The sequence below is a fragment of the Lygodium microphyllum genome, chromosome 8 (genome assembly GCF_053477565.2).
Source record: "Lygodium microphyllum isolate KBCC chromosome 8, Lygodium_microphyllum_v1.1.10, whole genome shotgun sequence".
NCBI classification, from domain to species: domain Eukaryota; kingdom Viridiplantae; phylum Streptophyta; class Polypodiopsida; order Schizaeales; family Lygodiaceae; genus Lygodium; species Lygodium microphyllum.
Genome location: NC_141142.1, coordinates 3,034,206 through 3,178,384, shown reverse-complemented (window position 1 = coordinate 3,178,384; position 144,179 = coordinate 3,034,206). Strand labels below are relative to the sequence as shown.

Sequence of the window (144,179 nt, the reverse complement as noted above, 5' to 3'; positions counted from 1 at the left end):
AGTGCCAAAGTATTTAAATGGCATCTTCTTTAACATGGTAAATATATGTCTATAGAGTTGGCAACTCAAAACAAATGCCATAATGTTGTATGCTCAATAATACTTAACCCATGATAATTTGCCTATATCCTTTAGCAAAATCTTCAAGCAATGTGCTATGCATTGAGAGACTACAATAGGCTCATGGCCAATCAACTCAAGGAACTCAAAGGGAGACATATTAGCCATTGCTCATGGGATTGGGTGAATGCTAACCCCAAGTGATATGAATGGCACACTCCCCCCTAAGGATAAAATTGCCTTAGATGGAAGCAACGTCACAAAAGTAGCGAGATCAACTACCCTACATATTGTTCTAGATGTTGTTAAGCCACTAATATTAGGACTTGCACTCAATCACAATTATTTTGCATTAACCTCTAATTTACTCTCCTTAAGACAACCACAAAAATAAATAAGAGTTTTGTGCTAGTGTATCCTCAATGCCCTCATTTTAGCTAGCCAATATTCATCAACACTCTCATCTTCCACTGTTGCCCACACCCCTACCAAATTCGTGGAGCTTTTCGAATGTTGCCCTACTACCGACATGGTCTACAACAGCAGGGGTTCTGATTTAAATCACTTCTACAACATTGTCATAAGCTTTTGCATCATGCCTAGCTACACACAACAATTATCTACCTACCCTAAGTGTCCTATTTTTGCCCAACTCTAGTAGACATCCTCATGAGAATACTCTATGCTTTTGTCTTAGGCCACCCAGCTCCCCACCTTGCTCTTGGAGTAGTTTCCCACTTCATCAACCTTGTGTTTTACTATTTGGAGGACATATACTATTGGGACAACTGTGTTTTCTTCACAAGCAAGCTGCCTTGTAGTTCACTAATTTGCTACCTCAAAGTGCTGACATAATTATTAGATCAATGTCTACATTTTTTGCTCTTGAACTACATACATTGATGCCGTCTTCATGTGCCTTCTTCAAACATGTCTGGACTGTTTTGTGTTGTTTTAGTACAACACACTCCAACATCATTTCGAGACACTTCTATCCTAGTCCTAGAGACATGGAGGCTTGGGGCCTCTTGATGGTATCATCTTCAATATCATCCATTCATTATCATACAGTATTCTACTTATCATGACCTTTATGCTATCATACATTTTGTGTTTCTTATGCTTGCCACACCACTTCTTTCCTGTGAGAGTGCACAGTGGAAAGGAAACATGAACATAGAGAGAAAGGAATATAGAGAGACTACAAGAAAAAGAAGAGATAGATTTGCATTGAACAAAGAACAAATGTTGAATACAAAAGGAGGACTAATGAGTCCTTGCACATAGCCCACATTGATAATGAGGGCACTAGGTCAGGTTGATGATGGCAATAGCACTAGAGACAAAGGAAGATGATGGAGTTGAACTATGCACTAAGGGCCTGAAATATGGCAGACCAACATGATGGTCAAACGTGCACAAAAAATCCCAACAAATGTGGACAATGTCTGGTAGGTGAAGCTAGACTTATGTATGCAGAAACTGCCTAGGAAATGCATGCAAAATACTGACTAGAGGAAAAAATGCATCGAAAGGTAATGAAATAGTTGCTCTAAAATGAGCTACCTCTAAGGTCAAGACAAGTGACAGATGTAAGAGCTCTGAAAGTCCTCATCTACTTAGATTGAGGCTTACAGGTAAGAGATGACAAGGCATGACAACCATGATTGTTAACACCCCCATATTAGATCTTAGATATGACAGAAGGCCAAGGAAGAAATGGATCTTGGGGTGGCAAGATGAACACCAATGCCGATAAAGTACATGAGTTGAAACCTTGGATAGAGCCACATTTTCCATGTTCAAATAAAAAGATCCATGTTAGAGATGCTATAGAAGTTGACCTAGCTTTAGCATGTGTCATATGGTGTCTAGCTCATCAATCATCCACCTAAACCATGGTAGAGCTATTTAGGGATAGGTAGTTCAAAAATTAGGAAATATGTGGCCAATATGTTGTGCACCCAACTATGTTAGCTAGGAACTTGATAGCTGTCTTGACTGGCGAATGTTTGAGGACTATAATGATGGAGTTCGAAGAGATCACATATCTCCCAAACATGCGTGGAGCCATTGATGGCATGCACATATGCCTACAAAAAATGCCCAAGTAAAAATAATTTCTAGCACAATGCGTTTGTAGGCATAGGTTCCACTCGTTATTATTGCAAGGAGAGGCTTGCTCTAGGACTCGTTATTATTGCAAGGAGAGGCTTGCTCTAGGAAGTTGTTTTGGAATGTAGTGTGTGACACCCCTAGTGGGACACATGACTCCACCAACTTCAAGGGCTAAAAAGTGTTTTAGCAAATGAAGTCTTGTGGGGTCCTTAGTGAACAAATTATACAAATGTGAAACCATGAAATTAGACCATACTTTGTGGGAGACTTCACGTATAAGCCCATCAATTTTTTGTTGAAGCCATTTAACAAAAGGAGGCCATTTAAGTCAAAAGGAGGGCATGATCTCAAACAAGAAGACACATTTGACAAGCAAATCATGAGAGGTAGTGTTAAGGTTAAAAATGCTTTTGGTATTTTGAAAATTTATTGGAGGGTTCTTAAGAAATTGAATATATCATTACCATCACCTCAAAGGTGGTTACTATGTGTTGTGTTTTGTATAACGATGTGCAAGTTAGAAGGGAGGCATAGCCTTTTGAGCAAGAAGATCCACATTTGAATGGAGAGATTGCACTAAGGTGGAGAATGGTGAGCAAGCTGAAGGCTATGGGCCTTCAGATGAGGATGGCATTGTATGAGGACTTTATCCAAAGACTCTATGAGGGAACAATTGTCTTGGTATGTGTTTGTTTTTGGCATAAAATATGTTTGTGTTGTTATTATAACTTTGACAAGCACATATATATTGACATAGGTCTACTCAGCCTCAAGATTATTGATGGACAAGATGCACTATCACAAGTATGCTTGTTCAATTTTGTAGAATTGTGTACTTGTATTCTTGTCTTGCATGGCACATATTTAGATAGTTGCATGGACAGTAACATGCATTGAAACATGGGTAATTTTTTGCTTTGGGAATGGAGGGAGAGGGGTAGAGAGAGCGAGAAATCGACAATGGAGGAGAGGGTGGGGGTGGGGGGAGCTTCTTGAATGATGGTGGCAAGAACACGCTATTGTGCAAGGTTCAACTTCTTGCAAGCTTCGATAATGAAAGCAAGTATTGCATGTGAAGTAGTCTATGCCATGTTCACGCAAACTTATAATGAATTTGTATATATTTTTTTAAAATTTCAAATGTAAATAAATATTTTCATTTTCAAACATAAAGAAGGGTTTTTCAATGATGTTGGACTTTTAATGACAATTGGAGCATTTACTGTCTATAAGTATAAATATATTTTAATTATATAATTGGAATGTTTGATGTTTTTTAATTAATTGCATTACTATAATAATTGAACTTTAATTACATTTCACATATAATAAGAACGTTTGATATTGATTAGTATAATTATATTTCAAATATAATCAAAATTCAATCATATGTTAATTATTGTTAGAATGTTTGATATTTATTAATCTATACTACTTTATTATTTGAGCTACAAGTTTGAGAGGTGTCGAAACACCAAGAAGCTCCCAAACTAAACCAAAAAGGATTCTCATTAGGTGCAGTCATTAGATGCACCTAATGAGCACCTTTTTTGGATCAATTGCTCATGATTATGCATGATTGGGAGTAGAGAGAAGTACCTGGTCTCTTTCCTCCTCACGCACACACACACACACACACACACACACACACACACACACACACACACACACACACACACACTCTCTCTCTCTCTCTCTCTCTCTCTCTCTCTCTCTCTCTCTCTCTCTCTCTCTCTCTCTCTCTCTCTCTCTCTCTCTCTCTCTCTCTTATCTTTTCAACACTCCACGATCGTTTGAAGGAGCAGCAGGGAGCAGGGAGTAGCAGGCATCAAGGAGCAAGCAAGTGAGACATCATTTCCTTCTCTCTCTCTCTCTCTCTCTCTCTCTCTCTCTCTCTCTCTCTCTCTCTCTCTCTCTCTCTCTCTCTCTCCCCCCCACGATCCTGATTCCTCCCTTTGTCTTTTTGCTCTCTCTCCATGATCCTCAACACTATCTCCCACGGGGTCTTTAAGACCTCGGGGAGTTGGGATCAACAGCTGTGGTTGACCCCTAAAAAAGGCATGCATCCGAACCGCTACTTTTTCCAAAATTAAACCCAATCGAATTTGAAAACTTGCCCAGCAATAGTAAACCCAATCAATCGGAAAAGTGGGGGTTGACCGAGGAATGACATCTCGAAATTCTAGGTTGTTTGCTGCCACAAACAAAAGTAAACCCATCCAACTTTGTAAATGCAACCAGCCGGTGAAATTGATTGCTTGAGCTACCAATGTAAGGAGACAATAGATTCTGCAGGGCCAACCTTTAATGGGAGTGGTTGACATTCAATGGAGCCGCTTGTAGGGTCCCAAAGCAAACTAACTCTAATATGAGTTTTTGAATTGTAGAACAAAAGTAAAGCCAGCCATTATAGTAAACCCGGCCTTCGAAGTAAACTATGCTGACCTGGAACCGAAAGCCGAAAAGCTCTCGGTATTACCTATAGGAAACTCTTGCACACAGGGCGTGTTCATGCGATGTTTTGAACGGAGGTTTGAGGCCCATATTGCTACCACATACAAGCTCACGAGATCATCGGAACAAAGATTTGAGGTTCATATTGTGATTTGTTGTTCATGGCTTCCACTACAAGGTGCATATATATCTCTCTCTCTCTTGCTCTCATGTTTGCATTGGACACATTGTGACATTGGAATGATGTTTTGGTGATATATACGTATGTAGTCAACATGCGTGGATTATGGAAAGTGACATTGAGATCGATGATCTAGACACCAATGAAGAGACATCAGATGGATCATCAAGTGATGAGGTTGAGACGCTTGATTTCTTTAGTGGAGACAATGATTCGGCACCACAAGAAAGCACTATCAATGCACAAGCCCAGCTACTTTCGAAGGTTGATTGGACGGCAATGTATTTGGAGGCTCTCCGTCTATGAGATCAAAACCAGGTATTTGTCATATTCTCATTAATGTTTGTACATTGCGGAAATTGATACATCTATTTGATAGTGTCTCTTTGGGTCCTTTAGGTACTCTATTGCCAACCATACAATCCTCATGCAAAAGAGGACAAGGACAAACCATTTGTACCGATTGTCTAGGATGAATGGATGTTGCAAATGAGCAAGAGGTTCTCAAATAACAATTCTTGGGCGATCGATAGCACATTCAAGACCAATGTGTTTGGTCTTCCGCTCTATGCGGCAGTTTTACCAAACCAGCATGGGGTGGGTATCCCTATTTGGTTTATGCTATGTACTAGTGACAATGGGTCCAACCAGGAGATCATGGCTTTGCAAATCACCATGAGACTAGTCCTCTCTAGAATGGGAGATATTCACCCTGTTGCCCCTAGTGATTGATAAGTCCCAGTAGGAGTTGGAGGTGCTCTCGAAGGTTGTTCTTGAAGACCCTCATTGTTGGATGACTGACTACCTTGGTGGCAAAAAACATCAACATGCATGCCACATTATTCTATGTTGGTTCCATACAAAGAAAGCATGGATTGAAAATCTCCTCCCATAGGTACACATTTTCATAATTGTTTTACTTTTAAGCATTACCTTTTTGTGAATTCCCATGAGCTTGATAGTGAGTATTTCACATGTTCTTGCGTGAATTAAGGTCCCTACAGATAAGCTCGATCATGTGTATGCCTCTCTGTCCTCCAATCTTATGCATTGCCCTATAGAGTCACAGTTCGATGAGATGCTTGAGCAATTGCTTCATCGTTATTCCTCTCATCCAAATGTAGTCCGATACGTTACTAATGGATGGTGTGGGAAAGATTGTATTTGGCGTCATGCAAGATGGCCCAAGTTTGGTCGCATGTTTCCACATGGCAATGTCGACACAACCAATCTTATTGAGAGACTTTGGCAATATATCAAGTACACTCTACTTGATGCTAGGATCAACAAGTCCATTTTGGATCTACTGCATGCCCTTGTTGGTGACTTGTCATCGGGGTCTAGAACAAATGGATTGGCATTGGAGTTTTTCAAGCAAAAGCAAGAGATAGGTAATGTGGTTGATTTTCTTTCTATTTCCATATTTCACATTTTCTTGAAACGCTTTGTTGTCTTAAACATGCTTGTTTTGCCAGCCGATTCTGAGTGGTTCAAAGTTTATGGGTCAAGCAAGAGTCATACGGCTAGATTGGCAACAGGGGAGAAGATTCTTCACTGGTATGAGCAAGATCCCTCCATTCAAGTCATTAATGAGGGGATCATGATGTTTAAGATGGCTAGCACATCCCAACATGCAAAGTGGTATCATGTAAGTGTACAGTCAAATTACTGTGATTGCCCTGATCGGTCGATTGATTGTAAACATCTTCATGGCTTGAGGGTCATCCTAAAGAGTCATTTTCCTCACCTTCATGAGGTTCTCCCCATCATCAATAGTGCGGGGGCCTTTGATGACATGAAATGCAAACCAGGTGGTGATGAAATCACAGGATTGGAGAGGCTATGTTTCGATGGCGTGTGTAGGAAGGGGATCTTGTGTCTTCCATCACAGACTTTAGAGTGCTCCTTCAGAGGATTGAGGATGGGATTCCATCGTACACACTGGCACAGAGGGATGCTTGTATGCACCAATTGGAAAGTGCTAAAGAGTCTCTTGTTCGCATGTTTACTCCACAAGAGATTGACATGCCTAAGAAGGCTAGGATCTATCAGATCCAGGAAAACATCACACAGACATGCCTAGGGCATGGCAAGGATCATCGTCCTCATCCAAACAAGGACGGGGAGTCCTCATCGCAACCCAAGCATCCATCTATCACAAGTGTGTTAAGACGTAAGCATCAATGAGGGAGGGGCCATGTGAGGTTAAGCCCAAAACCTTGCATATGCTGTCCTCATTGCTGCACCAAAACATTTTTGGTGGACCCTCTGGCAGTGTATTCATGCCATACTTGCCATGCACTGCTCCCCCTATCCTTGCGGTATGCTCCTCATCCAGCGGGGTCTATCTTGATCGGTAGAGTAATGCGACTGTATGGTGAGTCCTACATTGGCACTTGTAGTATTTTTTATTGCACCTACACCAGTGAGAATGAGGAGTGACAATTTGTTCTCTAATTCCCCGATGGGCCCACAATCACACATGTTTTGGCATCTTGATTCAGGATGTTTGTATTGTACACATGATTGTCCATTATAGTGGAATCCCATTGGCATCTCATTGTTGATTTTGGCATCTCATTGTTGCATTCGTTCTATTCATTGCATAAGCAATGTGCTCATTGCGTAAGATTTAAGGATGTTCGTTGCTTTCATTGCATTCATTGCATTCATTCTAGTCATTGCATAAGCAATGTGCTCGTTGCGTAAGGATGTGAGGATATTCGTTGCTTTCGTTGCATTCGTTCTATTCATTGCATAAGCCATGTGCTCGTTGCGTAAGGATGTAAGGATGTTTGTTGCTTTCATTGCTTTTGTTCTATTCATTGCATAAGCCATGTGCTTGTTGCGTAAGGATGTTCGTTTCTTTTGTTGCATTCGTTCTATTCATTGCATAAGTATCCTTAACATAAAAAACCTTAACATAAGAAATTGGAATCCAAACACTAAAGCCTTAACCAAGATCCTAAAGCATTAACCCTAAACCATTACCCTAAAGCATTAACCCTAAATCCAAACCATAAAGCATTACCCCTAAACCATTACCAAAAATCCAATCATAAGAAACCTAAATCCAGACCAGAAAGCATTAACCAAGATCCGTACATAAAGCATTAACCATAAAGCATTAAATCCAAACCATAAAGCATAAATCATTAAATCCAAACCATAAAGCATTAACCAAGATCCATAAGAAACCTAAAACATAAGAAACCTAGACATAAGAATCCTTAACATAAAAAACCTAAACATAAGAAACCTTAATATAAGAAACCTAAACATAAGAAACCTAAAACATAAGAAACCTAGACATAAGAATCCATAAGAACCCTTAACATAATAAACCTTAACAAAAAAGCCTAAACTTAGGAAACCTTAATATAAGAAACCTAAAACATGCCATCCACATCATTGATATCATAAAGCATTAACATAAGAAACATTCTTGCACCATTCTCAACTACCATTACCAAAAACACAAGAATCCAATCCAATCATAAGAAGGCCCAAAGCCACAACCAAAACTAAAGTAAAGCATCCATATCATCCATATCATCAATGTCATATCATAAGAAAAGAAGCAGTCTCCAATGTAAGGAAAGACACAATGAATCCTAAACCCATATCATAGGGTTCATTGTGGATCCATCCATTCTAGACCCCGATGACAAATCATCACCAAGGGCATGCAGTAGATCCAAAATGGACCTGTTGATCCTAGCATCAAGTAGAGTGTACTTGATATATTGCCAAAGTCTCTCAATAAGGTTGGTTGTGTCAACATTGCCATGTGGAAACATTCAACCAAACTTGGGCCATCTTGCATGACGCCAAATACAATCTTTCCCACACCATCCATTAGTAACATATCGGACCACATTTGGATGAGAGGAATAACGATGAAGCAATTGCTCAAGCATCTCATCGAATTGTGACTCTATAGGGCAATGCATAAGATTGGAGGACAGAGAGGCGTACACATGATCGAGCTTATCTGTAGGGACCTTGATTCACGCAAGAACATGTGAATTATTCACTACCAAGCTCATGGGAATTCACAAAAAGGTAATGCTTAAAAGTAAAACAATTATGAAAATGTGTACCTGTGGGAGGAGATTTTCAATCCATGCTTTCTTTGTATGGAACCAACATAGAATAATGTGGCATGCATGTTGATGTTTGTTGCCACCAAGGTAGTCAGTCATCCAACAATGAGTGTCTTCAAGAACAACCTTCGAGAGCACCTCCAACTCCTATTGGGACTTATCAATCACTAGGGGCAACAAGGTGAATATCTCCCATTCTAGAGAGGACTAGTCTCATAGTGATTTGCAAAGCCATGATCTCCTGGTTGGACCCATTGTCACTAGTACATAGCATAAACCAAATAGGGATACCCACCCCATGCTGGTTTGGTAAAACCGCCGCTGCTGCAAGAGTAGTATGGCGAGGATGACATGACAGAGTGGCTCGGACATGAGGCCGAGGGGCGACACCGAGAGGCTGAGGGGAGCGGCGGCCAGTAGATCACTGGTCATGGTGGTGACGATCATGGAGATGGGGAAAATGGTGGTATTGTGGGTGGGGGCAGGGTTGCTAGCACTGGTGATGGTGATCATGAGTATGATACTAGTGACTCGTATAGTGATGACTCATATAGTGATTGTGCCTAGGGATCTGTTATGTATATTTGAGGATGAGACTTGTATTGTATATGTGAGGATTCATCACTATTCATTGTATAGACATATGTGAGGATGACACTTGTTTTGTATATGTGAGGATTAATCACCACACACTCTAGACACATGCACTTATATTTACTAATGATATATATTGACATATGTTTGTTGCATCATTGAATTTGTCTATTGTCAAACAATTAATTATTTGTCTATTGTTTATTGTCTATTGTCTATTGTCTCTTGGAAAGCTAGATAGAGACAAATCATAATTTTTATCGCAGTTCAGTGTTTTTCTATGTGAGGCTCTAATATTAACAAGCTTTTGATTTCCATAGTTTCTATAGAGGTCCCAGATTCTACGCTACATATCAACTCAAGCCAACTTTCAAGTTCAAAGATCCAAACTATGAAGTTTCAAAGCATGTGATTTCAAAGTATCAAGCTCACCATAAGCTATTACCGTTACAATACCCGATTTCAATTTATGTACCATGTACCATGTACCAATTGCAAGTATGAGGTTTTATTATGAAACCTAATACCAAATCAAGTACCAAGTACCAAGTACCAAATCTATCACTAAAAAGGTTTCTTTATTTCCATGTTTATTGGTTAAAGTACAGCAAAGTTAGACTGACCAATCAAGTACCAAGCACCGAATCTATACCAAGTACCGAATCTATACCAAGTACCGAATCAAGTACCAAGCACCGAATCTATACCAAGTACCGAGCACCGAATCAAGCACCAAGTACCAAGTTATACCAAATCAAGTATCAAGCACCGAATCTAGTATCAAGTACAATGTACCATGTACCATTTGCAAAAACAAAGTTTCATTATGGAACCTGTTATCAAATCAAGTACCAAGTACCAAGTACCAAGTACCAGGTACCAAATCTAACATTAAAAAGTTTTCTTCCTTTTCATGTTATTAGTTAAGGACCACAAAGTTACATTGACATGTACCAAGTCGTATGAAATAGAGACAAAAAGGTTGAACCTAGGTACGATACTTGATGTCTTATAATTTTCAATATTTATATTTTTCCTATTTTTCTTTTTGGCTCACGATTTAGCAAGTTGATGTATCGGATGGTAAGTCCACAATAATCTCTCTCTTTCTTTCTTTCGTTCTATCTCTATGTATACACAAGAGTTGTCGAGGGCAGCCATGATGAAATATGACGTTATAGAGAAGAGCTGATGCGACTGTAGTTGCTTTTGTATCTGGGAGTGCTTGAGCTTCACACCACCTAGTTAGATAATCTGTCATGACAAGGACAGATTTGTTGCCTGCCAATAGAAGTAGGAAATGGACCTATGAGGTCCCAGCCAACCATCTCAAATGGTTCATTCACGTGTATCGATAAGAGATAGTCGGGTTTGTGATTGGATGATTTAAGCTCTTGGCAAGTGCAAAAAGTGTGGTTTCTTAATTAGCGATATGGTTGGTTGATCCTTTCTTGCATTTGATTGTAAATTGGTCTTCTTAAAGTGCCAAAGCCAATCGAAGAAGCTGTCCTGGTGGGTGGTATTTTTGCAGAAGAGGGATGATGGGTTGATGGTTAGTTTCGATAGTGACAGTGGTTCCATGAAGATATGAGTAAAATTTGGTAAAAGCCCAGACCACTGCAAATGAAAGTTTTGCACTCTCTTTAGTACTTCCTCCAAGACCTGATTATGGTGGTCTTTTCGGGTTTGAGAAAGAGCCTAGGGAACTTGTGTAATAGAGAACAAATATTGTTCATGCGTATAGCTATATCAACTAATGTGCTTTGTGTCAAGTTGGGGCCTTGTGAAAAACACATCATAGGTATGGGAAGAGCTTGGGACAAGACTATGTGCTAGCTACTATCAAAGTGCAAACAGGCTCGAGTTTTGACAAACCAGTCACAACCCAGAGTTAAGGGAAATAATTGACGCAGCAATACATTAAAAAAACGTGTGAATGTCTTGTGTGATACATGAAAGGTGCAATGGGCTATAGTGTGGGAGTGATATACTTCTTTATTATCTCCAAATAATACAGAGATGGGAGTGGTTGTGCTTGTGGAAATACCTAAATGCTCTACTAAATTCTGGCTAATAGAGGATATGGTGCTATCTAAATCTAAAAGTGCTTCATGGGGTGTGTCCAAGATTTGGACCAACATTGAACACACCATGCATCTGGAAGTTGTTGAAGCATGAATATGCGGGGGGTGCCATTCCATCAGCCACCAACTCAGATGTTTTTTGGAAGTGCTACTAAGGTTTTCGCATCAACTAATTGGACTTGAGAGTTTTGTACTTGATGATTTGCTTGTAGTCGTCAACAATGCTTGCGAATATGTTCATATTGGTTGCAGTAGAAAAAATTTGGGTGGCCTTGTGCATCTCGAATTGGTAGGTCACAACGATTACTAACTTGAGCATTTTGGATGTCGATGTTCATGGAGGTAGGCTAATGATTAAACATTTATCATATGGAGGAATCGGATGTGTTACCAATATGTTATTTTTTGCATTGTGTGTTGTGCTTTCAATTCATTGAGCAATCTGGATTGCTGCATGAAAGGAAGTCAAGCCTTTCTCACAAATCCAACGAGACAGATCATGGTGAAAGCAAGGTCAAAGGAAGAACAACTTCATTTCTTTAGACATGGTGGGATTTGCACATAGTAATAGTTGATTTAGCTTAACCGCAAACTGTACTACTGGTTCGAATTACTATTGCGTCAATGTTTTTAATTGTTGGAGAGTAGTCTACATGACATTGTGATTAGAAAAAATTTGAATTAACAAAGATCTTTGATTTACCCAATCTATTTTGATAGCATCCTCTTGTTGTTGGACAAACCACGTGCCGGTTATGCCTTCGAGTAAAGTGCAGGCCTCCATTGTTTTGCATGTATCATGCCATTGCTAATAGCTAACAACGTTCTCAAAATGATCCAACCATGTCAAAACACCCTTTGTGTGAAGGCCAAAAAATGCTTTGGATGCACCTTGGGATCATGCTTATGTGTGTGGGAGCCTTTGTGGATAGATAACTGAGAAGGGGCTTGATTAGTATTGTTGATTTGAACCACCATACTAGACACAGCTTGGAACATTTGTTCCATTGGAATTGCATGAGAAAAATCTAGATTCAACAAGGCATCCTCATAAGGGGGGCTTTAGGGTGAAATTGGGTGACTCATGTGGGTAGAGTAGTGGCGAAAGATGACCCGATTTAGTCTTGTGTAAAGCAACGGATGGTGTGATGAACACAGAAGTGCTATGTGAGTTAGGGGAGAACTACTTGTCACCTCCACCCATGTGGTGTGTGCAGGTTTAGTCCAGAAATGGCCCTTATTCCAGGCGTCCTCTTCTCTCTTTATTCCCATTTGGTCATACATCAAGAATGTCTCCACAACTGAACTATTGAGGCCATTTTGGGAGTTATACCTACATGGCAAGGTCCAGTCCTACAACTTAGTTGGCATTACATCATGGGCTTGGGCTAGGCTCGACACTACGGTCATCACAATATGTATGTATGTATGTATGCATGCATGCATGCATGTATGTATGTATGTATGTATGTATATATAGTGTCATATTTAAGAACTTGGGATTCTTCCAATTCTTGATTTTGTATATACTAGAAAAGTGGCAACTGATAAATATGTCTATATATCAAAACCCTATAATGTTACCTATCATTAAAAAGCACACTAAAAATGGAATCCAATGAGCCATTGGGCTCATGCATTTAGGTACATGCGTTTTACCAATTCGATGTCCCGCTACAATACTCTATGTATATATTTTAATTTTTATTTTCAATAAACAAACACAAGAGTCTAAATTTCATTTAATTTAAAGTTTCAATTTCAAAAATTAACAATAAAAAAGAGATAGCACTATTTACCATAATTCATGTTCAGGTCGAAACTGTAAATTTGTATCACTTACGCACCGGTCTGATCAACCTCCGTAATATTATTCAGAATAGAAACAATGAGAGCACCGAGAGCAATCACAAGTGCAAGGAAGTGAGTGCTAAATTACAGATATATATATATATATATATATATATATATATATATATATATATATATGATTTTGAGTATGTATATATAAATCTTGTCGGCAAAAAACGGATCAATTTCTAGTCGTTGGGTGAGGCGTTGCTTAAGCAAAGTTCGTTGTTGCTTAAGCAACATGCAGTTCTTATAAGCACTTTTATACCAATAGGGATTCTAAAGGGTCGCTAGGTGCCTCGCTAAAGGGCCTGCATATGCGACGAATAGCAATGATGTCACCTACGATGCATTGTGGCATCGCTTTATGACGCGTAAGCGTTGCTAGAGATGTCATTGTACACTCAATGACTAGCAGTGCCCCCTCCCCAATTCATTCCCCCCTCGTGTGTGCGTGGGTGGTCATCGTGTTAGTGGTTGTTCATGCATGAGGATGTGCATGCAATCTTTTCTATCCGGTGGTGAGCTTGCAACTATTCACACGCAACAAAATGCAATTTGTGCCTAGGAAGTCAACTACCACTTAGTCGACTTATTTTCGTACGAGGATTTTTCTATTCTATGGGTTGTTTGGAAGTGGGATCTTGCACATCAAACCTTGTGGGTGTCCACACACCTCAGGAATACTTTCTTTTTTTCCTAGTTTTATGTGTGTGTGGGTAATCCAGTGTGGTCTAAATGGCATCTTCTTCCACACCCCTGCTTGTGATTCAGTATGTACGGTTACCAATCCATGATTACTCTCTTCCCTTAGATGTTGACTATATTCTCAAGGTTGGCCTTCATCTCTTTGTGGCCTTAAAGTTCCCTCTAGTGGATGTGAAGCTCTGTTACTCTTTTTCTGGAGACTTACAAGAAGTTTTCGGGCTTTGGTTTATGGCCGTTGGTTTTGCTTATCCCACTGCTACTGTTAATGAGGTCGTGTTCGTGCCTTTTGCACCTTCCTTTGTGCCTAGTGGTAATCATTTATTATCCACTGCAAAGATCCTTGCCTTATTGCAAAAGGATACCTCTACTCCTTTGGTAGCAAATAAGGTTATCACCAGTTCAAGAGTATCAATAGCATGTATTTCCTCTCCTTTATGGAAGCAGTTATGCCAATTCCTCCACGATCGCTTTATGTTGGGCAAGCTTGCATCAAAGTGTTTGTCTCGAGAACTCTTCACGGAATCTGTCAAAATCCGAGAGGAGGGGGTTAAGCTTAATTGGACAACCTTTTTGTTGGCTAAAATGGATCAACATTTTCAATGTGTCATGAAAGGTCAACTCAATATTGTTTCCTATGGGGTTTTTCTACAAAAGATCATTCAGTTTGCACCTCCCCTAGGTGGCATTCTTGTGCTTGATCCTATTCCACTTCCACATCAACCTCCTCCTTCTATTCCTTCTCCTCCTATGGAAGTCAATTCAGATTTAGCAAATGGACCCCATGTCAGAATCATTTGAAAGAAGTGCCGCACATAGGGTCCTTTTGATCCTCTTCCTATTCCAAACCCTATGGTATAGATTCCAATACTTTAGGTGACTGGTAGCTCCCTTTCGTCGTTCTTGTCTTGTACCAACCTCTTTACAGTGCAACGGGAAGGACAACTGGATCCACAAATTCTTCCTTCCTTGCAAACAATACTTATTAGATCTATGCTTTCATAGCTAGTTTTCTGGTGTTCAGTCTACTTTTGAGACTTCCTGTCTTCAGACAATCTATATAGAAGCATACACCTCGTTGCAAGACAAAGTGGACTCTCTGACTAGTTAGCTTAATAAAGCTCTAGAGAATTCAACTTCAGAAAAGTCTGCTTTGAGTGATATCCATACACAAATGATTGCAACAATAGCTTTGATGGATTCATAGAAGGCCATGATTAAGGAGTTAAAAGCTAAGGTTGCCACTTTAGAAGAAGAGAATATGCCCTTAACCAATGAGAAAAATGTTGCTCTTGAGGAAATGATAGAATCAACTCGTAAGCTTGGTATATGTGAAGGCCAGTTGTAGCATTCCCAAGAAACTATAGAGTCACAAAAGAAGTTTATTGAAGAACTCAACTAGAAAGAAAGTTGCTACTCTTTTTGTTCCTCCTTCAAAGTTGATGATGTCTTCTTTGTTGTCTTCTAAGGAAGAGCTAGATCATTTGCAATAGAAGGCTAAAGTTTATGATGGGTTTTCTGCCAAGTTTCAATAGCATATGAATTGTGTTTAGGAAGATTTTGTCCAGTATGTTGAATTGGTATCACCTCCATCATCCTTTTGGATTTAGTATCAATAGTAGTGCTTTGCATTGTATCTTTTCTTGAGTAATGTGGACTTAGAACCTCCAGAGGATGGGTGGCAGGCATGTGATCTGCAGATTTACTCAAAGCAGTGTTTGATAGATTTGTCGATGAGTTAATCTCTCACGAAGCCCAGTTATTATCTTTTATGTATCTTCGAGGAGATCTGCACATCCTAATGAGGAGGACATGAATCTTTATGTAGGAGATGTGATTTTGCAAGCAATCATGCATGTACATTCAACTGAAATAACTTTAGTTGATGGCCTAAAGAATTATCATCAGAAGTTGTGGTGTAGAGGCTATGCTTGGCATCCTCCTTTGGAGGATGATGTTCTAGATCCTCGATGTCGATGGAGTGTCTTTCATAAGTCAGATATTCAGCCATTGAGATCCCAAGTCTTGAGCCATATTGCTAACAATCCGTTATTCACTGAGGATTTCTTTTCAGCTTTTGATTTTTGATGTCTCATCTATCCATATGATCCTCATGATATCCTATCTTATTCCTTAATTTTTTATCGATTACCCTAGTATATTTCCATTCTCACATCTAATCCAAATAGCATCCCTCTCTTATCTTTTACCCCTGCAATTTTCCCTCAAATTCCAATTATTGCTATAAGCCCATTGCTGATTCTATATCATCGCCTACTCCTATTAAACCTGCTCCTGTTGTCCCACCTATTCCTTTTGGCTTTGCAGCATAATACCTTCAGAAAATTTTTCTTTCTTTCTCTTCTTTCTCATCATCATTATCCCTTCAAGTATCTTCATTTTGTGATTCATCTAACCCACCTCTTCACTATTGCCCTCTTATTTCCTTACCATCTCCATCTAACTATATTAATCTTTCTCCACGATCAATGATGGATGCTCTTGGGTATAACAGTGATATTCTCCATAAAAAACAATGGACATCGAATGATTCTTTGACATGACCAACGTTTAATTGGCCTATCATTCCTGGTTCCTAGGACACTTTTGCACAATGTTCTACTTATTGTCTTCAATTTGCTAGAGCACATGCTTGTTCTGAGGATACTTCAATATGCTTAATGTCTCATTTCTATTGGTATCTTGTTTTTATACATCAACAGCCTCATGTGAATACTCAGACGAGTATTCCAAACTTGATGATTAATCTTAATGAGGATGTGACTATTGCTTAGATAGATGTCATGTGTTATTTGGCACAAGCTTTTCCTACCATGTTTAGTATCCTGTTGGGAAAGGATATGTTGTTTACAGTTTCGCGAGAATGTACCTCTACATTTTGTGGATGAGAATAAGAATCTAGAATGTCTCAAGCTAAGTATGAAGTTCAATAAAAAATATCTTCATCCTACATAGTATGTGGTTCTATTATCTTTTTCCTAGATCGTGAGGAGGCTCCCTAATTAAGTGTGGGGATATGTTGACTGTTGAAATAACTTGATTTTTTTGCTAATTTTTGTTTCTTTTATGGACTGAATGGTTAATTTTGATTGATTTTATATGTTGATTAATTGATTTGGAAATGTTTGAGAGTGTTTTTAATAAGTTTGAATAAATTTTAGAAGCTTATGATGTTTTTCAATGGAGATATGATGTTCTGTTAGTGGAGATATGATATTCTGTTGATGTCCTAATAGTGTCTGATTGGTTCTGATTGAGTCTAATGAGCTTCTAATTTGTTCTCGTTTCTTTCTATATGAGAGGTTAGAATGATTTTTGATGGAGTTTAAGAGTGTTTGGAAGCTTGTTGAATGATTTTTTATGGTTTTGGGCGGTTTTAATTGAGCTAAATACTTTTTGATGACCTTTTATATGGTACTGTAGACCCTCTGTTGACTGTCTATAGAGCCTTTGTCGCTATTCTATTCTATTCTATATGCCTCTATAAGTGTTATGTGGGATGGATGTGTAGCTTGGGGAAGATTTATAACCTTGGGAAGAGATGAATAAAAGTTCAAAGTAGCTCAAAGAAGTGGAAAAAGTAGCTGTTGAAGCTCAAGTAAAGACTAAAGTGACAATAACATTGTTAAGCTACGAAAGGACATTGTAGTGGCTTTGGTGACCTTTCATATTAGACATACCTCTTGGGAGGGGTATCCATGACCAAAGAGTGGTTATGGATGATTATTCTTCATTACTCCATTGTACTATTGAGAGAGAGCATGTATGTGGGAGAGAGAATGTGAGATAGCCAAATCTATGCAAAATAATGTATCTATGAGAGAGACTATAAAGATTATAAAACTTTTGAATATGAATAATATGTGATGATTTTCATTCAAAGTGGAGCATTTCTTTGTGTTCTCTTGTTCTTTTGATGAAGAATATCAAGAATGTGTTGAAGTTTTGTTGTGATAAATTTGTGGGAGAATTATTATACAAAGCTACGTGAAGATTGGTCTTGTTTTCCTTGTTGTGGTCACATAAAATATGAAAAATGTGCTTGTTGATGATATAAGATAGGTTTTCTTGTAGTAGATTCTCCAATTTCTTGGTGTCTCTCTTGGGGCTCCATGTTTTTAGAGATTAACAAATTCTCTATTGTATCCTTTACCTTCGCTTTTGCATTTGTCTCTGCTCCTATCTCTATCTCTGTCTCTAGCTTTGACTTTGCTTTTGTCTTTGTCTCTGTTTATAGCCATGTAACAAGGAGAATAGTACATCCATGCCTTTATCTCACTATCAGAAGTGGCTTCAAAATTAATTTCAAGTTCAGACAAGAGGTATTCACCCATTGACAAAGACTTTGCTTCTTTCGGGAGTCGGCTTACAATGCGCACTATCAAGGACTATGCCTCTATTTTCTTGGGAAAGATATGTTTGATTGTTTCTTCGTCTCTTGATGTGCCATATGTAACTTTGTTAGAGGAGTGTGTTATGACTTCAATGGAAGTGGATCCATTACCTTTTTGCAATCCATACAACTTCATCACCACTTTGTTGGTTTCTCTATCGAGGGTTAGAGTTCCTTTGAACCAATCCATCCATGCCCTTGCTTCAAGAATCCATAGTCTTCCCAATAGCAGAGGATATGAAGTCCAGTAGGAATTTGTTTTTACCACCAAATAGGTTAGCCAATAATCTCTTCCTTCGAGTGTTGTCTTCACATATGGGAGAATTCCCAAAGGCTTAATTCTACTTTGGTCTACCAGTCTGATCAGCCACTATGTAGCATGTGTACTTTGCAAGCCTAGATCCTTCATTGTCACATCCGTCATGATATTCATAGATAAACCTCCATCAATCAATTCACTTGTAATAAAGCATCCTTCAATCCACATGCCAATCTTTGGGATACTAGGATTCAAGAAGGCATTAGCCACATCCACTTCTTTCATAGGCTCTAGGGCTTTGTTGGACTTAGGGAAGCTTATGGGAGCAATCCTTAGGATTATTTTTCATATTAGTATGCTTTTGAATTTCTTTCAGAAAATTGGGAGACAACATCAACAACTATCAGAACGTGAGGTTTGGTTTGAAGGTATTCAGGTATTTGACCAAGTCATACTCTTTGATGTGATCTATTAACTTCTCCAACTAACTAGGGAATGGGGTAACACCCACTTTTATATTTCCTTTTTCCTCTAGAAGTGGCAACATCTACACTTCTACTAGTGGAGGTACTTCTACATCCTCTATCTCTTGGACCTCTGGTCCTGTCTATAACTGTCTTTGTATCCTTTTGTACTACTAGATGGCTCTATATGTATTGTATTGTTCTATTATATATTATTTTGTTTCTCCTTAGAAAGATTGAACTTCACCATTTTGATAGAGGAAACATTCGCTTTTGGAACTGTGGGTTCTCTTTTCTTGGCATGTGTTATTGTGGCAACTTCCAATTTCACCAAGTTGGAAGCATGTACTTGGGTCTTCTATTGGGTATCAAGGGTAGCTTTCATAAGAGCTAGACTGAGACAATCTTTTGTAGTGTGGCATTCTCCTTTGCATTGATTACATAAGGGTCTGTAGACCATGGACCTTCTAGGGTTTGGGCAGTTTGGTGAGATGTCCCTTTTCTCCACATTTGTAATACTCCACTTCTGATCTCTAACCACCGTCAATTGTCGTCCTCCATAACTTTGAGAGGGAAACCTGCTTGGGCCCAATTTAGGACCAAACTCTCTAGGCTTTGGTCTGATATCCTAGGTGGTCATCTTGGATTCCAACAAGTTGAATCTTTCTTTTTTCTTTCATGTATCTCCATTAGAGAGCAGATATCTTCTGTATGGTTCTTCCTTAAACAGTATGAAGAGAAGGCTCCAAGGATAGTTGGTTTTAGGGTACATTCAATGGCTAAATGTCCCACTTGATTGCACTTTTTGCACCATTTAATAGAATGCACCATGTCTCTTCCACCTCCTGCAAGATTGGATATATTCGTGGTATTCACCTTCAACATATGCAATTATTCTATAATCACATCCATCAACTCTTTCTTGGTGCTTGCAACTGAATTGGACAAGTAGCCCTTCAAATTTTCTCCTCCTCAAGTACTCATAGTAGGGTTTTGGGAAGCCTCTGTAATCATAGCATAGACTAGTTGAGTTGATCGAGAGGGTCCTCTCTTGTTCTCATTCTGATTCTGAACTCTTGTTGAGACTAGTGGTTATTGATTCTAGTTGGTAGGGTTCCACTGTTGTCATTGAGTCACAATTGGGGGAATTGTTCGAGGCCATTGTTGTTGTGGTTGAACCATCATTTGAGATATTGTTGTCTATGACAACTATGGATTTAGTGCACTGTATTGCGGCACTATTTGCATTTGAGGGTAAGGGTAGGGAACTGTCCTTGGAACTGCATTTAGTGGGTATACCATTCCTAGCATGGAAGGAGGTAAGACTTCTCTTCCAGATGTCATTGAAAGCCTTGCTTCTACTTCATTATACAATCTTGTACCTTCCATTACAGCTTACAAGTTGATTGGTCTTCTTAATTCCACAAACTTATGAACTTCTAGTTATGGGTCTCTAAGAAAAACTCCCTTATGGATACCTTCATCCAAGTGATAGTTAATCCATCTCTTCAGTATGGATTCCATTCTAGAGACATATGCTTCCATCCGTTCACCAGGGGACTAACTTAAGTTTATGAACTTCTCTCACATCCGCTCTTCAAAACTTTACGCCTAAATTTAGTAAGAAAGACCAATGTTAGGTCATCCCATGTGCCAAAAGTTCTTGCTACTTGTCTCTCATATCACTCAAACACTGCATCTATGAAAGTGGTGGGAAATATTGCCAACCAATGCTCTAGGGTTTTGGCATTGTTGGCAACAGAAGCTACCATAAAGTCAGCTACATGAAGATCAAGGTCTTTATTGTACTCTCCCTTAAAGATGGGCAATGAGACTACATTCGCTGGCTTGTCGTCAATATTTCCAGGATGGATCTAACTAAGAAAGGGGGCCTTGAGTCATCATAGGGACTTTTATAGAGTGCCATTGGGGCATCAAAGGAGGTTTTTGCTGCTAGCTTATTTTTGGCTTTGATTTTTTTCTTCTCTCTTCTCACGTACCTCTGGACTGATTCTAGTGCTTGCCTCTTGATTGCATCATTCATCAGGGAGTTAGCTCCACCTAATTTGTATGTACTCAACATAACAGAATCAGAAGAGCTTCAATCTCTATAGGACTCTTTTGCCAATATTTCTTCTAGTTCTTTTTAACATCTCTAAATTCAGCTTTCATTCCACTGCAGAGGGGAAGATATTCAGTTTTAAAGATACCAAAACTCATTATTCTGAGCATTGTTGTGGTGCCATCATCATAGTAATACCAGCTTTGTAGGGTTTCAACAGTGTATGTTGTGAAGAACACTCTGTCTATTAGCTTCCAATGGGTCGCTAATTGGACAAACAGAAGGTTGTCAATGCTCCAAGCATCCCATGTATCTTGTTGTTGAGCATTCACAAATAGATTCCAACTCTTTTCCTTCTTGTTCTTGTGAAATTCAATTGACCACGACTCTTGAAGCTTCTTCACAATTTTCCACTTGATAATGTATGGAAACTCTTCAATGAAAGCTAAATCTCCTATGGACGGTCATTCTCTCTATTTTTTACTCTTCAATTTACTCCCAAACAACTTGCCACTAAGATGCATGTCTCTGTTGCTTCAACAGGGATAAGAAATAGTCCACCACATAGAGCTTGCATCAAGATGGTTATATATTTCCACAATTGTGGGATAAATTTCATATAGAAAGTGGTTTTGAAAATGATAATTTTCAATTCTTTAGTGGTAGAAGGAAGTTTGCAAGCATCGATTAAATTCTTCTCCTCTCAGCAATGCCATTTTTTTCATTTTCAACCCCTTCTAATGCCTATTCATGGTAGCTTTTCCCAATTGTGCACCAAAAACATGGATCCTCAAGAGAGACACCAAGAAAATGAGAAATATACTACAAGAAAATCTATATTGTATCATCAACAAGCATGTTTTTTATATTTTATGTGACCACAATAAGGAAAACAATACCAATCTTCTCAAATCTTCATGCAACTTCGTATAACAATTTTTCCATAAATTTATCACAACAAAACTTCAACACATTCTTCATATTCTTCATCAAAAGAACAAGAGAACACAAAGGAATGCTTCACTTTGAATGAAAATTATCACATAGTATTTATATTCAAAAGTTTCATAATCTCTCACTCATAGATACATTGTTTTGCATAGATTTGGGCTCTCTCTCTCTCTCTCAATATTATAATGAAATAATGAATAATAACCATCGATAACCCCTCTTTGGTCGTAGATATCCCTCTCAAGAGGTATGCTTGATATGAAAGGTCACCAAAGCCACTACACTATCGTTTCGTAGCTCAACAGTGTCACTGTCACTTCAGTCTTTACTCAAGTCTTCAACAACTACTTTTTTCACTTCTTTGGGCTATTTTGAACTTGTATTCATCTCTTCCCAAGGTTGTAAAGATTCCCCAAGCTACACATCCATCCCACATAACACCTACAAAGGCATATAGAATAGAATAGAATATACAGTCAACAGAGAGTCTACTGTACCATACAGAATATCATAAAAAAACATTTAGCTCAACTAAAAAAATTCAAAACCATAAAAAATCATTAAATAAGATTTCAAACACTCTTAAACTCTATCAATAATCATTCCAACCTCTCATACAACAAGAAGTCAGAATAAAACAAAAGTTCAATAGACTTAATCAGTACCAATTAGACACTATTAGGATATCAATAGGACATCATATCTCCATTGAAAAACATCATGACTTCTAAAACCTATTCAATATTATCCAAAATACTCTCAAGCACTTCCAAATCAATCAATTAATATATAAAATCAATAAAAAAATCAACCATTCAGTCCACAAAAACAACAAAAATTAGCCAAAAAATCAAGCCATTTCAGCAATCAACAGAGAGCTTTGGATTTATGTAATTGAGCTTGATCTTACTTTCACCAAGACCATGGGACACTTACTTTATGTACACGCTATCTTGATATTTATTGGATGGAGTTAATCTATAGTGGGCTGATTTGATCACTTACTTTGGACCTAGTACTTATGTTTGGCAATGTGTTATATGTGATATTTATATGCTTTTGGATTATGTATTGAGCTTTGTTCATCGGGTTATGTATTTGACAAATATTCTCTCTTTATCCTGAGATCTTCTATGTACATGATGTATATACATACTACATATATGGTTACTGACACACTGCAATTGCGATAGCCTTTTCAATGCCAATTGTTCATGGTCTTTCTTTCTTGGTTGCTCATACCACCTAATTATTCGCATATTTTTATAGTTTATTATAGCATCCTATCATTTCAATTTTATGTATTCTATCTTAGGATAGTCACTTGGATTTGACAATTACTTGATTATAATTAGTGAACATCTCATGCTTCTAGTAGTTTCTCTTGCTTAGCTCTTGATTTGAGCCATTGATTTAGGGTTGTTTTGCTATCATTTACATCAGCCTATTTACATTAGACTATGCTTTCACCTCTTGTATTATAGTTGGTAGATGGAATGACATGAGGGTATAAAGCTTGAATGCTTTCATGCAAAGGATTGGGCTAAACTAGATGAGTTATATAAATCTACAATCATTTTATCACTCTTTAAGAAAATCTACTATAATATTGTCTTTAATGGGCATACCACACGAAAGTTATAGGATAAGATTTGAAATGTCTCTGACAAGCAAACCCATGTCCCTTAGATGTAATGGCTGAAGAAACTCATGGATCTTTGTATGAAGGAGGGGACTTCCATATCCACCCAGTTCAATGAGTTTTATTCAATTTTAAGCCACTTATCTTCTCATGGAATTGAATTTAAAGATAATCTTTCTCCCTTACTCTTACTAGCTACATCGCATGACTCATGAGACACATTCCGTGTTGCTATATGTGTAAATATGCCTACTGATGGGTTGAAATTTTAAGATGTAGAGGCTACTCTCTTGAATGAAAAGGTTAATAAAAATAATGTAGGTGCTTTCCGCACCTCTCATGCTTTGATTGTCAGACCTCTCTAATAAAGTGGGCTAGGACTCTTTTGCTTGTAATATAATAAAGTGTAGCCATATAGCTTGCCACAACTCCCATTGCAAATGCTATGTTAGGACGAGTGTCTATCATGGCATATATCAAACTGTCTACTATGGATGCATGAGGGATCTTAGCCATCTTGACCTTCCGCTCATTATATTGCAAAAAATTAGCATGATTAATCTTCACATAAGAAGGTAAAGGACAACTAATAGGCTTAACATCCTTTATATGAAACCACTCAAGGATCTTCTAGATGGACTCCTTCTATGACAAGTAAAGGGTCCCCTTAGAGCGATCATACATGATGCACATCCCAAGAATATGTGAGGCATGTCCCATATTCTTCATTTCAAAGCTCTTCTTGAGCTAACTTTTCAAGGCATCTATCTCATGTCATGAGCTCTCCCAACAATCAACATAATCCACATAGAGTACCAAAATCATAATGCTACCATCATGGGCCTTCTTCTTGTATAAACAAGAATCCATAGCACTATGTGTATATCCTTGTGAATGCACGAAAGTATCAAATTTACGATACCATTTTCTAGGTACCTGTTTAAGTCCACAAAGGCTCTTTCTCAACTTGCACACTAGGTGTTCCCTACCTTTTCCCTTAAAGCCCTAAGGTTGTTGCATATAAATCTCATAATGTAAGTCCCCATGTAAATCCATCTAATAAAGACCCACTGGTAAGTAACCAAAGCCAATACAAAGCGTAGAAGGGTAGTCATCTTGGCTACATGATAAAAAACCTCATCAAAGTCGGCAATATACTCTTGCTTAAAACCCTTAGCAACTAATTTGGCCTTATATGCTAGCTTGGAGCGTCAAGGGATACTTTTCAACTTGTATACCCACTTACATGGCAAGCATGCTTTCCATTAGGCAAAGGAACCAAATCCCACATATGATTTTTCTACAATGGGTCATACTCTAACTACATGGCTCTCTCCCAAGAGTGACTATCACATTTGCACATGGCCTCATCATAGGTAAGAGGCTCACCGATATCTATCACCATAACATAATCCACAGAGCTTGCAAACCAATCTAGTGTTAACATCTATCTCTAGTAAACCACCTCAAAACAAGTTGTGGGGCTTGTATATCGTGTCTAACATCATGGCTATGGGCCTCTGGAGCATATATTGGTTCATACTATCTAGATGACTGTAGAGTAACAGGAGGCTCTTCCTAAAATATCACCCTCCTGCTTACCTTAACAACCCACTTAGGTTTCTTATTTATTTTCTCCTCATGGAAAACAACATTGTGGCTACAAATGACCTTTTGAGCCTATGGATCCCATAGGTGATAGCCCATCTCACCTACATCCCCATAACCAAGAAAGATGCATTTTATTGACTTAGGATCCAACTTATTGTGATTGTCCTTACGAACATGGTAGAAAGCCTCATAACCAAAGACACACAAATGAGCATATGATGGAGGCTTTCCAAACCATAAGTCTTCTGCAACTTGATAGCTAATACTAGTGTATTTCATTGACTTAGGATCCAACTTATTGTGCTTATCCTTGGAAACATAGTAGAAAGCCTCATAACCAAAGACATGCAAATGATCATATGATGGAGGTTTTCTTCTGCAACTTGATAGCCAATAGTAGTGCATGGGGATTTATTAATCAAATGTATAGCAATAGTAATCGCCTCAACCCAGAAATGTTGTAGTAAGCCTACCTAGCTAAGCATACTATGGATTCTCCCTTAAATCATCATATTCATGCGCTTAGCTATACTAGTCTAGGGTAGGGTATATGGGGCAATCAACTGATGTTTAATATCCTTTTCGTCACAAAACTACTCAAAGGCTTTAGATACATACTCATCCCCATTGTTAGACCACAAGCATTTTAGCCTATACCTAGACGAGTTCTCAATAAGGGTAAGCCAACGCTGAAATGTAGCCAATATCAATAAAAGTAACAAAATACTTTGTGCCACCTAACGACTGACAAGAAATAGGTCCACAAACATCAAAATGAACAAGAGCTAGAGGCTCACATATGCACATAATGCTAGACTTCTTATGCAAACTATATGTCTACATGTCATAAAGACAATGATCACAAGAATCAAAACATTTATAGTCAAGGGGTGAAAGATACTACAAATAGGTAAGCATTTTCATTCCCTTTAATGGCATGTGCTTGAGGCAATGATGCCATAACAATACATGTGGTATTGCAAAAATGGCCAAAACATGGTGAATATACACAGATACAAGTAAGGGATAAAGAGTGCCAAACTTGGCATCTTGTGTAACAACAAGATTCCCACATGTAACCTTCCGTGAAAAATCACCAAAAGATACAAAAAGTAATTGCATTATCCAATTGGCTAGCAAATTTTGTTCAAGACCACCAAAACATGATGTACATCGTGCAAAGTGAAGATATTGCATGAAGCAAACTACAATTGTACATCTCCAATAACAATAATATCCAATGCCATGTCATTACCCAATCTTCTTGTCATGTTATATTCATGTGCTAGTCCTACTGGTCATGTTGCTTGGTATTGAATCCTTAGCAATGAACAATAGGGCCAAGAAGCAAGGAAGATCAAATGCATACATTTGAAGCTGAAGCCATGGTTACCATACATGAATGGATGATAAGTATTCAAACTAAGGCTAGGGCAATATTGGGTGAAGCTCCTCGATTAGGGCTTTGATTCTAGTTGAAGGGAGAAGCTTGAGTACAAGCACAAGTAAGTGGAAGCAAGAGAGGTGCAAGCTATGAAGGATGGAGCAAGAGAGCAATGAGAGATAGACTCAAGATGCAGAAACTCCAATAGTCACAATGTATGACCAACCTTCCCTTATTCATTAGTCAATTGAAAGAATAAGAAATGAAGTGACAATGATGGGTGCCTACCACTTAGAGTGTACAAGTGTGCATGTAATGTAAGTATAGTACGGGCGATGTAGGCATAGGTGCCTTTACCCCTAACATATTGAAGCATTTAGTTATGTGATTGATAAAACAAAATAGTAATATCATTTATTATATTATGATTCATCCAAGAAAAATAGTGAAAAACTTAACATTTCCTCTTATTTCCTATTTGCACTTTTGAAGGCTAAATAAAAGAAAGAGTGAGTGAGAAGCATGTGGTGAGTGCCGAAACGTTTTGGCAACCTTTTACCATTTCCCACCATAATTATAATGCACAAACTCAACTATAATTTGTTAAGTCTAAAGACACTTTTGTTAAGTCCAATTGTGCAAACTCAACTATAATTTGGCTAGCCAGACAGATACTAAGGAAAGAATAACAATGTCCCACTAGGGGAAAGGGGAAATAAGGAAGCCTCCTAAAGGAAAAACATGCCCACCCCAATTTAGTCATGGTTTTCCACAAAACATGCATATGTTTTAGCCACTTAAAGCTATGATTCAAATTGTTACAGATTAAATATATAAGTGTTTGTGAGTCAAACAATTGAGCCATGTAATTTCTATAATATTCTAGATTCTGTAAAACTTTGAAATAGTGTATCCTCAAGTGCCACTCAATTGGCCTCTCATTGTCACTTTTTCCTGAACCCTTTGTTTATAACTAGATCTATTTGATAAAAGTAGTGTACTAGATTTTGTCTTATATACACTAATTTGGAATAAAAAGTTATAATGGAGGATCATTAGAGGATGCTCTATTGGGCCCCTTTACCATATGATTGTTTACTCTATGATCCTTATTTGCTATAAGGAAATTCTTATAAATGTTCTTTTCATGGCACAAGAAATTGTTATCTTAAGGCTTGAACTTACAAGCAATTGAGTCTGAGGGGAATATCAATAATGAAAAAGGGTGTAGAATAGCAGGAAAAAATGTGTGGTAACTCTTACCATCCTATTAAGTAATGGATTTAATTGTCATCTAATATGGCACAATGGAGGCACCTTAGGTCTAAGAAATATCATGATTCAAAGGGAAAGTCACATTGACTAATCAATAATGGCTTAGGCAGGTGGGGACAGTTTCAATGACGAAAAACATTCAAGTATCACATGCATTTAATATAAGGGTTTTTTAAAATACAATTTTTACACATTCTTTACATACAAAAGAGTGCCATATGAAGGGATTATTTGCAAATAATAGAAAAGGAGTGTGCTTTATTCAAGAAAAATTTAGATGTAAGGGTATTTATAAATATTGAAAATTTTGGAAAATTTTGCTCTAGAAATTGAAAATTTTGAGATTGTTAAAAATAGATCCTTGAGAGAACCAAAGACAAGGATCATGCTAAAGCCACCTTAACACATAAAGCAAAGGGAATACTATAGATCTATTGATCTGTCATTAGTTGATTTTATTGGTATATTGTTTAAATAGGACAATCAACTACATTAGGCCTTTAAGCGATGGATACATCAACTCTAGGAGTAGAATTGTGTATAGAAACTGCTATATAAGTTAATGCCACAAACTAGCAACCCATCATAGGGAGCTAATGTAGGGTGAGGGAGCCAATTGCAAAACAGGTGCCAAAAATTAAACACCTTTGGGCCAATGATGTTACAAAAAAGGAGGAATATGCTGAGAATCTTGCTTAGGTGTCACTCATTAATTTTCCTAAAAGTGTTACATTAGTGGCCCTTAAGTGTACCCTTACATCCCAAAATTGTATTTTTTAAATTACATAAAATATTTTAAAAATTAAAAAAATTGATATTGGACTCATTCAATTCCTCTTGATATTCCCTACATGCTCATATATTCAAATCTCAAAAAAATGTAACATGTTGAATCTCCCCCAAAAATACATATTTTTTCCTTAAGTGTTCTATAATTAGCCCCTTTACCCTATACATAATGACAACACACATTCATCCCCTTAAAATATATGAAAAAAATGATTTTCTCCAATCATATACTCAAACACAATTGCCACAATGTGTGAGAATAATCTCAAATCCATGACTTTAAAAAATCATATCCCTTTTGATGTGGTGAATTGTTTGTGAGATCAACATAGACAAATACTAAGACATTAGTCAATGAAAATCTAACAACAATCTTTGTAATACCAAAAGGTGTGAAATTTCGCAATTACTAAATAGCCTTGGATGAGGAGAACCAACCTCTTACATATTTGGAACACCTCAGCTCATTCAATAGAGACCAAAATGAGGAAATCTCACACCATGAGATGAACTATATGCAATTGAGAGGAGGCTCTCTAAATTGTTTTCAATACATGGATGATCTCATTTTCTCCATGGAGACCACACTTTTTCATTTTAATACTGGGAGTCAAACATTTGGGGTACTTACATAGAATTTGTTATGAATTACTTTCCAACAAGCATGAGAAAGATAATTGGATGTTAATCCTAGCCACTCTAGGTCTACCATAGGTAGCTAAAGAGAGGATGTAGAAAGAAAACTATCTCACCACCACCACTAGGCACATTAGCAAATATTCAAATCAAACACTCAAGTGAAATGATACAAAGATATACAACCTCATGAAGAGAATGGTCCACACAACAATATCTAGATATAAACTAGATCCTTGACAACTTTAAGTTAGTAGCACCTTAGAAAAAGAATTAGTTGCAATATATCAACAACTACTTAAGGTGTCATATAATGAGATGTAAATTTTCACGTCCTTTTAACTTCTTAGGTGACCCACTTTACAAAGGAATTGGATTCATTATAAGTCTTTGTCACATCTCACAAGTGCAATGGTGGGACTTTGGATGGAGCTCCTCTTATTTCAAGAGCTTTGATCTACCTCGATGTTGTTATCTCTCATCTAGCTACCCATAATCTCCCTCACGCTCACTATAAACTTGCCCCTTTCAAACCCCAAAAGAAAGAATACAAATTTGTGGTGATAAGTTGAAGTAAGCTCACCTTCTTGCCTCACTCACTATAGTCAAGACTTGAGAGGTTCAAAAATGGCTCCATGAATTGAATGATGACTCATTCATTGAAACTGCTACTCCATTCTATGAATGCTCCACGGTGAGCGGAATGGAAAGACGAAGAAGAAGAAGAAGAAGAAGAAGGTGATGGAGAAGAGATTCTACTATTCATTCCTCTCACACACACACACACTCTCTCTCTCTCTCTCTCTCTCTCTCTCTAAGTGCAAAAGAGGAAAAGATGGTCAAGAGATAACTCCCTAAAAGTTGCACACACTCAAATGAGCTTCTATTCACTTTTTAGATTTTAAACATGGGTTTGGGATTTAGGATTGCCTCCATGGGTTAGGCACCCTTCCCATGTTTTGGCCTTTTGACTAGTTCCTTTTAATATATATGTATATAATATGTTAATTGAGCCATCCTTCCTGAAAGTGAATACAAGATACATGTCCATAGGGCACTTGTTGTGGATCTTCCTAACTCTCTAGTGCATTTTACAATTTGCATGGGAGCAAGCATGCAACTCTTTATTTGATATTACAGAATTAATCATGCAATTGAATTAGTTGCATATTGTGGATAATGATGCCTAAAATATTACTGTGTAATCCAAAATAAGTAATCTTCCAAAACATTCTTGATGCATTAAACCTCTACTTAACTTGCATCCTTCTTTGTGATTCTGGTTAACATTGTTTCTCTCCTAGATGAGTGCTAGTTCCATGGTATTCATAATAGTATGTGGCATGCTTCAACATGCATCAAAGAAGAAAAATGCTAGGACAGTTGATGAAAAAATTGTGATAGAGGATAATATGTATTGCTAATGAAGTTATTGTTGATGAAGAAGATGAAGATTTTTCTCATGGAATCTTTGGTAGATGGAAGCTGATGTTGTTATGGGTGACAAAATGTGGACAAGGAGAGTAATGTTGATTGCATGACTCTTGACAATTTTTCTCTTTGGTGAATAGAACTTGAATAGTCATGGAAGGTAAACTAGAGGTTGTAAAAGATGGAATATTTGTTGTGGACATAGAAGTGATAGCTCATACATCTCCACCAATTATAGTACTTGCAGGATTTGAGAGATGAGTTTGAGAGATGGGTCAAACTTCAAGCAAGTCTAAAGTATTGCCCCACACTTGAGAACCTTAGCTATACATAGGTTTTCAAGTAGGCATTATGTGAGTTTCCATACCTACTTAAGTATTACTTTGTTAGAAGAAAATTTCATTGGCTCTTTTTGGTCATGTAGTTAATGAAGCAATGGAATTCGGTACATTGGGAAAAATTTGAACTCGTGTTTGGGCCTTGTAAGAATTGTAGTGTTGTCATTCTATTAATAAAGGGGGCCATGGATAACTATATCCATTCTACTTCAAAACTACACTATCTAACAGATAATTGGAAAGGCCTTCATGAGAGGATTCTAATGCACCAATCTCCAACAAATTTAGAGTTTATATGCTCAAGTTATGGTATCCTGACCAAAATGTAACCTTTAAAGTTCCATAATGAAAGCCATATTCTCATTTCTTCTTATAGAATATCCATATAATCCCAAAGTGGTTAAAAGCCCCAAAAGTGAGTTCAAATTTTCCCTAATGGACGAAAAGAGCTATCAGTGCTTTAAAAAAGGTGCTAGAAAAATATCATGGGAGACACCATTAGTATATTAGAAAAGGCATTGCATTCAAGCCAAGAGATTTTGAAGGATAGGGCCTTCAATGGTTCTAACTGCTGCTTATGGTAGTTGAAAAAATTGGTTTCTTTTTCAAATGCCTTTTCCCCTTACTTTTGTTGTTGTTGTGATGACATCAATGAATGGAGAGAGAAAAGTGCAAAGTAACTCAGGGAGATAGTCTAATTAGTGAGTGGAGCTCCCTAGATAAGTCTTACCCTTGATATGCCTTGAGTGAGTATGGGGGAACTGGAAGAAGGGCTAAGGTATTAAAGAGAGAGCTGATGGATCTAGGCCACCAATTGTACCTAACACAAGGACCCCTAGGTGTGGTATCATGATCATGGTGGCATATTTATATCTTTTTTTTTTAAACATAAACTACCATACAATGAGATAGTGTCACACAATGAGGCTCTTAGCCTTACCAAAGTGATTGGAAAATCTTAGAGGTTGAGAAAGACATGAGGAAAAACTCCTCACGAGGCCTATATTGGTAAGAAATCATCTGACTTATACTTTAGAAATTTTGGATGTGAAGGTTATACACATGTTTCAAAGGATAATAGGAATAAGTTAAAACCAAAAAGCACCAAATGTATCTTCTTGGGTTATACTGGTGGTCAAAAGTTTTACAAATTGTATGACCAAGAGGATAGCAAGCCATGACGTGGTGTTCAAGGAGTAGCCACATATACTGGAGGAGGAGAATATAATTTCTTTCCCTTTATTATCCAGTGAAGAAGTAGTCCACTCTGAACCTATCCCAAAAGCTATCACTACCCTTAAGTAGAAGAAAGCATCATCTTCAGATGATGAGAAAGTCCAATAACATGTAATCACACAACTAGAAAAGCCATTGCAACGATGGTGGGTGAAGTAGCTCTATTATCACATAATCCAATTTGTGGTATCTTCCTTGGGATTTTCCTTTGGATTGCACTCAATGGAATTTTTTACCACTTTAAACTAGGTAACAAGCCAACTACTAAGAGTTGTTTGCACTAAATAGAGTGGAAGTCATGGAGGATAAGTCAACTCTTTTAGTAACCTTCCAAGCACTTCTCAAAACTTCTTTCATAGAACAACAACAACTTGCAACTAAGGTTTCAACAAGGGGTATCTTATAGTAAACCATGTAGTAACAAAATTTCCATGATGAAAGGTAAATGTGATATCTAAATATTTAAAGGTCTTCTTCACTAGAATAAGATGGGATACTTGCTATGAAAATCTACAACCACTAGGATGATGGGGTCATCCTTAGATGATGGCAAGAATTATAATAATGTACATACTAATATGCCCAAGGAATAGAGTTTGCCATGCATTTTTATTCTTTTAGTTTTAATTCTTTGACATGATAGTCACTCTTTGACATATAGTGTGTCGCATCTCATTTTAGCCCTAGTTAATGCTAACTCTTTCTCACAACATTCAAGGTCTTGTGTAAACTTGATGACCAAATACTATGTAAGTTTCTTCGAATCATGATTCCTAGGTATGGTTTATCTATGGTTGAAATATAGTGATCCATCATGAAGGGTATAGTTCTTAGACTTAAGACTCTCTTTTTGAGGAGAGTTTGAAGAATGGAGGAGACATAAGATCTCTAGGTGTAATTTTCCATAATGTATAGCCTACCTTAGCAAGTCCAATATATGGTCACTGGGCATGAAGATTACATTAACAAAAGGATTTTGACTAAGGCCATCAAGCACCACATTGTTTTTGCCTAGAAGATACTCATTGGTGAAATCATACTCTTGGAGAACTTCTACTCATATATGGCTCATATTGAAGCTTTACTAGGTGGAGATCAATGTCAAGATTTTGTGGTCTGTCACCAACTAAAACTTGTGACTTAAAAGGTAACTTTACCACTAACTAGAGTCCATCTACTACGACTAATAGCTCTAAATCATGAGTAGCATAATTGAATTGATAGTGACTTTTGTTTACAAGAGGTGTGGGTTATGCATCTTCCTTTTTTGACTAAAAGACCATCAAGAGCAAGTTTACTAACTTTGAATTCCTTAGTTCAATCCCAAAATTATAGAAACAAATCATTTGTGAGGATAAGGTTGAGTTTATCAAAACTAGTCTATTTTAGAGATGTTTAGATTATCTTGCAATTCTCCTTAAGATGTTAGACCAAGGATGCTACTATAAAAGTATAACTTTAGATGAAGATTCTATACCAGCATCTGTCTTAGGAACCCATGAACTTTCTTAACAATTAGGTTTTGACCGTTCCATCACAGCTTTGACCTTAGCAAGGTCTACAAAGATACGATCCTTTGAAACAATGAATACTAGATACCCAATTTAAGCAGAGAATAATATATTGTTGTTCTTTGTAGCAAATAGATTATGGAAAGAGAGAAGTTGTAGTACCTTGTGAAAATTCTTAGTGTGATCGATTTTGACTTGGAGTAAATAAAAATATTATCAAAGAAGAAAACCATAAAATTTTCCAAAAATAGTCAAAAAATAACTTGAATTAGTCAATTGAATTGTAGGAGTGCATTGGTTAAGTCAGAGGATACGAGAATAAACTCATTGTGGCCATAGCACAAATTAAAGGCCACCTTCAAAGTAGTAGCCAGATCTCAAGTCAATTTTTGAAAACACCTTGGCATCATGTAAAGTGTCTAGAGTTTGTTGATTTGGGGGATAAGGCACTTATTCTTGATAGTCACTCTATTTATGCCCATTTAGTTCACATAAACCTATAGAGAACCACTCTTTTTCACAATCCAAGAAGAATTACCAAGAGGAACAAATCCTTGATCAAAGAGGGATCCAAGTTGAATTTTTAGTTTAAAGGCCTTTAGTAAGGCCATCTTGTATAGCCTTTTTTATATCATTGAGCTCTTGGAACTAGCCCAATACCACGATTGACCTCTTAGGGTGGAGTTAGTCCCCCTATGTGCCCCATTCATCTTGCAGTTTATACTTTACTGTAGGGATGGTGATGGAGGTGATTCATACAACGTAATATAGAAGGCACAAGATCATAATGGCCTAGTTGGGGAACATTTTATACATCATGTAAAGCTCTTGCTCCTTTTTCTATGCACATTTTCAAACGAGCCATGTATGAGGGTTTTTTGGCAAGTTGGATGAAGCATACCATTGTACCACTCTTTAAGAGTGAAAATCCTATGGTACTAGAGAACTACATAGCTTCAGGGGGAGGTTCACTATGCTCAATCATATGTTGACCCTCATAGCTATTATAAAGGAATGTAGGGCACATGGGAAGAGGATTAATTGTTTCTTTGTGGATTCTTGCAAAGCAATCAATACTATGCCCTAGCCTGGCTTATATAGTGACTTCTAGATATTGGCACTCCAAAGGATCTAGAGTGGGGATTTATGCCTTGTATGAGTCAATGAGAACGAGGGTGCATGCTTCAGTAGGGATTTCCATATGATCGACAATACCATTGGGGTGAAACAGATCATCTTCATTTTCATTGTTATTCTCCAATCAAGACAACATGGTCAAATTTACTCATTTGTTTGTCCCATCTCTCTCTCTCTCTCTCTCTCTCTCTCTCTCTCTCTCTCTCTCTCTCTCGTGTAATCATTTTCAATCATTGGAGTAAAATTAAAGTTTGTCACTTGAAGGAAAAATGGAAAAAGCATAGAAACCAAGAATTGGATCCATCAATTGATCAAGATGGAACTATTTCAAATTGGGTGACATTTTCTAATCATAGCATTTTGTCCTACTCCTAGGGGAGGCTATTATGTATCTCTTTCATGTTAATAGGAGTTTCTTGCTAAGGCTATCATTTCTATCTCCTTCCACTCTTTTTTTATTGCAATTCGCAAAAGTTTTCCCTTTTAATTTCCTTTTTTAGTCGAAACAATATATTTTTCAAGTCCATATAAATTTGAAAGGCTATTTTTAAATTGGAGATGGAAAAATGAGTCAAGATAGCATTAAAATTTATGTTATAATTAGCTAACAACCTTAAAACAAACACAATTCATGACAAACAAGTTTGTATATTCATCACCTTTGTTGGGAAAGACTTCTTCAACTATCTTTAACCAAAAATGAAACCTTCTCTAAAGCTAGGTGATTTCATTTGTTGCCATCATCTTTATCCAACAAGATCTTGCACTACTTTCTTTACAAGTATATATATATATATATATATATATATATATATATATATATATATATCTCTCTCTCTCTCTCTCTCTCTCTCTCTCTCTCTCTCTCTCTCTCTCTCTCTCTCTCTCTCTATGGCAACACATGGAAACTCAAGGTATGCACAAGTGAGGAAGTGGCTCATGGGGTAGGGGATGCACAAAAACCACCTCTCCCTCCATACATCTTCCCCTCCCAATATGACCTAGACTTCCCCTCCATACATCTCCCCCTCTTAGTATGACCTAGAGTTCCCCTCCATACATCTCCCTCATAGTAATTGGAACTTGGTCGTGAGACAAAATCTCTATCGACTATAGACACATCATACATGGATTTCATCTTGACAAAACACCTCCCCCCCCCCCCTCCCCCCCAAAAAAAAGTGTCATGTTACAATGACCAATTTTTGAGGACCGTGGTAGATGATTCGTTGAGAAGCTCAACAATTAGACATATCCATGCCACAAGAGATGTACCCATTGGCCAAGTCAAAATCTCATCTCACTAGTTGGAGATCAAGACAAGAAGAAAAATCTACATCCCTAGAGTTAAAAGGATTTGGAGATTGTGTTAGGAAGTGGAGAGTGAGGAGCACTACATATGCAAATGCAAAGCCTACAATTCATTTTGAGATAGGTTATACTATTCAAACAAGACACCACCCTTAGGCTATTCATAGAATCCCTAAATCTATGATGTTTAGATCGATTCCTGCTTGAGATTTAGAGGCTCCACACATCATTACTCTAGTTGAGCACCATGCTACGGGAGAGAGAGTCATAGCTCACTAAATTTTCCAAACAATGATCACATACACCAACCAAACAAAAAGAGGGGTGACATTCTAGAGAGCTAAGGAGATTAGTTGCACAACAACCAAGGGTGCATAGATAGCAAATAAAGAGATCACACTAGAAATATGATGGAGATTTGCCCTGGCACAAGTAGCACATGATAGCACCAAAAGCCAAGTTTGGATGCTATTCGCACACAATCTCATCAAGAGTGTATGACATATTATACCCACCAATCCTAACTACATGGAATTTTTACAAGATTGCCCCACATGATTGTATCCTTGGCACATATAGTATCCCATCATTCAATCAAATAGCTAGTCATTTAGTGCTCCATCCAACCACTCATTTAATCCCTATATTGACATTGTCTTGTACATCACTTTGCATTCCACATCACATATTACACCTTCCACCACTACAACTTAATATCTAGTGATTACTACCCATTGTACATTATTCTATCAAATAGGACTTTTTTAGCCTCAACACGCACGCATGCACACACGCACGAACACACACAATCTCATGAAGAAGTTTAAATTAATGTATTGAAATATTTACATCAAGCCTTCAAGTCAACCAAGACTCGTTCGACAAGAACAAAAGAAGAAGATCATGAAGAGGGCACAATAGGAGTGGATATCCATGCTTTGAGAGCAACCACCTCTCCAATTATGAAGCCAATCAAAATCATGGAAGAAATCCACCATAATAGCAAGCCTCACACACAGCCCATGTGACCATAGATACTCGAGGTTGAATCAAAGATAAAAGCATTACAAATCTACCAAATGTGCCAAAGGCCAGTCCATTGCATGAACTGAAAGAGTCAAGAACAATGAGCCTACAACTTGGCCATAAACAACATCTTGCTTGAGAACCAAGAATAGATGGGCATTCTCTAACTTTTCAATGAGCTCCACACTCTAGAGACAAAGTCCCAAAGCTATCAAGCAATCGGACAAGAAATGAAAAGATGAGTAGGGGTCTCATTACAAGTAGTACAAACAATACATTTTCCATAGGATATCTTGTGAGCCGTCAGCACATTGCTAGTGGTTGGGTAGACCCCCAATAAGAAGCCTCCATATAAATACTTTCCCTTCATAGGGACAATTTGACTTCCATAGATGAAGAAAGCCATTGTTCCACTTAACTGTACTATTTCGAATAGGCCAAACTTTATTAGCTATTGCAATAATCCATCTCTTATCCTCTCCTATTTTGTGGAAAATCTAATTAGTTGACTATTTCAAAAAATCCCTCAGTTCATAAAGGCTTAATCCAACCATGGCAATAAGGGTTGAAAATCAAGCAAGGAGAGTGCCTTTGAAGCTAACTCTCCAAGGTCAACCAAATCACCCTCTAACATTGAGGTATTTGGAAGTACTAGTGAATACGGTGGAAAGAATAAAATCTTACTTAACCTAGCAACATCCTAAATAGTCTTTAAGCCCAATCTTGCCATTCTATTATATTGATTCATTTGCACTTGCTTGTCAAGCTAGTCAAGCAAGGTGGATGTAGCTAAAAACTTCGCTTGTAAGGAATTCAAATCAAGACAACAAATGGCAAGGTGAAAAGTCTCTTGCCATGATGCAATCAAGTGGGTAAGAAGAAAAGGCTTAAGTTTTGAATAGTTGAGTCAAATTTAGAATATTCCACTATGAGGCGTAGAAAGTAGTACGCCCATGCAAAATGCCAATATCCTCTATAAAAAAATATTGCAATATATATCCAACGGTGATGTTGAACACACAAAGATTGCAAAAGGAAAATTTGCAAGGTAGTTTAAATGAATTTTAATATCCAACAAGGCAACACCACCCAACCATTTTGGCATAGTAGCATATTGCTAGGATGCCCATACTTGGCTTAGTCAATTCACTTGCTTCTTCTAGAGCCTAGAGTACATAGCCTAGACTAGTTCTTGCAGTAACTTGTGCATCCATGTAAGCAATGGTAAAAAATAAGAAATCATGTTGATCGTGATTGTTTGATCCACTTTCAATTGCACGTCCATAAGCAAACCTTGAGACTTTCAATACATAAACTTATCACGAATATGTGAAACATTGAGTTAGCAAAGCATGAGGATCCGCATCTAGGCCTATGGATAACCTAGGTATCAAGTTCTCTCTCCTCCAAGAACCACGCTTCCTTGCCAACCCAAATTATTCAAATCACTCTCTATACAAGTGATCAAAGTAGATTTATGCGCATTGATATGCTAGCCCGAAGAAGTGAGACCAAATACGTTCTATATTTTAATTGCCATTTCCAAACTAGATCTCTCAGCCTTGAATAGCCAACTTATCTAGCAAAGAGAGCATTGAATGTGTCACCAAAGCAATCAACAGGGGGCTGATGGGGCATCCCTAACAAAGGGAGTGAGAATGAATAATCCCATTCGTCACTCACCCATTCAGCACAATATGCACCAATGCATGAGTGTTGATTGTGTCTATAAGAGATGCCATTCTAGAATCAAAATCCATTATAGAAATTAATTGTTGAAGAAAGGACCACGTGACATGATCAAAAGCCTTCTTAATATCTAGTTGAATCATAACAACTTGTTCACTAGAGGCTTTTGCATAATCTATCGCCAATTAAACATTTAGAATTTTGTGCATCATATTCAATCGCATAATGAAACCATATTGTTGCAGATGAATCAATTGAGGGGGAAAATTTTACAGTCTATTAGGAATGATCTTAGAGATGATTTTACATATTGATCCCATAATAGAAATGGATCTTTGTTGCTTTAAAGTTTGGGGGAGGAAATCTTTGGTAAAAGAAAGTGAACTGCAATCTTCCAATACAAAGGCATGCAACTCGATCTCTAAACTTGTTGACAAACACAAGGTAATGGGTCCTTAAGCTAGTCAGCATATGTTGAGAACAATTCATTAGGCAAACCATCCCTACCAAGGCTTTTCCATCGAACACCACCACCTCACCTCCTCCATAATATCTACCTCTATAAGATCTGCAAATTCAAGCTTCATTTCGTCATGCACCATGTCTAAAATATAATTGTGGGCCCCATAAATTGAAGCAATGAGAATTTATTGTGGACCTAACAAAGATTTATAATATTGCACGCACATTTGGATTATAGAGTGAGGCTCAATGACCACCACATCCTACATAATATTCTCATGTGCATATTTTTGTGAAGACGAGAGCAAACAGCTAACTATTTATATTTTGCATATTGCTTATCATGGAGAGTCTATAGTCTATATTTCAACCATTCTTAATAAGTGACCAATTCATCAAATGAATCCCTGGCCTGCTACAACATGAAAATTTGTTCCAACAAATATTACAAAAGCCATAATTTTGCTTGTCGAATCCCATAAAGCTCTAGACAAAGCAAGTGCATTATCCCAAAAGGTTGACCATGATTCCACACCCTTAGATAGAATATGTTTGCCAAGCAAAGTAATGAATTATTGTATGTATCTTAAGGATTGATCATGCAATAAGAAAGACTGATTGAATCTCAAGGGCAGATGCTTGAGCAAGGGCTTGAAGGCATCCATCAAGTAATGAATCATTTCTGAGACCAAAGGACAATGGTTTGACAAGGCATGTCTCTCCACCCACATATTAAGCACTACCAAAAGAAAGGAATCACTCTAGTACACATATATAATATCCAATCTAGCCCAAGTTTCAATATACTAAAGGGAACAAAAGGTAAAACCTAGCTTAGAAGGATAGAGCCAAAACCACATATATTTCTTTGATGACAAGGCTACCAAAGCATACCATGTCTCATGTTCCGAACCATCCATCACACAATGAGGCAAAGTTGCTTGCTTTGCATACTCATAGATATTGAAGCCTCCCATCACAATTCCCTACCAAGCTAAAGAGACACCGCAAGTCTACCCAAAGCTATGAACAATCTCAAGTTGTATTGGTGCATATACCCCCACTAGCCAAAGAGCCTCACCCTCATACATGATCTCCACGATCATAAACGTACCTCAAGCATCTTGGCAAATCAAAGATGGCCACAAGGAAGAGTAAATGTGAGCATGATTCCAAATCTCAAACTATATTGGGTGCATATATCCCCACTAGCCAAAGAGCCTCACCCTCATGCATAATCTCCACAATCATAAACCTACCTCGGGCATCCTAGCGAATCAAAGATTGCTACAAGGAGAGAGCAATGAGATCTACTAGGTGCATGCCCACTAAAAACAACCATAAAATCCTTATATGCATAAATTAATTCAACCATTGCATGTTATTCATGCACAAAAAACATCACAATTTCCAACAAAGGAGCCTATACCTATTCATTTTTAGCTTTCTTAAACAAATCACCATGTGAAAGCATACCATCAAGCCAAGCATGAATACAAGTAACAAGGGGAATGCAACCAGTGACGTAGAAAATGACAGCCCACTCATGGAAGGTTGTAATTTACAACACAATGTTCGTTCCTAAAATTACCACCACATGCTCACTATTTGATAAGGCAAGATGTCTTACCCTCATTTGCATGAACATACTAACCAACATAATAGCTTGAGCCAACATACCTTGGAACATGTCCCCCTTCTCCTGCAAAGGAGGGCATTCACCGTACTATGCAAATTCCGAAGCACTCATGCCTATAGGATCCACCACTATCTTGCAACACTTACCTCCTTTATTGCCGTCAACGTCTTCATGAATGTCCTCTATCCAAGGCTCCTCATCAAAACCCAAATCATCTTTACCTTCCACCCCAACAAATACTAATCAATGAAATCCATATTGATGCCACAAAAGGTCTCCATCTCTCAAGAGCTAATTAGCAAGTCACCTATCCACCGTTGTACAAGTCATTAGTCTTCAAGAAGATGGTCTACAAAGTGTTGAACTATCATAGGATTGTCTATGTATTGAGCATCTCTCTCTCTCTCTCTCTCTCTCTCTCTCTCTCTCTCTCTCTCTCTCCACCACCACTAAAACAACACATATGCAAGATATGTCAACTAGAGCCCAAAACAAAGGAGCACTATGTTTGTCGATGCCTAGCATAGTACCAAATTTGAGACCATTTCTAGTCTATTTACAAGCGGGTTTGTGTCAATCTAATCATTGATTTCAATATCCACTAAAACCTTGATCTCTTCCTCTTGGAGACATGACCACTTCATGATTTGCTCCTCAATACAATAGCTCCAAGACACTAGGGTCCCACCCAAAGGTAGCTTACAAATTTCTTTGTGAGACCCAAAAGGTCTCAATACAACCGTAGTCTCAATCATCTACACATACACATGGGATATTGATTGATCAAGCCGTCAAGCTTAGCCAATCCAAACGTCCTAGACCCCAACGTAGGTCTCAATGACACATCTATATTCTATAGATAGATACATGAGATTTTTGTCGAGAGCCATGCCCTCTACATCCCCATGAGATTGTCTCAGCTAGAGCTCTTTTATTTGCTAGTTAGAGTTCTTACTTATAGCTTTTAGTCTCCTTGTATTGTTTTTTACATTTTCATTTACTGTTCTTTTTAGACAGGTGTACTGTCATACAAGTGATTGTAACTCATGGTCTCATAGGTCATTTTGGCCTCTTTGCAAGCATTAATATATCATTTCATCTCAGTGTGCACATGCAAAAGGCGCACATGCATATGTATGTTACCAATTTAAAACACCGTACATTATCAATGGAGTGATTATGCCTACGCCCAACTCTTTTCTAATGTTAGCTCCTGTTTTGTTAATAATATTAAAGTTCTGATTACAGCGGGGACCAAAACAGGATGTAATTCACAGTGCAGAAACATTATTTTGTTATAAATACAGATATGTACAATTCCCAATGCCTGTTGCAGGCTAGAAATCACTTTCTCAAAGCTTCCAATGATGATTGTTCCGTGTCAGTTTCTTTCCAAGGGGGGGGATAAACTGTGTTACATGGACTTATCTTTACGTTGTGATGTACCATAGTCCATTGGTAGCCATCGGTTTTCTGGAGTCTCAGGACCATTCCATTCTGCTCCCTCTGAAGAATTGGAGGATTGTGATGATGACAACTGGTCAAATTGTGAGATCTCTTCTCTATACATCTTTTTCTGGTTTTTGGAAGGATTTCTCCTTACTCTTTGCCTTTTCCTCATCTTTTTAATCTGAGCCCGCTCTTCCAAACTAGGAAGTTGGAAAAGGCCCTGCTAAATAAAGAAACAAGATTTCAAAAGATGTTTCGAGATAATACAGTTTGATAGCTTTGTATCTGGGCTTGCTCCTTGAAGAAACAAGGTGCATGAGAGTAAGTGCAAGGATTGCCCTGAAGGGCAAAAGCACACACATGAACGTACACAGCTGACTAGTGGACTTTGGTTAACTTGGAGTCATTCAATTGCTCTAACCTAGAGTACCCCTCAACCATTACATCAGCATGACCTTGCAGGCAAATAATTAGTTAATGCCATAGAATGGTGATTTAAAAAGACAAGAGCAACAAGAGTCCCGACCTTTGTCAGCCGCCTAACTTGTGATTCAGCTGCTTCTTTCACGAGGATGCTGTCAGATGACACTTTCATCACTGCTTCAATGTCTAGCCAGTAAGTGCTGATCTGTTAGGCAGTCACACATTTGAACATTAATTGTAAACCACTTACTAGCATTTAGCTGTTACCATTCCAATTAGTTTTATCTTCACTCTGCCTTTTGCAGTCAAGAATAGGTTCAACAGGCTGTGTAACAAATGACATAAAGCCTAATCTACTGGTCCTACAAACAGTCTAACTCAAGTACTTATCTCAACAACCACCAATCTTGGGCATGGATAAACCCTTGTTGTCCACTAATACTCAAGGTTCCCCCCTGCCAACAACCTCTACAACATGGAAAACAAAAAGGATGCAGTCCTGTGACCATTTCAACATGTAAAGATAGACCAAGGTGACATCTTAAACACACAAAGTAAGATGACGTGTGCTATTCAAGAAGATTGGATATGAGATTAAAGTCAGGTAACACTTGCCAAGTTTGAAGGCACTATGGGATTTCCCAACGAGTCGAATTCCAAAGAAGTAATTTTCCCATCTTCAAGGTTGAAAGTGTAATCACGTACCTACCATGAAAAATTGGTGTTATGCTGATTACACAAGTCACAGAAATGGTGCTATACTGATAGTCACAGAATATATGATGGCCCTTTTGTGTGGAAGCTTGATTATGGGAGAAAAAAATCCTTGCTAACATATTAGAACTGGGCACGTTGAACCAGTTTACACATCCCTTATAAAACCTTAACACTAGTTAACTGCCATCTTTCACCCAGGACATTCATTCAAGGCACCAATCATCCTGAAGTGCAGATTCTTGAGCCTCAACATGCACAGTATAAATTGCAAGCCTATCAGGAGATCGTTCTCCATGTAAGATGCCAAGAGATACAGGCATGCTAATAAAAATATGGGTATTTTACATTTAGGTCAACAGAGTAGGACATTTAGGAAGAGGTTTCTGTTTCAGGAATTATAACATGTTTCTTTGGATGCGACAATTTATTTCTACTTGAAATCATGAACAGAGTAGGACATTTAGGAAGAGGTTTCTGTTTCAGGAATTATAACATGTTTCTTTGGATGCGACAATTTATTTCTACTTGAAATCATGCCAGGTTTCTCTTGAAGATGTTACATTGTGAATATGCATGGTAATTACATACATTCTCTCGCTTAATAATCCCCAGTTGTAAGTATGCATGAATAAAGCTCTCTCTCTCTCTCTCTCTCTCTCTCACCTTTCCAAGAGAGTATCCATCTTCCGTAACTATATCATATCCAACCTGCATTCAATAAGAAACAATGAGGCATGCATATCCAGATATAGTGTGTGGTAGATGTCTCTATTAAGCTGAAGAATTAGGCATTGCAATCTATCCAGCTAATTTGCATGAAAAAAGTGTGATTTCTAGAAAATTGCACTAAAATCAAGGATATCTTAAGAAACGCTATAAATCAGTTATTCAAATCAACCAACAGTCACTTTTTATGGCATGCTTTGGTAATGGACACCAATTTACAGAATATAGCTTTATAATTAGCTTGGCAGTTGAACAGATGCTCAAACTTTTGTAGCAATCAGTGTAAGATTACCCTGTGCTGATCAGTCATCTGTGGGCCAACTATTAGATGAATAGGTTGCCGTTGGGCCTGAAATTGTCTGAAGGATGTGTTAGTGTATGAAGAGGCCTGAAAATATTGTGCCAAACAACTCCATGAGGACCCAACTGCAGCCAAAGTAGGGGTCTCACCTCATCCTTTGGTTTGGTGCTAAGCTCTGATGTGTTGAGAGAGAGAAATGAAATGAAATGATATATTAACGTCTACAAAAGGCCAAAATGACCTATGAGACCATGAGTTACAATCATGTATATGATGGTACAACTGTCTGGGCAAAATATGTAGCACAAAGAAAAATAAGAAAGGAAACTAACTATGGCTATGTGTAAAACATAGAGCTCTATCTAGTAAAAATGAGCTCCAAATGGTACAATCTCATGTGGGTATGGAGGGCCTAGCTCGAGACCAAGCAATAATCCCCCGTATCCGCCTATGGTGTCATCGGTATCTGTGTCGAGGCCTAGGACGTTTGGATCGGCTAAGCTGAACGGCTCGATCAATACTCCTTGTCTGTGTGTGGACTGTGGCGATGAGAGGGGCTCTCGTGTGGAGACTGTGGTTGTAACTCTATTGAAGTCTTCTGAGTCTCCTTTGCAAAGAAGTCTGTGAGCTACCTCTATGAAGGGCCTCCATGTCCTGGAGCAGTTGTACTCTTGAGGCGCATGTCACGAAGCCGTCGTATCTCAAAAAGAAAGAGACCAAGGCATCGCTGATCGGTAATATCCATGACTCTGGATAGTGGTTCAAATCCGTCTCTAAAGAGATAGTAGAAACGACCACGGACCTCATAATACGCTAGGCAGCGGCAGATATAATGCTCCTCTGTCTCTGCCTCTAATTGGCATATCTAGCATATGCACTCCTCTGGTGGGATGGATCTATATCTGCCAGTCTCAATCTCTAGTTGATGTGAGGAGGTGCGCAACTGGCCAATAGTACATCTAATCCCATGGGAAAGGTGGGTGTCCATCTATCTCGGGCGAACAATAAATCCACCATCGGTAGTATGAAGGAAATGCTCGCGGTAGAAAGCCATCTTTGTCCCTAGCTCTTGCCCTAGCATCAACCGTGTCCGCTTGATATCCAATTGGGTAAGATCCATCTTGATGATCTTGCAAATCTCTAACCTGCTCAAATCAAGAGATGGTGCATCAAGGGAGTACTGGAAGGGGGGTAACTTGTCCATGCTAAAGCCATGCAGCTCAAACCAAGCCAACGTCTGTGCATATTTCACGTCCTCGTGATAGATGAAACCAGCCTTCCTTCTCGGATAGGGTGCTTTAACCTAATTAAGCACTTAATTACAACAATAAATAAATGCACATAAAATGAAATACACACTTTATCATAACATTCTTGGATGGTAGACACCCTGTTGGCCCCAAAATTGACGCCCCTTGCGGTATTTCTTTAGCTTTCATTCAATTGGAAGGAGTACAACTCGAGATTCTTCAATCTCCTCCTGCTAACCAATTGCTCTTGCTGTCATAAATGACCAGCAAGCCTTTTGGGTCATTTTCCCCTTGATTCACCCAGGACTTCTTCTCCAATTTGACCCTTGGCTGGCCAAATGCTGCCCCAAATCAATTTGGGATGGGCCAGCTATTGAAATCCCTTGATAATCTTTAATTATCAGCTGCTGATTTCAGTCCCTTGAGCCTTCAATCTCTGGCACGGATCCCAAGGTGGGCTGCTAAACCCTAATTTCTGCTGTAAATTAGGGTTTACTGCAGAAATTACAGATCAGCCCACCAAAAATGGCTGAAATCTCCTCCAAATGACTGAGAATTACTGAGAATGGCTGAGCATAGGCTGAAGGAGATGAGAGAATGCTATAAAGAGAGAGAACTTTGAGATTTGTTGCGAAGAACTGATCAAAATCAGCTGCTGCCCTGCTATACCAGCTCCAAACGGATGCAGCAACAACAATAGGAGTATCAGAGACTGTGATCTTCAAGAGAAAGTGCATCAACAGCAATTGCCAACTTCCCAAGGTCAAGAATATGCAATCTCCATCACCAAAATGGTCTCCAATGGCTAGGAAATGGCCCCAAAAGGTGGCAGCAACAGTCCAACACCTCTTCCCAACAGCTCCAAAATGAAAAAACGAGATTTCCCTCTCCGTTCAGCCCTATTTTGCCTTTCCCCCACTTGCATGGGAAAGTTTTGTCAAGTGGCAGCTTTCTTAATTCATTTTCAGCAATTTTCAGCCATTTAATTAATTTTCAGAATTAATTAATTCTGAAAATTAATTCAACCCTTAATCCATGTCCAAAAAATTTACCTTGCCCATCCAAAAATTAATTGGCTAGGCCATTTGCAACCCAAAGTGGTCCCATGCATTAATTGCCCCTTGGACGAGCATAAATCCATTAATTAATGCCTAGTCCCTAGTGTCACCACTGACAGTTAATGGCTAATTAATGGTCCTAGGGGCAAACTGACATCAAAATTCACCTAGAATCTAAGACTTTTGCCTTTGACACCCATCCTTTTCACAGGGTCCTTCGGCCTTCTAACTGTGAAAAAGTAGCTTGTACCTCACATGTGCAACACATGTGCATCTTTTAATTGCACATTTGATTAATCCTTTAATCAAATGTCAATTAAACATAAGCAAAGCATCAAATTTTCACGTCCTCGTGATAGACCACCCCCTTGAAATCATTCTTGATTGCACTGTAATGTGTCAAAGCAAACAATATTGCACTGGAATTTTCACAAGGCATCATAGTTAACACAACATTGGCCACTGCTGGCTAACTATCTCATATGCCCACCATTTGTTGAAAATTTCCAGCCAGCATAAACATAGCATAAAGCTCAACAATAGTCCAGAATTGTTGCTAGAAACTCATCGGATGCATCCCAAACTCTTGTTTCTCAACAATCCTGACTACACAACCATAGTAAAGCATAAACCGAGCCGAAACCATGGCTGAATTGTCAATGGCATTCAGTACACATGCTGCTGTCCATAGAACCAGTTGAATACCACTGAAACTAATGATCATACACTAAAAACTAGCACTTGGTAATCAGTCTCTCATGATCATAACTTGATGCAAATGTACAGTTTCAGAGCTATAGTGAAAACCATACCCATCTGCATACATACCATAGTGACTAGTACACTGAATAGTGACCTCATGGCAGACATACTGTCAGCACAGTACCTTGGATGCATATTGAATACATCCTAAATCCACTATATACGAGAGCAGTCCATTCCTGGAGGAGTGGAAGTGCTACCTCCCCCTTGAGTATCAGGTGGTACTCATCTGGACCCTTGCCCTGCTGAACCTGAAAGAGGCCGATTCAAAGTCGGCTCTAACTGAAAGGCATCAAGGTAAAGTTGCAACAATTGGATGATTTGCCAAGTCATCCTCTTCCATCCATTTAGCATCCATTGGTGAACAATTGTGAACTTCACCCAACAACTTATGGAAGCTTTACCTTTGACCTTTTCTTTTTATGTGCCAAAATCTGCTCAGATATCAATGTCTCATTCAGCTCCTCTACATTGGACTAAATTTCAGCAGATACATCCTTAGGCACATCACCATAAAAAGGCCTCAACAAGCTCACATGAAGGCATAGTGTATCCGCTAGTGTAGAGGCAATGTCAGCCGATATACCACATCGCTGATCCTCTCTAACACCTGGAAAGGTCCATTGTTTCTCATTCTGAACTTCGGATACATTTTCGTTTGCCCTTTCATCTTTTTCAACCTTGACTTTTCAAAATGCAGCAATACATAATCACCCTTTAAGAAATACAACACACATCCATGGTAATCAGCTGCTCCCTTTTACGTTCCTTAAGTTCTCTGAAAGGCATACTTTATCCTTACATAAGCTGTAATAAACTGCGGCATCTTTTGCCTACTATGCTTCACTTGCTAACATACAATGCATGGCCGATCTTTCATCACATGCAACCCAGTGTGATAGTCCATACATAACTGATTCTCTCATGTGCTATCATCGTTATCAGCTTGTTGTTGATTAGGAAAGTTCCTAGCAATGTGTCCCTCCTGTTCATATATGTAGCATTTATTAGTAGCCCTCAATTCCCTACGTTGTGCCACACTTTTCGAAGGTCTTTGCTGCTGTTTTTGCCTCTTTTCAGCCTGATTTTCAGATCTGCCATTTTTCTCAGCCTTCATTTCCTTGACATTTGACTCCTCATGGTCTTGAAAGCCGGCATCTTTTCCACACAGAAATGTATCAGCTATATAGCAGTTTCTATAGGCTTAGACATGCTTGAAACAGTGGTTTTAATGCAAAAATCCCTGATTCCTTTAGGCAAACCACATACATACTTCTCCACCTGCTCATGAAGGGGAACTGACCAATAAAACGTGACGGGCAGCAATGCATCCCAAAACTTCTTATTGTATTGCTCTAAATTTCTGCATTCCTTTGCATCAAGCTTGTTCCAAGCTGTCATGATGTCCACCTCAAAGGTACTAGTCAACACCCCCTTCAAGAAAGTGGCTGCCTTTCGAATCTTAGAGGATTCGGTGAAGTTTCCCCCTGAATAGGCTGCATCAAACTACTCAATGAAGGTCAAAGCTTTCAGCCTATCTTGTGCACCACTTAAGGACTCAAATTTCACACTTTTACCTCCCTCATCATAGTCCTTTGCTGGACCTATGGGGGTTAAATTGTCATATACGGGCTGCTGCAAAAAGGGTGCATTTGCTGTATTTCCATGATAGCCAGCATTAAACGGAGCATTTGCATGACCAACACTTATTCCTTGAGCCCCAAAAGCACAAGGGGGTACCGATGCTTGCCCATATGCGTGATTTTGCACACTAGGCATCATACCGATGCCGCCATACATCGGATTATGCATTCCATGAGCCATACCCGAGTGCATTGGGTTATGCAAGCCATGCATTGGTTGCTGAAAATTATCGGGAGGTGTGCCATACATTCCCACATTCAGTCGCATACCCACCATAGAATGAAAAATTGTGCTACCACCAAGGTAAGCTGGCTGCCCCAAATTCTCATGTTAACCTTGCTGTCCTAAAACCATAGGATTAGCATTTACATCATGAACTTGCATTTGCGGTTCTTACCCAACTAGCACCAATTGCTTTTCACCATGAGCATCTTTAGGAGCATCTTGAGAAAGCTTTGGCTAATTCTTCGGTGCATCTTGCTGTCCCGAAGTTCTAGAAGAGGATTTTCTCTTCTTGCCCTTGTTCTTCTTCGTAGGAGTGTTCAAAAACCGAGTAAACTCAGGACCTTTTGCCAATTCAGCAAAGATATTGGCTGCTGTCCTCATTCGATTCTTGAATGCATCATCGAATTCCATTTCCCCTTGTTGATCATCATCCTCTTTCTGCATTGAGGGTCCAACATCTTGGCCTTCAGTCACATTTTCAGCATGTTGTCCAAGATCAAGCATTGCATTTCCTTCTTCCCCATGTGAATGTGCATCATGAGAGGCATCATTACTGCTTGATTGCATCCCACTGTATGAAGACATCTAGCTGTAATTTCTAAACTGAGCACAAAGATTAGCACTAGCACAAAGCTTTGGCTTGCAATCAAGTGCCTCAGGCCCACCAAATCAAGAGATTTGATGTATCCCGGCAATGAAACCATGAAACTAGCCTTCCTTCTCGGATAGGGTGGTTTAACCTAATTAAGCACTTAATTACAACAATAAATAAATGCACATAAAATGAAATACACGCTTTACCATAACATTCTTGGACAGTAAACACCCTGTTGGCCCCAAAATTGATGCCCCTTGCGGTATTTCTTTAGCTTTCATTCAATTGGAAGGAGTACAACTTGAGATTCTTCAATCTCCTCCTGCTAACCAATTGCTCTTGCTGTCATAAATGACCAGCAAGCCTTTTGGGTCATTTGCCCCTTGATTCACCCAAGACTTCTTCTCCAATTTGACCCTTGGCTGGCCAAATGCTGCCCCAAATCAATTTGGGATGGGCCGGCTCTTGAAATCCCTTGATAATCTTCAATTATCAGCTGCTGATTTCAGTCCCTTGAGCCTTCAATCTCTGGCATGGATTCCAAGGTGGTTGCTAAACCCTAATTTCTGCTGTAAATTAGGATTTATTGCAGAAATTACAGATCAGCCCAGCAAAAATGGCTGAAATCTACTCCAAATGGCTGAGAATTACTGAGAATGGCTGAGCATAGGCTGAAGGAGATGAGAGAATGCTATAAAGAGAGAAAACTTTGAGATTTGTTGCGAAGAACTGATCAAAATCAGTTGCTGCCCTGCTATACCAGCTCCAAACGGATGCACCAACAACAATAGGAGCATCAGAGACTGTGATTTTCAGGAGAAAGTGCGTCAACAGCAATTGCCAACTTCCCAAGGTCAAGAATATGCAATCTCCATCACCAAAATGGTCTCCAATGGCTAGGAAATGGCCCCAAAAGGTGGCAGCAACAGTCCAACACCTCTTCCCAACAGCTCCAAAATGAAAAAACGAGATTTCCCTCTCCGTTCAGCCCTATTTTGCCTTTCCCCCACTTGCATGGGAAAGTTTTGCCAAGTGACAGCTTTCTTAATCCATTTTCAGCAATTTTCAGCCATTTAATTAATTTTCAGAATTAATTGAAAATTTAATTCAGCCCTTAATCCATGTCCAAAAAATTTACCTTGCCCATCCAAAAATTAATTGGCTAGGCCATTTGCAACCCAAAGTGGTCCCATGCATTAATTGACCCTTGGACAAGCATTAATCCATTAATTAATGCCTAGTCCCTAGTGTCACCACTGGCAGTTAATGGCCAATTAATGGTCCTAGGGGCAAACTGACATCAAAATTCACCTAGAATCTAAGAAGTGTAACCTGTTACAACTTTTGCCTTTGACACCCATCCTTTTCACAGGGTCCTTCGGCCTTCAACTGTGAAAAAGTAGCTTGTACCTCACATGTGCAACACATGTGCATCTTTTAATTGCACATTTGATTAATCCTTTAATCAAATGTCAATTAAACATAAGCAAAGCATCAAATTTTCACGTCCTCGTGACAGCATACCAACATGAAGTATCACCCTCTCTTGCAAGCTGCCTGGAGGACTCAAGGGCCAACCGTGCATATTTGTGTCTGGGTAAGTCCCATAGGCTATGTATGTATGCGACCGATCGGGTGAGGGCCTCTACCACAATCAGTGTAGCTGCTAGCTCGGCTCTGATGATCTCATGTGGCACTGAGGCCTTGCATCTGATCATCCTGGATATCATGGACACTAGCAGTTTCTCCATCAACCTCCATCCGTCATAAGTGCGCCTTAATATGCTACGGTGGTCAAGGCTAGGCCTCCATATCTGTACTCCATAAAGTAGTGTGGATGTGACTACTGTATCGAAGAGCCATAGATTGATGCGGAGTTCTTGGAATTGCGCCTGTGAGCACATCCTCTCCAAACCACCTAGTGTTGTGTATCCGCGAGTCAATCTAATGTCTGTTGCCTCTCACATAGAAAAGGTGAGCCCTGTGAATAAGACTCCCAGGTATGTATAAGAATCCACATACTCCAGCTTCTCAGATCCATATGCGAATTTAGGTGTTGATCTCCTGACCCATTGTGGTGTAGTATTAAATACCATCACCTTGGTTTTACCAAGGTTCACTGAAAGCCCACTGTCCAAAGCATAGGAGTGTAATGCATCCAAGTGTCTCTGTAGACCCTCTGGAGAGTCAGCTATCAATACAATGTCATCTGAATACAATAGGAGAGGTACCCAAGTGCCAGCTAGTGGAGCTCCTCTATCTCCTTCCTGTGAGATATAATCAACAATCCCATCAATGTACATGCCAAATAATGTCGGAGAGAGGGGGCATCCCTGCTTCACCCCAATGGTGGAGTAAATAGGTGCCAAAAGGCCCTTAGGTGTCTGGACTCTGCCCACAACTCTCTCATACAGTGCCAAAATACCCCAACTGAGCTCTTTCGGTACTCCCATGGCATGCAATCTATGTATCAGCCTGTCTCTCGGTACTGTGTCAAAGGCTTTGCGGAAGTCCACAAAGAAGCAATAGGTCTGTCGGCCATGGGCCCTTCCCTCCCCAATGATCACTCTGAGTGTGAGGATGTGATCCAATGTGGAGAAGCCTCTCCTAAAGCCAGCCTGTCCCTGTGCTCTAAGACCCCACATCTCTGCCCACTTGCTTAACTCATGCTCAAGGATGGAAGCATATATCTTAGCCAATGTATGCCCAACCATGATAGTCTGATAGTTACTGGGTAGAGCAAGGTCCCCTGACTTGAGGATAGGCACAATAGTGTTCGTGCTCCAACTTTCTGGTAGGCCTTCACACATGGCTCTGTTAAACATGTAAGCTAGGAGTCCTGCCACAAATCTCTAGCATGAATCAAGTGCTCGGCTACTAATCCATCATGAGCTTGTGCCTTTCCTCTACTAAGTCTGTCAATGGCCTCTTGGACCCTACTTTCTGTAAAGAAAGTGGTGGTCCTGGACAAGGCTCAAGTGGGTCATGAAGGGGTGGCTAACCCTCCACAGTATAAAGACTAGCTGCATACTCCTCCCATATAGCGGTGGACGTAATAGGTGTGGTTGGCAATGCTCTCTAAAAAGCCTCCAAGCCTCTCTAGAGTCCTGGCTCAAGAATAATTGATATAGGTCTCACTCTAGCTTGGCCAAAAATGTTCTCTTCTTCCACCGTGTGAGGCATCTAAGGAGTATCTGTGCCTGTCTGTGGGTAGTGGACCCTAGTGCTATCTCTCTCTGTAGCCGTGCTTTGGTCTCACGGCACTCATCATCATACCAGCTGTTCTGAGATGTCACCCCGGTGGAGGCTCTCTGTGTGGGTTGTGAGTGTGGGAAGGCTACACCTGCAACGATGTGTAGGGCCTCACCGAACTACTGATGAGTCATCTCCCGTAATGGAACATCAGGGTTTGCATCATGTAACAATCTAAGGATCTTCGCCTCATAGATATCCTCTATCTCTCTGGAAAAGAGGTATCTCCGGTGTCGGTGAGTTACATGATGGGTCCGTGTGTCAGTGAATTGGAGGTCGATGGTGAATGATAGGTAGGCACGATCCACTGCAACTCCAAGAAGGCGTGGGGATACTGAGAAGTCTTGGATGTGAGATATCATCATCGGTGGGGCAAGAACATAGTCTATTGTGCTGGCATCGTGTCGGTGAGGATAACATGTAAAGGTGCTGGATAAGGGGTATCTAGCCATGTCATTGAGAATGGCCAACATGTGTGTTGTGCCCATCTCCACAAGGTATCTCCCATATTTGGTGGCTTCCCCCATATCCTGAGATATGCTCTCCAGCTGTAGCTCTGACACATCCTGCTCCTATAGCATCTCCTCACATGCATCAAAGAAAGACACCTGATGGGAGGCTGTCTTGGCATTAAATTCTCCTAGTAAGATAACCCTCCCTCCTTCAAGAACTCCCAAATATCCTCATCCAAAGCCACATATGGTGATTGTCCCTTGGGTGGGGTGCATCGAGACGTCATAGGGGGGAAACAGCATATGGCAATGTACAAAGTGTGTTCCTCACCAAGCACTCTCACCCACATGTATCTGGCTTGCTCATCTCTACGGACTACCTGGATTATCTATTGTAGCTCCTCCCTGAATAACATTGCCACTCCTCCTGACCCGCGATTATTGTGGTCTATGCATGTCTCCTTCCTCCTATAGAAGATGTCATCCCCAAATTTGGGCAGACAGCAACCAAGTCCTAGTTGTATGTAGCTGAATAATGTTCATCCTAATGATCCTATTGAGCTCCTCTTGACTAAGCTCTAAGAAAGGGGAGTTAAGATTGTAAGGGTGTAAGGTAATCCATATATAGCCCATGTAGCTGCAACCATGTGTTTGTCTAGGCATACTAACACTCAATATCACCCTGCAGTGCTAGAGCCACTCCAAAGCCTATGTGGCACTAAGGACTTACTCCTAATCATCCTAGAGATCATTAGTGCTAGGTCCTCTCCATTTGCTCCCATCCATCATAAGCCTACCCTTCATTTACTAGTGACTACTCTATTGTGACTCTCCTCTTACAATAAAGGCTTGATCCCCAAACAGGAGCTCCATATAAGAATGTTGGCATAAACAATGTATCAAAGAACTACAATTTCATCCGAGGTTCCTACAACTATACATGCGCAAATTGGTTCCTCCATGGCTCCTAATGCTACGTAGCCTTGGATGAATCTATCCTTGACTACTCTCCTCATAGTGAATCTTAGACTTGCAAAGGTAATCCCCAATAGATGTATCTTTGCACCTACTCCACAATCTCCCTACCATATATAAACTAAGATATCGATCGTCTAATCAATCGGGTGGAAGTGTTAAACACCATAACCTTCATCTTCCCAAGGTTCATTGTGAGGTTTCTCTACTTGCAAAAGGCATGTAGGGTGGAGGTGTTAAACGCCATAACCTTGGTCTTCCCAAGGTTCACTATGAGGTCTCTCTACTGGCAAAAGGCATGTAGTGCATCTAGGCAGAATTGCAACCCCTGAATACAGTAGTAGAGCTATCAATACTTTCACAAGGCTAGGTGCATCTCCTCCCATATAACAATATAATTTGATATCTCATCAATTTATAGCCCGAAGATAGTGGATGAAACAGGACAACCTTGCTTTAATTCAATAGTATTGACAATCTTCTTTAACATCCCTCTTGGAGCTCACATGTATCCAATGACCAACTCCTATGATGCTAGGACACCCCACTACATCTCAATGGGAATCCCCAATGCCTACAATCTATACAATGAGCCTGTTGGGCTAAAAATGCATTAGTTTCACTTAAAAAGCCCCAAAACATGCTTAATTAAGGAAAAAACCTTGTGTATTTAAAAAGAAATGCGTTCCTAGAGAGTGTCTATATCCCATAAGCACAAACACACTTAGGAGGGCCCAAACTTTCTATAAATAGGCATGCTGCCCTCCATTCAGCCTTCATCTTGTTTTTTGCAGATTTCACATATTTCAACTTGCTACCAATACCCCAGACACGGAGGATATCGCAATCCAAGCTGGCCATTGCTATCTACAACAGTCTGGCGTCTATTTCCAGCCTACCACACACTATTCGGAGCTAATTTCAATATGCTAACTGTTGCTGCTGGTTTTTGCTGCATTTTCTCTCTCTCTCTCTCTCTCTCTCTCTCTCTCTCTCTCTCTCTCTCTCTCTCTCTCTCTCTCTCTCAGCCAATGTTTTTAGTTTTTCTCTCCTCACCTGCGTTTTTAGTCTCTCTCTCTTGCACAGCCGTCTACATCAATCCATCCTTCCTTGGCTTGCATTTGTTGGTGTTCGACATCTAGAGGCTGCCTTGTTGTGATTCGAGATCCGTTTAGAGTACGACATACTCTCCAGCTGATTACCCCTACTCTAATACCATGTGAAGAAATACCCTAACATAAAAACACAAATAACACCATACGACAAAGCACAAACTGATAGAAGAACACAGTTAGGGTTAGGGTAACTCAAAGACAATGAACACAAAGAATGAATGAAATGATATGACTATTGAATATGCAATGCTCATGCAGCAAACACACTATGTAGTGAACTTGGGTAAGTGAACAATTCCACTGCGAGGACACTATCCAAGTGGTACCATTGCAATGCATTTTGTGTGAGCATGACATCTTGCATCTCCCTTTGCATTACCCCATGCATTGGCATTCTATTCATGTAAGCATGCATCCGTGCACATTTATCACTTTTTGGTCTTTTGGAGTAGTCAACTCTGGATCCACCATATTTGTGGCATTGCACATGACAATCTCCAAGGCAGTTCTCTCTAGCTTGCTTGCTTGCTTTGCTCGTCTTGCTTGCTTCATATCTTTGCTATATTTGTATCATCCACACCTTAGCCATTTTCCTTTTTCACCAACACCCAGTAATGGTAGGCATAGTATGCTTATTTTGTGAAGGTCTTGGATCTAACCATCCCTTATCACTCTTCCATTTGAGGCACGGATACTCGTGTTAGCAGATATTAGTCAGCTCATGGTGTGAGTCTGTGTGCAGAGGCTGGACATTTTATGCAGTATTTTATGGCACATTTTTGTGGCCATTTATGATGTATTTTTTAGCATTTGTTGCTGGCCGACCAGCATTAAATGCTGGCCGACTGCATTTTATGCTCCCCACTTTTTGTGGCTATTTATAGGGCTCCTCCTCCACAGTCTTTTGTGCTTCAGCCATCAGTGGAGATCCTTCTGGGAGAGAGGAGCCGGTGCTGAGGAGCCCACGCAGCCAGTGACTCACCGTTGTATGCTGCTGTCTCGTGTTCGATATGGATTCCATTTCCCGAGCATACATCTGAGTTCTCATCTGTCTACTGTGTTCATTCTTTCTTCTGTCTTGTGTTTCAGCATTTATTTCAGCATATTCTTCACGCTTCCATTGCTGCACCACTTCTGACATGGTATCAGATTTCAGGCTGCAACCTATTTGTGCTGTGTTTTCTTGCTGTTTTCAGGATTTACACCCTTCTTGCTGATCAGGTTGCTGTCCTTCCTGCTGGCGACTGCTGATTTGCTGCTGGCGACAGTGTTTCAGCATTTGCGTTTTGCGTTTTTCTGGTCAGATTTGCATTTACTGCTGTTCCACTCTTTGCTGCCCGTGTTTCCTTCATCAACCTGCTGGCAACAGTCTTTAGACCCTGTTTCTTCAGTTTGCAGCCTGTGTTTTGCTGTTTACAGCATTATTTTTGTCTGTTTTTCTGATTATTCAGGCCGTTTTTGCTGTTTTTGGCAGTTTTTGACTGATTTTTTGACTTTGTGCAGCAGCTTTTGGCTTATTTTGGTCAGCCTTTGGGTTATATTGCATGTGAACTCACTATTTTTGGTGTTTTTGGTTGCGTTTTGGCTGTGCTCACTCTCCCAACGACCCTCTTTTCTTCTACTTCTCTTTTCTACCTCCTCCAGATGGCCCCTCCGTGCACCTCATCTGATGATAAGTTACATGGCCCTGATTACCTCACATGGAGTGCTGTCATGAAAGCTTGGTTTGTGCAGAAGCGGCTATGGTACATCGTCTGTGGAGCTCTTGCTCGACCTCTCCGTCCTTTTCCTCTTCCTGAAGACTTTGATGAGGACAACCATGAGGAAGCGGTGCTCACATGGGACTCGGACGATGCCCGTGCTTACTCGACGTTGCTTCGGTGTATTTCTAAAGCGGTCTTACCGGCGGTTACCTCGTGTAGGACATCTCCTGAAGTATGGCAGAAGTTGCAGCAAATGTACGAGGCACCTTCCACCATGCGGGCCGTCACACTTTATGGCCAGCTCCAGCAGATGAAGTTTGAGCCGAAAGATACTATTCAGTCTTTTCTTCTTCGTGTTACGCAGGTACAAGACCAGCTTCGGCACATGCAATCTGCTCTTCCCGAGGTGCATCTTGTCGGGACGGTCCTCTACAAGCTCCCCCCGGAGTTTGATGGAGTGGCCAATGCTTTGCGGGCGCAGACATCATCGTCTCCTGTCAGTTTTACACATATGACCTCGATGCTTCTTGAGCATGAGGCATCCTTGAGATTACAGGGGCGGCTTCCGGCACATTATGGAGGTGAGGCTTATGTAGCTTCAGAGAGGGGTGACGGAAAGAAGAAGTCGAAGCCCCAGTGTTATCACTGTGGCAAGAAGGGACATTTGCGGAAGGACTGCAAGAAGTTAGCGGCTTCCAGGAAGAAGGAGCAGAAGACGAAGCGGGATGCTGACTCTACCGATGAGTCCTCTCCTTCATCAGACTCCGACTCCGATCCTCCGACCAAGGAGAAGTCCAAGGCGCGGAAGGGATCCTCTTCTTCGGATCGCGGGAAGGGCTTGGTGGCCCCTTCCTCGGCTGCTTTCTAGTGGTGGTGATGCGGTCATCCCTCACGACTCCTCGGTGCCAGAGAGGGAGTGTGAGCGGGTGTTGGTGGGGCTGCAGTGCCTCATCTATATTTTGATACAGGTGCACAGGTTCCAGAGAGGGACGTCCCTGACGCATCGACGGTATCTGGCAGTGAAATCCTAGAGACTGGAGTTGATTTCTAGGTTCATGATGAGCTGTTCTTCTTGACAGAGAGCGAGAGGCTTTCGTCTGGAGCTCACATGAGGGGACACTTTGGTGGTTTGGCCAAAGGCGGGAACTCCATGGTCACATGTTCCGAGACATGTTTGGCAGATTGGCTTTGTATGTCCTGAGTGACATAGGTGACATTACACAGAGAGCTGCTATGAGTCTTCTCTATTTTCAGGTGTTGTTGGTATGATCGACATCGACATCAGATACTCTCCGAGGCTTCTTGGTGGTGGGCTGGCCACTCACCGCTTGGACATCCATGGTCCTTCTGGTGTTTATTTGTTGTGTAGTTTATGATTCTCCATCATTGTACTATTTCATTGTATCCGATCACACATGATCTGAGAGAGGGTGTTAGCAGATATTAGTCAGCTCATGGTGTGAGTCTGTGTGCAGAGGCTGGACATTTTATGCAGTATTTTATGGCACATTTTTGTGGCCATTTATGATGTATTATTTAGCATTTGTTGCTGGCCGACCAGCATTAAATGCTGGCCGACTGCATTTTATGCTCCCCACTTTTTGTGGCTATTTATAGGGCTCCTCCTCCACAGTCTTTTGTGCTTCAGCCATCAGTGGAGATCCTTCTGGGAGAGAGGAGCCGGTGCTGAGGAGCCCACGCAGCCAGTGACTCACCGTTGTATGCTGCTGTCTCGTGTTCGATATGGATTCCATTTCCCGAGCATACATCTGAGTTCTCATCTGTCTACTGTGTTCATTCTTTCTTCTGTCTTGTGTTTCAGCATTTATTTCAGCATATTCTTCACGCTTCCATTGCTGCACCACTTCTGACAACTCGATAGGACGAAAACTGATTTAAAACCCTCACTTAATGTTAAATCTATCAAAACTACAAAGTCCAAAAAAAAAAAAAAACCATCGCTAATTCCATCTGCCTTTGCAAGACTTGATAGGCCACTCGGCAGTCGACATGCACCCTTTGTCCGATGCTCTAGCCTCTCTGAGGTGATCACTTGGGCTCCCTTGGTAAGATAACCATTGGCTCTATAGTCTTAGTAGGCCACTGGGCACCCGATGCGCACCCTTTGTCAGATGCTCTGGCTGGTTTGGGGTAAGAGATAAAGACAAAAAAAAAAAAAAAAGGCTTGGCTGGTCTACTTATCATGGCATCGTTGTTGGGCCTAAGAGGTGTTGTTGAGCTAAAAATGCATTAATTTTACTTAAACAACCCCAAAACATGCTTAATTAAGGAAAAAACCTTGTTTATTTAAAAAGAAATCTGTTCCTAGAGTGTGTTTGTATCCCATAAGCACAAACCCACTTGGGAGGGCCCAAACTTTCTATGAACAGGTATGTTGCTCTCCATTCAACCTTAATCTTGTTTTTGCAGATTTCAGGTATTTCAGCTTGCTGCCCACATCTTGGACGCAGAGAGCATCGTGGTGCAAGCTGGCCATTGCTGTCTACAACAGTTTAGCATCTGTTTCTAGCCTACCGCACACTGTTCGGAGCTGATTTCAGTATGCTGACTACTGTTGCTAGTTTTTCATGTGTTTTCAATCTTTCTCTCTCCTTCAGCCTATGTTTGTTGTTTTCTCTCTCCTGCACCTAGCATCTTTAGTCTTTCTCTTTTCTCACCTGCGTTTTTAGTCTTTCTCTCTCCTCACTTGCATTTTAGTCTTTCTCTCTCCTGCAATGTTGTCTATATCAAATCCAACCTTCTTTGGTTACGTTTGCTAGTATTTGACATCCGAAGGCTGCCTTGCTATGATTCGGGATTCGTTCAGTGTACGACACACTCTTCGACTCATTACCCCTACCTTGATCCTTGAGATATGAATTCGAGGTATAGTATTCATTTACTACATAGTGTGTCTGTTGTATGAGCATTGTATATTCAATAGTCATATCATTTCATTCATTCTCTTGTCCATTGTCTCTGAGTTACCCTAACCCTAACTGTGTTCTATCAATTTGTGCTTTGCTGTATGGTGTTATTTGTGTTTCTGTGTTAGGGTATTTCTTCACAGAGTCTAGCTCATGGCATCGTATCAAAAGCATCTCAATCCTATAGAGCAACAATACATCCATCTCCCATGTGCTCTGTCCTCCTCAATGATAGCTTGAAATGTAAGGATATGATGAGTGTGGAATAACCTCTCCTAAACCCTACTTGTCCACATGCCTAATATTGGTGCACCTCTACCCATTCGCTCAAATTATACTCTAGTACAAATCCATAAAGCTTGGCTAGCACATGGCCAACCATGATCTCTTTATAGTTTGTAGGAACCATAGGATCTCCAAGTTTCAAGATTGGTACGATAGTATTACTTAACCAACTAGCAAGGAAGCCTTTACAGAGAGGACCCTATTGAACATGTGAGTTAAAAATAGCAACAACACATCTCTCGCATATGAGAGGTCCTCTACTATGATTCTATCATGATCTTGTGCTCAACCATTCTAGAGTATATCTCGAACCATAGTTGTGCTAAAGAAAGTAGAGGAGATGGGTCTACTCTTTGATGGTTGGAGGAGAGCAAGATGTCCATGCACCTCATAGAGCAAGGTAGCATATGTGTGCCATGTCTTTGGAGAGGTAGTAGGTGTATGGGCTTTAGGCTCTTGAAATCCTTTCTATGCCACCTTGTTGTCCCGCCTCAAGAATAGCTAATAAAGCTCATGCTCTAACTTAGCTAGGTGTGCCCTCTTCTTCTACCCCATTGTGAAATGATACATAGGGAATTGTTGATAGTATCTCCATGGTGGGGGTTGAATCATATCAACAAGTGATGAATGATCCTAGTAGCTAATCCATTGTGCTTACTCCCAGCCTCTATGTAGGTCTCATAAGAGGGGCCTTCTCTCAATCAAGCTGAGAGAGAGAGAGAGAGAGAGAGAGAGAGAGAGAGAGAGAGAGAGTTCTTGCAAAGCTGAAATGCCCTCTACATTGGTAGTTGAATCTTATTTAGCATACTAATCTTCTTTCCAAGAAGCATCTAGTTCCTTGGTATACAACAATTTCTATTGCTTCATTATCATCAATTTTATACTCTCCTAGTCATCTGGCTTTGTACTATTATAGTCGCTTGATATACAATAAATAATCATTATGGAAAAAGAAAGGAAAAAAAAAGTGCGCGCACACACACACACACAAAGATGGCTCAAGTAAGGTTACACAAATACTAGGTGGTACATAATTCTAGAAATTGGCCTAAGCCATTTTATTAGCCATAATGTCAGTTGTTGGTGACACTGGGGATTTGGCATTTAATGGTACTTAATGCCAATCTGAGGGCTAAAGAAGACTCGAGAATAATTGGAAGATACATTGGCCTATCCAATTTAATTATTGGTTGATCAAACTAATTTTTTGGATACTAAAACAATTAACACAGTAATCTTTAAAATTTAAAAGCTGAAAATTAATTTAACAATGCAAATAATGCTGGAAAATGGGATTAGAAGGTTGCCGCTTGGCAAAACTTGCCCATGCAAGTGGAAAGGAGTTTTTGAGGCTAAGAAAAGGCCATTCCAACCTTGTGCAAGCTAAGAGAGATAGAGAGAAGGTTTCATAGTTGCTACAACAATTGACAGGCCATTTCCAACCAGCAAGAGACCCTTCACGAGCTAGTGACATGCCTTGAAGAGACTACAACAATAGGTGACAGCAGTTTGAGGGTTGTTTCAGCTAAACAAACATCATATTCAGTGAGTTCCATCAATGGAGATAGCTTTCATGGCTGTCTAGACATGCCATCAACTATTTCTTCCATTGTCTAGCGATGGAAATCTGAATCTTCTCACTATTCAGCATTCACTCTCATTCTCTAGCCATTTCCCAACCTTGCTCCAAAGATCTCAACATTCTAATCCTTGGAGGTTGAGAAATTGTATTTTTTGCAAAAATTAGAGTTTGACAGCAACATTGATAAGCGTGGGAAGAGATTGAAGCCTCAAGACTCGAATTTTCAAGCCTAAGAATTAATTCTCACCAAGATTCGAGTGAGGGACAAGCCAACATTTGAATTTGGGGAAAATTTTATTTTCCAAGGAGTCAATGACGGGTTATTACCCAAGCAAATCAAGGGGAAATCAATTTGAAGACTTTCCGTCATTGTTGACAACAAGGGGCTTTTGGATTGCAATGGGGATTGAAGGAATCCCATTGTATTCGAATTCAATTGCAATTAAAAATAAAGAAATACCAAAAGGGACGTCAAGCTTAGGGCCAACACGATGTCTAATGTCCAAGATTGATTGATAAATGTTAGAGTTTCAGCATTTCATCAATTATTGCTTTTCAGCATTTCATCAATTATTGCTTGCTATAATAACTAAGTTACAATCAGGTTATTACCACCCCTCCTCCACAAAAGGAAGGCTGGTTTCTTGGTTCCATTGCCAAGATACCATCAAATCCTTTGAATTGGTGGGCCCAAGGCATCTAATTGCAAGTCAAAAGCTTTGCATTGTTGCTGAAATTGTGCTTAGAAAAATGACTACAACAAGTATGTCTTCACAGAGTGATACGGGATCAAGTGATGATGCATCTTAGTTTGGTCATTCACGTGGTGAAAGGGGAAATGCAATGCATGATCTTGAACAAAGCTCTCAACTTCAACAACAAGCAGAATATGAGGAAAATCACCTAAATGTAGGGACTTCCATGCCTCAAGATGCTAATAACCAGCAAGAGGATAAAGATTTTGATGATAGGTTCAAAGATTGGATGAGAACAGCAACAAATCTCTTTGCTAAATCGGCAAAGGATCCTCTGTTTACTTGATTCTTGAATGCCCCAAAGAAGGACACCAAAGGCAAACAAAAGAAGACACCTTCTAGAGCTTCGCGATAGCCATACGAACAAAAGAAAATACCTAAGTCTCCATTGGAAGACCCCAAAGTTGCTGATGAGCACAAATAGTTGGTAACCATGGGACAACAAGTGCCTATGCATGGCCAACTTGGTAGTTCCAATCAATGCAAATATAGACAGCAAGGTATTCATGCAAATGCAAACATGGGACAATCAAGATACTTTGGTGGTGGCACCATTTTTCATGCCACGATTGGTCAAGGACCGTATACAAGAATGTATGGCACAAACCCCTATGGTACGCCACAGCCAATGCATGGTTCTCAACACCCAATGTATCCGCATATGGTAGGTGGATCCCATGTATAGCAACATAGGCATGATGCCTAGGGCACAAAGTGGGCCATATGGAATTGTATCTATACCCCTTGGGGTTGTTGGAGCTGTAGTGAGGGAGAGGCACAGAGATCGAGAGAGACTATCGCTACGCGCAGGGAGAAACAGAGAGACTGCGTGACAGCAGAGTAGAGAGTGAGCTTAGGTACAATGACGAGTGTGTACCTTTAGGTTTTTAGATAGATATATATGTGTAAGTACAAGTGCTAAAGGTGTGTTCACACCCGAGCACATTTAAAAGGCACGAGGCCTTTATTCCCAACAACCTCCCACCTAAAGGCAATGTGCCTTAAGAAGAGAAAAGAATCAGCTAAGTCTAGATATGTACAAAGCTAAAATACATATATCTATCCAACTTCCATCATCTGTCGACAATCAGCAAACCACTCTATTGGAAGACCCTTCATGAGAAGGTCTGCAGGGTTATCATCTGTATGCACTTTGACAAGTTCAATGCTTTTGCTGTCGAGTACATCTCTAATGAAGTGGTACTTCACATGTATGTGCTTTGTCTTTGCATGAAAGACAGGATTCCGTACTAGCATGATAGCACTCTGACTACCACAATGGGGAACAGGTAACTCTGTGATACCAAGCTCTCCCACCAGACATGAAAGCCATAAAGCCTCCTTGCATGCCTTAGTGGCAGCCACATACTCTGCCTCTATAGTAGACAATGCAACACACTTTTGTAGCCTGGAGATCCAAGAGACTGCTCCTCCTGTGAGAGTAAACACATACCTGAAGTGGACTTCCTGCAGTCTGCATGATCAGGATTGTCTGCATCCGTAAAGCCAACAACAGATGCCTTCTGCTTTCCAAAGCAGATGCACAACTCCTTTGTGCCTTTGAGGTATCTCATAATACCTTTCACTGCTTCTCAATGCTTCTTGCTAGGGGTTGCCATCTATCTGCTAACCACTCCCATTGCAACAGCAATGTCGGGACGTGTAGCAACCATAGCATACATCAAACTACCAACAGCTGAAGCATATGGTATCTTGGCCATTTCAGCCTTCTCATCATCAGATGTAGGGCTGTCCTCCACACTAAGTTTCACATATGGAGGCAATGGAACCCCAATTGTTTTCCCCCCCTCCATATTGAAATGCTGCAAAACTTTGGAGATATACTCCTGTTGAGATAGATAGAGTAAGCCTTTCGATCTATCTCTGAGTATTCCCATGCCAAGAATGTGATTTGCATCACCAAGATCCTTCATGTCAAAGCTGCCATGAAGACTTTGCTTCAATGAATCCAAGCCATGAGTATCCTTGCCAGCAATCAGCATGTCATCAACATACAAAACCAAGATAATCATGTTGCCATCTGCTGCCTTCTTGGTGTACAAACAGTGATCCACTTAACTTCTATGAAAGCCTTGGTATGAATGTATCAAACTTATGATACCATTCTCTTGGTACTTGTTTCAGCCCATACAAACTCCTTTTGAGTTTACATACCATTTTTTCCTTCCCTTGTTCAACAAAACCTTCAAGCTGTTGCATATATATGTCTTCATGTAGATCACCATGTAAAAACGGAGTCTTTACATCCATCTGCATGAGCTCCATATCTTGAACTGCAACCAAGCCCAAAATGGTTCTCAATGTAGTCATCTTGACCACAGGAGAGAAAATCTCATCAACGTAAATTCCATGCTCATGCTTGTACCCCTTTGCAACCAATCTTGCTTTGTACCTTGGTGAGGAATCAGAAGTGACCATCTTGTAAACCAATTTGCATGGAAGGGTTTTTTGCCCTTTAGGCAACTGCACCAAGTCTCAAGTGCCATTTTTTTCAAGAGATTCCATCTCTGACAGCATGGCTTTATACCATTTCTTGTTGTCTTGTCTGTCCATTGCTTCCTTAAAGCAAGACGGTTCACCACAATCTCTCAACCTAACATAATCAGCCACATTAATTGCAACAGGAACAAACCTGTCAGGTTGTCTAGTAGCCCTAGACGATCTCCTAACCCAATGGTCATTGTTTGTTGGCTATTCCAGAAAATTTCCATTTTCAGCATGCTGTCCTGGCATTTCAGCTTGCAAATCAGCATTAACAGCTTGCTGTCCTAGCTGTTCCTGCACATGTAATGGCTCATTTTCATGGGCAATAGCTGGCTGATCATTTCCAGCATCATTTCCTGCATTTACAGAGTCATTTACAGCAAGTATTTGCTGCTGTACAGCAGGCACCTTTTGCTATCCAAAAGGTATTTCTTCTCGAAATACAACCCTACGGACCTCCTCAGTCTTCTCGGGCTGCATACTACTTTCCTTTTCTCGAGATCCCATAATCTATACCCCATTTCACCCTTGTCACCATATCCTAGAAAAATGCATTTACAGAACTTTGGCTCAAGTTTGCTGCATTTTTCTTTACGAATGTGCACAAAGGCCTCACAGCCAAACACTTTCAAATGAGCATATGAAGGTGGCTTGCCTGACCATGCTTCTTGGGGAACTCCCCTCCCCCCCAAAGACCTGTTTGGTGACCATTTAATCAAGTAAACGGCTGTCATAACAGCCTCTACCCAAAAACCATGGGGTAATGCAGCATGAGACAGCATCGTACGGACCTTATCCTGTATGGTCCAATTCATACGCTTTGCAACTCCATTTTTGTACCCTCTTTCATACGCAAATCCATAAGCTTTTTCAGCCAATACACCTTGCTTGCAGCACTCTTTTGTGCATACAGTTCTTCCAGTCTAGTCCATGTAGCATATGCAGAATCCAAACCTTCAATGTTGAACAGCAAGGCATCAGAAATCAATAGCTCTATGGTTGAGTGTGCAAGCTCATTCAACTCATCCCAATCGTCTTGATCCATGTCCATGGACTTTGCCCTTTTGGTTTTGATCGGCTTTGCCTCCTTTTGTAACAGAATATTGTAGCACTGCTTTTGCCAAACTGCAACGTTATGTGCGCCTTCAAGCTTCTTTATGTGCATCAGATTACTGTTGTCATTGCTGCCAGCCATGATTTTCAGCCCAAATGTGACCAACCAAGAAATGCAGGCCCAAAATGTCACCCAAGTGACCAAGGTACAAACAAGTACCAATCAGCAATAAATGACCACGCAGAAGCACAGATTTCAGATCTGTAATTAAATTTTCAGGAGCACCAAACCATTGGCTACATCATTATCCAACTGATTACAGTTGTTCCAAGGGCATGTGCATCACATTACATGAGGAATCCCAAAATTTCAGCTGCAATTTCTGTTGTACATGTACCCACGCGCATAAAATTTGACACGAACGGTCAAAAGCCCCAAAATTTTGTGCTCAAAGCATCAATCACACATCTGCATTTTCTCTGTCATGCATAGGACATGCTAGTTTTACCAAAATAGAGCAATTTCAGCAAAACACCCAAATTTTACCAAGTGTTGATGTCCAAATTGTACGAAATTCAACCTACATGTACATAAAATGATCAAATGCTGCACAAATTTTGCCCAAACTGCAAAAACCCCAAATTGCACGGGGTCCAATGTGCATCAATGTCGAGAAATTGGGTAAATTTCAGCCCAATTTGTGCATGTACATTAAAAGCCCCAAATGTCGAGGACAAAATGTCACAAATTTCTGCAATTTCTGAGACAAATTTGCTTGTTGTGCATCACAATCCACAAATCTGGGAAAAGCCCCAAATTTTATGGGTCCAATGTTGAGAAATTTCACTCACATGAGCAAAATTTCAATAATTGTGGCGAAATTCCTAATTCAAATGCGCACAATGTCTGCAATTTCTGACGCAGATGCCTCAATTTTGCATGAACAGTACACACTCTCGAGAAGCCCCAGATTTCTGGGCCAAAATTGCACAAATTTGGCCTTTTGTGCCTGGTGCGCAAAACCTCGTCAAGAAAGGGGAAGTAGTGAGGGAGAGGCACGGAGATCAAGACAGACTATCGCTATGCGCAGGGAGAAACATAGAGAGTGTGTGAGAGGAGAGTAAAGAGTGAGCACGTTTTTAGGTACAATTACGAGTGTGTACCTTTAGGTTTTTAGATAGATATATATGTGCAAGTACAAGTGCCAAGGGTGTGTTCACACCCGAGCACATTTAAAAGGCACAAGGCCTTTATTCCCAACAGGAGCACAAGGATTTAGTGTTGGTCATGTAAATGCATCTGATAGTGCTGGTTATCATGCAACTGCATTCAATGCACCCTTTTGCAGCAGCCTATTTATGACAATATAGATGTACTTTGCAGTTTGTGGAGTGCGATTATGTTGTGCTACTTTTTAAAAAGGCGAAGCTGAAAAAGATGAAGGGCATAGAGAGATTGTATCCAAAGCTGAATATGAGATACTACGGGCCATTCCAAGAATTGGAAAGGATCACTAATGTATGTTATAGGCTGAAATAGCCTCCACACTAGTGGATACACAATGCCTTTCATGTGACCTTACTAAGGCCTTTCATGGTGAACTACCAGAGGACCTATCCACTAAAGTTCAGCCCTAGGTTGAGAAGCTAGATGAGATCTTGGTACCTGACCAGACATTGGCACACACAGAGCGAAAGATCAAAGGTAAGGTTTCCAAACAATATTTGCTAAAGTTTTAGAACTATTCACCAATGGATACCAAATGGATGGGGAAGGATAACTTAGTAGACCATCCTTAGTTGTTGTAGCTTTACTGCGATGCTTTTCAATTAGAGCGGACTTTAGGTTCGAGCTCAATCAAGTTACGCAAAGTAGGGGTCCAAAGTATTACCCAATACTCATGAGGAAGCTAGTACCTCCGCTCTTTAGTGATGCAAAACTCTAGATATAGTGGATCAGATGTATTCAGCATGCATTTAGGGTCTTGTAGGTAACAGCTGTTTGCCAAGGGATCACTATTTAGTGTACTAGTCACTATGTTTGGTATGCATATGGTATGGTTTATTATCTGCAGCTCTGGAACTAACACTTACATAACTTTATGCTTGGAGTAGCATCAATTATGATTAGCATTAGATCATTGGTTTTTTATCATTACAGAATGTTTATCTTATATTGATTTGCAGTAATGGTCATTAGTTTTCAGCTGTATTCACTGATTGTATGGACAGCAGTATATATGATTATTATTACCCTTGCTGCCCACTTTCATTGGGAGGTGCATCAATTGGACATCAAGATGGCGTTTCTCCATGGATATCTCACTGAAGAGGTATATGTTTCTCAACCTCTTGGATTTGCAATCAAAGGCTCTAAGCACAAAGTCTATCGTCTCAAGAAGGCTTTGTCTAGCTTAAAGCAAGATCCACAGGTTAGTATGCATGTATACATACTCATCTATTGCATCTTGGGTTTCAGAATAGCCCTACTGAGGATACTCTTTACATTCGACATTCGGGATTTGATTTTATTATTCTTGTGCTTTATGTTGATGACATGCTTGTCACTGGGACCAATCTTGGTCGAATTGCAGCATTTAAGGCTGATTTGCAGCAAACCTTTGCCTTGAAATATCTTGGTCTACTTCACTATAGAATACACGTTTAAAGTGAAAATAGCAATGCCACTACAAAATAAGATAAATAAACAAGATTAAAAACCCAAATTGGCATATGGTAGACCCTCACAGTCACATGCGTAACATGCGGTACAACAACATAAATCATACAACGATCATAGATCATAGGTAGGACTTAGGATTGGGGCTAGAGTTTCAGCCCACTGATAAGGCAGACGATGGAGTGATTGAAGAGAGCTGCTATTAGAGAGTCTAAAAAGTCCTAAGATGGCCGTTAAACACATTGTGTGATAATCACTTCATGCTTTAGAAAAATAAATGCAGTCACTCACCATGCACAAGGTAACTGTCCGGCACTAACTCTTGTTGCTACAACATGCAATGCCTTGTCTTTTTTAGGATGCTTTAGACAATGAGCATTGCATGGCAACCAAGAAGTCAGAATTACATTCCATTGACAGGAATGGCACATGGAAGTTACATGAGTTGCATCCACGCAAGCGTGCCGTAGGCACATAGTGTGTCATAAGATCAAATGCAAATTCGAAAGCATGTTGCCAAAGGGTATGCCCAACAATATGGAATTGACTATGATGAAACCTTTGCATCCACTTCACATATGATTATTATATGCAACATCATTGCATTGGCATAAATTATGATTGCATATGTATGAGTTGGATGTGAGGATTGCCTTTTTCAGTGGCGAGTTACATGAAGAGGTTTATGTCATATAACCTCTAGGCTTTGTTTAGAAACGGTTAGAGGGCAAGGTGTGCTATTTGCATAATTCTTTGTGTGGTTTGAAGTAGGGATCTCCTCATGCTCATGGGATTGCTATCATTTTTTCCAACTCACCTACAAAGAGCACAATATATATTTGGAAAGATGGTGAGAATCTATTTATCCTTCTTTATGTGGATGATATGTTATTGACTGGGCCCAATAAGTTGCACATTGCAGCATTAAGGGATGATTTGCAATGATCTTTTGATGCCACTATTCTTGGTTTTTTGCACTAGGAACTTGGCATTCAATTTGCTTCAATAGGGGGGAAACTTTTCATGCATCAGTCTAAGTACATTGGATAGTTAATTCAGCTTTTCCAAATGGAGGATTGTAAACCGATCTCCACATCTAGGGCAGGGCATAGGTTCACATTTTAGGATGTATGGAAACCATTTCCTACCTTTGACATGCTATTGATTGGGCCCAGTAAGTAGCACATTGGAGTGTTAAAGGATGATTTGCAATGATCTTTTGATGCTACTGACCTTGGTCTCTTGCACTACGATCTTTGTATTCAGTTTGCTTCAACTGAGGGGAAACTTTTCATCCATCAGTCCAAGTACATTATACAATTGATTCAGCTTTTTTAGATGAAGGTTTGTAAGCCCATCTCTACATCTATTGAGGTAGATTCACATTTCGGGATGTAGGGAACTATTCAATGCCTCTTTTTATCAAGAAGTTGCTCAATGCTTATTTGCTTGTGGAATACACAATTGGATATTTAGTTGGTCTCCTAATTGGCACGTTTTATGCACAGTCCTTGGAAAAGCATTGGCAAGCAGTCAAACATGTCTTCAGATGTCGCAAAGGCACTAAGGCATTGAGTGAAACCAGCCTTCCTTCCGTGTAGGGGTGGCAATAACCTGATTGTAACTTAATTACACCAAGCAATAATTAAGGAAATGCTGAAATACAAACATTTGCCAATCAATCTTGGACATTGGACATCGTGTTGGCCCCAAAATTGGTGCCCCTTTCGCTATTTCTTTATCTTTAATTGCAATTGAATTCGAATACAATTGGATTCCTTCAATCCCCTTCCCAATGCAAAAGCCCCTCGCTATCAACAATGACCACAAGTCTTCAAATTGATTTGCTCGAGAATCAGTCTTCAACTCCTTAGGAAATGAAAATTTTCCCAATTTTGAATATTGGCTAGTCCCTCACTTGAATTTTGGTGAGAATCAACTCTCAGCCCTGAAAATTCAAGTCTTGAGGCTTCAATCTCTTGGCACGCTTACTGAGGTTGCTGTCAAACCCTAATTTCTGGGGTAAATTAGGTTTTACATCAAAGGAAAATACAATTCTCAGCCTCGAGGGATTACAATACTGAGATCTTCGAACCAAGGCTAGGAAATGGCTGGATAATGAGAGAGAATGATGAATAGAGAGAAGATTTAGACTTCCATTGTGAGAAAATGAAAGAAATTAGCTACTGCCCTATCTAGACAACCATGAAAGCTGCCTCCGTTGATGGTGTCAGGAGGAGGTAAAATTTTGAGATGCTTTAATCTTGTTGATAACATTTGGTTAAGTTATTAATCAAATGTGCAAGGTTGTTTAGCACATATGATGCACACGGCAGTTATTTCATGGTAACAGGCCAAGGACCCTGAGGATGCAATGGGTGTCAAAGGCAAAAGTTGTGAAAAGTTATGCCAGCTAGGCTTTGGGGGTTAGTTGGTGTCAGTCTTGACCCTAGGGCAGTTATTTCATGGTAACAAGCCAAGGACCCCAAGGATGCAATGGGTGTCAAAGGCAAAAGTTATGATAAGTTATGCCAGCTGAGCTTTGGGGGTCAGTTGGTGTCAGTTTTGGCTGTAGGACAATTATTTGGCCAATAAGTATCACAGATGATGTTGGAAAATAGGTCAAATGATGCATATTGCATGATGAGCAGACTTGTATCCCGTAAGCACACTGAGGAGAGTAGAGAAGCTGGAAAGCTATAAAGGCATATACTTGGTTCACTTTTCAATGCAATGCTATTGTACTTTGTACTTCACACTGAGTCCCTCTCATGTCCTACTTAGGATTGTGTTTATGAGTCCAAGCATTCTATCTTGGAACCTAATTCAACCAAGTAACAGTTAGTGTCATTTGCCTATGTTGTCATGGTTCTAGTTACTACATTCCAATCTCCATAGCTACAGCCATGCTCGAGATCCATGTCCTTCAACATGGTATCAGAGCCATGGTGAGCATGGCTTAGTCCTATTTACTGCTCCTTCAACTCTCTTGAATCTCAGCTCAGTTCATAGTCACAAAAAGTCTTCAATCTCTTACTCTACTTTACTCAATCCACATTCTACCTTTGAACTGCCATGGCTGTCTGCCATACCTACTGACCTTGGAGGAGTCTGTGTGAGCAAACCAGAGCATTTCAGTCCATGATTTCTTCTAAGAATCTTCTCCTTACCTCAAGGCGCTTCTGCCCAGCATGACTAAGCTCGACATCAAGCGCTCCAGGACATGACATTGTCAATATACAAAAATCGGCGCTGTTCTAAACCGCCAGCAGTTCGTACACTCTGCGCGCACAGCACACAAACTCAACGACTACCATAGGGCTTTGATAGCTCTACATATGAGCAATCACCAGCTAATGTAGCTTGACAAAATTGTCTCCACAAAGAGATATTACACAAACCCTAATTGTGTATTGTGCTGGCAGCCATAGCCAGAAACTTGAAAGCTTGGCATCCTTGTTTTTTTCTCACTGTCATCACCAATAGTGATTTTGATCACTCTGACATTACCTCTGAAATCTATTGCAGATCTAGAAGTGCCCAAGGAAGCTCAAAAATTACCAAGCAATATCAAGATATTCAAGACATACTATCTATTGATACTCAATCAGTGTCTCTTGGCACTTGTGTATTCAGCTCACTCATGAAGAAGCTATTCACTGATTTTACCTCAGCTGCTCAAAAGCTCATTCTCAGCACTTGTAATGATTTAAAGCCCCATTGATCAAATCCATTTGTAGGTCTCAATTTCTTTGTAAAAGGATAGACACTGCCCGAGTGTTCTCGTGGTAAGACCTCCTTCTAGGATGATTGAACTAGAGCAGATAGCAAAGTTTAATGGTGAAGGCTTTCAAGCCTGGAAGGAGAAAACCATGTACCATCTCATCAAGAAAGACCTCTGGAATCTCTTTGAGAAAGATGATGCAAATGACAAGAAAGAAGATGCTAAAGAGGAAGATGCTACAGAAGACCAGCCTAAAACAAAGGCATGGAAAAAGATGAACAACAAAGCTCTAGGTATTATTGCTTGGGGTCTATCAGATGATGTATTACACGACATCTCTAGCATCAGGGATGCAAAGACAGCATGGAAAGAACTTGATAGGATCTTTGGTACACAAGCAAAGCACTCAAAGATAAAATTACTTATGCAGTTTTATAAGTTGGATGTAAAAGAGTTCATCTATGACTGTACACATCAATAAGTTCAAGAGCCTTAAAACTCAACTAGCAACTCTTAAAAAGAACATTAATGACAATGAGGCAATAGCAGTGCTACTTGCCAATGTTAATCATGAACCATATGAGAATCTTGTTTCAACACTAAGTAATGTTCCTAGTCTCTCACTCAAAGACATTAAACACTCACTGCTTGATGGAGAAAGCAAATTTAAAAGTAAGGATATAAAAGAAACCAGCTCAAGGGATAACCTCTTGTACACCAAGGATACTTATGCAGCAAAAGGACGTGATCGAGGATTCACCACCAATAGCAATAAGGACCAAATTATTTGTCATTATTGTGGCAAGACTGGCCATGTAGCAAGTGAATGTTTCCACAAGAAGAAAGCACAAAAGGTGCAAGATGATCACCATCAAGGTCAGTTTATGAATGAAGGACAAGAAGAAGAAGATACTTCCGCCATCATAAAAAACTTTGAAAGATTATTCTAAAGAAATTTTCATTGTATCTTTCCCATAGTGAATCATGTTTTTCCCATAGTGGATGTTTTCTTTCCCTTAGTGGATTTGTACTAAAAAAAACAAGCCCTCCAAAAATGTAAAATTTCAAGCTTGACTTGACTAGGCTGCCCATGAGCTAGTCTCCCAGGCCATATCATCATGTAGGGGGGGCAAAAGCCAACAAGTGTAGAAATTCATCATTTGAGGGGGGGTGTTGGAAAATAGATCAAATGATGTATGCTGCATGATGAGCAGACTTGTATCCCATAAGCACAGTGAGGAGAGTGGAGAAGCTAAAAAGCTATAAAGGCATGTACTTGGTTCACTTTTCAATGCAATGCTATTGTACTTTGTACTTCATTGTGAGTCCCTCTCATGTCCTACTCGGGATTGTGTTTATGAGTCCAAGCATTCTATCTTGGAACCTAATTCAACCGAGTAACAGTTAGCGTTATTTGCCTATGTTGTCATGGTTCTAGTTACTACATTAATGAATGCCGTGTCCTGCATCCCAACCTCATACAGCAGGTGACGGCCCTAGCTGACTGCCTACCAACAAAAAGTACCCCATGAGATACATCCAAGGCTGGGTGCTATACAGTGAAGGATGCGGCATACTCCTCTCCACCCTAGCTGTGCCGCCTCGCACAACCAAGGGCAGTGCTTTGGGGTTTCCATAGACTGTTGTGTGCAACGCTTACAACCTCCCTCCTTCTGTATTTGGGCTAGCCAACTTCTCACTGCCAAGCCTCCATGTGCCACCAACCATAAAAAATACGATGCCCTCCTTCGCCTCCAACTATCCCATAGGCGGTGCCAGAAAATCCATCGGAAAGGCTCCCTGATGCTATGCTCCACCTAGTGCCTGCTACGTGACGGTGCCCAATCCATATTCTCCTATATCAGTACGTGTCTACCAATCCTGGCAGTGTACTCCAGGAACCTCGGTGGCTTCTTGGCGACCGCAGTAGCCAGCCATAGCCACTCTCCTAGGTCCCACTCCAACTCATCAAGTGGCCTACCCTCCCAAATCCAGAGGCGCCACTCCCTGAGTTCCTCCAAAAAGACATAAGGATCCAGCCGCCATGTCTTCCCTAAAGGCCAATCACCCACACCCTTCTTCATGAAATGACAACTATCCCCTCATCCTGTTGCCCTCTGTCAAGGGCCAGACATCCCCCCCTCTTAATCAATGAAGAAGGTCCCATGTGGGGGGATACCTATTGGTGATAACCTAGTGGCTCATACCTCCCCAGGCTCTATCAGCTCTCGAATCGGGGGAGCAAGTCATTCCTGAGGTATTGCTGCGTCTATCTCCCTTCTCCTCAGCTCCACTCCTCTCTAGCAGCCTGCTACTCGCTACAGCACCTCGTTCACCACCCTGTACACCTCCCGCCATGTCCTGATGGTACAAGCCGGGCTGACCTCCCAACCAGCCCACTGGATGTGGGGGCACTCGCCAATCCGTCCCCCTTCCTGATCTCCGACCTGGGGGTTCCAGATCACCGACGACCGACGGTCTATCTCCTCTTGGCAGCCAGGGAAGTGTGAGAAATGCGGGATCTAGAGCATGGCAGTGAGTTATGGTGGATGAAAGGAGAAGTGTGGACTCATGATGGAGAAGACAAAGACACTGTTTGTTACACAAGTGAATTAGGTTCCAAGATTAAGACTTGGACTCATAAACACAATCTTGTGTATGTAGACAATGACATTGACACTTCACTAAAAAGAAAAGAGTACTATCATTTCATTAAGAAAAGGAAGCAAGTACAATGCTTTATAGGAAAGTAGGAAACTGCAGTAGGCACCATTGTGCATATGGGATAGGTTAGCCTGCATGTCCTTGGCCCTGAAGCTCCATACAAAGAGGCTGTTTAGTGAGTGTGATTGCTGATTCTCAACACCCCTCCTCAATCACAACTAGAAAGGCACAAAGTGTGTAGAGGCTGTAATGAGAACCACCTGCAAAGTGTGGGCACACCACAAACATGGTAGACACCAGAGGCTGTTGCAGAAAAGGCTAAGTGTGGGCACCAAAACATGATGGACATCCAGAGGCTGTAACAGGGGCCTCACAAAGTGTACAGGGACTGTAATGCCAAGTTACATAAGGAGTTTACAAAGCTTATGGCAGGAAGCATTAGGGCAAGGAAATACAAGGCTTTTAAAACAGTCTATCAGAATTATGAGAGTACAAGGACTGATGAGTCTTGTCCTTCCGATCCTGGTGGTCTTCATCTTCATCTTCTTCTTCCTTTGCTCCATTTTCTTCTTCTTCTTTGACTGCGACTAGATAGGCCTTTTGGGATCTCTTTCTTGCGTGGCAGAACTTCTTGGTGTGTCCGGTCCTTTTGCAGAAGTCACAGAAGAACTGATCCTTCTTGCCTTTGTACCTGTTGCCAACATATAATGCATGCTCATCTCTAGAGGTACTTGGTTCTTCCTTAGTTTTTAGCTTCTTTTCCTCTTCTAACAGTGATGCCTGGATATCAACAAGTTCAGGATTTGGCATGTTGATTAAAGTTGTTGATACATTATTATATTCAGGAGGCAAACTCTTAAGTAGAACACCGATGCAAACATCTTCATCCATTTTAATGTTGATTCCTGCAAGTTGGGTTAGGAGTCCTTCCATGTAATTAAGATGTGTGGCAAGTGATGTGCTGGACTTCATTTCAAGCCTGAAGAACTCAATCGGGAGACCATACTTTGATGATTTAGATTGTGCACCGAACAGGGTGTCAAGTCTCTTCCATGTATCCTGTGAGGTCTCACAGTTATCCACATGGTGGATATAACTGTCGTCTAGCTCCAGTTTGATAATGGCATGGGCTCTGTCATCATTCTTTTGCCAAGTAGTTGCAAGGTCCGCGTCCCGAGGTTTCTTCTCTTTGCCATTTGTGATGGCCCAAAGACCCTTTTTCATCAAGATGAGCTTGATGCAGGTTTGCCAGGTGTAAAACCCGACTCCTTTGAATCGAGCATTTGGAGAGTCTTTTCCCATGTTGAGGTTGCAAGATCAGCAGCAAATCAACACTAGAATTCTGAGATTTTATCAGTAGAAGAGCAGAATGCAGTGTGTCAAGAGACACAGTTAGTGACAGTGTGAAAACACACTATGTCAGTGTTGATGTTAAGCTTGACTGAGCTTGATTCTTCTTGTTCGGGATCATTCGGTCGTTCTTCAATCTTCTCAGGTCCTTCCCCTCCTTGATTTGATACTGGGTCAATGGATTAGAGTGGGCTTTAGCTTGGTTCAGTGTCAGGAGTGAGAAAAACTGAGGAAAAAAAAGCTTGAGAGATTTTGGCTATGGTGGAATTAGGGTTTCTGAGACAGGGGCTTGGTTTTTCTCAGATTGCAGGAGCTATACTTGATCATTTTCAAAAAATTTTACATGTCTAGGAAGCTTATGTCAAGGGCTATCAAAGCCCTATGGAAATCGTCCAGATCGTGGACAGCACGACGCAGGCAGAGGGCGCGAACAGCCACGGCGCAGTTTGGGGCAGCGACGTCGAATTTGTGGAATGCCAGGGCTGTAGATCACCAATGTGGTTGTTTGTTGTGCCAGGAGGGAGCGCCCTGAGTGAAGGAAGATATGTCTAGAAGAAAGTTCCTGAAGATATGCTCTACAGAGAGAGATATGAAGGCTCCATGGAGGGTATGTCCTGCAGGTCACAGTTGAAGACTATGGCAGTGACTGGGAATTTTCACAATGCTGAGCTTCAGATAGCCAAATGTCCTGGATTGATGTGATACAAGGAAGCTTTGTGAGTTGGGGAATACTTTTCCAGAAGGAAGCTCCAAGAGATTTGACCTGTGGAGTGAGATATAAGCAGCTCAATCTGACAGGGTGCTGCTGGCTATGGCTGCCATGGAAGCTTCAGTGAGGATAGAGTTGGGAGATGAAGTCATGGGATGGAACTAAGCTGACCAGAGATTAACATGAGCTGAGAGAGAGCAGAGGAGAGCTAAGCCGAGCTGAGCCATGCCCGACTAGGCTCTGATACCATGTGAGAAATGCGGGATCTAGAGCATGGCAGTGAGTTATAGTGGATGAAAGGAGAAGTGTGGACTCGTGATGGAGAAGACAAAGACATTGTTTGTTACACAAGTGAATTAGGTTCCAAGATTGAGACTTGGACTCATAAACACAGACAATGACATTGACACTTCACTGAAAAGAAAAGAGTACTATCATTTCATTAAGAAAAGGAAGCAAGTACAATGCTTTATAGGAAAGTAGGAAACTGTAGTAGGCACCATTGTGCATATGGGATAGGTTAGCCTGCATGTCCTTGGCCCTGAAGCTCCATACAAAGAGGCTGTTTAGTGAGTGTGATTGCTGATTCTCAACAGGAAGCTCTAGATTAGGGCCTTACAGAAGCCCTACCACATACGGAGCAAGCTGCATAGGAAGGGGGATCAAGGGATCGGAAGGGGTGATCTGGGTTGTCGTGAAGATCCATCTCAAGGACGGCCTCCACTCACCGCCAAGCTTCGGTCTATAATCCTGAAGACCCTCCTGCACTAGGATCTTCTAGGTCTGCCCTCCTGGCATGAGGTCGCAGACTACTAACTTTTCCAAGAGGGCCATACTCTAATAATCTGGATCTATGATCCCAAACCCTCCCTCTGACCGATGCCAGATGATGGTCGCCCATGCCACCTTGGCTCGGGAATCCTTGGAACCGTCTGACCCATACCAAAGGAAGTTCCATACTAGGCGGCGAAGCTGCACTATACAAGATGAGAAGAAGCACCAACACGAGGCGATGTACAAGGCCGTCGCTAGGAAAACCTGGTTCACCACCAAAGCTCGACCTTCTAGGGATAGGCGAGCAATACTCTTGTAGGTCGACTTCCTCCAAATAAAGTCGAGGACGGGAAGAAATTGTTGGGCGGGGTTGATGTCAAGTCCCACCTGGAACCCTAGGTAACGGACAATCTGCCCTCTGCTCACCTATCTAAATCCCAAGTGGGCGCCCCACTTCGTACTAGAGTCTAGGTCTGTAAGGAAACCAACCGACTTTCGACAATCGATTTTCGCTCCCACTGCAATACAGAACACCTCAAAAGCCAGTCTCACTCTCTCCAGCATCAACTCGTCATCCTCTATGTAGAGTGTTGTGTCATCTGCATACTCTGAGTCCAACAACTCTGTCTCCTCTCTCACTAGAAGTCGGAGGCTGCATAAACCACTCACGCGTGACCTGAGAAAGTGAGACATCACCTCTACGAAGAGTAAGAACAGGTACGGGGCCACGGGGCAGCCCCACCAGACCAATCTCTCCAGCCGAAACTCCTCTCCTCGCCTACCACCTATGAGAACCATACTAGTAGCCGATCTGTAAAGTGTAGAGACCCCACGATTCCATGCCTGGGGGAAGCCCAACCTAACCATGATGCCCTCTAGGAAATCCCAGTCCACCCTGTCATAGGCTTTCTCAAAATCCAAGAGTAGTACGGCCAGAGTCCCTACCCACTGTGCTGAGCCCACTTTGTCGCCTCAAAGAAGGTGAATACATTGTCTAGGATGCTCCTGTCCTGGAGTCCTAACAAAGCCTGTCTGTGTGTCATGAATGATGTCTAGAAGCACACGGCGTGGTCGCCTACCAATCATCTTTGTCAATGCCTTATAGGCCACCGGCAATAAAGTAATCGATCTCTAGTAGAAAAGCTCCAGCCGGTCTCCCCCTTTGGAGAGAAGACTAATGAGGCTTGCCGAAACACTCCCCGGCATCTGCCTTGAAGTGAAAATCTCCTAGAAGGCCATCAATAAGGGGTCCTTCACCACCTCCCAATAGGTAGTGAAGAAAGCCTTAGAAAGGTCATCCTCTCCCGGGCATTCCTGCCCATCCTATGTATGGAAAGCCTCCTCTAGTTCCTTCTCTGTGAAGGGGGCTAGAAGAGAGCATCCCATCTCCTCTGTGACAAGGGACGGGATGTGATCCCAGACCTACTCTCTACATCGATGTCCTCTAGTTGAGGCTGTCTCCTACTAGAAAAGGCGTCTGTAGTAGTCGGTGGCAATCTCCATCACCTCGTCTGGGCTAGAACAAGTCCTCCCATACTAATCGCAAAGGTTGTGTATCTGCTCTCCTAAGGTGCGGGACTGGTACACCTGAAAAAACTGCTGTTTAACATTGAAGGTTTGGATTTTGCCTATACTATTTGGACTCGACTAGAAGAACTGTATGTCTAGAAGAGTGCCACAAGAAAAGTTTACTAGCTGAAAAAGCTTATGGATTTGCGTATGAAAGAGGATATAGCAATGTCTACTAACTTGAGTCAGTTTAACTCCATTTTCATCCAGCTCGTTGCCTTAGAGTTCAAGATTGATGAACAATTTAAGGCTACGTCCTTGCTTTGCACTCTGCCACAGAGTTGAGATACATTCAGGACTGCTATAAGCAATTCTAATGTGATGCTTTTGTATGCTGATGTAGAGAGTGCTCTACTCATGAAAGAAATGAATCACCAAAACAATGTATCCAATAGTCTTCCAGTGCTTTGCATACTAGGGGCAGATCACAGCAGAAAGGCAAATCTGATAGCAAGGGACGCAGTAAATCACGTGGTAAGGATGTTGAATGCCATCATTGTGGCAAGAAGGATCACTTTAAACGTGACTACTACAAATGGAAGAAAGAGAAAGGAAAGGGCAAGAAGATAGATAATAGGAAGGAAGAGAATAAAGAGAGTCAACCTAAGAAAAGCAGTGTCAAAATTGAAGAGGTGAATATAGTCACTCATGACAGTGACAATGGGAATGACGTACTCTTTGTCTCTTCACACTTTGGTACACATGCTTTACTTGCAGATACAAATGATGATATGCACACTTGGATTCTAGATTCACGTGCTTCCTTTCATGTCACCCCTCATCATGAGTGGTTTTCTAACTATACAGGGGGTCAACATGGTATTGTCCATCTTGAGGACAACTATGCATGTGACATTGCAGATATTGGCAATGTGCAATTGCAGTTTCAGCATGGTTCTCTCTTCACACTTCAACATGTACGACATGTACCTCAGCTCAAGAAGAGCTTGATTAACACAAGGTAGCTAGATGACGATGGATTTCATACCATCTTTGGTGATGGGAAATGGAAGATACGTAAGGGATCTAGAGTGATTGCCAAAGGTTGTAAAAGTGATACCTTGTATCCTCTCCATGTATCTAGTATACGTGACCCTGTAGTTGTCGTGATCGAGCAGCCAAGTATTTCTTTGTGGCATGGCCGGTTGGGATACATAAGTCAAACTGGAATGAAACTCCTTTCTCGTTTGGGTTACTTGCCTTGACTTTGTTATGTTGATTTTGAGCATTATGATCATTGTGTTTATGCTAAACATGCACAAATGTCTCATAAAAAGTCTCTTTTGCCGAAATCTTCCCCTCTAGAGTTAGTACATTCCGATGTATGTCAGATGCCAAGGTTATCTTTAGGGGGAAAGAAATACTTTATCACCTTTGTCAATGATGCTACAAGGAAGCTATGGATTTACCCTATTCATAGCAAGGACGAAGTGTTTTACAAGTTTCAAAAATTCTTGGCATTGGTTGAGAATCAAACTGATAAGACACTTAAGTATCTTCGCTCTGACAATGGTGGGGAATATGTGTCCAAGGCCTTTCAGGTATTTTGTGACAACAAAGGGATAAAGAGGGAGCTCACTGCCCCTTATAATCCACCCCAAAATGTAGTTGCAAAGCGTATGAATTGGACCATATAGAATAAGGTCCGTATGATGCGGTCTCATGCTGCATTACCCCATGGTTTTTGGACAAAGACTGTTATGACAACCGTACACTTGATTAATCGGTTATCAAATAGGTCTTTGGGGGGGCGGAGAGGAAGGGAGTTTCCCAAGAAGCGTAGTCGAGCAAGCCACCTTCATACGCTCACCTGAAAGTATTTGGCTGCGAGGCTTTTGTGCACATTCGTAAAGAAAAACGTAACAAACTTGAGTCAAATTCTTGTAAATGCATTTTCCTAGGATATGGTGACGAGGGTAAAATGGGGTGTAGATTATGGGATCCCGAGAACAGGAAAATAGTATGCGGCAATGATATTATCTTCCGGGAAGATCGCATGCATAAATAGCCTGAAAAGTCTAGGGAGGTCCATAGAGTACCTTTTGGACAGAAAAATGTACCTGTTGTACAACAGCAAATACCTACTGTAAATGAACCTACAAATGCAGAAAATAATGCTGGAAATGATTAGCCAACCATTGCCCACAATGATGAGCCACTGGATGTGTAGGAACAACCAGAATAGCAAGCTCCTGATGCTGATTTGCAGGCTGAAATGCCAAGACACCAAGCTGAAAATGGAAATTTGCAAGCTCAACAACCAGCAAACAATGATCATCGGGTTAGGAGATCGTCTAGGGCTACTAGACAACCTAATAGATTCGTTCCTGATGCAAACAATGTGGCCGATTATGTCATGATGATGAGAAGGCTGAAATGGCCAAGATAACATATGCTTTAGTTGTTAGCAGTTTAATGTATCCTATGGTTGCTACACATCCTGACATTGCCTTTGCAGTGGGAGTGGTTAGCAGATACATGGCAAACCCTAGTAAAAAGCATTGGGAAGCAGTGAAAGGTATTATGAGATACCTCAAAGGCACAAAGGATTTGTGCATCTGCTTTTAAAAGCAGAAGGCATCTGTCATTGGCTTTACGCATGCAGACTATGTTGGTCATGCGGACTACAGAAAGTCCACTTTTGGGTATGTGTTTACCTTCACAGGAAGAGCAGTCTCTTGGATCTCCAAGCTACAAAAGTGTGTTGCATTGTCCACCACACAGGCAGAGTATGTGGTTGCCACTGAGACATGCAAGGAGGCTTTATGGCTTTCACATCAAGTGGGAGAGCTTGGCATTATAGAGTTACATGTTCTCCATTGTGATAGTCAGAGTGCTATCATGCTAGCACGGAATCGCGTCTTTCATGCAAAGACGAAGCACATATAGGTGAAGTATCATTTCATTAGAGATGTACTTGACAGCAAGGGCATTCAGCTTATCAAAGTGCATACAGATGATAATCATGCAGATCTTCTCACGAAGGGTCTTCCAGTAGAGTGGCTTGCTCATTGCCGACAGATGATGGGAGTTGGATAGGTATATGTATTTCAGCTTTGTACATACCTAGACTTAGCTAATTCTTTTCTCCTCTTAAGGCACGTTGCCTTTAGGTGGGAAGTTGTTGGAAATAAAGGGCTATCGTGTCTTTTATATGTACACGGGTGTGAACACAACCTTAGCACATTTATACTTCCATATATATCTATCTAAAACCTAAAGAGGTACACACAACAAATTGTACCCAAGAACATGGTGCATCTCTCTCTCTGACTCTCACTCTCTACTCGTGCTCACATTTTGCTCTCTACCTGACATTTTCATTGTAGGACATTGCATCGCCATTGCGCATCACTCACTTCAGGAAGCATTTCACTACAGCATTCTCGATGATATAAACAGTGAGATAGGATATATACACGAGTGCAAATGGCATCAAGTAATATGTCTGGCATCAGTGTCCCCTTCTACAGAGGGGACATCATTAGCATTGTATCTAAGGTCCCTTCATGAACTAGGTCTAGCTACAATCTCTTTCCAAAGGCATGTCACTGACAATGAATGACCCATGCCTACCTGTTTATATTCCCATCACCACGCTATATCGAGATCCATACTTGAAATGTGTTTTCACTTGAAGGATCTGATTTTCCCTTGTTGATGGGCTAAGCAGCCCCCTGTACAGTATTACCTGTAGCTGGCATTTTCCTTTGGCTTGTCTTTTTCCTATTGTACAGCAACATCATTGTATCTGGAGAGGATGCAATATTGTCAGCCTTTCCAAGCCCAAATTTAGGGCACGAAAACACAATATTTCACTTCAAGATATCTGCCCCCATGGCCCTTACATTCTCCGGCAAGGAAGGTTTCTTTACCTCTTTATTACTGTAGCTACATTATTGCCATTAGGAAAGCCAAACCACTTTCCCAAGACTGGCTGCAGTGCCTAGAAGATGCTTGCTTACGCAATCAGGGAACTCCACCCCAACTGGAAACCAATACTTGACAAAACTATGACAATCCTTGGTTGCCCAGCTTCCAGGATCAAGGGCTCTGGAAACACCCACTGCAACAGTAAAATTTGCTTAATAGCTCAAAGGACATACTCTATAGCAACACGAGAAAGGAGTATAGATTGGTTTACAGGCTTATTACTACAAACTCCAATCCACTCACCATGTTCCTATTGATTTTCCCCTCACTAAGACCATGTTAATAATAGCTCATCCAATCCTCCCTTGCTCCCAAGAACAGTTTCCCCGTCTTTCTTTCATTTGCTATTTGTACCACACGTATCATTCAGGGTATCAAGGGTACACTGGACCTATGAAAGCACAATGCCACCCTGAAACACTGACATAATTGTGGGTGGAAATCGAAAACCTACCACCACCTTACACTTAGCACACTAACAAGAGAAAGGCAACAGACTTGTATTTCTTCTATCAAAAGTGGAGCTCTTCTGAATGCATAAAAGTTTAATATGGTGAAAATTTGTGTATTTTTCACTGACTCTATCCCATTGTATGTCCACAGTGGTCCATAGTCCAAGCTAGACAAAGCAAGGCCTACCGATTGTTAACTACAAACAACCCCTTCCTTTGCTCAAATGCCACCTTGTAGACACTGTTCTTCGAAACATTTTGATGTAAAACTATTGATCATGTCCATTTACCACTTGCTCTTTTGAACATATTAAAGAGATGTTTTGATAAGAACTCACCAAAGTTTCATAATCTGGAACTGTCATTTCACTTTCCAAAGCATCTTCATCTGTCACTAAAATAAAATCTCCAACCTGTCAACAGAAACACAAACAGTTCCCTATCAGACGATTTTTTTACACAAGCAGCACTAGGCAGTATTCAAAGATGTGGGCAATGAAAGGTTGGAGACACCTCTTTGGATAAGGTGTTAAGCATCTACACACAATTATTATTTGGCTATTGAGAAGAATACTTTTCTAACACATTAACATGTAGGATTCCAACAGGATTGCAACTGGTGGAATGAAAAGATTAAGAGAATTACTAAATTAGAAGCCGCATATTTCATGCTGGATGGAAATTGTAAATGTGAACATCCACATTGGATGATGCTTATAAACCTTAGGGCTTGTGATTTCTATCCATTCCAGCTTCATATGTCCATAACGGACATGCCAAAGCTCCGCATTCTACATACTGGGCATAAGACTAGTGACTACTAGAGCATCACAAGATTGCCTATCATAAGAGTCTAACAAGAATAAGCCCTTCTACAGGGTGCCGGGAACAACCTAAGTGCATGGTCCATCTCTATATCTTTGATAATGCATTTGTCATTCTCAAAGATAACTTGAAAGCCATGCTTATTGAAGGCAAAAATAGACAAGTTCTTTGCAATGCCAAGCATAAACAAGACATCTAGAAGCATGAAGTTAGAACCAGCTACAACAATAATAGTGACTGTCTCAATACCACATACATCATAACTATTGCTGCTTGAAAATTGCTGAAAATGGATTAGAAAGGCTACCACTTACCAAAACTTTTCCATGCAAGTGGGGAGAAGGCTGTTGGCAGGTCAATAGAGCTCATTCCAACAAAGGAGAGCTTGTAGTTTTGTGGGGGGGGGGGGGGGGGAGGGGGAGAGAGAGAGAGAGAGAGAGAGAGAGAGAGAGAGATGCTGTAGACAGCAAATTCTAATCAAGAGGGGTCAATTGCAGCCATCAGGGAGTAGCCTAGAAGTAAGTGACAACATTTTTGGACCTTCCACATGTTGGCAACAGTTGCCACAGCGGGGCAACTCCATTTCCAGTGTCTTCAGGCTTCGAGTTGTAATGAATGCTCGAGCAAGGACAGCCCTTGGTTCATATGCAAGCCGGTATAGCCCTTTGGTTCCATGAAGTTTCTAGAAGATTCTAAAGACTTCAAAACATTCTAGAAGATATTCGCATCATCATTGATATCATTGCTGATGTCATCATGCCATGTGTTAGCATCCATGTCGATTGACATGCATGTCATGCCATGTGGCATCCCCTTGTAAAAATAATTTAACACAGTTAAAAAAAAGTTTTCAAAACTTTAAACAACAAAATAAATTATAATTTATGACTCATGAATCATCTAAAGACTGATATCAAGAACCGTGGAACCAAGATGCATAATAAGTAAAATCAAGATACATGTAATTGTGCGATGTAAATAATCTATCCAAAGTCCAGTGTGAGCACTGAGTACAAGTAACTACTGAGTAATAACTATCAACATCAATGAGAACAATCATGATATCATGTGCATACTATACAAATTGAATAAGAATGCTAATACAATGATGATGGACTGATCAATCCCTGCACGCAGCCCAAAGCATCAGTGAGGAAACCAAATCAAGCTGATGACAATGGCAACACCAAACACCAAGAGTCAAAGTGTTGGAGTGTGCACTTGCAAAGAGAAGACTGAAGACTAAAGAGTGTGTATCTACCAAGTGGAGGGTGCAGCTATAAATAGCAAGAAGACCAAAAAACAGGCCGACCTGATCTAGGAGAGGCCATAAATGCTGGCTGACTAGCAATAAATGCTGGTCTTATAGAATGAAGCAGCACAAAAAATAGAGGACATCCTGGAAAAATCCCTGATGGCAATGACAATGTTTGGCAAGTGTAGGCAAACTATGGAAAGCAATAACTCGCCTAGGAATGCACACAGGAAGCTGACAAATAAAGAAAATGCACCTAAACTACCAAAGCTCCTATGTCTCTATCAGACTCTAACAGGAGCTCACAACCAAGAGATGACAACATGACATGACTAACACAAGCAAGCTAATACACCCTCTCAGATCCTAGGAGTGTCCACAAAGCCAACAATCTCATGTGATGAAGCATAGAAGCCTTAGGCAAAGGCTTCATGAAGAGATCAGCTACCTTGTCCTCTATGGGATAATAGGCCACCACCGTGATTGTGCAAGCATGAAACACTGGGTTCTTGGCCAGAGCTAGAGCACTCTGGTTGTCCACATGCGACTCTGTAGGGCCCAGCTGAGAAACGCCAAGCTCCACCAATACGCAGCGAAGCCAAACTACCTCCATAGTTGTAAAACATAAGGCACGATACTCAATCTTTGTAGAAGAAAGGGCCATAGTAGGCTACTTCTTGCTTCTCCACAAGGTAACTCTGAATCCAAGGAAGATGGCATAACCTGTAGTGGACCTCCGTGAATCCACATCACCTGCCCAATCAATCAAAACCACTCCAACCAAAGAGAGTAACCCTCTCTCCATACATGATCCCATGGGATCGACTCCCCTATAAATAATGAAGAACGCACAAGGCCGCGCTCCAATGCTCCTGAGTGGGAGTCTCCAAGAAGAAAGACAATAGAGCCACAACAAAAGAAATATCCAGCAGAGTGTGAATAAGCCAAATGAGCAAGCCAACAAGACACCTAAAATGAGTGGCATCTATAAGGGGAACCCCGACTACCAAAAGCTTGGACTTTGAGTCCATGAGGCATGACATAGGCTGACAATCAGCCATACCAAACTCCAAGAGAAACTTGAAAATGTACTTGTGCTATGAAACAAAAATGTACTTGTGCTGCAAAACAAAAGTGCCTGTCCCATCTAGTAAATCTCCAATCCAAGAAAGAAGTGAAGGATCCCTAGATCCATCATGTCAAACTCCTCGCACAAAATCTCTAAAGTCATTCAACCTCCTAAGTATGACTCCTTGTAATGATAAGATCATCCACATACAAGATGATCAAAACACACCTATCGATCTCAACTTGAAAGTATAGTTTGGGGTCATGAGCGGATCCATGGAAGTCATTCTCAAGAAAGAAGCAATCAATCCTTTGGTACCAAGCTTTGGGAGCTTGCTTCACGCTGTAGTGAGCCTTTCGCAATCTGTAGGCATGGTCCTCCTTCCCCTGCATTTTGATGATGGACTGATCCGTCCTTACATGCACCCCAAAGCATCAGTGAGGGCACCAAATCAGGCTAATGACAATGGAAGCACCAAACACGGAGAGTCAGAGTATCAGAGGGTGCACCTAAAGGAGAAGAAAAAGAGCCTTCAAAGACACCACCATAGGAAACCCAAAAGACACATGAACCCCTTAGGCCCAAAAGTCCTTCTACACCAATCTATGAACCAATCTTGTAGTTTTTTGCACCTGCTACCATAGTCAAATCCATTGACTTGATAGTTATTACTTCCCATCAAAATGTGAAAGCACAATAGTCATGCTCCCTAGAGCTGCAATTGAGCCCACCAACTCTGCCAAAAGGAATATGCCCTAATGATTCAACTTTATCCTCAAGCCATCAACTATGACTAAAACCTCCTTCAAGTGCATTTTCTATCTAACTCTTGCTTCATCAATAACACCATTATGAGGAACTAATATGATTATCTTCTAATTAAGTAATACCTAAGCACAAGCACTCAGGTAATACCTACACCAAAACCTATGCACGGTTTGGGTCCTCACGTGCATCTACCAAGTGGGGGGTGCAGCTATAAATAGCAAGAGCACCAAAAAACTGGCCAACCTGATCCAAGAGAGGCCATAAATGCTGGCTGACCAGCAATAAATGCTAGTCACAGAGAAAGAAATGCCATAAAAAATAAGGGACACCCCAAAAAATCCCAGATGGCAATAATCATGTCTAACAAGTGTAGGCAAATTGTGAAAAGCAATAACTAGCCTAGGAATGCACATAGAAAGCTAACAAATAAAGAAAATGCACCTAAACTGGCAGAGCTCACAACCAGGAGATGACAAACTGACATGACTAACACAAGCAGGCTAACAGATCCATGCACTATCTCCTCACATCCCTCTCACAAATTGGAACATCTGAAGTACTAAGAGATGGCATCCTCACACAAATCTGAAGCAAAACATAGCAAGTCTCGAACATAACACTTGTAGATGAGTAGAGAATATTTGTATGCTAACCATCAGGAGGAGATGCCGGAGGAGCCATAATGAGGGAGATACATAGAAGATGAAGAAAGACAAAGAATCTTTAGGGAGAAAAGTATGCCAAAAGTACAAACTCACCAGGATTACACAAGTTCCAAGCAATAAAGAGAGCACATAGAGAAAAGATCAACAATAACTACAGTGTAGTGATGAGAACACGACAATCAAATCCACATGAACCCTCTCTGAAGCTGAACAGTGTGCCACACAGTGAGAAGACAGACCAAAAATAACCAAAACCAGACTGAAAATACGATCGCCTAGCCTTGCCAGGAGCAAGCAGCTAAAACGCAGCTGCTGATTAGTAAAACGCAGGTGCTGATCAGTCACTCATGCTGAAAAATCAATCGCAGCAATCAGAAATAGGTACAATCAGCAGCAAAAAAGCCAAAACTTAGACTTGAAACAATGTAAAACAGCAATAGGAACAATGATCTTGCAATCTAGTACCATGACAGAAGTGGATGCAGTGATGGAAGCATGTGGAAAACTGTTGTAATAGACTATTGTACACAAGAAATAAAGAAAAAGAGAAAGAGAAGCACTACAAAAGAAAAGAACACAACACAAGGAACTCAGAAGCAAGGAGATACTCGGGAAACAGAACCCATATACCAAGATATGAGAGTACAAAACCAATGTGAGTCACTGGCTGTGAAGGCAATGGCACATGTTCCTCTCCCTCCACCAAAACCAATCGTGTGATGAATGATCATAATAATGAATGTGAAGAAGAAGCCTAAATGAATAGGCAAAAATAAGGCCATAATCATGTCAAGCCGGCCAGCAATAAATGCTAGATTGACCATCATAAAATGCCAAGAAAAATGCCTAAATAATTAGGATAATATCCTGGTGCCCTAGCCCATTGACATGCACAGACTCGTCGACCATGAACTGACGTATCTGGTAACACGTGGAAGTTTATTCCAGCCATTGTGAGAGAGAAGGCTGTTAGAGAGTAAGGAGATGTTGTTGACGTAATTTGCAACCACCATAGACCAGTTCTACAAACGCCTCAAGATGCATGCTTAGAATTAAGAGCCTAGGACTTAAATTCAAGCAACTAAAATTAAGGAATTTCGCAGAGATTCAAGAGGCCAGCCAGCCAATATTAGATTTGGGTTAAATTTGTCTTTCAAGAAGCAAGGTGAAGGCCAGTTCTCGAGCAAACCAATGGACAAATTGGTTTGGAGGCTTGCTGGTCAGTTTTGACAACAAGAGGCACTTGGATTAGTGGAGAAGATCATAGGATCTCACTTGTACTCCTTCCATTTGCAATATAAGATAGAGAAATACCACAAGGGGCCAATTTTGGGGCCAACCGGTTGTCCAATTAAAGTCGTAAAGTGTGCATTTTTAATTTACGTGAATTTTATACTTGCTATAATTAGTGCTTAATCAAGTTATTGACCACCCTACTTGAGAAGAAAGGTTTCATTGCATAATCATCATTATCTTTATAAAAGGGTTAGGAAAAATAAATAATTTTCCAACTAGAGACACTGAACAAAAAGCTCAAATGACTAAGACTTTTTCACTCGGATGGTCACATTGACTAGAAGCCTACATAATGAGTGGTTTTAGAAAGTGAAATTAGATGCTCATGATCAAAAAAACCAAACCATGAATCAATGAACCTATACAATTAAGCTCTTCTAAATCCAAAATTAGTGAGTCCTAAAAATTTAGGGGTCTACTATTTTTTGTCATTATTCAAATGAAAACTCTATTCACATCAAAGGCTCTAGAATTTCACAAGGAACAAATTTAATCTTCAATAACTATCTCAATTTTTTTATCATTTTGAGAGATTTTTAGAGTAGAAGGCTTAGAAGCTTCTTTCTTGAGAAAATTAACATGTGGCATCTAGAATAAAAACATGTGCAATTTTGAAAAAGAAAAGCATCCCTACACTCGTCATTTGGCTCAATACTTGTCGTTTGTAGCCTCTACTTTCCACTTTGGAGCACCCAAGCCCCACATCTATATAATGCATATCTCTATTTTCATTTCGAACAAGCTCTAATGCTGAAATTTCAACCACATGCTTTGTATTCTCCTATCTATCACTCATCCAAGAAACACTTTCTACTTGGCTTGTTGATCAAGTCTGAGCATTAAAGGACATCTATTATTTTGAAAAAAACAAGGGTCCCTACACTTGTCATTTTCAACAACACTTGCTATCTATAGCTTTACTTTCCACTTTTGCGCACACCTATACATTGGAGGTCTCTCTCTTCATTTCCAATAAGCTCCGATGTTGAAATTTCCGTCACATGTTTTGTACTCTCCTATCTATCACTCGTTCAAGAAGCATTTTCTATTTAGCTTCATCAAGTCCAAGAACTAAAGAGAAAATCAACCTGGTACTCAAAATAAACGGAAATTAGGGTTTCAAAACCCTGATTTTTGAACTTCAGTAAATCAGCCCATCATGTATGGTTCAAACACTTTGTACCCATGGTTTATTTCAATAAAACCTTGGAAAAAAAGAGGGGTTGATTCCCCTCTTAACATGGTGTCGCCTCTTTTCTCTTTTTCTCTTTCTCACTTTCATTATCTTTTATATTTCATGGTGGTAAATTATTCAAGCTGGATAGCTCAAAGTATTGTCATTTATCACGTTCTTCCAACACTTACAAACCCTAATTTGGGAGGATCCACTCATCTACAAATAGATAAGCTACCCACCACTCAATCTCATCCCTTGTTTTGCATGTTACCCCAATTCTTCCTAGCCTCCATCCATTAGACACCTCATTCATCTTACTATGTGTTCATCTCCATCTATTGCCCTTCAACCTGGCAACTCCTATAGGGTACATTTTGCTCCAACTTATTGATGCTATCTTCATCTACAACAAGTCGTTTTTGCATTTTCAACACTTTTTTTTCATCATACCTGGCTCTGATTAGAGGCTATTGCACTTGAGATCCATCTCTAGTGGACGAAACACATCAACATCTCCCTTAGCCTGCCCTCATTTTCATTATGACTCTAAGACTATACATTTGCATTGGATGTCTAATGTTTTCAGCTGAGCTTTGTTGGACAACAATGCTATGTGATGTCCCTGACTCCTAAGAATACGACATAATTTGAAGTTGGTTTATGCCTTACTACTCATTTGACACATAGTTTATGAATGTATCCCATGTGGCTTTGATAGCAATTATGATTCATTGTTTGACTATTGTGCCTTCGGCTTTTTCCAATTAAGTACTCCTTCTTTTGCTAAATTGCAATGCAATCGAGGATAATTACAAGGATTTCAAGGCGGAGGTTTGTCACGAGTACATGTATTTTTTATGTTTAGCTTTGGCATTATTAAGTTGTGCACTTATGAGGTGTACATGTGAAGTGCAAGTCAGTTAAGTCAAGGTGACAAGTCCAAAATCTCAAGTTACATAGTAGGCAAGAATGGCAAAAGTTATATTAAGTTATACTAGACAAATACTTGTGGTACTTGTGGGTGTACCTGGTGCTAGTTATGACCAAGATTATTAAATGGACAATTGAAATGACTTGTGGTATCAATGATCATGTGGCTCAAACAAAAATTAAAATGGAAATTTAAATAAATTTTGAGTCCAATGGGCTTAGCACATTAAATATGGATGGGCACAAGTAAATTAATGGGCAAGGACAAGGCTAAGTTTTGATTTAGAAGTTATGCCACTTCGCAGCCAAGGAGAGAACCTACCGTGCAAACTAAGGGAAGGCTGTTTGGGGGCTCATGGAGGCTAAGATTGGCCATTCTAGAGGTGGGCAGCCACTGAGAGAGTGGATTCCAGCCATGAGGAGCGACAAGAAACCAAGCGTCGGCTAACAAGAGGCTTCAGGCTGTAGGCAATGTGAAATACGCGGGATATAGAGCATGGCAAATACAAAAGCTATGGAGGTTGAAAGAGAAAAAAGAAACTCATGAAGACATTGACCCCGACTAGGACAAATTGTTACACAAGTGAATTAGGTTCCAAGATTGAGATTTGAACTCATAAACACAATCTTGTGTATTGACAGTGACATGACACTTTACTAGAAAGAAAAGAGTACTATCATTGCATTAGAAAAAGAGTGCAAGTACAATGCTTTATAGGATTTGAGTGGTGGTGCTTTCTCCTATTGTGCATATGGGATTCTGGTCTTGAGCCCTCACTGCTCCTCACATGCTCCTCACAAAGGGACTGAAGTAGGTGTGATTGCAAATATCTCAACACCCCTCCTCAATCACAACCAAAAGTACAAAGTGTGTAGAGGCTTCAATGAAAGCAACACCTGCAAAGTGTGGGCACACCATAAACATGGCAAAACACCAGAGACTATCGCAGAAAAGGCTAAGTGTGGGTACCACAAACATGATGGACATCCAGAGGCTGTAGTAGGGGCCTCACAAAGTGTACAGAGGCTGTAGTACAAGGATAACTGAGGAGTTTACAAGTTTATGTCTAAGGCATTAGGGCTAGAAAATACACAGCTAAAAAAGTCTATCTGAATAGAAGGACTGATGAGATTTGTCCTTCTCCTAGTGGTCTTCTTCTTCTTCTTTCTTTTCTCTGTCTTCTTCTTCTTCTTTGAATGCAACTAGATAGGCATTTTGGAACCTCTTTCTAGCGTGGCAGAACTTCTCGATGTGTCCGGTCCTTTTATAGAAATCACAGAAGAGCTAATCCTTCTTGCCTTTGTACCTGTTGCCAACATATAATGCATACTCATCTCTAGAGATACTTGGTTCTTCCTTAGTTTTTAGCTTCTTTTCCTCCTCTAACAATGATGCCTGGATATCAACAAGTTCAGGGTTTGGCATATTAATTAGAGTTGTTAATACATTATTATATTCATGAGGCAAGCTCTTAAGTAAAACACCGATGCAAACATCTTCTTCCATTTTGATGTTGATTCCCGCAAGTTGGGTTAGAAGTCCTTCCATGTAATTTAGATATGTGGCAAGTGATGTGCTAGACTTCATTTCAAGCCTGAAAAACTCAATCAAGAGACCATACTTTGATGATTTAGATTATACACCGAACAAAGTGTCAAGTCTCTTCCATGTATCCTGTGAAGTCTCACAATTATCCACATGGTGGATATAGCTATCGTCTAGCTCCAGTTTGATAATAGCTTAAGCCTTATCATCGTTCTTTTGCCAAGTGATAGCAAGATCCGCATCACGAGGCTTCTTTTCTTTTCCAATGGTAATGGCCCGGAGGCCCTTCTTCATCAGGATCAGTTTGATGCAGGTCTGCTAGGTATGAAACCCGACTCCTTTAAAATGGGCAGTTGGAGAATCTTTGCCCATGTTTGACTTGAGAGACCAGCAACAAATCAACTTCAGACTTATTAAATTTAAGCAGCAAAAGAGTTGGTTGAGATGTGTCAAGAGACACAAGTGTTTAGATCACTAAAAATGAGTGTCAATAGGCACTATGTTTCTTCCCTGAGTCTTTTAAACCTGCAAAAATCCTTCAAGTTCTTTAAGATCCAGATCTTCCCCTTCTTGATTTGATACTGGGACCTTTGAGTCTGAGTGGCAATGGGTTGTTCCAATGGCAGAAGAGAGAAAAGAATGAGATTTTTTAGCTTGGTGAAATTTGGCTATGACTGTCCTGTCAAAACAGGGACCAGTGACTAGTAAATGAGCTCCCACGAGCTCCACAAGTCGAATCTGCTCAAACCCTTTGAGATGGAGGACCCTCACTAATGGATCTAACTCCTCCTAAGAAGGTTTGTACTCATTTTGCCCGAGTTGAGAGATCTAAGCCTTCCAAGTGGTCACTGTCAAAATTGAGCCCAGATTTGAGAAAATGCAAATGCCGGGCATTATATGCATCAATCTCCTTGATTTTTGTGCCAATAAGTTGCGCCTTGACCTCAAGAACAACTCTCGAGAAGAAAGCTCGAAGAGATATGGCCTGTTTGATGAGATATGGCTGCTCCAACAGAGGTAGGTAAGTGCTGTCCACAGACACAGTTATGGCAGTGACTCTGAAAAGAGGCAATGTTGAAGCTATAGTTGCCCAATCTTAATGATTGAGGTGCCAGGAGGAGCTCTGGAAGTAGAGAAACACTTCTCTAGAAGGACGTTCAGAGAGATTTGGCTTGTGAAGAGAGATATGAAAGCTTCAAGCTAACAGGGTATTGTTGGCTATGGCTGTTATGGAAGCTTCATTGAAGGTAGGAATGCAAATGAAGTTGGAGATAGGATCTAGTACTCAAACTGAGAGTAGAGATGGAAAGGAGCTGAGAGAAGTGAAAGGAGAGTTGGGCCATGCTCAGCTGAGCTCTGATACCATGTGAAATACGCTGGATCTAGAGCATGGCAGATGCGAAAGCTATGGAGGTTGAAAGAGGAAAAAGAAACTCATGAAGACATTGATCCTGACTAAGAAAAATTGTTACACAAGTGAATTAGGTTCCAAGATTGTGACTTGGACTCATAAACACAATCTTGTGTATTGACAATGACATGACACTTTACTGGAAAGAAAAGAGTACTATCATTGCATTAGAAAAAGAGTGCAAGTACAATGCTTTATAGGATTTGAGTGGTGGTATTTTCTCCTGCTGTGCATATGGGATTCTGGTCCTGAGCCCTCACTGCTCCTCACAAAGGGACTGAAGTAGGTGTGATTGCAAATATCTCAACAGGCAACAGCCCCAGGAGGCTGTCAATCAGCAGGCGATAGCATTTGTATGCTGCTCAAGGGCAGGCAACAGCATTTTCTTGGCCTTGGGCAGCAAGAGACGGTCGGATAGTTTGGCACTGGACAGCTGCTGATTGGAGCCACTTCCGGTGACAAAATCAGAATTTTCTCTCTACTCAGCCATTTTTCATCTCTTTGACATTTTGCTCAGTCATTCTCAGCAATTCCTTGCAGTTTGAAGGTGGATAGCAATGCCAATGCTGTCAGAACCCTAATGTGCAGCAGAAAATAGAGTTTCTCAGCCACCTCAGGGACCATGCCCATTAATTGAAGCCCCAATGATTAGAGCAGCAGCTGTAATTCAAAAATTTTACTCTCAATAACAGCACTTTGACTTGCATCAGATCATTGGAGTTGTCTCATCAACTTTTACAAGTATAGGTGTCTAATTGTCGAGTTTGCCAGCACTAGCTTACCAAGTCAAACGATGATCAAGTCATTTTGTTTCTAAACAAGTTGCTTCCCATCTCCTTCAATCTCATACAACACATCATATCATGGAAAATTCTAAATTTATCTATTTTTTAATGTCCCATTTCCTCCACATTCCCGGAATGGGGCCTCCTTGTTTCAGTTGCATTCCTCATTCCCATTCCCCATTCCCTGTTCCATGTGACTACGCCAAACTGGTCTAACTTAATTGAAATTGTGTCAAAATGAGCAGAAAGAAAAACAAAGACAGAGAGTCCTCTGCCCTGATCCCACTACAGCTCTCCTTGTGTTCCTAAAACAGGGCTTTTCCCACTAAAAGCACATGCAATTGTTCTAATAGACTCTTACCTGTTGTTGGAAATTGGATATTAGAGGAAGAAGGTTGGTTAATGAACTAGCTTACTCCAGTATTGTCTTTCAGACTTTCTGTCCCACTTTCCACGCTAACAAAATATTCATTTGGGAAGTTACAACTTTTAAGTTTCTGAAATTGAAGTTTATTAGTGATGCTAGGTCAACAAAGCCACTCTTACAACAGCAACACTGCTAAACTGTCAACTACATTGCCCACCATATAATCCTGTGAACTTACTAATCTAAGTGAACAGTATGCCAAATTACTCAGGGTTGTACCACACTATACATATGATTTGTAGAAGTGCATTCCTCCACTGGAGTTCCCTTGCCTCTGTTGTTTCTTGTTTTGTGCCTTTTTGTGAGTTAGTGAGAGGCCAAATGATGTTTCGTTGGTTTTGTTTTATTTTATTTTATTTAAGCATTGGTTAGAAGTATTGAATCAATTATGAAGCTGAAGAATAGGTTTGAGCCATATCTAGGAAAGGAACAAAAGCAACAAGGACTGATAACACTAGAGAGCACAACTCTAAAGGATTTGGTTATTTTTTCGAAGTGAATAGCCTCTCACCAGCTTACATAGTAGACATCCCTCAAAAAAAATGGGGATATAGGCCACTTTGAAAGTGTATTCAAACTATGCCAAAGCCTAAGAATGCCCATGCAAGTTTTTGAGTCAAGTTGTCCAAACAGCAGCACATCCTTTTTATTGAGTATCAACAAATAGACTTTCTCAGTGTCACTCCTTTGAGAAGCTTTCCCTCAGGTTTGTCAATTTATGCATTTGGTACAATGCATAAGTTTATGAAAGTGTAAAACCCAAATTAAGTGCAAAAGGGTAGCCTGTCTAAGGACTTGGACCTGAAATCTAAGTGCCTTACATTATTATTGGGTACCAAAATGGAAGAAATAGATCGGGCAAGTTTTTGATAAGATCTGAAATATTGTTGGGGAGTTTCTATCTGTACAATTAAAACCTATGCCTATGCTAGGCCCTACCAAGATGTCAATCTTCTTAAGTGTCGAATCTGTTGATGTGGCACATATTAGGCAGCTGGTGGTCAACCTTGCATACCTCATCATGACTTGATGAGAAAAGCCAGGTAGCCGATGTTGTAAAGGCATAACAAAGCATGTGCTCAGGATCTTAAAGGAGCAACTCATTATAAAGTCAGTTTTGAACCATGTAAAAGCTGCTTCTCCTCAAGCAGATGTGGCGAGTGGAGAGGAAGTAGGTTATTATACACCTCTAGGGTAGGCTCATCTGCAAAGATGGAGGGGTCAGGAAAAAATGGACAACAAACCCACATTAGCGAAGGAGACTCGTCAGAGCATCTCTGTTACTGATAACAGAATCTGAATTTGAGTCATACAAATAACAAAGCCAAACTGTAACCCCAATGAGACTTGCTTCTTGGAGTTGGAAGCATTATGTTTCTCAAGAAAGCCAAAAACAGACAATAACTAATGAAAGGCTGACACAGGAATTCTTGCTGTGCCAACTCTAATGCCACACTACTGTCCGCGATGTCTTGCTTAATGATGATTGGCCCACCATTGAAAACGTCCAAATGTAAGATTCCATAATACTTTCAATGCATGTTTATCTGTGCACATTCAATGTGCCTAACACAATGTCAGGCCTTTTGTAACAAATCAATGAAGGAGCTCATGAGTGCAACAGATCATGTTTAAACTTTCCAAATTTGGGTGAAAGACAAACTAACCCTGACAACACTTGATATATGAACTCCAAACTTTCCAAATTTTGGTGGAAGACAGACTAACCCTGACAACACTTGATATATGAACTCCATCTACTTGCCCAGAAAGTAAGCTCGGTCGAACTTCTAGTGCCACTACTTTATGCTGTCAAGACAAAAGTTGGCAAGATCAGAGTATTTGGCATAGTAGAAATTGACAAAATCAACGTACTGAAAACTGGCTCAAGAATGACAACTGAAAATTTGCTTGCTGTGCAAAAAATAAAACAAAAGTTTACAGGAGAGTTTCCTCTTACCATAGAAACTATCACACATTCAAATGGAGAAAAAGAAATCTCAATGCACACTTCTTTTAAATTACTTCTCACTGGTGGGAAACCTTAGAAGGGGTAAGCCCATCTCACCCCACACCAAAAAAAAGAGAGACATCTTATGGAAGTACATTTGGTAAAAGGAAGGTTCAACAGTTCCAAAAAAAAGAGAGGATGGTATAACAGAGCCACCATTGAAAACTACGTGAGTCGTTTTTGGCCAAATAGAGCATGAAGAATGTGCAAGCACCCTATTGCATTTGCCAATCTTTTTCAATAACTATACACTCAGCTGCTTCTGAGATGCAAATGCAGCCTATGCTTGTCCATGAGTCCGCAAAAGAGCGGAAAACAGAAGTGCCATAGTATGTGCACATTTGCTGTTCTGCAGAAATCAGCCCTAAGAAGTACCCAAAACTGCATCATGGCTGCAAAACAGCCGGTCATCACCATCGAATCCTTTTGTCAAAACCGTCATTCTTATCGTGCTTCTTCCCTCGTCTGACGACAATAAAGCAGTAGCAGTAAATAGTATAACAACCTGAAACCGAGGAACATGCCTGTTTCTGGACCAAAATTACATTCTTCTACTTCCTTTTCCTTCTAGGGACTATCAAGGCATCTGTTGAGCTAAAACACACTTTTCAGCTGATTAGCATTCTTAAACAGCCCCAAAACACACTTACTTAATGAAAAACCCTAAAAAGGGGAGCGGTCCGAGAGAGTTTCAGTGATCTCCCAAAAACCCTAATTTTTGGGGCACCCTTCTACATCTATAAATAGACAGGCTGCCCCCATTCAGCCTTATTCCGTCTGTGCAGGTTTCACACTCTCTAGTGCAGATTGCAACCATCAATCTACCTCCACGTGGCTGTCCAGCCTTCGCGACTGCTACCACCTCTCCCTCCAACTTCGCAATGCCCTGGCGTCTTCTTCCAGCTGTCGCCCATTGTCTGGCGCTATCTCCCAGGCTGCATTTGGCCTCCAGCTGCCATCACCAGCATCTCCACCATCAGGCGACATCCTACAGCTTGCGTTTGCACCTTCCTGGAGCCGCCTGGCATCATCTCTACCTTCTGCAGTTGTCATCTCTAACTCTCGCAGCCCCTGGTGTCAGCGTTTTGCAATTTCCTCTCTCTTCACACTCCGACTGGTGATCACAAACTTGGGATCTGTCCCGCGTGGACGTCACTCTCCAACATTGCATTGCCCATGAGCACACTATACACTCTTACATTCATTTACAGCATTCATTCACTTCAAAGTTGTGTTCTCTCTCTCCCTTCTTCTGTTTGTGTTTCTGTGTTTTGAGTTTTGAGTTTTGCGTTTAGGGTTTGAGTTTTGCCCTCTATGTCTATGTCTGTCTCTTTGTGTTTCTGTCGTGGTCGTGCACTGTGTTTCCTCAGTGCAAACCCCAGCAGTTTTCTTCACATGGTATTAGAGCCAATGCTCTTGTAAAGAGTATCCTGCGGATATTGTGGAGAGCTAGTCTTTGTCTAAATACGACTTATAACCGAATCACAATGTCCCAAACACCTCCTTCTCTAGCTCCTATGATGTCCTATCAGGCTTCTCCGTCATTGGAGGCCTTGAGACGACATTATGGACTCGGTGAGGAGGATGACACTCCACTTTCACCTTCACCTTCTTTTTCTACTCCTATTCCAGATTTCACTAACATAACAAAGGAGGACTTTGAGGAGTACCATCATAACAATTACACTGATGTTTACACCTCTCCTACAAGCTTTGCTACCACATTCGAACTGGTTGGTGAGGCTGGCCACTTCTCCAATCATAGAGAACATACAGCATTTGGAACGTCTCGCGATCCATCTTCATCATCTTAGCAAGGTCCAATGTCAAGTTTGTACAATCCTTTTGAGTTGCATGAATCAAAACTCTCGCCTATTTTTTCTTTTGAGGTGCAAGATCTGGATGGCTTTGTGTATGTGAACTTTAATAGAGGGGGCTCACGAAGCAAACGGAATTCAAGTACATCTACAGCTTTTGTTTCATTTGAGCATGTCACACACACTTCTCACTTCCCTCCCATCCCACCCTCTGTTGAGCTAAAACATGCATTACTTGCTGATTAGCCTCTTAAACAGTACCAAAACACACTAAAAAATGCTCTTCTAGAGTAAACCCTAAAACGGGGAGCGGTTCGAGAGAGTTCAATGAAAACCCTAAAACGGGGAGCGGTTCGAGAGAGTTCAATGGAAACCCTAATTTTTGGGGCGCCCTTCCATATCTATAAATAGACAAGCTGCCCCCATTCAAATTCATTCTGTCTGTGCAGATTTCAGCCATCAGCCTCCTCCCACATGGCTGTCTAGCCCTCGAGACTGTTGCCACTCCATCCGTGTTTGCTCCTGCTGCTAACGCCTTCATCCACGCTGACGCTAGCTGCTGGCAACATCATCATCTACTGCAATCTGATCATCCAATCATCGCCAGCCTCATCAAACACTATTTCAGCTTGCTGTTTACAACAGCCTGTGCACAGTTTCCAGCCTCTGATCGGTGGTACACTTCTGCATTTACCAGTTTCCAGCCTCCAGACTGCTGAGTTTTGGTGACCAATCTGTTGCCATTCACTATTCAGCACTCCCACACTTCGATTGGTGGTCACAGACTTGGGATCCGTCTCCAGTGGACGTCACACTCCGACATTGCTCTGCCCTTGAGCACACTATACACTCTTACATTCATTTACAGCATTCATTCACTTTAGAGTTGTGTTCTCTCTCTCCCTTCTTCTGTTTGTGTTTGAGTTTTGAGTTTTGCGTTTAGGATTTGAGTTTTTGAGTTTTGCATTTAGGGTTTGAGTTTTGCCCTCTGTGTCTATGTCTGTGTCTGTCTCTTTGTGTTTCTGTCATCGTCATACACTCTGTGTGTCCTCAGTGCAAACCCTATCAGTTTTCTTCACACCCTCTTCTATATCACACCTTGATCACCTCTCATCATCTTTCCAAAACCTTAGATTACACTCTACATCTGCATCACACACCCTAGGGGTTGGATCTTCCATCTCCACTCCTAGAACCTTCTCCTTCTCTACCCCATTCTCTACCTCTTTGCACCATAGTACTTCGTTAGGGGAAATGCTACCCTTTAAAACAGTGCCTCTCACCAAATGAGCACACCCATAGCTCCTAGGTTGACTGTGATGGGAATCCCCCTCACTAACCCCAGCTTCACATCTCACATGACCACTCAAACGCAAGGGTTTCCATCCTTAGCTTATGGTGCATCTTCACCCTCTCCTTGGGTTCCACGTACGCAGGGATTCCCATCTTTTGCTCCCCTTGTTCCCATTCCACCTCCTTGGGTTGCTCATGTGGCTACCATACCCATGCCTAGTCAGCCCATCCCTACCTATGGATCCACCTTGCACACTATCCGCATGCCTGGTGGGCACTCTAGGGCCCATTCCCAAGTGTACTCCACTCCCCCATCCTACTGACACTATTCTTTTTTACACTATCCATCTCCAAGCACTACCACTTCTATTGCAACGGCCAAGAATGCCTTCATGGATAAGACACGTTTTAACGGGTCAAATTTCACCACTTGGTCGAATTTCATGCAACAAGTGCTTGTGTCTCGGGGTCTTTGGGACCTCGTCATTTGTCTAGAGCATATGCCGAACCCTCGACTAGCTCACCCTGACTACATCTGTCAATGGAGAGCCCGCAATGCCACAACCAATGTCGAGCTGATGCAGGGATTGCTTACTGAGTTTCACTCTCAATTGCAGCACTTCCCGCTCGCGTCAAAGCGTTGGAGTCACCTTCTCAAACACTATGTGGCTCGAGATCGTACTCGGCGCATCAATCTTGACTTTGAGCTTCAAGAGTTCTCTATTAAGGAAGGGGATGAAGCTCGCTGAATATAGGCGGTTACTTGCCGAGTTCGCTACTACTCGCCCTCCAAAGTCAGATCACAATCAAGTTACATTCTTCTTGAATAAGTTGCCCGAAAAGTACTTCAATTACATTCAACACATCATCTCCCAACCTCGATTGCCAACCTTCTACGAGTTTTGAGTGTCAGTTCTTGCATCATGCAAGGCTACATGATCAGATCCACAAGAAATCCTCATCGCAGCCTCATTCAGAGCAAGAGGGGATTGGTTGCCTCTTCTTCGAGAGGAAAAAGAACCAGTGGCAAGAACTCGCAAGATGCGAAGGCAACCCAATCAAAGGGTGACTCCTCTTCCTCACATGGAACCAAAGAATCTAGACCTATTTGGCAGCAACTCCCTAAGAAAAACCGTTTTTGCACACACTACTAGAGAGCAAGCCATGTGGACGAGGAGTGTCACTCCAAGGCCCAAGGTCTTCCCCCTAAAAAGCCTCGGCACACCGCTACAACTACACAGTCTAGCGGGGCTACGCCTTCCACTCCTACTTCATCTACTCCTTCAACACCCGTTGTTGCTACTGGACGTGTGGCTCGAGTACAACCTCTACAGTCCATCTCTTTAGCTGATTGCTCTACAAGTTCCAATCCTGTTGCACTTCATGCATCCATCTCACCTTCCTCTCCACCTCGTCAGGTGTTCCCTTGGCAAAGCCCTGCTATTGGATGTACGCAATGTGGCTACCTTCTTAGACTAGCATGTCTCTAGGTCCTTTCAGATACCCTAGGTCAGTCTAGCATTCATTTTTCGCACTCTTAGAGTCGGACCCATAGAATTCATTGTCCTTAGCTTTTCTATTCTTTTGTCTTCCACTGCATTTACTCACACACATACACATTCATTGCATTTATTTTCAGTTAGATTTTCTTTTTGTTATGTTTTGATTTGGAGCATCTCGCCACTAATCTCTGTGTTTGCACATTCTCATCTCTTTTGCAGGGTTTTGTCTTTCAGTGTAGGGCTAAGTTGTAGATTGCTTTGGTCTTACTTAGGCTAGAGACGTAGGGATACGGATCGTTCCTTTCATGGTTTCATCATCCTAGGAGAGCTTGCTCTTCTTTTAGCATGGCGGCTTCCCCTTCCATGCAGATCGTGCAGCATCTCTCTCGATGCTATCATGGCGATGACTTCTACCTTGCTCTTCCAACGGGGTGCTTCATCCACTTCATCTTCTTTCATTTCTTATGCTTCTCAGCCCTATATGAAGACCGACATCAGACTCCTCTTCCTTCTTCGGCATCTACATCTAGATTGAGAGGGGGTTCCTACCCTTCTTGGTATCCTGCACGCTTCCACACTGTCTTCGACATCGGCTTCTCCCCCCTACTCTACCTTCCCCTTTGCATTACATAATTTCATCATCTTTGTACTAGGGCGCTTGGGCAAGTGAACAATTTTCCCATGAGGAACACTGTCCAAGTGGCACCTGCTGCATGAGCATTCTTCAACGTGTAGCATACTTTGCATCTCATTGTGCAGAGCACCACTTGAGTAGATCCTAAGTTTTTTCCACCGACGGTTGTTGTTACCACACCACCATCCTCCTTCATCACATGGATACTTCATCACCTATTTTACCTCGTCATCGACACCCTTAAGTAGATGGGTAAGCTTATATTGTTTTGTGATGTGTTGGGTGAATAGAAACATGAAACGAGGAACGAGAACGGGAACGGGAACGGGGAACGGGGACGGCGATGGCGACGGGGACGCCAAACCTAGAGAACTGGGACGGCGACGGCGACGGGGACGCCAACCCTAGAGAACCGGGACGGCGACGGCGACGGGGACGCCAAACCTAGAGAACCGGGACAGCGACGACGATGGGGATGCCAAACCTAGGGAACGGAGACGTGGAAATGCGAACGGCATTTAAAAAATTAAAATTCATGAAAATTTTGTAATATTTCACTCATAACCCATGTGGACTCTGGAGTGTAAAAACCAAGGTATATAATCCACAAGGATAAATCATTTTAAGTTTTAACTTTAAGATATCATGCATAATTCTAAACTACTCATTAGAAATTGAATTGTAACTTACAAGGCTCAAGACGTAAGCTATTCAATTATAAAATGCATAATACAAATGCCATAAATGATAAAACAATGAACAATGAACTAAACTTTAAAGTCTAAGCTGAAAGAAAGTGCCTATGGTACCATTGCCAAAAAACTTAAAGATTACAAATATGAAGTCTAATCTTTGAAAGAACATGCTCATTGCCCCAAAAAAGACTACAAATATAAAGTCTAATCTCTAGACTAAAGCAAAATGTGGCATGCCAAAATAGCCCAAAGGGCAACTGCAAGACTGCAAGTACAAACACAATATCGGCATGGCACAACAGCCCAAGTGTCACACTGTCATCAATGATCATAATATCATATACAATACATTGTACATTGGTCATGTATCATGAGACTCATGATAAGTAAACTAAATCAAAGATCATCATCATGATCTGAGGCTGCTCTAGCTACTCTTGAAGTGTCAACCTCATAATTATGTGCGCAATTTGGACATCAATACCTAGTAAAATTTGGGGGTTTTGCTGAAATTTCTCTATTTTGGCAAAATTGGCCTGTTCTATGCATGACAGAGAAAATGTAGATGTGTGCTTGATGTTTTGAGCACAAAATTTTGAGGCTTTTGACAGTTCGTGTCAAATATTATGCCCGTGGGTACATGTACAATAGAAATTGCAGTTGAAATTTTGGGATTTCACATGTAATGGCTGTAATCAACTGTGGAATACAGAAGCAAATGGTTTGGTGCTTCTGAAAATTTATTTACAGATCTGAAATCTGTGCTTCTGCGTGGTCATTTATTGCTAATCGGTACTTGTTTATACCTTGGTCACTTGGGTGACAGTTTTGGGCCTGCATTTGCTTTTTTTTGTCACATTTGGGCTGCAAATCAAGGCTGGCAGCAATGAAAGCAGTAATCTGATGCACATAAAGAACCTTGAAGGCGCACATAACTTTGCAGTTTGGCAAAAGCAGTGCTACAATATCCTGTTGCAAAAGAAGCACGCAAGGCCGATCAAAACCAAAGGGACAAAGCCCACGGACATGGAACAGGACGATTGGGATGAGTTAAATGAGCTTACATGATCAACCATACAGCTATCGATTTCTAATGCCTTGTTGTTCAACATTGAAGGTTTGGATTTTGCATATGCTATATGGACTAGACTGGAAGAACTATATGCACAAAAGAGTGCTGCAAGCAAAGTGTATTGGCTGAAAAAGCTTATGGATTTGCGTATGAAAGAGGGTACAGCAATGTCTATTCACTTGAGTGAGTTTAACTCCATTTTCAGCCAACTGGTTGCCTTGAAGTTCATGATTGATGAGGAATTTAAGGCTACTTTCTTGCTTTGCACTCTACCAGAGAGTTGGGATACATTCAGGACTGTTATGAGCAATTCTAATGTGATCCTTTTGTATGCTAATGTAGAGAGTGCTCTACTTATGGAAGAGATGAATCAGCAGAACAATGCATCCAATAAGTCTTCCAATGCTTTGCATACTAGGGGCAGATCACAACAAAAGGGCAAATATGATAGCAAGGGACGCAGTAAATCACATGGCAAAGATGTTGAATGTCATCACTGTGGCAAGAAGGGTCACTTTAAACGTGATTGCTACAAATGGAAGAAAGAGAAAGGAAAAAGCAAAAAGACAGATGATAGCAAGGAACAGAAGAAGGACAGTCAACCTAAGAAGAGCAGTGTCAAAATTGAAGAGGTGAATGTAGTCACTCATGACAGTGACAATGGGAGTGACGTACTCCTTGTCTCTTCACACTTTGGTGCACATGCTTTACTTGCAGATACACATAATGACATGCATACCTAGATTCTCGATTCAGGTGCTTCCTTTCATGTCACCCCTCATCGTGAGTGGTTCTCCGCCTATACAAGAGGTCTACATGGTGTTGTCCATCTTGGGGACAACTATGCATGTGAGATTACAGGTATTGGCAGTGTGCAGTTACAATTTCAGCATGGCTCTGTCTTTACACTTCAGCATGTACGGCATGTACCTCAGCTCAAGAAGAGCTTGATTAGCACAGGGCAACTAGATGATGATAGTTTTCATACCACCTTTGGTGATGGAAAATGTAAGATCTGTAAGGGATGTAGGGTTATTGCCAGAGGTTGCAAGAGTGATACTTTGTATCCACTTCATATATCTAGTGTGTGTGACCATGTTGTTGCCGTGACCGAGCACCCAAGCGTTTCTTTGTGGCATGGCCGGTTGGGACACATGAGTCAAACTGGAATGAAAGTGCTTTCTCATTTGAGTTACTTGCCTTGTCTTCGTTATGCTGATTTTGAGCACTGTGATCATTGTATTTATGGCAAACATGCACACACGTCTCACAAAAAGCCTCTTTCTTTGAAATCTTCTCCTCTAGAGTTAGTACATTCAAATATATGTCAAATGCCAAGATTATCTTTAGGGGGAAAGAAATATTTTGTCACCTTCGTCGATGATGCTACACAAAAGGTATGGGTTTATCCTGTAGCAAGGATGAAGTGCTTGACAAGTTTTAAAAATTCTTAGCATTGACTGAAAATCAAACAGATAAGACACTTAAGTGTTCTCGCTCTGACAGGTGGGGAATATGTATCCAAGTCTTTTCAAGCATTTTGTGACAGCAAAGGGATAAAGAGGGAGCTCACTGCCCCTCATAATCCACACCAAAATGGAGTTGCAAAGCGTATGAATCGGATCATACAGGATAAGGTCCGTACGATGCTGTCTCGTGCAGCATTACCCCGTGGTTTTTGGGCAGAGGCTGTTATGACAGCCATTCACTTAATTAATCGGTCACCAAACAGGTCTTTCGAGGGGGGGGGGGAAAGGAGAGAGTTCCCTAAGAAACGTGGTCAGGCAAACCACCTTCATATGCTCATCTCAAAGTGTTTGGCTGCGAGGCTTTTGTGCACATTTGTAAAGAAAAATGCAACAAACTTGAGCCAAAGTCCTGAAAATGCATTTTCTTAGGATATGGTGACGAGGGTGAAATGGGGTATAGATTATGGGATCCCAAGAAAAGAAAAGTAGTACGCATCAATGACGTTATCTTCCAGGAAGATCGCATGCACAAACAACCCAAAAAGACCGAGGAGGTCCGTAGGGTTGTATTTCGGGAAGAAATACCTTTTGAACAACAAAATGTGCCCATTGTTCAACAGCAAATACCTGCTCTAAATAAACCTGTAAATGCAAGAAATGATGCTGGAAATGATCAGCCAGCTATTGCCCATGAAAATGAGCCATTACATGTGCAAGAACAGCCAGGACAGCAAGTTGTTAATGCTAATTTGCAAGCTGATGTATACTATGGTTGCAAGATACCATATGCTTCAGCTATTGGAGTTTGATGTATGCTATGGTTGCTACACGTCCTGACATTGCCTTTGCAGTGGGAGTGGTTAGCAGATACATGGCAACCCCTGGCAAGAAGCATTGGGATGCAGTGAAAGGTATTATGAGATACCTCAAAGGCACAAAGGAGTTGTGCATCTGCTTTGGAAAGCAGAAGGCATTTGTTGTTGGCTTTACGGATGCAAACTATGCTTGTCATGTGGACTGCAAAAAGTCCTTTTCTGGGTATGTGTTTACTCTCACAAGAGGAGCAATCTCTTGGATCTCCAGGCTACAAAAGTGTGCTGCATTGTCTACTACAGAGGCAGAGTATATGGCTGCCACTGAGGCATGCAAGGAGGCTTTATGGCTTTCACGTCTGGTGGGAGAGGTTGGCATCTCAAAGTTACCTGTTCTCCCTTGTGATAGTCAGAGTGCTATCATGCTAGCACGGAATCCTGTCTTTTATGCAAAGACAAAGCACATACAGGTGAAGTACCACTTCACTAGAAATGAACTTGACAACAAGAGCATTGAGCTTGTCAAAGTACATACAGATGATAACCCTGCAGACTTTCTCATGAAGGGTCTTCCAACAGAGCAGTTAGCTCATTGCCAACAGATGATGGGAGTTGAATAGATATATGTATTTCAGCTTTGTACATACCTAGACTTAGCTGATTCTTTTCTCCTCTTCAGGCACATTGCCTTTAGGTGGGAGGTTGTTGGGAATAAAGGCCTCGTGCCTTAAAATATGCTCGGGTGTGAACACACCCTTAGCACGTATACTTACACATATATATCTATCTAAAAACCTAAAGGTACACAATCGTCATTGTACCTACAAACGTGCTCACTCTCGACTCTGCTCTATCTCACTCTCTCTATCTCTCATTGCGGGTAACGACTGTGTGTCCCGGTCCCTAACGACTGTCTGTCCCGATCTCTGTGCCTAACCCATCACTACAAGAAGGAGGAGAAAGAAGAAGAAAGAAGAGAGGTTGGAGGCAGGAGGAGACAGGGGGATTGGCAGCCGGTGGACAGGTCACTGGGGGCAGGAATGGGCAAACGACAAAGGGGGCGGAAATGTGCAATTGCAGTCTGCAGACGATCACGCGGGAGCAGCACCCGGCCGAAGGTAAGTGGATGCCACGTGGCATTCCCTGTCTGAAACGAGACAGGGAACGTTCCATCGATTTGCAACGCATCCCATGACAGCTTCGTGCCGGGAATGGCGATTCTGCATGCTGGGGGCCGTTCCAGCCATTTCCTATTTCTATGGTTGGAAGTACCCTCCCTACTCCCGTCTTCGCGGTCACGATTACTCAATTGGTCATACCCCGTAAAATTTAACTCACTTATTCAAAAAAAAAAAAAGTTCAATGTGGTTTCATCCCCCATTGTAGGGCTTGGTAGACCATTGGGCAGCTGACATGTACCCTTTGTCTAATGCTCTATCCTCTCTAGGGTGACTACTTGGATTCCCTTGGTAAGATAACCATTGTCTTTGTAGACTTGGTAGGCCACTGGACAGCTGACGTGCACCCTTTGTCCAATGCCCTAGCTGCTTTTTGGGGTGGGACGCCTTGGGGTCAATAAACATCATAGTGGTTGGCCTAATCTTTCGGCTCAGTTTTAGACCTGAGAGGGGGTCTTGAGCTAAAACACACTTTTCACCTAATTAGCATTCTTAAAAAGCCCCAAAACACACTTAATTAATGAAAACCCCTAAAAAAGGGAGCGGTCCAAGAGAGTTTCAATGATCCCCCAAAAACCCTAATTTTTGGGGCACCCTTCTACATCTATAAATAGACAAGCTGCCCCCATTCAGCCTTATTTCATCTGTGCAGGTTTCACACTCTCGAGCGTAGATTGCAGCCATCAATCTACCTCCACGTGGTTGTCCAACCTTCGCAACTACTGCCACCTCTCCCTCCAGCCTCACAGTGCCTTAGCGTCTTCTTCCAACTGCCGCCCGTCTGGCGCTATCTCCAAGGCTGCATTTGGTCTCCAACTGCCATCGCCAACATCTCCATCATCAAGCGACATCCTATAGCTTGTGTTTGCACCTTCCTGGAGCCATCTCGCATCATCTCTCCCTTCTATAGTTGTCGCCTCTATCTCTCGCAACCCTTGGTGTCAATGTTTTGCAGTTTCCACTCTCTTCACATCCGGTGGTCGTCACTCTCCAACATTGCTCTGCCCTTGAGCACACTGTACACTCTTACATTCATTTACAGCATTCATTCACTTCAGAGTTGTGTTCTCTCTCTCCCTTCTTCTGTTTGTGTTTGAGTTTTGAGTTTTGCGTTTAGGGTTTGAGTTTCGCTCTTTTTGTCTCTGTCTGTCTCTCTGTGTTTCTGTCGTGGTCGTACACTGTGTTTCCTCAATGCAAACCCTAGCAATTTTCTTCACAACATCGTACTCTTAAGAACCCCAAAAGTATAAAAAAGCCACCAGTATGTACATAGCAGCAGAAACATTGAAGGATGAACATCTTGTTGTGCTAAGAAATACACTTAGCCACTTAAACAGCCCCAAAACATGCTTATTTAAGGCTTATTTTAGCCAAAACCCTAAAACGAGGAGCGGATCGAGAAAGCTAAGTGGGAGAGAATCTAGAACCCTAATTTTCTATAAATTGGCAGCCAGCCCTCCACTCTTTTACAATCTCGTTTTTGCAGGTTCCAGATGTTACCAGCTTGCTGCCCACACCCCGGTCATGGACATCTCAGCCCTTGCTGTCCATCATTGTTCCCTACAGTCTAGCGACATTTTCCAACCCTCCACATGCTGATTGCTGCTGTTTCTACCTGGCGACTAACTGCTACTCATCTACACTGCTGTCGTACGGCCTGCCACGCCAACAAACTGCTGCGTTTGCAGGCTCTAGCGGCTACCCTGACAATTTTCTCTCCTGTCTGCAATCACTATAGTCTTGCTCTCTCCTGCAAACTCCGTTTTTAGTCTATCTCTCTCCTGCAAGCTGTCCTACCTGCGTTTTCAGTCTTGCTCTCTCCTGCAGGCTCCGTTTATAGTCTTTCTCTCTCCAGCAAGCTTCGTTTTTTAGTCTTTCTCTCTCCTCACTGCTGTCTGCATCAGATCCAACTTCTCACTGTTGCATTTGTTGGTGTTCGACATCTGGATGCTGCATTGCTACGATTTGGGATCCGTTCGGAGTACGACACACTCTCCAGCTCATTAGCCCTACCCTTATCCTAGAGATACAAGAGTTTGAGGTTCAGTATTCATTCACTGCATAGTGTGTTTGTTGCATGAGCATCGTATTATTAGTAGTCATATCATTTCATTTATTCATTGTATTCATTGTCTCTGAGTTACTCTAACCCTAACCCTAACTATGTTCTTTTTATCAGTTTATGCTTTGTCGTACGGTTTCTATTTATGTTTCTGTGTTAGGGTATTTTTCTTTACATGGTATCAAAGCCTGATACTCTCTGAGAAACCTAGGCCTTTGATCTGAAAGCTCTTCGCAAGAAGCAAGAACAACAGTAGGTTCAAATGACTTCGAACACATCAACACCAATTCAGTCTCTAGATCAACCTATGCCGAGAACTGAGCGAGAGTGGGCCGATCAGCTTGCTCCACAAAGTTCCGACATGGTGGGAGAAACATCTGCGTACATGGAAGAAAAGATAGGCAAGCTGACCTCTGAGGAATATAAAGTGATCATAGCCTATCGATAAAAGAAGATTGAGGAGCTCGACCGAAGGATTGCCCTTCAAGAAAAGCTTCTAAATGAAGGTATGCATGGATTTCACTCTTCAGATGTTGCACATAAGTCTAATGATATTGCAGGGCCGTCAAGACCTCCATCAGGGATTGGCCCCCCTCTTGGAGAGCAAGATCCGAAGTATGTTCCATTTTTTCGGACTCTTCTGTCCTCTCCGGTGCAAGGTACTTTTGATTCGTCTTTTGTGCCGCCTTCTTTTACCTCTTCTGTTTTGCAATATACTGGTAGAGATCGTGTGGAAGAAAGAGTCCAGTCTCTTCACTACGGAAAAGGTCCTCTAGGACCAATTCTTGTATGTTAACACACATTGCAAGGATTATAAGAAAAAGCCAGGTAACTCTTCTTCTGTCCTTCCTTCTTTTCCATCTACTTCACATAATCAGAATGAATTTGGTGTTCCTTTCACTTCATTACATGGTGTATCATCATCTTCACAGTTTCATTTTCAGTCTTTAAATAATAAAAATAAACAAAAAGAATCTGCACCTCATACACCTCACTTTCAAAACCCACCCATCCCACCACATTCTTCCGCTGCTTCACCACTTCCATTTACACCATTTACATTTCCATTTCAAACACCTCATGTCGCACCGCACATCACACCGGGGGGTTATGGAAACATAGGCACATCCTTTAGGACCTCATCCTTCCCTCAGCGGGGTGGTGTTCCACCTACCTCATACACACTTTCGGGATCATTGCTGCTTGGGTATCCCACTCAATCTCTCCCGAGTGTGGATCAGTTGCCTCCAGTTTGCCTCCATGGCATTGCCTAGTGGACCTTCTGGTCATAATGTTGTGTCCCAGCCTTCCTTTGGACAAGACTACTGTGTCCCAATGCCTCTATCTACACCGGCACCTTATGGAAACATTCATGTTCCAGTACCTCCGCATCAATCAGCACTCATTGGATACTCACAGCCTACTTCTGCCTACCCACCTCTTCCCCCCTCTTTCTTACTCTTATCAGACACTCTCACCTCCACCATCTTTCCCACCATCATCTTACTCCACCCACCCGACGCCTCATGGTTCTAGCTCATCTTCTGCCAAGAATGCATTTAATGACAAGACTCGTTTTAACGAGTCAAACTTTACTACTTGGTCAAATTTTATGAGACATGTCCTTGATTCACAGAACCTATGGAATCTAGTGCAAGGGTTGGAACCCCAACCCGATCCCGCATTTGTTCCATACGAGGTCGTCTGCTCATGGAAGGCTAGGAATGCCTCCGCTATTGTCGAGTTGATGCAGGGCTTATTGCCAGAGTTTCATTCTCAGCTTCAGCATTTTGACTTAGCGTCAGAGCCGATGGGCACACTTGACTGACCGCCATGCGGCTCGAGATAGGATCCATCGTATTAATCTTGACCATGAGCTTCAGCTTTTCAAAATCACTGACCGGGATGACTTGAAAGTCAAGTTGGCTGAGTATCGGCGTCTCCTCGCTGAATTCTCCACTACGGGGACTCCCAAGTCCTCTGACGATCAGATCACATTGTTCGTAAATAAACTCCTCAAGAAATACTTCAACTTTGTGGAAGGAATAGTTTCAAAGCCTACCATGCCTACATTCTATGAATTTGAGTGTCAATTGTTGCGTTACGCACGGTTGTTCGATCAGTTTCATATGAATTCCTCTTCAAAGGGGGCTCTTCTTGCTCATTCTCAAAAAGGGCAACAAGGGAAGGGCAAACCAAACCAAACCTCCACTCAAAATCAAAATCAAACTCAAAAGCTAAATCAATCTGGGGATTCTCAAGGAAACTCCCAGTCACAACTCAAACTTGGGTGGCAGAATGTACCTAAAAAGAATAGGTATTGTCAACATTGTCAAAAGGCTGGCCATTTTGACGACGAGTGTCGATCAAAGGCACGAGGCACAGCACCAAAACCGAAGTCTCAGACCCCCGCCCCTTAGTCGGGCAACCCCAGCAAGGGAGGCAGGGTGATGACAAGGGGCAGTTTAAAGGTCAGACTCACACTGCCACCGCACAGTCATCTCAATCGACAACGTTCTCAACTCCAGAGGGATTGTCTGACTGGTTTGCAGAGGCCCATATCGTCTCCATAGATACATCATATGCAAGTCTCGTCCACATCTGTGAGTTGCCTCCCGACGAGGTTACTGCAGCGGCACACTCGTCACAGCCGAGCACTTCAGCTCCAGTTTGGATTGTGGACAGTGAAGCTACACATCACATGACTCCTATAGAGGACATTTTCCATACCCGAGCCCCTGCAGCCGAGCGGGTCTATGTAGGAAACAACTTCTCGGTCAAGATTCAAGCTCAAGGTTGCGTCAGTTTTGCCACTGACAAGGGTCCGGATCTGGCTTCGTTGGACAATGTATATCATGTCCCTCAGCTTGGGGTGAACTTGTTATCTGTTCAGCAGCTTTGCCGGTTGGAGCGAGCAGTTTTCTTTACAACGGCCACAGTCGAGGTCCTTGACTCTCTAACTGGTTTAGTGATTGCTCGCGGTGAGGCACAGCCTAATGGCCTATACCACATGACACTTTCTGATTGAGCCGACCGCTGAAGGCTCCGTGTTCCATAGCTTCCAAGCCTTAGCCATATCTCGGGAGCCTACGCAAAATGAGCATCTTTGGCATTTTCGCTTAGGGCATCTTGGTTATGACTCACTTTATGAATTGTCACGCTGTGAGCTGGTTGAGGGCCTTCCACGCCTGAAGCTAGCTCAAGATGTCTGTAAAGCCTGTCAGCTCGCGAAGCAGCACCGTACCCCATTTCCTCAGCAATCTACACATAGAGCTGAGGAGCCTCTTAGATTGATTCACGTTGATCTTTGTGGGCCGACATCCACTACTGCTTTGAACAGCGCGCTATACTTCTTTTTGATAGTGGATGATCATTCTCAATGCATGTGGGTGTACTTCCTCAAGCATAAGTCAAATGCTTTCACATATTTTTCTGCTTGGGTGCTACTAGTTCATAGCCAGACTGGTCGCAGTGTTAGGTGCATGAGGAGTGATAGCGGTGGTGAGTTTATCTTCCACGAGTTTTCCGAGTTTCTACAGAAGCATGGCATTTCTCGCCCGCTCAACTCTACCAACTCCCCCTCTCAGAATGGAGTCGTAGAGCGTAGGAACCGCACAGTCATGGAAATGGCACGCTCTATGCTGTTCGCAACAGAGCTTCTTAAGCGCCTTTGGGTCGAGGCTGTTAACACTTCGGTATACATCCTTAACTGGTGTCCGGCTGCGGCTCTTCCTCAAAAGACCCCGTATGAGGCATTTTTTGGCTCTTTGGCCTGTTATTTCCCATTTCACAGTCTTCGGGTGTCGTGCGTACACACACACGCTTGATGACAGATAGGAAAGCTTACTCCCTGAGCTGATCTCCTTATTTTTGTGGGATATTCCTCTGAAGCAAAAGCCTATCATTCTGTTGTAGGAAAACTTATCTGGTTAATTCACACTAGGCTAGATTTAGCTTACTCAATTAGCATACTCAGTCAGTATTTCACAGCACCTAGGATGTCACATTGGATTGCATGTCTTCGTGTGTTGCCTTATTTGCGGTGTACTTTTTCTTATGGCTTGATATATGGTTCTGGTTTATGTTTGCAGGGATACGCTGATTTTGATTGGACAGGAGATCCTGACACCCGGCATTCCCATGGCGGCTACCTCTTTGCCTTGGGCACGACTCCCATTTCTTGGTCTAGCCATAAACAAGAGACGGTGGCGGCTTCCACGACCGAGGCTGAGTGCCGTGCTTTCTTCGATGGCACCACCGAGGCCATCTAGCTGAGGAGTTTACTGGCAGCGCTTCATTTTCCATGTGACTCTCCCACAGTTGTCTACTGCGACGACCAAAGTGCCATTGCCCTTGCGGGCAATCCGATCATCACACCACAGACACGGCATGTGGGAGTCCACTTCCACTTTTCCAAAGAGCAGGTTGAGCTAGGCACTATTCACCTAGAGTTTGTGCCTTCATCAGATACTTTTGCAGATATCTTGACCAAAGTGGTCAACCAGCCGGTTCTTCAATACCTGCTATCCAAGATCGGCTTGGGTACACCCTCCCCTACTTCTTCAGCTTGACGGGAAGAGGGTGCTTCCCTCTTGCTTTCCCTTCCAGTTTGAGAGGGGGTGGCTCCTACTCTTAATCGTGACAATGATGATACTTACAGTTTTTTAGACATTACATTCACTTATTCTTTTGTATTTTATTATGGACATTTGTAACTTCATCCGCACTATTAGGATGACCTGATTGTAAAAGGGCACTTGAACAAGTGAACACTTCCCCTGTGAGGGCACTGTCCCAGTGGCACTGTTGCATAGCATATTACATGACCATGACATCTCACATCTCCCTTTGTATTTCCCTATGCATTGGCCTTCTGTTCATGTCAACATGCATCTGTGCGCATTTATCCCTTTTCGATCTTTTGGAGTGGTCGACTCTAGGATCCACCATATTCGTAGCATAACACATGGCAATTCTCCTAAAGGCAGTTTCCCTAGCCTTGCTTACTTGCTTGCTTTGCTTGTCTTGCTAAGCCCACCGTTTTTTTTGCCTCTCACATATTCAACACATGATTGGCACATACACTCACTTTTATCATCCTTAGGCACTTATCCTCATCAGTGCGAGGGATTGGCTTGCTAGTTTTGTGAATAACTTGGGTTTAAAACTCTCTTTATCTTTTCCTATCTGTCACTTAATCGGCTGCTGCCCCTATATTACCTATGTATTTTCAGAATACTTTTCAAAAAAAACAAAACAAAACAAAACAAACAAGTCCATTGTTGATTCCATCCGCCTTTGTAGGCCTTGGTAGGCCCTTGGGCAACCGACGAGCACCCTTGGTCCGATGCCCTGACCTCTCTAGGGTGATCACTTGGGCTCCCTTGGTAAGATTTCCATCGCCTTTGTAGTCTTGGTGGGCCACTGGGCAGCCGACGTGCACCTTTTGTCCGATGCCCTGGCTGCTTTGGGGTGGGGACGCCTTGGGGTAAATCAGAATTTAGACTGGCCTACTTTTCTCGCCCTATTTTGGGCTTGAGAGGGGGTGTTGTGCTAAGAAATGCACTTAGCCACTTAAACAGCCCCAAAACATGCTTATTTTAGGCTTATTTTAGCCAAAACCCTAAAACGAGGAGCGGATCAAGAAAGTTAAGTGGAAGAGGATCTAGAACCCTAATTTTCTATAAATTGGCAACCAGCCCTCCACTCTTTCACAATCTCGTTTTTGCAGGTTTCAGGTGTTACCAGCTTGCTGCCCACACCCGAGTCACAGAGGACATCTCAGCGCTTGCTGTCCATCACTGTTCCCTACAGTCTGGCACCTGTTTCCAACTCTCCACATGCTGATTGCTGTTGTTTCTGCCTGGCGACTGACTGTTGTTCATCTGCACTGCTGTCGTACAGCCTGCCACGCCAACAAACTGCTGCGTTTGCAGACTCCAACTGCCGCCCTGACAATTTTCTCTTTCTCTCTACTGTCTGCAGTCGCTACAGTATTTCTCTCTCCTGCAGGCTGTCCTACCTGCGTTTTCAGTCTCTCTTTTGCAGACTCTGTTTTTAGTCTTTCTCTCTCCTGCAAGCTGTCGTGCCTGCGTTTTCAGTCTTTCTCTCTCCTGCAAGCTCCGTTTTTAGTCTTTCTCTCTCCTGCAAGCTAAGCTGCCTACATTTTCAGTCTCTCTCTTACAGGCTCCGTTTTAGTCTCTCTCTCCAGCAGGCTCCGTTTTTTAGTCTTTCTCTCTCCTCACTACTGTCTGCATTAGATCCAGCTTCTCACTGCTGCGTTTGCCGGTGTTCGACATCCGGAGGCTGCCTTGCTGCGATTCGAGATCCGTTCGGAGTACGACACACTCTCCAACTCATTACCCCTGCCCTGATCCTAGAGATACAGGAGTTCGAGGTTTAGTATTCATTCACTACATAGTGTGTTTGCTGCATGAGCATCGTATTATTAGTAGTCATATCATTTCATTTATTCATTGTGTTCATTGTCTCTGAGTTACTCTAACCCTAACCCTAACTGCGTTCTTTTTATCAGTCTGTGCTTTGTCGTACGGTTTCTGTTTATGTTTCTATGTTATGGTATTTTTCTTTACACATCTAACTTATCACCCAGCCATCACAAACTCAAACACTTAAGTCTTATCCCCACCACATATAGAACCTCATGTTAGCATTAAATTCAGCCAAGAGAACTATTTTGAGTAAGATGCACTCAACCACAAGGACCTCACCCATGCCCCCATCATTTCAAGAGGATCCAGCCTATTGCTGTGCATTTTCATACACCATGTGAATTGCTTTACAAAAGAGTGATCCATAATAGCTTAGGCATTGCATTGACCTTCATGGTGCAATGTCTTATAATAGATATTCGAAAAGGACAATCCTCCATATAGGCAAACATTAAAATCTCATCCTTTCTATAAAGGAGCAAATCCAACTTCTTAGAATTTCACTTCAAACCAATAAACTTTTTAACTTTTTGCTTACATTTTCATTTTTTTCCATGATGGCGAAAATTCCAATGTTTTCAATTTCATAGGTCATGTTGGCCTTTTCTAGATATTAATATAGCTCTCTTTCTTTTTTTGTCCCTAAATCCATCTACAGGTCCAATCTAGAATGTCGTTGACACTGCTAAGTTTGTGGAATTACTATGGCCACAATCACACATGCTAAGCCTTTGGTAAGCAACTGAGTGATTAGACACGACAACACTCTCTTACGTCATTTAGCCTTTTATAAATGTTAATACAACTCTCTTTCTTTGCCAATCCACAGGTCCAATCCAAAACATCATTGGCATTGCTAAGTTTGCAAAATTGTTGTGGTTGTGATCACATGCTAAGTTTTTGCTAAGCAACTAAGTGATTAGACCTTGCTCCATCTTTGATGACCCAACAATCCTCTAGCATCAAAGCTTATCTCCACTAGCACAGTATTATACTTTATCCATTCTTGAGCTAGAAATGCACTATAAACTAATTAGCTCTTTAACTATAGTCCCAGAACTCAAATTACCAAACTTTCATTGAAAAGGAATGTGATCCTAGAGGGTATCTATGTCCCATATGCCAAACCCTAATTTGGGAGAATCCATCCATCTATAAGTAGATAAGTTACCCACCACTTGGCCCATTTTGTTTTGCATTTTTTGGCACCTTGTCCCTATTGTCCACGCCCCATCATCTAGAGGATATCTCAGTTTGAGTTGTTGTCCACCAACTTGTGTCTGCATCTAGTCCTCCTCCTGTTGATGGCAATTGCTAATCAACTTGTTTTCACCTTTATGCAAGCTGCATTTTGTTGTTGTCCAAAAGTAAGATCGGCCTGCATTTATCACTCGACAATAGCCACCTGCTGATGATGTCAGCCTCACATCTATGTTTATTGGTATGCCCTCCCATACAACCTGCCACATCATCATATACTTGCATTTTAGTGCAACAACATTTGCTAGTATACCCTCCCATACAGCTTGCCACATCATCATACACTATTGCATTTTAGTACAACAACATTCACCTCCTTCTTTCTAACAAAATTCCATTGTTTTAATGCCTATCTAACACTAATCCCACTCTACACTACTACATATGCTACTGCAGAATATATCCAAAAATAATTTTTTTCTCTCTACATTGGGAATCTGTTGGGCAACTTTGTAACTCCACTACAGCAAGATATGCTATTGATTAGACCTAATTTTCATATAAATAGCTTATTACAATATTGTAGGTTGAGTTCCTCTCTTCTTCTCTGAGATCTCAAGCCTTATACACTTTCTAAACAACTTTATCATTAAAAAAGTAATATTATCACAATTTCAACTAGAGAAATTCCTTTGCTTATAAAAGAAAGGATGTGAGATTGCGTAGAGACTATATAGGAGAATCGTCAAAGCAAATGGTCTGTGAAATTGGTCTCAAATGTTGCCTCGCATTTTTAGGGTTTTGCAAGTTAAAGTGTCCATGTGTATTTTTTAACACTATGATTAATTGAAGGCTAACATTGAAGGTGATAAGGTCATTGTGTATTTGTGGATTCATTGTACCACATAAAACGGCTTAAAAATTGTCATTCTATTATAAAACATGCATGATAAAATTAGACTTGTTTTTTGTTTTTGCACATGCAGGTTTGCTGTGGCAACAATACACGTTTAAAGTGTAAGCTTGAATTTGTTGAGTTTAATCATGAATTGGGTGTGCAAAAACAAGGGCAAAGCAATGGGATTGATGCATGAACCAAGTTGAGGTTTTTTACAACATATCCAATCAATTTGAAATTGATATTTGCGTATCTTATACATTATTAGCAACGTGCAATAGTGTGGGACCGGCTTTGCATCTTGAATGTTACTTTTACAAGTCAATGGACTGTGTTTTTTTTTTTTTTTTTTTTGGCATTACACTTGTTAGAGTGTGAATGGACAAATTTATCACATATTTTATCAACATTGGTGAGAGCAACTCAAGACAACCATGCCAAAGACAAGTCTAGATTGATTCAAGTGCAAAGCACATGGCAATCATTCACATTAAGAGAGTACTCATTTGCAAAAGTAGGTTACTTGTGATTCATGCAAGCATTAGATAATTATAAAGAAATCCCAAAAGAGACATCAACCTTTGGGATCTATCATGTATCATCTACTGTACAAGGGCATTTAAGCTCTCCTATTCAGTGAGTCTTTTATTTATTTCTTAAATTATTCCATATGTGCAAGTTACTTTATGAACACTAGTCTCTAGATAATTTCCAAAGGTCAGTTTGAGCTTCCTTTGGTTCCACAACTCAAATGTTCATTAAAAATGCTAAAGCAGTAGCCAACAAGAAACAAAAGTGACTTACAAGGTCTGAGTTCACCCACATTTGTGAAACAAACCCAAGGGCATTTGCTGAAGATTGACTAATTAGCTGTTTGGCAATTATCTTGGACCTCTTTGTCGTTCTGGCTGCCCTTTGGAATGGATCGACTTTCTCCTTAACAACTAACTCCTCTTTCTTTTCTCCCATATAGTCCCCCTTGGGTCTAATGTCTGATTGAATGAATTCCTCTACTGTGCTAACTTGTTTATATGCCTGCTTTGCCCTGTTGCCAAAATCAGCAGTTCTGCTATTTTCACCCTGTTCCAGCCACACATCAGTCTGTCTGTCAAAACCTTTGCTTGGGTAGACCTTCACCCTATCACCCGCATCCATATCATAAGGCGCTCCACTTGTGTGAGTCCGCTCACCAGTCACTATATCCCTGGTGTGCGGATTTGCCACTGGCATGCTTCCGATGCTACCATGTATAGGGGTTGTTTCACTGCTGGTGCCATCTGAAGTCCCCCGGAGATTATCAATAACAGGTGCAGTGATAACATCCATGATCATATTCTCACTGCCCGGATTAAGTTCTGATTCTGTTCTCGCACTCGGGCCTAAGTCATTATCAATTGCTTCTTCTGGCCATTGTAATCCTCTGAAAGGGCTATCACGGAAGATCAAGCTTTCCAAAGCAGTTTTCTGGGCTGCAAGTTCAGGTTCATTGGTGTGAGCAGGTTCCTGCCGGCTGGCACAGACATCGAAATGCCTGCCACGGTCAAGCTTTGCCTGCGCAACTCTACAAAGGGGCGCCCCGTGGCCTTTGAAGAGCCGCAGGGAGCAATGAAAACTGAAGCCGATAGAGCAGCCAAGCATTACCCTTTCGCTCATCGTCTTACGATGGCTGAGACGGAGAGGAAACAAGTCATCTTCTGAATGCTCGTTTAGCGAATCAGTTTAGGTGGTCTATACCACGGTTTAATTAAAACCTTCCCTTTTTAATTAGAACCCCTTCTCTCTCATTTCCTCTCTTTTCTTTTAATTAAACCCCCTCTCTCTCTCTCTCTCACTCTCTCTCCTTTTTCTAATTAAATCAAAAAATTTATGAACGTTTCTTTCTCTCCCTTTTTAAATCACAAGTTTCTCTCTTTCTTTTAGTTAGTTTAAAATTTTTAATTTAAATATTTTTAATAGTTTAATTTAAAACTTTTTAACGTAGTTTTTCACCTACTTTGAGAGAGAGGGGGGAAAGGGAAAGAGAAGAAAAAGAAAAGAGAGAAGAAGATCAAAAATGGGAAAACCTAGAACCTTCGAAGGGTTTCTCAAACATATCCCCTTCCCAAACCTTCCCTTTTTAATTAAAACCCTCTCTTTCTCTCACGTTTAAACCCTCTCTCTCTCTCTCTCTCAATTGAAGCAAACTTTTCACAATCGTCTCTTTCTTCCCTTTTTTAAATCAAAAGTTTCTATTTCTCTTCTCCCTCTCTTTTAGTTGGATTAAACTTTTTAACTAAAAATTTTCTCTATTTTTTCTTTTAATTAAATATCTTTTTTATATTTTTATTGAATTTTTTAAAAGTTTTTTTATTTACAATTTTTTGACATAGTTTTTTCACATTGTAAGAGAGTTAATAAAAGAAAAAAGGGGAGAGGGACACACAGAGAGATGGAAAAGAGAGGAGACACAGAGAGAGAGAGAGAGAGAGAGAGAGAATTAACCAAAGTTAAAATATAAGGAGAAAAAAAGAAAAAATATTAAAGAGAGAGAAAGAGAAAAATAAGAAAAAATAATAAAAAAAAGAGGAGAGGGAGAGAAATGGAAAAGAGAGGAGAGAGGAAGGGGAAGAGAGAGAGAGAGAGAGAGAGGGAGAAGAAAAGTAGGAAGAGATGGGGTGGGTTCAAAAAGCCATGAACCTCCATAGGGCTTCCTGAACCTACCCCCTTCCCAAACCTCCCCTTTTTAATTAATACCCCCTCTGTCTCATATTTAATCACTCCCTCTCTCTTCCCCCTTCCCTTTTTTATCTCAATCAAATCAAACTTTTCACAAACGTCTCTTTCTCTTCCTTTTTAAATAAAAATTTTATCTTTTCTCGTCTTTTTAAAATATTTTTTAATGAAAAAATTTGTCATAATTTTTCACATACTAAGAGAGAGAGGGGGAGGGAGGAAGAGGAGAGAGAAGGAGGAGAAGACAGAGAGAGAATTTAAAAAAGAAAAAAAGAGAAGAGAGGAAAAAGACAAGACAGAGGGGGAGAAGAAAAGGAGAGAGAGAGGGGGAGGGAGAAGGAAATGAGAGAGAGAAGAATATAGAGAATATAAACACATAGAGGAAATATAAAATTTAAATGGGAGAGAAAGAAAAGAAAAAAAAAGCAAATAGAGAATGAAGTGAGAGAGAGAAAGAAAAAGAAAAAAAAAGCAACTAAGAGGAAAGGGAGAGAGAAGAAAAAGAGGAGAGAGAGAGAGAGGAGGTAGGCTCAGAAAGCCCTGAATCTCCAAAGGGCTTCCCAAACCTCCCCTTTTTAATTAAAACCCCATCTCTCACATTTAATCACTCCCTCTCTCTTCCCTGTCCTCTTTTTTATTAAATCCTCTCTCTCTCTCTCTCTCTCTCTCTCTCTCTCTCTCTCTCTCTCTCTCTCTCTCTCTCTCTATTAAATCACACTTTTCACAAATCGTGTCTTTCTCTCTCTTTTTAAATCAAATGTCTCTCTCTCTTTTCTCCTTCTCTTTTAGTTAGATTAAACTTTTTAAATTTAAAAAAATCTAAGTCTTTTTAAAATTTTCTTTCCCTTTTAATTAAATATTTTTAAAAGCTTTTCTTAATCTAAAAGTTTTTTACATAGTTTTTCACATACTTTGAGAGAGAGAGAGAGAGAGAGAGGGGAGGAGAAAGGAGACTGAAGAAGGAGAATAAGAGATAGACAGACAGACAGAGAAGGGGGAAAACAGTGAGAGAGAATTTAAAAAAAAGAGAGAGGGAAAAGACATAAGAGAGACGAGAAGAAAAGGAGAGAGAGAATATGAACACACAGAGAGAAAGATAAAATTTAAAAGAATTTTTTTTAAAGAGAATGAAGAGAGAGAGAGAAATAATAAGAAGAGAAGGAAAAAAAGAGGAGAGGGAGAGAAGGAAAAGAGAGGAGAGAGGGAGGGAGAGAGAGAGAAAGAGAGAAGAAAAGCATGGATAGAAAGGATAGGTTCTAAAAGCCCAAACCTCTAGAGGGATTCCCGAACTTACCTCCTTCCCAAACCTCTACTTTTTAATTAAACCCCCTCACTCTCATGTTTAATCACTCCATCTCTCTTCCCCCTCCCCTTCTTTATTTAACCCTCTCTCTCTCTCTCTCTCTCTCTCTCTCTCTCTCTCTCAATTAAATCAAGCTTTTCACAAATGTCTCATTCTCTCCCATTTAAAATCAAAAGTCTCTCTCTCTCTCTCTCTCTCTCTCACAGTTAGATTAAAATGTTTATTTAAACTTGCCTCCCTTTTTAATTAAATATTTGAACATTTTTATTTATTTATTTAACTATTTTAATTAAAATTTATTTGGCACTTTTTCATATACTTTGAGAGAGAGAGAGAGAGAGAGAGAGAGAGATACAAGAATAAAATCTAAAGAGAGAATGAAGAGAGAGAGAGAGAGAGAGGAGGGAAAAAAAAGGAAAAAAGATGAGAGGGAGAGAGAATGAAATGAGAGAGAGTGTGTGTGTGTGCAATGAGATGAGAAAATAAACTAAAATAAAAGGAAAAGAGAAAGGGGAAGGAGAGAGAGAATAAAAATAAGAAAAAGAGATAGAATTATAGAGAGACAAAATTTAAAATTTGAAAAAGAGAACAAAAAAATGAAAAAAGAGAGAAAGAAAGAAGGAAAAGAGAGGAGAGAAGAAAAAGAAGAAGAAGAGAGAGAATTATAGAGAGAAAAAAGAAAAAAAAAGAGAGAGAAAAGAAAAAATTTAAGAGAGAGAGAAGATGAAAAAAAGAGGACAAGGAGAGAGAAGAAAAAGAGAAAAAAGAGGGGGAGAGAAAAAAAGGAGAGACGTATCTCTCTCCCTTTTTAAATCAAAAGTCTCTCTCTCTTCTTTTCCTCTTTTAGTTAGATTAATTTAAATTTCTCTCTCTATTTTTAATTATTTCTCTCTTTTAATTAAAAATATTAAAGTATTTTTTTAAATTTAAAAACATTTGACATAGTTTTTCACATACTTTGAGAGAGGGGAAACATAGAGAGAGAGAGAGAGAGAGAGAGAGAGAGAGAGAGAGAGAGAGAGAGAGAGAGAGAGAGAGAGAGAGAGAGAGAGGAAGATAAAGAAAAGGAAAAGATAGAAGAGGGCGGAAGAAGATGATGATGATGATGAGAGAGAGGATATAAACACAGAGAGAATTATAGAGAAATGAGAGATAAAATTTAAAAGGGAGAGAAAGAAAATAAAAATTTAAAGAAAGAATTAGAAGAAAAAAAAAAGGAAAGCCTCAAACCTTCGGAGGGCTTTCGAAACCTACCCCCTTTCCAAACCTCCCCGTTTTAATTTAAACCCCCTCTCTCACACATTTAATCACTCCCTCTCTCTTCCTCACCCCCCCTTTTTATTAAACCCTCCCTCTCTCTCTCTCTCTCTCTCTCTCTCTCTCTCTCTCTCTCGATATATATATATATATATATATATATATATATATATATATATATATATAAAACTTTTCATAAATGTCTATTTCTTCCCCTTTTTAAATAAAAAGTTTCTCTCTTCGCCCCCTCTTTTAGTTAGATTAACTTTTTTTCTTTAATTATTTATTAAATATTTTAAAATTATTTTAATAGATTTTTTAAATTTAAAATTTTTAATATAATCTTTCACATATATATATATAATTTAAAATTTAAAAGAGAGAGAAATTAAAAAAGAAAAAGATGAGAGAGAGAAGAAAAGGAGGGAGGAGAAGAGAGAGAGAGAATTATAGATAGAGGAAATATAAAATTTAAAAGAGAGAGAGAGAGAGATGAATAATAATAATAATAATAATAATAATAGGAAAAAAGATGAGAGGGAGAGAGAAGGAAGAGAGAGAGAGAGAGAGAGAGAGCAAGAAGATGAGAAAATAAACTAAAATAAAAGGCAAAGATGAGAGGGGAAGGGAGAGAGAGAAAAGAGAGAGAGGGGGGGAACACACACACATAGAATTATAAAGATAAAATTTGAGAGAGAGAGAGAGAGACAGAGACAAAGAGAGAGAGAGAGTACAAAAAGAAAAAAGAGAAGAGAGAAAAGGAAAATAGAGGATAGAGAAGGGAAGAAGAAAAGGGGGGGGGGAGAGAGAGAAGAAGAAGAGAGAATATGAACACAAAGAGAGAATTATAGAGAGAAAATATGTACATTTTAAAAGAGATTAAAAAATGAAAAATGACGAGAGAGAGAGAGAGAGAGAAGAAGAAGGAAAAAAGAAAGAAAGAGGAGAGGGAGAGATATAGAAAAGAGAGGAGAGAGGGGGAGAAGAAAAGGGGGGGAGAGAGAAAGGGAGAGCGAGTGAGTGAGAGACAAAGAAGAAAAGTGGGGAGAGAGACTGGGGAGAAGAAAAGGGGAGAGAGAGAGAGAGAGAGAGAGAGGGAATTTTAGGTTTGATGAGAGAGAGAGAGAGAGAACAAAGAATGAGAGAGAATAAACTAAAATAAAAGGGAGAGATTAAATTATTAAACATAGAAATTGGGGGAAAGAGAAAGAGAGAGAGAATAAAAATTTTAGAAACATAGAGGGAAAAAGAGGAGAGAGAAAGAGGAGAAATGGATTGTCAAGTACCACACAACAACTTCACTTGTTACTTTGTTTTGAAGCGTGCACGGAATGCTAGTTAGGTTTTAATATATGTTTAAAGCGTATAGTCTAAAGGTTTGGAAATTTGTAATGATTCTACAAAGTCGTGGTTCAAACCTTAAAGTTTTCTTTATTTGTTTCCTTAGGTTTATTTATTTGTCCTTAAAGTTTTCTTATTGACAAAATCTTAAATTTTTTTAATACGATTGTTCATTTGTAAAAGCCTCAACTCCTAATTTTTTAATCAAAAAATTAATACAATTGTTTGTTATTAGAAGCCTAAGCCTCTTCTAAAAATTTTAGGAATAAATAAAAAGACTTAAGGCTATGATGCACATTTTTAAACTACTAGAACATATACATGCACATGTTCTAAAGGCTAAGTTTAACTTATTTATTCTTATGGATCTATTTTTTTGACAATCGTGCCAAATTTTTGGCCATCCTAGTTTGCTTATGCATTGTGACATTTCGACAAGTGCCCAGGATTATTTTAAAAAGTGTCCCCTGTTTCCACCCATCAATCCCAACTCTCCCCCCCTCTTAAACGTCCATACGAGAAAGTGTTGAGGGGAAACTACCACCTAACTTGTGTGACTACCACATGTCCTACTTTGCTGTCACCTATCTATATGGATGACCATTGTATACTCCCCGCACGACTGACTATGGTGATGTGGGGGTTCATTGTCGTGTATGTGTGGTTGACTTGACAAGGTATATTCGACTAAATCTCATTAAACTAGAGTCTCCTTGAGAATTGCAAGTACAGTCTGTGTAAAGGTTTACTCAATTATAGTAGTTCAAGAAAACATGTGTCAATCATCCATGCAACATTTGCTAAGCCTAGTATCTCAATAGGTCCAAATTGCACCCCATCACCACCACTATGTGCAAGGCAGTAGTGCTATGATAGCTATAGAAGCAACCTTCATCTATAGCATACAACCTCTTCTTGCATGTAGTAACATTTGCCACTCCTATTATCACCTACAACCTCACCCCCCTTTGGCATCACTTGTCACCGTGTGACCTTGCTTTACATCCTATTTTCTAGGTAGGATTGATCACCTAGTTCTATGAGAGCAATTTCTTTACCTTCTCTATTTTGAATTGTATTTCATTAATCAATTTCTCCATCGTTCTTCCTTTCCAAGTGCTTTTTGCTGCCTTTGCACCATCATTGGCCACTTTTTTAGCTACATGATCTACACTTAGTACATCAAGCTGAATGTAACACTGTTGCCATCTGAGTTAACAATTAATACACTCATTTGGTTTGTCTCCTAATACTTCAAATAAAAAGCATGCTAGAATCTTGAATCTCGCTATACAATGTATGCTTCTATTTCCTATACTAATTCTTCTTATTTGCTTAATGATTGTATGCAAGCAACCGGGTTATCATCACCTCCACAAGTTCCAACTTATCTATGCAAGTATCACATGACCACACATTTGTGTTTAAATCAATGTAATTTAACGTCTACAATGTCTTCATTGAAATGTGATAGGCTTAGTGGAAACCCAGTGGAAATATGCAACTAAAATAGATTATGATAGCTTGACAGCTCTATAATATGATATGCTCAAATACATTATGATATCTATGTATACTTATATTATGATATAGCAATTTTTTGTATTGGTGTTGTATTGCCATTCCATATACTACTCTTCTATTTCTTCAAGACCATTGCTATTCATAGAAGTGGTTGCTTGCAATTTAGTGGTTTCCTATTTTTAGCAATTACTTCATAAACATGTGAGATCAAGTACATTATCATATTAAGATATCACTACAATATAATATGTGCAAATACATAATGGTATCCACATATCACTAGATTAAATAGCCCCTATAAAACTATATGATGTAAGGAACTTTTCTATTGTTACTATGTTTCCATTCAATAAATTAGGCATTCCGCACCTAGGAGCCGAGCAACTGTGGGGCCTATATCAAGTGATGGTCTAAACCCTCTCTCTCTCTCTCTCTCTCTCTCTCTCTCTCTCTCTCTCTCTCTCTCTCTCTCTCTCTCTCTCTCATCTTTGTTGAAAACAATGAATATTTTTGACAAAGCTTTGAAAACAACTAATTTTCAAGTAAGATTCTCTATGCATAAAGGCAACAATTTACAAATGATCCCTTCTCTCTCTCTCTCTCTCTCTACCCCTTCTCTTTGAAACTACATTTCCTATTAGCTACACAATTGACCTTAAACTTATTAATGTAGCCTACAAATGATACAACACCCTATGTCATTATTCTTTCTTAGCAACACCATGTATATTTGTGTTAGAGTTTGAAATCCATAGAATCTCAATTTTCATCGTCGACTCATAAAGGCAACATTGTACAAAGGATCAAACTGTTATTTAGTCTTCAAATAGTTTTATTTTGCACAAACATTGCTATGACAAAAAGTGTCCTTCTTTCCACATGCATGGGTGATGAATGCTAAATTAAACTATCAACATTAGTTTTGATATCCTCAGAAAATATGCCACATACTACAAGAAAAACCACAACATTAGTCTAGGAACATTTATTAGACATATAAAATGACTAATTTTCATTAAAAATGAAGATAAATAGATACCTAGTTGAATATTTATACTCAATTGATGTAACACAACCAAGCAACACAGATCATGGTACCTAACATCACCACCGAGGAGGAACCCTCCCTAAGTAACTACATATTCAAGAATTTGGGAATTTTCATAAAGTTTGGAAATTCCTAATGTGATTAATATTTGGACATATGGTCAAATCTTATCCCCTTACTTGAAGGTGAAACTTTCCCTAGGTACTATATAAGCAATGCCCCCAAGTCCCACTCTCAAATATGGGGTTAAGATTTAGCAACTTGGTCAAATCTTTATTCCTTATTTGAAAGTGGAACTTGGGAGATTCCCAAATTCTCTAATATGATATTAAGTGCAATCAATACATAGCATGCTCGTAGATAGGGACTAGCATGTAGTAACACTGCATGTGATGCTTGTAAATAATCTAAAAAAAAAGGGCCTTCAAATCTCTAAACAAATGAAAGATACTCAAGGAACTCGATTACACACATAAAAGGTCCAAACATTTCAGGACATTGTGCCAAAGGCAATAATTTGTATTGTAATCTCAGTTGTCTCCGTAATGCACAATAGTAACCAAACATTGGGGCCTTCGTTCACCTACAAAAGTAAAGGGGGAGGAAATGAATAAAGAAGAATTGAATGCATGAAAGAAATATATAATTTGAAACAATATGACATGACATATGTTGCAAGAAACATGCTTTGACTACTCTTTCCAAGACTTCTCTATACACAATATTCATATTGGGGCTTGCACAATGATCATTATTGTATAGCAATAACTTAATCCCACCAAAGGATTTCACTTGTAAAAAAAGCACATAGAGTTGGCCATGTAGAAAGACTAGGCTTTAAGATAAGACCCCACTGAACCAAGTCCATCTCAGCATGCTTACACAACATCATCATAATTTGCTAGCTTCCACAATACTCTTGATCTTTAGTACATAGTCATTGATGGATAGATTCTCTCTTTTAATTTGAATTAGCTCTAGCTTGAGCTATAGCTTTTTGGCCTTTGTGTTTACCTCAAACAACCTTGCCAAGTTCTTCCAAGCAAAAGTAGGGCTTTAAATTCCTACAAATAGCCCATCGTACTATCTGTGACACTCACATATAGCCAATACATCACTTTACTTTGTGTCTGCTCCCAATCCTTCTTAGCCTTTATCAGTTGTTGGAGGTGATCTCAATCAAATCTTACCCATTATGGTAAAAGGAGGCCGTGAGGACATTGTGAATGTGTCTCTTTGTTACTCTAATTTATGACAACATGTTAAAATTTTGAAGTTTCCAAAAAACCTGCAAGTATGTCTTGAAGATGACACTATGGGTGGAAACTTCTCAAGACACATCCACAAAACATGCAAATGTATCTTGAAGATGACATTATGGGTGGAGAATTCAATATATGGCCTCAAAATATTGGAGATAATATTGGCTTGACAAATGCTAATAATAGACTTTCATTGCCTAGAAGCATGGTAATATAGGAAAAATTAGTTGGAGATATCCTTGCCTATGTATATAGTGACTTTGCCAATATGCATGATCATGCAAGCTTCTTTGCAAAAAGGGCAATACTTACTCGAAGGAATGCAAAGGTGGAAGAGTTGAACTTAGAGGCATTGCATTTAATGCAAGGCAATACTATAGCATATATAGTATAGTTGATACAAATGACAATGCATCTCTTTACTTTATTGTTGAGAGTGAAAAAAGACTGAAATTTTGACTGATTTTTGTTGTTTTTGAGGTCTAAATGATTGATTTTTGGTGGATTTAGAGTGATGTATGATTGTTAATTGAAGTATTTGAGAGTATTTTGGATGATATTGATTATGTTTTGGAAGTTCATGATGATTTTCAGTGGAGATATGAGGTTCTGTGATGTTCTGATAGGTTCTGATTGGTTCTGTATACCTTCTATATAGCTTCTGTTTTGTCTGATTGTCTTCTGTATGAAGCATGGATTGATGATTGATGAAGATTCAGATCTTGTGAAAGTTTATTGAATAGCTTTTTAGAGTTTGGAATGGTTTGAGTATGAGTTATGAGGTTTCGATGACCTTCTGTAACCTTCTGTAGATCTTTTGTAGAGCTTTTGTCTCTGTATTGTAGCTGTTTTGGTACTATAATGTGACTGTTCTGTAGACCTTCTGTAAGTGTTCTGTAGAATGTATGTGTGACTTTGGGAAAGTTTTCTAACCTTTGGAAAGGATGAATCTAAGTTCAAAAGAGCTAAAACAAGTGGAAGAAACAACTGTTGAAGACTAAAGAGAAGACTAAGTGACAGTGACAGTAGTGAGCTGTGAAAAGACACTGTAGTGGTTTTGGTGACTCTTCATATCAGACATACCGCTTGGGAGGTGCATCCACGACCTAAGAAATATTATTGAGGGTTATAATGAGAACATTGTAGTGAGGATATGATGTACTATTGATGGAGAGAGAGAGAGAGAGAGAGAGAGAGAGAGAGAGAGAGAGAGAGAGAGAGAGTGTGTGTGTGTGTGTGTGTGTGTGTGTGTGTGTCAGAGATAGTCAATTCTATCAAAACAGTGTGACTATATGTGAGAGATTGAGAGAGAGAACTATGAAGATATTGAAGATGAATAATATGTGATTGATTTCCATTCAAAGATGGTGTATTCCTTTTTGTTCTTTGTTCTATTGATGGATTTTGTGAAGATGTTGAAGAATGTAGTTGATTCTATCAAATCCATGGGAGATATCTATTATGATGCTGCGTGAAGAATTGCTGTTTTCTTTGTTTTAACGATCAAAATAATGAAATAAAAGCTTGTTGATGTTACAAGATAGATTTTCTTGCAAGAGAATTCCCTTTTCCTTGGTGTTCCTCTTGGGGCTCCATGTTTTTGGTGCGCAACCGGGGAAACTTGCCATCAACAAGCACCAGAAGAGGTTGAAAATGAAGGAAATGGTATTGCCAAGAAGAGAAGAATTCAATGGATGTTTGTAAAGTTCCTTCTTCCACTGAAGAGTTGGAATTTCTCATAATCAAAGCCACTTTCCACAAGAAGTTCATCCCACAATGGCGGAAACATATCACCATCATGATGCATGCTCTATGTGGTGGGCTATTTCCTCTTCTTGTTGAAGCAGCAGAAACTTGCATCTTGGTGGCAAACTGTTTGGGAACAAACTAAAGAGTAGAAATAGAGAGAATGACCATCCATGGAAGATTTGGCATTCATTGAGAAGTTTCCAGACATCATCAAGTGGGAGATTGTGAAGAAGCTTCAGGAGTCTTAGTCTGTAGAGGTTCACGAAGACAAGAAGGAAAAAAGTTGAAATTTGTTTGTGGATGCTCAACAGCAAGATACATGGGATGCTTGGTGCACTGATAATCTTCTGTTTGTTCAATTGCAACCCACTGGAAGTTGGTAGATAGAGTGTTTTTCACAACATACACTATTGAAACCCTCAGAAGCTGGCATTATTATAATGACACAACAACGATCCTAAGAAGAATGAGTTTTGATACTTTTAGAACAGAATATCTTCCCCTCTGTAGTGGTTTGAAAGTTGAATTCAGAGATGTTGAAAAGAAGGAAGTAGAGGATATGTTGGCCAGAGAATCCCTCAGAGATTGAAGCCCTCTCTGATACTATCCTGTTGAGTCCAGAACAAGTGGTTGAAGCCAACCCCCTAATGAATGACGCAATAAAGAGGCAAGCGTTAGAACGAGTCCAGAGGTACATGAGAAGAGAGAAGGCAAAAATCAAAGCTGAGAACAAGCTCGCAACAGAAGCTTCCTTCGATGCCCTAAAAGCACTCTTTACAGAAGTCCCCATGGCGACTCAAGGTCCCCTTCCTAGTCATATTCGTCCTGGAAACATTGATGATATGCCAGCAAATGTAATCCCATTGCCAGTTTTTAAGGGAGAGTACAATGAAGATCCTGATCTTCATGTAGCAGAGTTTATGGTAGCATGTGTGGCTAACAATGCCAAAACCCCTGAGTATTGGTTAGCAATATTCCCCACCACTTTCAAGGGCGCGGCGTTTCAGTGGTATGAGAGACAAGCAGCATGAACTTTTGGCACATGGGACGACCTAAAGTTGGCCTTCCTCACTAAATTCAGGCGTGAAGGTTTTGAAGAGCGGATGCGAGAGAAGTTCATGAACCTAAGTTAGTCCTCTGGAGAAAGAGTAGAAGCTTATGTTTCACGAATGAAATCCATCCTGAAGAGATGGACTAACCATCATTTGGATGAAGGTATCCAGAAAGGAGTGTTTCTCAGGGGCCTACAACCAGAAGTTTGCAAGTTCATGGAATTGAGAAGACCAGTCAATCTGCAAGTCGTAGTGGAAGGTGCAAGATTGTATGACGAAGTTGAAGCAAGGCTGTCAATGACTCCAGGAAGAGGAGTCTTACCTCCTCCTATGCCTGGAATGGTATATCCATCAAATGCGGTCCCAGGGACAGTTCCCTACCCCTATCCCCAGATGCAAATAGTGCCACAGTATAGTGCACCTAATCCAGTGTGGTCATCGCAGACAACAGTGCCTCAGATGATGGTTCAACCACAATAACAGTGGCCTCAAACAGTTCCTCCAATGGTGACTCAACAACAGTGGAATCCTACCAACTGGAATCAACAACCCCAAGTCTCAACAGGAGCTCTGAATCAGAATCAGAATAGAGGACCTTCTGGATCTACCCAACCAATGTATGCAGTAATTACAGAAGCTTCCCAAAACCCTACAACAAGCACTGCAGGAGGTGAAAATCTGAAGGACTACTTATCCAACTTAGTTGCAAGTATCAAGAAAGAGCTTCTGGATGTGATTACAGAGCAGTTACAGACGTTGAAGGTGAATACTGCCAATATATCCACTTCTGCAGGAGTCGGAAGAGATGTGATGCGGTCAAATACTTAGTGTGGAAAGTGTCATCAAGCGGGACATTTAGCCACTGAATGTACCCAAAAACCAACCATTCCTGGAGCCTTCTGTTCTCACTGTTTGCGGAAGAACCATACAGAGGATATTTGCTCTCTGAAAGAGATACATGAATGAAGACAGAAGGATGAAAATGCAAGATTCAACTTGCTGGAATCTAAAATGACAACATAGGATATTGGACCCAAGCCTAGAGAGTTTGGTCCTAATTTCGGTCCAAGGAGGTTTCCCTCTCAAAGTTACAGAGGACGACAGTCTGGTGGTGGTCAGAGATCTGAGGTGGAGTGTTACAGATGCGGAGAAAAGGGACACATTTCACCAAATTGTCCAAATCCCAGAAGGTCAGTGGATTACAAGCCCTTATGCAGTCGATGCAAAGGAGAAGGCCACACTGCAAAGGACTATCTTAGTCTAGCCCCTGTAAAGGCCAATGTCACTAATAGCCAACAGAAGGTACAAGAACCTGCTTCCAATTTGGTCGAGTTGGAAGTTGCCGCTGTGATGCGTATCAAGAAGAAGGAACCAGTGGTTCAGAATGGAAATGATTCTCCTGCCAAGACAGTGAAGTTCAACCTACCTATAGAGGGACAGAGCAGTACAGAACATAACAGTATAGTACAGAGCACTACAGTGCCACAGATATCTATAGAGACAGTCCCAGAGACAGGACCAGAGGCCCAAGAGATAGATGATACAGAAGCACTTTCAGAAATAGAGGAAGCACTTCCAGAAATGGAGGACCAGAGGCCCAAGAGATAGATGATACAGAAGCACTTCCAGAAATAGAGAAAGTGCCGATGCAACAATTATTAGCAGAAAAAGGAAAGATAAAAATGGGTGTAGCCCCATTCCCCAGCCGGCTGGAGAAGCCTGTGGATCCTATTAAAGATTATGACTTGGTCAAAGACCTAGATACTTTTAAACCAAATTTAACATTCGGGCAGTTGGTTGATGCTATCTCCCAGCTGCCGAAAGAGATTCAAAAGGATCTTGACACGAAGGGGTGGATTAAGGATCGCTCCTTCAACAGCGACCAAGACCAATAAGGCCCCGGAGCTTGTAAAGGAAGTAGATGTAACTAATATCTTTTTAGATTCTGGAACCCCAGCAATTAGTGTATGGATAGAAGGATACTTTATTTCAGATGCATTGTGAGAGCGGAATTTAGGTGACGGGAAGTGCTTAAAAATAGCTAAAAATTATGAATATCAAGGGAAAAATATTCACCGTCAAAGGCGGTGGCTCGACATAGGACGATTTTAAGCGTTAAAGTGCTCTAAGGATGCCCAGGAAACACTTGTGGATTTTTAGTAATTTTCAGACTACGATTTGGACATCGTACGCGCGAGAGCCAGTAAAAAGGCCAAACGGCCGGTCAAGAAAAGGGAGGGTGCCCAAAAATTGAGAAATGAGGGGGTGCCTTTGTGAAGGGGCACCCCCCTTCTCAAAAATTCGTGATGGAGGGGGGACGGCGGCTGTTTTTTCAGCGCCGAAAAAAACGGACCCCCCTCTCCCCCCCCGCCAAATCGAGATGCAGGCTCCCAAATAAGCCATGGATTCAATCATAGCAGGCAACAAGATTCAATCTTCGCTCCGCATCGCTCCGATCCACGCAAGGAATGGCAGCCTATAGGGAGAGAGAGAAAATCAGTATTTCTCTCTCCTCCCTCTCTCTCCTCTAAGAGGGAATTCATGTGGGAAGAAGAAGGAAGAAGAAAGAGTGATGGAGGCTTGTCCGGCATGGATCGGATTGCTCCACGGGCTGGAAATGGTAACTTGTGATCGTCATGAGCATGAAGTGCTGCTGATTTTCAGATTTGTAGCCATGGACATGAAACCCGAAACACGCAAATAAGCGGTAATTCAATTTTTTCAAAAGGAATTTGAGATTTTATAGCTTTTGATTGATAAAAGGTTGTTTATGTGGGCTAAAAATTGTTTATGTTGCTGGTTTCCATGAGTACTTGTTGATCATAATCAGAAAATCAAAAAAATATGCATCTTGTGGTTCAAAATAATACACTAAAATACGTAAAATATGGAAAATCAAGGGAAAATGATGTTTTTGGGCATAAAAATGGAAAAATGAATAGGAACACCAACTAAATTTTCATTTTTGCTGCAAGAAGGAACTAAGGGCCACAGCCCATAACCTATTTTGAATTTTCAGTAATTAAATACTGCAAAAAACAAGGGAAAATAGAGAAAAATCACTAAAAATAGGGGAAAAATGCATTTTGGGTGCGGAAAATTAATAAAAATTAAGAACAATGTTTGTGAATGTTGGTGGGGACTGAAGCATGAGGATTTGCCTCAGTTCAACCCCACCTTCTTGTTCTAGTGTGTTTTTTTCTCGCTTTTTACACATAAAAGGATGGCAAAATGCCTCATAAATCTATGCAACGATGCAATATTTAAACCGGGAAGGGTAGGGAAGTTGAAATATGTCTAAATGCCGTGTGAGATGATGGAAAAGTTGCTGATTGCTATGCATAGCATTTAGGACGGAAAATAATTATAAAATAAGAGCTTAGTAGCACGAGGATCACCTCGGTGCTAGGCCCATGCAACGAAGCACGAACGCTAGAGAAAAGAAACCATTAAAAGAATGTTTTTGCACTTGTGCACAATACTGTTTTGCTAAATGTTTGAGCACTAGGCATCCACCAAATGCATAGAGCATAAAAAGAATTTAAAAGTAGTAGTGACCAGCTCCTGGACATGCATTGCAATTGTTTTATTAGGACATGACCTACGTTGAGAGGCAGTGAGGTACCCATGCTGTAGGTAGACGCGGGTCCCAAAGGGGAAAGCAAGTGAGGAAGAAATTGTACACTCCTGGACACGCTTATTTGGTACCTTGAGCGACTTTTGTGCGAAATGTTTATATGTTGAGCGACGCATCGAGGGGCCAATCCCCAAGGTGTAGGAGAGTCGCAGAGGGTTCACGACATTCAGCTGTAGGAGAAACCCCATGTGTATGTGATTCGAGCCTTTTGGCTATGTGAAAGGGACTCCCTCTGAGGAGCAATATTGGGTTAGGATCAGTAGGACTACAACGTATTACAAACGCAATGTTTAGGAAGGCAAAGATGTTGATAGACGCTCCTGGCCGCGAGGCCAAGGGGTTGTCTTGTGCGTAGTGGTGAGGCCCGGCTAGTGCATGAGCTAGTACCGGCCCGGTTTTAGGTCCATCAGTGGTGCGTCTGCCGGGAGCCGCTTAAAAGTGGCGGTCCTCGAATCCTAGTTGTCTAGGGACCAACTTGCAGTTTATGCCAAAGGATACCTAGATTGATCCGTTATTTATCGATAAGCATCGTCTAGCAGAAATCCAAAAGCAAGAGAGAGATGAAAGAGCTAGGCGATGTGCTGAAATTTTTAGGAGATATTCCCCTAAGCGTAGCGGTGCTGAACCCTTACGAGGGAGTGGATCTAGTGGTCTTGGGGCCACACGTAGTAAGTTAGGAGAAGGTGGAAGCTCTAGTGCTCCCCTTTCTTCCATAAGCCAGTCTACATCAAGTGCGGGGGGTGCAACCTCATCGTCCCCTAATCCTAGTGCAAATCCAATCCTCATCATGGCGCAGCCTATTGCAATTTCAGCAGGAACGACGGATTTGTCGGCTCTAGGTTACCCGCTACCCATTTTTAATGGGTTAGTTGAGGAAGATGCGGAACTCCACATTAGGGAGTTTCAAAAGCTGATGTTTAACTGTCGCATTCAAGAAGAAGGACATTTAATGATGTTCTTCAATATGACTCTCAAAGGAAGAGCCGCTATATGGTATCATGGTTTAGAAGCCGGAACCATATTGAATATTGATTCATTTTATGGAGCTTTTCGAAGGGAGTTTGCCCCTGAAAGGGGTGGGCAATATTGGTTGCGTGTACCCAACGTGACCCGCCAAGAACCACACGAGGATATTCATGCTTATGAGAAGAAAATAAAAGAGGTTTTCCGTAAGTTGGACACCTCTATTCCTATCCCCGCAACTGCCCAATTGCAATATTTCCTACATGGTTTGGACTTTAATATCCAATTGTAGTTGAGTAGTGTCCCCTTGGGGGATATAGATACTGCCATTACACGAACACAAGAGATGGAATCCCGACTACAAGCAGCCTATGCTTCTCGAGGCAATTCGAATATGGGTTTAGTATTGGGAAACAATATGGCAATGGCCAATGGCAGTAGTGGCCAAGGGATAGCGATGGCTAACCCTAATGGGAGAGGAAACATGATGCAGAATGTCCCTTTATTACTAGCTCCCCCTAGCATGTCGATGCCTACGGGCAGTCAAATGGCTCCAAGTGGTGGAGGCCAGGCGGTCAATTCTAATACCATGCCTGTGGCTCAACAACCAGTGCCTAATCGAATTGTTAGACCAATGGAACGACATGGTAATGACCAAGGCTATGAGTCGAGCGCTTCCAATGTTCTTGGCGAGGTTAAGGACATGATGAAGCATTATACCGACATGATCACGGAGCAATATCGGCAAATAGCCGTTGATGTCAACTTCCTTAAAAAATAACAAAATTTGATAGGAAGTAGATACCCAGATGAGGGTGCACCTTCGAGGTTTAGCTGCAAATGGTGTGGTGGGCAACACTATCCAAGAAATTGCCCAAATGTTAAGTGCGACATCTGTGGAAAATCCGGCCATTTAGCAGCTACTTGCTGGAGTAAGATCAGTTCCCTCCAGCGAGGTAGTCGGCAACCAGGGCCTGTTAATCATCGTGTGCAAGGAAATGATTCCCAGCGAGAAGACAAGCCTAAACAAATACTCCAATGACCAAAGACTACAGTGGAGGAGCTACCTAGTGGTAGTGGGGTTAGTTTGATTGAGGCTGTACGCGTTAATGATGCTGAAACCTCTAATCTGCGAGCTGTTCTTACAAGAGGTCAAAAGGGTAGAGAAGCCAACAAGGATAAGCCTGTCGATGGAAACCCTAAACAAGGCGGCAAAGGAACACAAGTTTTGGATCCTGCCCTGGAAGGGGGACCTTTGAAGCCCATGGAGAGCAAAACCGATAAAGAACCACCGAAGAAGAAGGTGAAAGTTAAAAAAGAGGCAATAAAGCTGGCTCAGCGACCTAAAGAGCAGATGGTTTGGCATGAAAAGCGAGCTCTATCGAACTATCATGAATTCGATATGGCGAGCTCTCTTTGCGAAGTCAAGCCGGATGTGAATCTCTTACAGCTTATTAAGCTTTCCCCAGGAGTACACAAGGAATTTAGAAAGATCCTACGTACCGGGTATATCGTAGAACCTTTGGGTATTGCGCGTGTTGGTGATGACTGGTTCAAGCATGCTGGGAAGCATTGCCCAAGGGTTGCAGCCTATGTCGATGGGATATTAGTAGATTATGCCATTGTCGACACGGGATCATCTGTTAATATTATGAGTTCTGAACTGATGGAAAGGTTGGGTCTTGCGATCCAGAAAGATACCTCCACAATTCTCAGAATGGCAGATGATAGTTTGAGACAGTCGGAAGGCTGCATTACTAAGGTCCATGTCACTGTTGCAAATGTAGAATGCCTATTGGACTTTAGGGTGATTCGTTTTGCAGGCCGTCCAAGTTACCAAGTATTACTCGGACGACCTTGGATCTTGCAAGCGGACTGCCAAGTAGATATACCCGCCGGTCGACTGATATTCGGTAGGGGTGCCCAGCATGTGGTGGTTGATGCTTATCCTGAGTCCCCGCAGAGTGAGAGAGCTCCTCTATCTTCTACAGAATTGGAGACATTAGAAGATTTATCTGCCAGTGAGACATCATCGAGTGATGAGTCCAAAGAGGGATCCACCACGGAAGACATCTATCAGATCACTTTGAACGAGTCGATAGAGGGCCAAGATCGTATAAGAGATGCAGATGTTATCGAGCTAGACCTTGGCACGTCTGATGATTCACGGCCAATCAAATTAGGTTCTATGCTCAGCACAGCAGAAAGGGAGGACTATGTGGCCTTGATTCAGGAATTCCGTGATATCTTTGCCTGGAGTTATGATGAGCTGAGAGGCATTCCTCCTAGTCTTGCTATTCATACAATTCCGTTGAAAGAGGGCAGTCGCCCTGTACGACAGAAAGTAAGGCGTATGCCTTTCGAACTGAGGGATGGGTTGTTTGAAGAGTTACAGAAGCTTCGAAAAGTGGGTTTGATTTTTCCTGTGCAACACACGGAATGGTGTCCGTCGGTTGTGATAAGAAAGAAGAAGAATAATCAAATCCGATTATGTGTAGACTTTAGGGAGCTGAATAAGCAGACAGTTAAGGACTACTACCCGTTGCCATTTATTGACCTGATTTTGGATCAATTAGCGGGTAGGGAGATATATTCGTTCATGGATTGCTTTGCAGGATATAACCAGATGGCAATTGCAGAAGAGGACAAGTTGAAAACAACTTTTATTACTGTATTTGGTACTTTTGCGTACCATGTGATGGCCTTTGGTTTATGCAATGCGCCTGGTTCGTGGCAACGAACAGCAGATAAGACATTCGGTGACATATCCCCTGAAGAGTTGAAGGTGTTTATTGATGACTTAGGGGCTGCCACCGTGAGAGGAAGGTAGTTGATCATTTTAAGAAAATGCTTTGAGCGCTGTAGACAATTCTGCATCGCCCTAAACCCACGGAAGTGTGTTTTTGGAGTACCTTATGGGCTATTGCTGGGTCATGTGGTCAGTTCGGTTGGAATTGCGACAGACCCCGAGAAGGTCAAAGTTATAGTTGCCATGGGTCCACCACGCACTCCGAAAGAAGTTCATAGCTTTCTGTCTTTGGTTGGTTATTACCGTAGATTCATAAATGTGTTGGCAGAAAGAACGTAGCCGCTTACAAATTTATTGTCCTTTAGCTGTTCGTTTGTATGGGGTGACCCTTGTAAGGTAGCATTCGAGGATGTGAAACAGGAGCTAGCAAGAGCTCCCGTTTTAAAAGCACCCAAAAGAGGTGAGGTGTTCTATATATTCTCAACAGACACCATGTATAGTATCAGCTGCTGTTTAGTCCAAATTTGGGAAGAGAAGTGGTACCACCCGATTGCTTTTGCTAGCCGGAAGCTAGGGGTATCCGAAATCAATTATATCTACCTGGAGAAGTTGTGTCTAGCGATGGTCTTTGGGACCAAGAAATTCAGGCATTATATTCTCTATGAGAAAGTGGTGCTTTATACGAAGGCGGAGGGGCTTCGATTATTGATGAATAAGCTACAGTCGCCTGATCGTCTAGCAAAGTGGTTGATCACTTTGTAGGAATTTGATTATGAAATCAGGAGTAAGCCACCAAGGTTGCAAGGCATCGTGGAATGTCTTGTGGACTTTGGGGAGCCGAAAGAATCTGTGGGCTGAAGGTAGTGACATGGAGTTGTTATTTAAAATAGATACGGCATCTATTCCCTCCTGGTATGCTGCAATAACGCATTATTTATCGACGGGAGAGACGGGAGCCGAATTATCTAAAGCTGAGAGAATGAAAATTAGGCAGCAAGCATTGAAGTTTGCCTTGATCGCAGGTACATTATATCGGCAAGGGGTTGATGACATCTATCGCCGGTGTGTGATGCCTGACAAGGTGCCATTCATTTTGGAAGAGTGTCATGATTCTGCTTGCAACGACCATTTTGCTGGACGGCTTACAGCACAAAAGGCTTTAAGAGCAGGTTATTGGTGGCCTGCCATCTTCCAGGATGCGTTTGCATATGTTAAGAGATGCGATATTTGCCAACGACATGATAGTCGAGAGAATAGGAAACGACCACTCACCCCTATTATGGCGATACTCCCATTTGAGAAGTGGGGAATAGACTTTCTGGGTCCTATTACTCCGTCATCGACTACGCAAAAGAGGTACATCATTGTAGCAACTGACTACTTCACGAAGTGGTCAGAAGCACGTGCAACAAGGAAAGATGATGCTAAAGAAACTGCTAGTTTCCTTTTAGAGCAGATAATATGCCGGTTTGGTCCGCCGAAAGAATTAGTGTCGGACTGCGGAACCCATTTCCTGAATAAGGTGATTAAAGGTTTGACAGAGATGTGGCAAATCAAGCATAACAAGACAACCTCATATAATCCGAAAGCCAATGGGCAAGTTGAAAGCACCAACAAGCAGCTTGTGGGCATCCTGTCCAAAATTGTGTCGGAAAAGAAACGGGATTGGGATAAAAAGTTATACATGGCAGTGTGGGCTTATAATACGACCTTCAAACGAGCCACTGGCCATACCCCGTTCAAGTTAGTATATGGGGAGGAGTGTGTCTTGCCTTTAGAAATTGAGCTGCTGACTATTCGGTTTGCCATCAATCATTCTTTGAGTGATTAAGACGCACTTTTTGAGCGCTTGACGACACTGGCACATTTAGATGAGCTTAAGCTACAGAGCTTATTGCACCAAGAAGTGGCAAAGCGCCGAATGAAGCAGCTACACGACCTTAAAGCCAAGAAATACACCTTCAAGAAAGGGCAGCTTGTTCTGTATTATGACGCACGACGTGAATTATTTCCAGGCAAGCTAGAGCCCAAATGGGATGGGCCCTATAGGATTGTTAGAATAGGAAAGAATAAATCCACAGTTTTGTTAGCTGACCTTGAGGGGATAGAATTTAAAAATAAGGTTAATCTTAATAAGATTAAACCTTATTATTTCTGATTGCACTAATGCTATGACTGCCTTGCAGGTCTAGGTGCGATCGATCAAATATCTGCAAGGAAATCGTGATAGAGGTTGATGGGTTGTTTGATCCCTTATTTAGAACACCCATATTTAGAACAGAGGTATCATCAGAGAAAGCTCATTTGGTGGAGCAAAGGATACAAGGTGATTGAGCAAGAAGGCGGGACATTTATTTGGGAGATCAAGGTCTTCTGCCATCACTGCCTACAAATTTTGACGAGCATCCCTGTTGAATTCAATGATGATGGAGGGATGGAGCCTACAGTCCACCCGTTGAATATGCTGAATTTCGATTACCATAATTACGAGTAGAGTTCCGGATGGCGGGATATGTAAACCCCTTATGGACGTACACCTTGTACTTTGATGGGGCGTCCAGGGATGCATGTAAAAAAGGAAGTGTAGGAGTTGTCATCCGAGACCCCCGACGACGCATTATCATGAAGTTAGTCGCTTATCTCGGGGCGAATTTTACCAATAATATGGCAGAATACAAAGCCCTGATTATGGGTTTGAATATTGCAAAGAAGGGTGGTATCCGCCAGTTATTGGTGAAAGGGGACTCTCGGTTGGTTTTAAATCAACTCAATGGGACGTACATGGTGCGAAACCCCATCCTTTGCATGTACCATCATACTGCCATAGCCCTGTTAGACGAATTTGATAGAGTGTCTTTTCAGCTGATTCCACGAAATTGGAATCAGTTTGCCGATTCATTGGCTAATTTTGCGTATGAAGAAGACCTCTTCTTTAATTGTGGGCCTTGTCCCGATATATCTATTGATGGTGAGACAGGACCTGGTCGTTTGTGGGGTATGCTTTCTGAACATGCCCTCTTTGGCAGACGATGGTTGATTTGGGTGATGCAGAGGGTAAGCGAGACTCATCTACCATTATTATCTTGGACCCACAGACTGATTAGACGACATGTGATACGAACACCTCTTGCAATATACGCAGGAGGGATGGGTCATAATTTAATGCACCTAGTTTAGGGCTAGGAGTCCTATTCCCCTGGGAATGGTATGCTTTGATGTCTATCATAGTTGTTTCCAGGAGGATGTTATGAGTAGTATTGTTTCATTTCACTAGGCCAAGAGGGCCATTTCCCTGTCTAGTGCG

General features: G+C 40.8%; 1 protein-coding gene and 1 pseudogene across 7 annotated transcripts; both read right to left on the bottom strand.

Annotated features, from left to right (window-relative positions):
* Positions 1–11,725: 11,725 nt before the first annotated feature.
* LOC148031904 (uncharacterized) lies at positions 11,726–12,381 on the bottom strand (annotated as a pseudogene).
* A 30,351-nt stretch (positions 12,382–42,732) lies between these two features.
* LOC148031903 (uncharacterized) lies at positions 42,733–121,996 on the bottom strand. 7 transcript variants are annotated; one of them, XM_087682475.1, is made up of 7 exons: positions 121,083–121,996; positions 98,912–98,992; positions 85,368–85,442; positions 44,673–44,717; positions 43,908–43,997; positions 43,396–43,497; positions 42,733–43,092 (listed from the first exon to the last, which is right to left on the bottom strand). In XM_087682475.1, exons 1-7 carry the CDS (start codon positions 121,929–121,931, stop codon positions 42,835–42,837), a joined length of 1,500 nt encoding a protein of 499 aa, XP_087538601.1. In that variant the 5' UTR covers positions 121,932–121,996; the 3' UTR covers positions 42,733–42,834. The 7 variants fall into 7 exon arrangements, with proteins under 7 accessions (XP_087538601.1, XP_087538602.1, XP_087538605.1 ...); XM_087682476.1 differs by having other exon boundaries at positions 42,733–43,089; XM_087682479.1 differs by lacking the exon at positions 43,908–43,997.
* Positions 121,997–144,179: the final 22,183 nt, after the last annotated feature.

Coding starts and splice junctions, on each gene's coding strand:
- LOC148031903 (XM_087682475.1), bottom strand. CDS start 121,931: ATGAGCGAAAGGGTAATGCTTGGCTGCTCTATCGGCTTCAGTTTTCAT. Junction 44,718..85,367: donor TTCCAGATTATGAAACTTTG/GTGAGTTCTTAT, acceptor TATTGAATGCAG/GTTGGATATGATATAGTTAC. Junction 43,998..44,672: donor ATGGATACTCTCTTGGAAAG/GTGAGAGAGAGA, acceptor TTTTCATGGTAG/GTACGTGATTACACTTTCAA.